At 47.6% G+C, this 110,685-nt stretch overlaps 1 protein-coding gene and 1 pseudogene across 2 annotated transcripts; both read right to left on the minus strand.

The window, feature by feature from the left end:
* Window positions 1-5,667: 5,667 nt before the first annotated feature.
* LOC115029662 lies at window positions 5,668-5,796 on the minus strand (annotated as a pseudogene).
* A 9,145-nt stretch (window positions 5,797-14,941) lies between these two features.
* On the minus strand, window positions 14,942-100,645 carry Pdia5 (protein disulfide isomerase family A member 5). 2 transcript variants are annotated; one of them, XM_021185452.2, is made up of 17 exons: window positions 100,495-100,645; window positions 76,470-76,596; window positions 74,285-74,372; window positions 66,703-66,786; window positions 66,355-66,400; window positions 63,744-63,836; window positions 59,863-59,923; window positions 55,267-55,334; window positions 47,337-47,428; window positions 47,177-47,248; window positions 40,137-40,273; window positions 28,539-28,609; window positions 27,940-28,100; window positions 25,298-25,428; window positions 21,680-21,750; window positions 15,950-16,084; window positions 14,942-15,172 (listed from the first exon to the last, which is right to left on the minus strand). In XM_021185452.2, the coding sequence occupies exons 1-17, from the start codon at window positions 100,528-100,530 to the stop codon at window positions 15,092-15,094; spliced, it is 1,554 nt and encodes a 517-aa protein (XP_021041111.1). In that variant the 5' UTR covers window positions 100,531-100,645; the 3' UTR covers window positions 14,942-15,091. The 2 variants fall into 2 exon arrangements, with proteins under 2 accessions (XP_021041111.1, XP_029326161.1); XM_029470301.1 differs by lacking the exons at window positions 74,285-74,372; window positions 76,470-76,596; window positions 100,495-100,645 and adding an exon at window positions 71,734-72,043.
* Between the last annotated feature and the right edge of the window lie 10,040 nt (window positions 100,646-110,685).

The following is a 110,685-nucleotide window of genomic DNA, read 5'->3' on the forward strand; positions in this document are numbered from 1 at the left end:
CTGGCCTCGAACTCAGAAATCCGCCTGCCTCTGCCTCCCGAGTGCTGGGATTAAAGGCGTGCGCCACCACGCCCAGCCTGAAACCTACTTAATGGCTGTAGGATGTGGCACAAATGTGGCACACCATGTTCCTCTTCTTTGGGAAGAAGGGAACTTTGCCCTTATCATCACAAGACCAGGTCATCTTGGGGGAAAAAACCAAACACTTGAGCACTGAGAGTGGATGCTGTTCCTTAATTCATAACTGGTCGTCATTATCAGTGCCCAGAAAGCCCCTCCTCTGTGTCACTTTGTTTGTGCTGACTCACTCTTTGTTTTCAAGCTCATATGCATGTGTGTTTATAAATGTGTTGGGTTGTGGTATGTGGGTAATCGTTGCTGTTTCTCTGTAGGTGTTAAATGACATTGTACGGCGTCTGATGCAAAAGCCTGGATTGGTGTCTGGGGTATTAAACAGATCACTCCTTCCATAGGACCTCAGGATAATGTGCTGATGAATAGACTATGAGACTTTATTGCATTTATATGGTTTTCTGTGCCCTTTGAAATGCGATTAGTTCTTTTAAGGATCATGGACCCTTATGATACTGAGCTCATAAATAATTAAATCCAATTAATACTCCAGACTGAACCAAACCTAATTCATTTCAAGTTCTGGTCCTCAGCAGAGGGAGCCTCGGTTCGCTACTTTTGAAATAACACTGCACCTTATTCCAGCTTCTCTTCCATTCACTTTGGTAGTAAAATACAAGGACGAAAGAGAGAGAGGGAGAGAGCTGTGCAGGTAGAATTAACATCAAAATATGCTACCTTATTACCTGAAGAGATTTAAGAAGAGTAGAGAGAGTGATACAACAAAGTATATGCTTCTAAAGGTTTTCTTTAAAGATAATTTTTGTAATGTGATATAATGTTTGAAAAGGCACTAAGATAATACAAGGTACATCAATACATGTCGCCCTGAAGGTGCCTCTCGGACTCTCTCCCCTTCTGTCTTTAACCTCTCAAGCTACCATCATGCTGGGGCCCCTGTTTCTCAGCCTCCTGTCAGCCCCTGTGGTTTTCTGTCCATGTGTGCAAACAAAATGACTGCACTGTTCTGGAGACTTTGGGGCTTTAGATAAATGGTCACATACTTTCAGCTACTTTTTAATGTGAAAAATTGGAAGTGTTTTCTTATTAATGTGTGTGATTCTGATGCATTCAAACTCTCCTAGCACATGTTTCCTCATGTGGCTGAGTATTCTGGCTAGGAGAAACAGCTGCAAAAAACCCCAACCAACCAAACAAACAAACAAAAAAACTCCTTAACCTGCTGTGTGCAAGGGAGGGAATTTCCTTTGGACATGTGACCATTGGTCAATAGGCACAAATACAGACCATTCAGAAAATATAGGCTTAAAAAAAGTGGAGGGGTTGGAGAGATGGCTCTACAGTCAAGAACACCGGCTCTGCTGGTGGATTGATTCCCAGCATCCACATGGCAGCTCACAACTGTCTGTAACGCCTGTGTCAGACGATCCAGTATTCTGGCCTCCATACGCACTGCATATACATAGTGCAGAGGCATACATTCAGGAAAAATAACCATACACACAAAATAAAAATTAAGGTTAATTAAAAACAAAACAATAATCTAGCCTAATTTTTCTCTACTTGTGTCAAAAAAAAGTAGTGGAATTAAGACGAGAAGTAGGCATGAGGAGTTGCTTTCTGCCATGTATTGTGCTCCACACTTCCACAGACTAAATTGATGCTCAAAAAAACCCAGTCTTGAGGACTCATTATGATGTTCTTTGTGCCTAAAAAGAAATTAAGGCATTGGGTTCAGATGAATGCCCTTGGAGTTCCAGTTAACAGTTAACAGCAGCCTGGAAAAAATGGTGACCGAGATCTGCTCAGATGCGCTCCTGGGTCTGCATGCTCCTAGGTCTCTGTGTTCCAGGCCTGTATATATCAGAGTTTACTTAGGGTTTTGCAGCTCTGCCTGACTGGCTGATAAAATCAGCACTTGATATTAAAGGATTTATTAGATAATGGCATCTATGAGCACTGGTTGATATTGAATACAAAAGAAAATGAAAGCCACCTGTTATTTCACTATCAAGAAGTGCCTATGAGAGAGGGGCTGAAAAGATGGCTCAGTGGTAAAAGGGATGAGCTGTTTTTCCAGAGGACCCACGTGGAGGCTAACAATGTTCTGGACTCCAGTTCTAGAGAGTTCAGTGTCTTCTTCTAGCCTCTGCTGGCACCACACTCACGTGGTGCACAGATATGCAGGCAAAACACTCATATACATAAAACAAAAATAAGTAAAAAAAAAGTTTAAAATACCTACAATTAATTGGCTTATTGCTATATGCTGAATTCTTCAAACACACTCGCCAGTAATCTTCCTTTATTTTTTTTTACTTTTAAAGATATAATTTGAAATTTTTAATCATGTGGATGTGTGCCTATGTGTGGGTATTCACATGTGTGTTGTGATGCCTGTGTGACACGATGTGTGTTGTGATTTATAAGGGTGTGTTATAAAAAAAGTCACCCATCTTTTTTCTTACAGTCGGGTCAAAATATAGGTGTTGTTAAAAAGAAAAAAAACTGCTTTAGTCAAATAATTCCCATGCTGTATAACTCACCCATTTAAAACATATAAATTCCGTGATTTTTAAATACCTCTGCAGAGTTTTATAACCAATACTGTAATCAAGTTTTAGAATACCATTCTTGGAGGGTAGGTCAGTGATAGAGCATGTGTTTAGCATGCATAAGGCACTGGGTTCAAGCTGGGCATAGTGTTGTATGCCTTAATCCCAGCACTCCACCAGTAGAGCAGGTGGATCTCTGTGAGTTCAAGGGTACTCTGAACTACACAATGAGTTCCAGGATGGCCAAATCTACATAGAAATCAATCAATCAATCAATCAATCAATCAATCAATCAACCAAGCAAGCAAACAAGCATGCATGCATGCATGCATGCAAGCAAGCAAGCAAGCAAATGACACTGGGTTCAATGCCAGGTCCTACCCACAAATAAAAACCAACAAAATTATCCAAATAATTTGAGGTTATTTTCATTACTGTCCCCATATAGCCTCATGACCATGCCTTAGCCCCTGCCTTCTGGTTGCATATGTGTTGTAATTTATAAGGGTGTGTTATAACATCTAGTCACCCATCTTTTTTCTTACAGTCGGGTCAAAATATAAGTGTTGTTAAAAAGAAAAAAAAAACTGCTTTAGTCAAATAATTCCCATGCTGTATAACTCACCCATTTAAAACATATAAATTTTATATGTTCCCACTTATGTTCTGTCTCTATAGACTTTTTTCATGTTCTAAACATCTCACATAGACAACTCATGCAAAATGTGGTATTTGTGACCAGTTTCATAAACTCAGCATGCTCTTGAAGTTCATCCACTTTGTAGCGTGTATAAAGACTCCAATCCACACAATTTCCCCTTATATGGATAGAACATCTTGTCAGCCTCTCTTCTGTTGACAGACACTGGAGTGTTTTCTACTTTGAGGCTGAGTGTGTAAAAATGCTGTGACCATTTGTGTATATATTTTGGTGTGGACATATGCTCTCATTCTCCTAGAAACGCATGGTGACTCATATCATAATTGTGTGCTTTAACTTTTTGAAGAACCTCTAGGCTGTCTTCCAAGGCAGCCACACCACAATGGCATTCATACCAGCAGTGTGTGAGGCTTCTCTCTATCCATGTAACTGTAGCTGCCATCTGCCGTTAGATTAGCCATCCTAGAGCAATGTTGTCTTACTGTGGTTCTGCTCTGCACTTCCCTGAGTATTTCATGGGATTGGCTGCCATTTATATAGCCTTGAGAAAATGTTTAAGCATGTCCATTCTAAATACTGGGTCAGTCAATGGAGGTGCACAACTTTAATCGCAGCACTCTGGAGGTAGAGAAAGGAGGATCTCTATGCTTTCTAGGCCAGATTTGTCTACATAGGAAGTTCCAGGCCAGTCAAGGCTACATAATGAGAACTTGTCTCAAAAACTGTTTTAACAAAAACAAAACAAAACAAACAAACAACTAACCAGCCAAACAAACAAAACCCCCAATACCCAATAAATAAATAGTAAAATTGAGCTGTCTTGTTGAGCTGTAAGAGTGTATGTATGTACACATATACATAAATCATATACAGTCAGTATCTAATTTCTGGCTGACAAGTATTTTCACCCACTTTGTGGGCTGTCTCTTCAGTTTCATCATGATTTCCTTTGCTGCATAAAAGGTTTCAATTTGGATGCAGTTCAGGTCATCATGTTTTTGTTTTGATTCTTGTGCTTTTAGACTCATGTCTCAGAAGGCCAAGCCTTATTTTGAACACATCAAAATTATACAACATAAAACAATTAGTTTTTTCACATCATAGTTCATCATGGGCATTTTACATAAAAATTTCCTCTCAATTTTTACTTTAGATGATCTGTCTTTATCAAGCCTTCAGAGACTTAGCAACATTACAAAAGAAGGCAGAAAACATTGCCTAGAAAATCTTTAAGACAGAGCTGTGGCGATGGCTCAGCAGTTAAGAGCAATGGCTTAGGTTTGGTTCTTGGCACCCATTTAGAGGCTCAAACCACCTATACCTACCTACCACTCTACGCATCCAGCTCCTTTTTCTGACCTCTGTGGGCACCAGACACACATGTGGTGCACTGACATACATGCAGTTTTTAAATTTGCAGTGGTTAAAAACCAAAACAAAAGAGCAGCCCTTTAATCTCAGAATTTGGGAAGCGGAAGCAGGTGGATCTCCGAGTTCAAGGCCAGCCTGGTCTACAGATCAAGTTCTAGGACAGTCAGAGTTGCACAGAGAAACCCTGTCTTGGACAAACAAACAAACAAACAAACCCAAACTACCAACAACCTAAAAACCAAACCAAACAAAACTAACAAAACAAAACCTAAAGCAAACACTACCCATCGAATGGATTTTTCATTTTAAAAGTAAAATAGTCACATTCCAAATATGTAGACAGGAGAAAGGACAAAGCTTCTAGCCTTACTACAACCTGACCTAGATCTAGAATGTTTTCAATCTCTAAGACTTACTGCTAAATCCTCTCACCCTTTCTTGTTCTTTCTGAGCTCAGGCTGGCTGGTTCAACTCAGCTGTTCTGGTTCGAACTCCTTTCTAAGCTGACTGACTCAATCTGTCCTCTTTCAGCTTCTGAAGTACTCTGCTTGGCCTCAAACTAATTCTGGCAATCTGTTCTAATCTTCTGGTTCCTTCTTATTCTCTGGCTCCTTCTGTCTTCATCTATAACTAGCTTGTTTTCTCTGTAAGCAGTCTCTATAAAACTGTCCCAGTAAAACTGCCGCCTCCTCCTCCCTCTGCACTGTCCCTCATGTAGCTTCCCTTTCCTCTCTCTTCTTGTAAAAGTTGGGCATAATCCTATTCTGTCAAATCTTTCTCTGACTCATCACTTTGTCTGCCACTCAATTAGTCATCACTTTCAAACATGGCTGTTTCCCTCGACAAACTAATTTTACCTTTGTTGTTTGGGATTACAAGTGTGTACTAAGGGCATATCTGAATGCCAGCCAGGGGGTTAAAGGTGCATGCTAAGGACTGAGCCACACCATAACAAGAAACAGGGGTTCTCAATAAGTAACACAATCTGTAGGTTCACAATTTGATCAAATATCCTGAAATAAAATCATAGGGATCACCACATCCCATGTGTCATGGGTGAGCCTTGCCCTAGGAAAGCCACCTTCCTGATCATGGTATCCCCCCTGCCAGACGTATGATGGGAATATTTTGATTATCCCCATTTAAAAACTACCTTGCTAACCTAATTGAGGATACGAGAGCTTCTTATTGTTTTAATCTGCAATTCATTTTATCACTACCTAGGTCATACTTAAGGTGTCTTTTCTTAGATGGACTTTGTAGCTCTATTTCCTTTTAACTACTATTAATGTGAGAATCACTCAGACTTGTCTTACATTAAATATGTAGCTATCTATATCTAAACATTAATATTTCAGGGGATCCATTTCTTCAAAGTTTTATTTCAACGGAGAATTTATGTTTGTAACTTTGTCATAGAGCTATAACTTCAATAAATTTTTTTCTCTACCTGCTAAATCAAGGTCTATAAGTTAGGGAGAATTTCTTTTACTGTAGACAAAAGAAGGGCAAATGAGGTAAAAAGACAGATTAGCAAAAAGGCATGTTCATAAAGACAAGATACTATTATGCCTTGATATTGTTCATATTAAAATTTTATAGCCAAGTTCCCATCATTTTATATTCATCTTTCAATGTGTAATTATTTTAAATATAGATTATTATTCTAATTATCTTTAATTAAAAGCACTTTCATATATCAATGTATAGTCTAACAAAAAGGAGCTTTGGATTCATTCCATTTTTATAATACAGTCTCCAGTTCTCTGAAGTAATTTTCTATGTAGGCAGTAAGTCTTGGGGTGTTCCTTTAGATAAGCTATGAATTTTAAAACTAACTCACATTTTATTTTATTGTCCCTACAAAAATAAATGCTAGAGGACTTTTCACTAAGTGTTTCTTGCCTTCATTAAGTACTTTTCTTTTATCTGATTATGTGCATGCTGCTTTCAATGAATACTAACTACTAACTACTCTTATCTGGCATTCTATTTCATAGTGAGGAGGTAGATTCACCACAGCCTAATTATCATTGTTATTCCATTAGCCAGGTAGTCCTCTGAGATCACAGGAATGTGTCCTGTTATTTTCAGTATGGTCAGTCATCAATCCATGGAATTAATGCACAATTAAGTCAAGTCATGAATATCCTTAGTCAGATGGCTCATTTGAAAAGACTAGAATTAAGAAAGCATTTAGGGCAATTTCAGAATATATCGATTTTCTTCATTCTTTTTGAAAAAGAGCACAACAGAAGTTTACACAACAGTATCTGTTACCTCCCACTTACATGTAATCCCCTCCCCCCGGCTTTCTCACTAATGTATTATTCTAGCACTTAGAGGGCTGTGAAGGTGGGCAACTATTTGTATAAAGATGAGGGTGAGTCACCGTACTTTTTCAGCTTCACTTCTCCTTCATTATTATATTCTTCCTTCCCTGTGGTTGGTCCCTACCTTGTTTTCTTTCCCCATTACCACCTTAATAACATCAAGGTCCTTGTTTGGGTTTCAATGTGAACTGTTCCCTAGTGGCTCATGTGTCTGAACCCCTGGTGTCCAGCTAATGGCATGTGTAGAAGGTTGGGAATCTTTAGAAAGAGAATCCTTGCTGGAGGAGGTGGGTCATTGGGAGCGCTCTCTCTCTCTCTCTCTCTCTCTCTCTCTCTCTCTCTCTCTGCTTCCTGATTGCAGATACAGTGTAAACAGTGCCTCATGCCTTTCCCACCCCAATGGACTGTAGCCTCTCAGACTGGAAGCCAACATAAGCTCTTTTTCCCTTAAGTTGGATCTCCTTAGGTGTTGGGACACAGTAGCAAGAAAAGTAACTAATGTAGTCGATCTCTCCTCTTGGTACCCCACCTTCTTCTTGTGTCCTTTGAATACTACCAACAACCTAGTTACATTCCTAGTTCAACAGAAACTTATTTTTCTTAATCCTATTTTTTTTCTTTTGTAACATTTTGTTTTGATTTTCTTGCATTATAAAAGTAACTTATGTCCTTTATGAAATCTGCAAAAACACAAGGAAGAAAGAGAAAGTAATGGCAGCTTTTATTTTGACTTCCAGAGGGAATTATCAAATTATTGTTGTATTTCCTTTATTTCTTACCATAAAAAAAGCCAAACACCTGGCATGATAGTGGGTACTGGTTCTCTTGGCACTGCAAAGCTAGAGGCAGAAGAATGGCAAGCTTAAAATTACTCAGAGCAAAATATAAAAACAAAACAAGACAAGACAAAAACAAATCCAAATAAATCATTTCACAGTAGATAAGTTTTGTATCTAAATTTTTCAGTTCACACTTGCCATAAGCATTTTGGATATAATTTGTGTGAAATTTTAAGTGTTCTATTGAAAAAACATTGGCATATTGAGAAAATTAGTATGAAGTCACTCATTATTTTATCTTTGCAAGATAATCACTTTTAAGTTTTGATAGATCTTCTGGTCCTCCCCTCCTTTCTCTCTCAAATGCTCTAACGCTGAGCCATACTTTCCATCATAAATATCACTTTTAAATAAAACACCAAGCAGTTCTGGCGAGATGGCTCAGTGCATAAAGGTGCGTGCCATCGAGCTTGGTAACCTGACTTGATCTCTAGAATTCACATGGTGGAAGGAAGAGAAATGACTCTTGTGAGTTGTCCTCTGACCCCACAGGCATGCCGCAGTATGTGTGCATGCATGTGCACATACATGCACAGAGACACAAATAGATGAAAAAAGTAAGACAAGTAAAACCTCACAAGAAGTAGTAGATCCTAGACTAGTTACGTATGATTGTAAAATCACATTCATTACCTCTTCTGTGTCTTAGGCAGCAAGCACATCCATGGACTCAAGCAATCAAAAATTTGAAATATTTTAAAAATTTGCATCTGTAGTGAACATGTATAAACAATGTTTTTGGCTATCATTCCTTCAGCAGTATGTATAGCATTTACACAGTAGTGGATATCATGAGCAATCTGGAGGTGACTTAAAGTGCACACAGGATAAATGCAAACACTATGCCCCTTCATGTGAGAGATTAGAACATCTGAAAACTCTGGGATTCACTATGGGTGGGAATGGCTGCTGGATTATTCTCTACCCATTCTGATGGAGGGATCTAATTACCACACTCTGAGTTTGTGGAGGGGGTTAAAATAATTAACTGTGCAGAAAAGGCCTTTGTCCTCTAGATCTTACCGTTTCGGGGAGAAAGACAAAAAGTTAGACAGGACAGGTAGCTGTCAGTACCTGTACTAACCTCTGTAGAATAGCAGAAAGCAGGGTGAGGGATGGAGACAGGTACAGACCGTGCTGTCTCTTTTGTGTAGGTTGGTCAGGCAGAGAGAGTCCTCTAATGAAAAATAATTCTAAACAAATACACTGCGTTGGTTTTTTTCCTCTGGAACTTGTGTTATTTGTGGTATATACAACTTTGTGTTTTAACATACAAGTTTTTTTTTCATCCTAAATTTATATTTTATACTTGCTGTTATTCCTGGTTTCTTGTTATTTCCCCTCTTCCCTCTCCTCACTGCTTTCTTGCTCTTTCTTTTCTTCCTCTTTGTGGAGATAATCTTATTCTGTAGCCCTGCCTGGCCTGGTACTTGCGATATAGACCAGAGTGGCCTTGAACACGAGGCGGTCTCCTTACCTTGGCCTCCTGAGTACTGGGATTAAATGAGCACGCCACCATGCTAGGTTTGTGTTACTTTTCTCTAAAGGATTCCTAAATTATATTGCTTCAGACCTCAGGAACCACTCTCTACCGGCAGGCTGTAAACGGGACTAAAATGAAACTCCCCAAATTAGAAAGGAGTTGAGTGGTCCTCGGTTAATCACTGGCTCTACCAACCAGAAATTTCATTTTGCCTAAGCACCACAGAGCTCTAGGCAGGGTTAGGGTCGGAGGGCCTAGGTACATGTAAAGAAGGAAGAGAAGCAGGGAACGGGCTGAACATGTGCATAATAAAATGTTATCTTCCAGATCCGGTGTCTTCAGAATGTACCCCAAACCTCCCCTGCCCCTCCCCACCCTCCAAGCTTGGTTTATTGAGATTCACTCTGCGAGCTATCATTACCAGTAATTCCCTTCTTCTGACACCTCTTTTATTTTCCAACAAGTCAGAGACTTTTGAAAATGAAAAGTCTGCTTGCATTCAGATAAGCTGCTATAAGTGCCCACAGATGGCCTTATTTCTCACTTAGTGGATTTTGAAACCAGAGCAATTTCTGCAGAAAGTAGATGATGGGAAGACAGTGGGAAGATGATAGGAACTGAAGTCTGGGTCCTGCTGAGTCCTTACTATTCTGTTAGAGGAGGTGTTTGCTTAGCAGACTCCCAGCCTGGATGCTAGACTGAACACCCAAGGATGTGGTAGCACTCGAAACACTACAAAGGAGGCTCACTCGCTGGTTCAGACGAACCGAGAGATGGAGTTAGCACCACTTGTTTGCTCCTTTTGAGTTTTATGGTTGAGATCTTTGGAGCTGCATGGATCCTGTCTTGTGCTGATAACCTGAATGACTTTATATAAATCCTACTAAATGTACTTTAGAAATAGTCTTCAGGAGAATTAAAACTGGCAATAGATCATAAAAAAATAATTGCTTCATCATAACAAAGCATTTCTTTTTTTTTTTTTTTTTGGTTTTTCGAGACAGGGTTTCTCTGTATAGCCCTGGCTGTCCTGGAACTCACTTTGTAGACCAGGCTGGCCTCGAACTCAGAAATCCGCCTGCCTCTGCCTCCCGAGTGCTGGGATTAAAGGCGTGCGCCACCACGCCCGGCCTAACAAAGCATTTCTAGTGTTTTAGAGAACTATGCTCTAAATTTAGAGAAAATGCCTCCCTCTTAATTTTTTTTCTAAGTATTTTTCTAGCGTTGCTTCCATATATATAAACACTTAATGCTCAAAAACCTGGAGGGATTGGGTCCTAGGAGTCCCCTCAGATATCAGTTTTTTCAGATGTCTAAGTCTTTTTATATAAAATGACATAGTCTTGGCATGTAGCCCGTACTTATCCTTCCGTACGCTTGGTGAAATGACACCCAGGCCGAGAACCACATGCTGGGGGAAGAGGTGTAACGCTCGCTAGCCACGCTTTCTCCAGTGAATGAAGTAGCAGAAAGCACTCCTGTGACTAAGGGAAGCTAGGGCCTGGCGTTTCTAGCTGGCTGTATGATGCTGTTGGCATCCCTTCCTTCCTTCCATCCAATGTCAAGGACTTAGGGCTTGAGACAGAAGGGCATGCACAGCTGTGGACACAGAGGTCAGAAGGTGGTCCTCTTCCCTGGGCCAGTCAGCGTGAAGTGAGTCATGTTCAGAACTGCACGCAGGCACAGGAGTCAGCAATAAGGATAACTCAAGGAAATAATGACCGCTCTTCTGGAAAAAGGAGATTTGCAGAACTGAAAAGCATGTAGTGACCATGCAGCGGGGGCCACAGGGGCCTCATTTAGCCCTCCCACTAAGAGAAGGCATCTGTCAGTTTGCACTTATGCATCCCTTGCTGTGAGAAGGCACCCACACATCGGGAACCATCCATCTACCATCTCGCAACCAATAATTAAAGCAGTTTGTTCAAAGTCCATGTTGCAAGGAACCTGGTTTTAATGAGCCTGCCTTCCTTGTCTCAACAGCTGGTGATATAAGTTTATTGGAGAGTCACATGAGCAGCCAGACTTGTGTCCAGTGACAGATGTATAAGACACAGCCACAGGGTCAGGAAGTCCTCCAAAATGTGTCTTTTGACTTTGTAATGGAAAGTAACCTCCGTCAAAAGAAAAGGGAAACGCAGGAAAATGCACACAGAGTGTGAAACATTTTGGCAAGCTAAAATAAAGATGAAGAACAAGACAAAATTTTAAGTACAAGAGGCTCAGCAGTTAGGGACACTGATTGGCTGCTCATTCAGAGGACCCAGGTTCGATTCCCAGCACCCACATGAAAGCTTAAACTGTCTATAATTCAAATTCTGGGAGATCTAATGCTTTCTTCTGGTTTCTGCCTCATTCAGGCAAGCAAGTGGTGCACTGAGAGACATACACTCCCACACATAACATAAAAATTTTAATTGTACCTTATAATTATATACCAAATAAAACTTGCTAAGATTTTTTAATTGCAATTTCCAGAGTTAATGTATTTAGAAAACCAGGAAATTTCACTTACTGAGGATACAAATATGTAAATTTCTAAATACTCACAAGGTGATCACGGACCTTACCAAAAAGATTAAATCCAGAAAGTTGCTTCTGAAAATATATAAAGTAACATGACTAGACACATACACACCACTCACACACACAAAACAACAACAACAAAAACCCAACTGTAACATAGGACCAGTGATATGTTGCAAGTAAATATTTATATAGAGAAGCATTCCAAGAATGTTACTAAACATTTTATAATGAATAAAAAATCCTTAACAGCAAAGAGCCATCTGACCTACAATGGCTATTGATGACTACTGGAGCTATTCGTGATTTCAAATTTTAGTATGCTTTTCTGTACTTGTCAATGTTTCTTACAATACATGTATTACTTTGAAAAATCAGTTAAATAACATTCATGGAAATGAACCATCAAGGGTTGGTTGATCTGTAGATTGTGCTAGAAGATTCTGAGGGATTTTGTGTACAGGGCGACTTTACTTGTATGGGAGTAACCAAGATGTAATAGCTAATGAATGACTTATAGTCCTCTCTGTGTGGGGCCAGGGTCCCATGTGAGCGTTCATGTCCAGGACCCCGTGTTTAACCAGGAGGAGGAATAACTTATAGTAAGTTATGCATGGGGTGTATATGCTGTAAGATCTTCAGTGAATATCAGATACAGAACCATAGATATGTGTTGTGAATATCTGATATAGAACCTTATATATGTATGTTTTATATACATTTATGCCTTAGTGCATTTGGGTTCTCTGGAATAACAAAACTTATAGAATGAATCTCAACAGATAGATGATAGATAGATAGATAGATAGATAGATAGATAGATAGATGGATGAAGGGAATATATTAGAATGACTTACAGGCTGTGGTTCAGCTAATCTAACAATGGCTGCCTATGGATTGAGAGTCTAAGAATCCACTGGTTGTTCAGTCAACAAAGCTGGATGTCTCAGCTGGTTTTCAGTATATGCCAGAAGCCTAATGAAGTAGGCTCTAATTCCAGGGAAGGAATAGACTTGCTAGTGAGTGCCAGAGCAAGCAGGCAAAGAGCAAGTGCTCCCTTCTTCCATGTCCTTTATCTAGGTTGCCACAGGAGGTGTGGTCCAGATTAAAGATTTCCCAGATCAAAAGATCTGGATTAAAAGTTTATCCTCCCACCTCAAAGATATGGATTAGAAGTAGGTCTTTCCATCTCAAATGATTTAATTAAGAAAAAAAAAATCCCTCACGGATGTGCCCAGCAATTTTGGTTTTGGTCAATTCCAGATGTAGTCAAATTAACAACCAAGAATAGCCATCACAGTTAGAAAAGCTTAAGTTACAAATTAGGGATAATAGGGGACAGATAATAACTAATAATAAAGTACTCATAACAATATGCTACAGTAAGTTATTTGAATGCTCATCTCTGTCTCTCTGTCTCCGTTTACATTAATACGTGGTGCTGACCGTTCTTGTGATGGGGAATGCTACCAATGCCTGAATGGCACACCTGAGAGGCTTGATTCAGGCATTGTAATGGAGCACCAAGCTACTGTTCTCCTGGGTCTTCATCACAGCATGCAGAACTCCAATGGCTAATCTGGGAACACTCAAGATGGGACCTGCTGTCTGCTGCTCTTCCCTCAGAGAAGGAGGTGGCACGGAGGGTTGCCTGAGATTCTGGCTGTTCCTCCTGCACCTCTCTGCCAGCTATTTGTAATTCTACCCAATTTCATGCCCTTGTGGTCCAGAGAGGTGCTTGAGTATATAGTGTAGACAAAGTTAATGGAAATCTGGGAGGAGACTATATCTATGGGGAAGTCATCTTCCATGTTGGACACTTTCCAACTTATATGGCTGATTTGGAATCACTGAGCTATGTGGTAACTCTTAACATAGCTTCATAAATAGCCTAACAAACTCACTGGCTCCCAAGGTTGGAATTCGGTAGAATAGTTTTCTGGTTTGTAATTGGTACCCTTTAAGGCGAGGGCAGGCATTTGTTTACTTGTATCTGGGAAAAGAGTTCCTATAACAATTTCTCGATAGGAAGATGGCTTGACTGTGGCATTCCATACCATGGAGTGTTGCTGGGCAATAAAACAAAGACCAAACTGAAGTGGAAACCTGAGGGTTCTTTGGAAAGTGGGTTAGATGGGGTTTTGCTGGGGCAAACACGTGAACGAATGTTTCATTGAAATGGACAGAGGTGTGAAAGGCTAAGGCAGACTCGTGAAGGAACGTTTCATTGAAGCAGACGCAGGAGAGAGGATGTTCTCCTAAAGCAAGCACATGAAAAGACACATGATGAAGGATTCTTTGCTAGTGACTCGCATGTATTGGTCCGCCTTACATTGTGTAGTTGAGCTGCATTTGTCGGGACTCCATGCAGAGAAGTGCACCAGGAAACTTGGGATGGTGTGCTACAGTTTGTTGCTGCTTCTGCAGACTCTTGGCTGATTGGATGCATGTGCTGAGGCAAGACATATGGAGGACACGTGATGTTTGGAGAGTATAACGGAGTGACAGAGATAGAGCTTGGCTTGCTGGTACAGCTAGCTGTGCAATGCTTGTGAGTCTCGCGCCTTCGCTGATCTTCCCTGAGGCACAGCTGAGAACTTCCGGTGTTCCTGTTGGTCCCTCCTGCTGACTCAAGCCAAGGCTGAGGCCGGGCTGTCTCTGCTAGGTCATGTCACCACTGTTGCTAACCCAACTCTACTGAACTGGACTGCTGAAGTGTTTGCGAGTGGATCCAGCTGCTGTTGCTTGCTAACCTGTGAACTGAACTGCTGATTTCCAGACAACACATTTGGGAGTTGCTCCAAAGCCAGAAGCACTAGCAGCAAAAGAGAAAACAAAATAGCAAAAGTAGTCTGTTTGTTCTCATTCCGGAGTGTTCCCCCCCAACCCAAGTGCTTTGTGGTCATTTCTCCGTTCCACTCTCTAATGACTGCCACGCCATGTCCTCTCCACCCTCCAGGACCTTTCAGAATACAGGTGGTGCTCAAATGGACCCCACCTCTCAGAGACGATGTGGAGGGTAGGGAACATGACTCTCCATCCCACGTGATCCGAGGGCTCGAGAAAACATACTCTACCACTGAATAAATGGTTTAATTTTATTTCAAAATTGTACAAAAGGCCATACGTGGCTATAAAAAACTTTGTCTTCAGCACACATGGAAATTCAGAAAGAACAAAATAGGTATCATTCACAGTGTAAAGGAAGGGCCCCCTTGCAGGAGGCGGGATTACAGCTCCTCCCTCCTTTTCTCTAGTCTCTTGAGGTCTCCCTCCCGGAGGGTTCGGATGAAACTGGTAAATCCCAACTCCTGCAGGATATGAAAGAAGAGAGAGAAAATAAGAACTTAAACTAACCCTGAGTGATGGGCACTCTCCAGTCCCCCAACTCCGAGGCAGAACTGTAGAGGTTTGGTCTTTTGCTATCTACTGTCATGCTAAGTGCAGGCCCCCAAGACATGGTTGTCTCAGAGGCAGAGAGAGTCCACACATACACCTTGGCCCCAAGTTATTTCTGATTGGTAAAATAAAGATGCCAACAGCTAAGAACTGGGCAGAAAAGATATAGGTGGGGTCTAGGTTTCCCAGGCTTGGGGGAGGGGGTGTCAGAGGAGGACCACGAGGAGAAGAAGTGCAGGAAGAGGAAGGAGAAGCCATCTCTGGAATAGGAGGGTTAGGAGTAAAGAAGATGTGGCCCTGAGGGCTGGCCAGTTGGAGTTAAGAGCAGCCCAGATGAAACACAGTAAGCAATAACTTGGGATTATCAATGGGAAAGTGGATTCTAATATATAGTAGGTAGGTATTTGCTCTTGTGCTGTTTAAGGCTTATTGTAAACATAAATGTTGTGTGTGTTTTTAATCTAGTAACTAAATGATCTAAGGTGGGGTAGAAGCCCTGGTTTGGGATTACATAATTTCAACAACACAGAACCACAGGGGGACACTATTGGCTGTGGCATGCCCCCCACCTGGTTCCCAGCAGGATGAAGATGTGTCATATGTCCTGTCAGACTGGAGTGTCCTAGCTGACTGCTGATGCTCTCGGTCCACCCTCTGCAATGGCTGCTTCTTGGTCCCCCTCTACTCACCGTGCGGTCGCTCTCATACTTTTCTACGAGCTTCCCGTAGTGGTAGTAGTGGAAGGTGGGATAGGCTTTCACAGCCTCCTGCTGACACAGGTCTTGGTTCTTGTCCTTGACACAGTCTACAGCAGCACAGGCAATCTAGGGGGTGAAGTGGGGAGGGTCAGTGAGATGTCACCAGTCACCACATCTGCCAAGGGCAGTGCTGGACTGAGGAGAAAAGCCAGAGTGTGTCGTACTCCAGCTTCCTAGGGGCAAGTCCTGCTGGAATGTGAAGACTCATGGATAATAACCAGCCACTCAGCCCTTCAGCTTCCTCACATAATCATCAATCCAGTTATCAGGATGCTACAAAGACTAAGAGGATTCAAATGAGGCCTGTCAGCACATGACCAGTGTTTGGCAAGTGTCAGCTGGTACGATACTCAACTCCCACTGACCCCACACCCATACGCTGACCCCATACCCATACACTGATCCCACACCCATACGCTGACCCCATACCCATACACTGACCCCACACCCATACGCTGACCCTGCTAGGAGGCTAGCACCTGTGCAGGGCACAGATAAAGACCATTCTCAGCTTGGTGTGCTCTGAGCTATCATGGCATGGCCCGGGATGCCCGTACACCAAAGGCATTCTGCCTCACTGTCTAAGCCAGGTCCTAAGGATGGAGAATATGGGGGGGGGGGGGAAACTGTTGCAGAGTCCAGTCTCACTAAGGTAAGCAGGTTTTGGTAAGACAGTTCTTCTCATGGACTTCAGCCTCTTGTGGTCCACCTGACAAGCTGCCTTTACGGAGCAGCTCTTCCTTGTTTATTTTTCTTTCAAAGTAAGAGGGTATGAAGCAGACATTGGGGTGCTTTTATTTTGCTGAAGGTCACACACTGGGGAGGGATGGGACAGAGCCAGCCATAGGCAACACACAAAGCAACATCTCAGGGAAGCAGGCTCCGATGGGTGGCAAGTCCTTCTTACGTGACCTTGACTAAGTCCAGCCACCACGCACAGGCTACGTAACAAATGAGATCATTCTAGAGACTCGTGGCGGCTCTGCCAATGTCTCTGAGACAATTCAAGAGTGCCGAATAACCAGGACTCAGAATTCTGCCTGCTGCCACTCACTAGGCAGGGATTGCTTTCCAGGGAAAAGAGCCCCGTAGGCCACAGCAGTCATGGCTACTGGTCACTCACCTAAGCAAGTGGCCACCTTCTTATGAGTTGCAAGACTGACGGCTAACGTGGGCAAGGGGGGGTACACTCTCCCTATCCTGCCACTAGATGCTCCTTCACCTCAGGCTTCCCTTTGCATCTTCAGCCCGATTGTTTTATACAATAAGACTTGGAACGAAGTTTGCAAACTCACTGAACATAATCCATAGCTGGCTCAGAAGCCCGTTCTATTTGGCCCACATAGAACTTAAAAAGAAAATAAATTTGAATTAGCTGCCAATGTGGAAGGAGCCAGAAGATTTAATATAAAAAATTTGGCTTCGAGTTTCCCTACAAACATCAGAAGATTGGATGGCACTTGCCCTGTGTTCCCACAGGCAGCGGCTGGCTAAACAGACGGACATCTGTCTCCTTCCAGGAGGTTAGCCCCGACCTTCACCAGCACCCACGATGAGCTCAACTCGCTTGGGCTAGTGGCTGGCCGCGGTGGGTGCTTGAGAAACCCAGCTCATCTTCTAATTAGATAGAAACACGAGGCACAATGCTCCTGTGGTCGCCCAAGTGTAGAGGTTTCTTTTTCCCCCTCTTTGGGACAAGCACATCTGACTCCACAGCCACTAGCTCTGGGTCCACTGCGCCCCTGCTCAGGATTTGATGAACAATTGCTCCAGGCCGCTACTCCCCCGCATCCACTTTAAATTATGGATTCCATTTGTATATGTGCCCTGGAGCTGTTGGAAGTATAGTGTATGGTTTTTATAAATCTATTAAATTAAAAATATATACTTGCGAATCCCTCACACTAGCTGTCAGCCACGGACATGGAATGCAGCTTCTGGCTGCAAAGGGGGAATCCATGCTCCACTTCTATAGGAACTGTGCTGCTGAGACGCTTCAAGAAGAGTCTGTCCTCTGAGCTGCCCACCTCACCTGCCTGAACAGCCAACCCACCGAGACCTACCTGTGATCATCACTGGTCACCTGCACTCAGCACCACTACTCTACACAATGGAGCTCTAGCCTCGTCTCCCATAAATGATATGAATTCCTGGACTCTGTGTCTGTGACCCTAAGGGTCCTCAGCCAAGGACTTGCTCTGTGACCTGAAAGCTTCACCAAGCCCTCAAGTTCTAGAACTAAGGCTAATATCAAGTAAAGGGTCAAGGACAAAGTCCCTGGTTTCCAGGACCTTTGAGTGGGACAACTCTGGCTCACGTCTTGGGAGGCCTCCCAATGGTCACCTGCTCACAGCATCCCTCCTTTGGCTTCTTTCCCTTTCATCTTACTTTCTCAACTTCCTGTGATCTCCTCCCAAGAACATCCCACACGGGTCCCGGCCAGCACAGGCCCTGCTTTTGGGAAATTTGAACTGGGCAATGCTGTGATCCAGATTCTGACTTGGCTCCTTTATGGCAAAGGGACTTGTTTAGGGGAATCTCATTTAACCCCGTCATGGACTCTATAATATTCCACACCAGGAAAATGAGGAACAGAATAACACCTACTCCATCAAGTGACTGCGAGGATCACATGACTTACTGCTCACTGTGGGATAAAAGTCTCCACCGCGCTCAGTCAATTCTGCCATTTAGCTAACTAACATTCATGGGGGTCTAAAGCATCAAGACGTTTGGGAGTTCAAGGACAAAGGACGCTTCAGATGGACAGGGGCGCCAAATGGTCTCTAGGTTCTGTGCAGATTATAGCAGTGATGTGAGTCAGTCAGAGCAGGGCACCACAGCCCCGTGACTTCTCTTGGAATGATCTTCTTACTTTCACTGGCTCATCCTCCTTGCCCAAGCTGGGCATACCTTAGAGTGACAGGTGAGCCCCTCATTGCCAGTTCAGCAACCCCTAGCCTCTGCTCTGGCCCACCTGTCTTCCACCATGGGCGCCCCCATCCTCCAGGCCATTGGATAACACCATCTATTTCAATACTCACAGCCTGTAGCCCTTCTCCACCAGCGAGCGAGCATGTCAACTGATAAAAGTCCCCAACTAAGCTCCTGGGAGGGGATTTGGGCTCCCTGGTTAAAACATGAGCTGCCTCACACAGCTTTATTGATTCAGTAAAATAAATCTCTGCAGGAGCTAATATTGACTTTGGCTATGAAAATGGAAGTGAAAATCCAACTGCATATTGATTGGGGGAAGAAACCGAGACTGGCTGTTAGGTGGGAAACAAAATACAATTCCAGCTGAGAAGTGGCCGCAAGTGTGTGAGAATGAACGGGGAGTCAGGTGACCTCGTTCTGCCTACTGATGTCCCACCCGTTATCCTTGGCCAAGGGGCATAGCTCCTCTTCAGGCCATAGTCCCTCCAAAGTAAAAGCAAATGGGGTGAGCCAATGGCCTCCAGACACCAGTGTACAGCTGATGTAAGGACCAGCTCTTACAAGTCTCTAATTTTTGCAAGCATCTCCCATCTAGTCGGTTTAACCATGCAGTATGGTACCCTGCTTTGGGCATAGAATGGGCACTGCTCACCTCAGTTTCAGGGCCACACCCTGACCCAGAGAGCTGTGACTATGGCTGCTGAGTATTCTAGGAACCTCAGGTGGGTCAGCTTCCCAGACAGACAAGACAGTCAGGCACAGTTAGACATGCAATAAAAGAAGGGTGGAAGGAGGGGCAGAGGGAATGGGGTGAAGGCGTGAACCCAGAAAAGAGCTAGCATATATCAGACAACGGAGAAAAGATGGATATGTGCATGAAGGAAATGGGGCCATGAACATCACAGTGAATGGCAGGAAGCGGGAGGCTTGCCCTAGGATCCCTAGTGTGAACTTGACAAGCCTAGCTTCAGAAGGCCCTAGCAGTGGTCTAATAGAAAAACATGGTAATATATGGGCCCTCCAAGATGTCTCTGGTCACCTTAGTCCTTTAGATGATACACACACACACACACACACACACACACACACCCCATATGTGCTGGAATAGTCAGTTCAAACTCTGGCGTTAAGTGAAGCCTCAGAATCCCTTCAAGGACCCCCTAGAGCCCATGGGCACTTGAGTAGCCTTAGGACAGGAGGCCGCCAACTTTGCTCATTCTCCTGTCTTCCTGGAGCCTTTTGTGCTCCAGCTCAGGGGAGATGTGTGATGAGATGGACTGACAACTATCCCAGTCAGGTAGGCAGCCAGGCTATGGCAGACATCATTGGAGCTCCCAGGGCAGAAGCAACCACCAGGCAAGTGCCAGGCCCCCAAAAGAAAAAGTTTGTGGTCCTTATTACCCGCCACCCCACGATGGAGGAGGACCTCGAGGGCTTATGAGGCTTGTAGGGAACAGTCATAGTCTCTGAGTGCAGGGCAGGGTCTCAGAGTTGAAGTAGGAATCTTGTACTATGGGTCCTCACTCCCCATATCTGTGCCTGCTCCCAGCCTGGCTTCCTGAATTAGTGAATTCTCCCCATCCTATCTCTGGTGCTCTCTCAGAGTGCAGCAAGGTATCCTGGCACCTACAGCTCTGCCTCTGTCATCCTGGAGGTACTTGCAAGCCTACCTCCATTTGTCTCTGTCAAATCCATGCCCAGGACAGCGAGCTATCTCTGTTCACAGGCACAGCCTTACCTGTTCTGTTTTGGTACAACTCTTGAGTTTTCTGGGACAATCTATTTATTGTAGGAAGTCTGCTTAGCTTGTGCCTGGACCAGAAGAAGGATCTCACATGGGAAAATAGGGAGTTGTAATAGCAGCACACATGACTCAGGGTCCAGTGTATGTATAAGTCCCCGGATAAACCTAATGAAGCCTGGTATGTGACAGGCTCCTATGACTAAGTCCAATGGCTGGAAACGATCTTTACCACCATCTCTACCAGTCCCCATAGGGTAGGATGAATAGGGAATTCAAGGTCTGGGGACATAGCTCAGTGGTAGATTGCTTACCTAGTAGAAATTCAGTCTCCAGTCCTGCCCTCCAATTAACAACAAATATCAAAAACCTTCTAGGAGAAGGGAACTTGGGGACTGTCGATTAAGAGGGTGTCCCTGAGTTCTGGGATCCAGCCCTGCTTTAAGGGCCGCCTACCTACCCACAAGCGGTGGTTCTATTCCCCTGCTGCAGAAACAGGCCTGGCACCCACTCCCTGGCACCCACTCCCTAATCCAATCTGCAGCTCCAGCTTGTTAATTTTCTGCTCCGTCAGCTGGCAGTTGCGGGAGCCTTTAGCTTAGGCAGGACGAGGATCCTCTGGCATGGTCCGGTTCTCCTCCACTGCAGCCTCCTCCATTTGACTTTTGTTGGGTTCTTATTTGTATTTTTAATTATGTAAGTAACGCATGACTACGACCCTACTGTAAAAATGTTTGAGCACTAAAGAAGAATGAACACACACTCCTTTTACACCCCTCCTCCGAGGGGAAATTCTATAACGCTCTAGTGTAGACCTCCGGTTGATGGCGAAGAGAAAGACTGTCCTGCTTCCCGAGAATGACCCTGCTGCTCCCAGGTCTGGGCAGAAAGGCACACAGAGTCGGGGAGTCTAGCCCACCAGGAAGATGTATGAATTAGCGCAAGGCAAACTGGGGGTGGGATGAAAGAGAGGCAGTCCTTACCTTGCGGTCCTCTTTGAAGGCGTCGGCTGTGGCAGTGAAGTGGGGGATGACCTTCTTACAGTGTGGGCACCCTGGGTGAGAAGGGACCGAGTCACACACGCCTGAAGGTAGCAGCTTACAGCACTTTCTGGAACCCTGGATAGTCCTCTCTGGGAGTCCCACATCCTGCTCACCATCTCTGACTGGGTCCCTGTGGTAGCCTTGCCACTCAAACCTCTCCCACATTTCGTCTTTGCAGGAGTCACTGCCTGGATTCTGAGGACAAGGCCCGAGAACCTCTTATCCGCCTACTGGTCTAAAGGGAGGTTGGTGACATGTTCTGCAGCCCTGGAGACCAGAGGAGCTGGGTCCACAGTGCAGAGGGATTTGGGAAAGGACCACATATGCTCAGTTCCCAGTTCTATCATCACACTGCTCCCAGGGATGATGTGGGTCATCTCTCCGCTTTGTGGCTAAGGACGCCGTAGTTGGAAGATGGGGCCAGAAGTAGCAACTCTGTGCCTGTTCCAAAGAGAACCTGCTTTACTGGCATCTTCCTCCCCTTCCGTGACTTCTACTCCTTCCTACAACCTACGAGTGAGGCCAAGAGGAACATGAACCACGGTCATCAGCAGCCCCCAGGCCCTGCCCCAGGGAGAAGGCCCATAGAGTGGGCTGTGGATTCCACTGAGGAGTCTTGCTTCTTGGTCTGTGTCCCACTCTGAGCCCCTCCTGCTGAAAAGTACTACAGAAACCTACTCATGGGCCATTTTCTTCTTCTGTCTCCAAAGCTGGGGAAGCCACAGGTCACACTGGTCTTTCTCTCAGGGTGAACACAGCAGAACCCAAGCCCACCACTCAACTCACATTCATTCACTAGATGTGAGTGAACAGAACTGCTGCGGTGGACAGCTCTGACCCAGACTGTGGTAATCAGTTCTTGGGGTCACACGCCTGCTGAGGACAAAGGCCTATGCATCCCACCTGGGGAGGCAGACAGAGCCGACTCTGCAGGGTGCAGAAATGACTTTGCTCTTCCACTATCTCCTTTTTAGAATGAGATGATAATGACTGGCATTTCAAAGAGCTTTGTGAGACTAAATTAAGGCCGGAGCTACAAATTTAATCTGAATTTAGCATTTGAGTTGGTCCCTGAGATGGGTGGGACCACCCATATGGCCAGACTTAGGGGAGTAGCCAGTTGGCCCCAGAATAGAGTGGGGATGATGGGGAAGGACTTGGGGATTTCCCAACATCTGATGCAGGAACACAAGAGAACACAAGAGGCCCGTGACAGTTATGGGTTATTTCGGAAGAAATGCACCCGCAGGGCAGATAATGGGCAGATGAGTTTTCAGCTACCTAAAATGGCAATGGCAAGTAACACCATTGATCTGACCTAACAGAGACACAAAGCTGAAACTCATGAAAATGTCATAGTACAGAGGAGGGATGTTACATAATCTCAAAACATTTAAAGAGCACAAGCCACTGGTGGAGTCATGGCGTGGGCAGAAACAGGCCCGGTGGAGGGCGTGGGCCTACTCACAGCACACATACAGAGTGGGCTGAAAACCATCTACCTCGGGCCTCACAATCCAGGTTCACTGTTAACGCTCCCCCTTTTAACCCCCACTTATTGAAAGCACAAAGGTAACTGTCAGCCTAGAGCTAATTCCTACACCGTCAATTTAAAATATCGGGGCGTCCGATGAATGGTTCCTTGCATCTCATTTTCTCGTTAGCTAAAGAGAGAGAGTGTCAGATGAGTAACTGGTGGGGTGGGCTGTGTCAGAAAGTGCATGGCGTGATGTTTCTAGAGGCATCGGGTGGGCCAGAACATGCCACGTACGGCTTTCTAAAATGGGAGGTGAATGTCTAAGAAGCAGGAAACCATTAGGCCTCCTAATGTGGGAGGACAGAGGCAAAGCCTGTGGGTGGGATGGAAGACAGGAGAACAGGGTGAGCTGGAAGGGGGGCTCCCATGATCAGATCAGGTGGAGAAGTGTGGGGATGGGGAGGTGCTGGGGAGGCCGGCTTAAGGGAGAATGAGAATGGAGAGATGTAATAGGCCAGCTTGTTAAGCAGAGTGGTACCTGGTACTTGACATTTCTACATTATTTGGAGTCTTTATATAAATAAGTTAAGTACGTGCGTGCGTGTGTGTAGCTTACAAGTAAGTGCCTTACCATCAGAAAGCATAGAAAGACAGACAGGTTTGTGCTTAGATTGCCCCCATCTCCAAAGATACAGCTCCCGGGGGCACTGGGGTAAGATTTGAAGACAACTGTAAAGACTGGGCCCTTAGCCAGTAGCTGAATCATTCCACGCACTGTTGTGACCACGACCCAGCTGTGGAAGAGTGCTGTCAGAGGAGCCTGGGAGCTCGAGACCTAGCAGGGATATGGCTCCTGTCCATTCTTTGTGATGTTTACTTGGTGGCTAATCACTGAACTGTATAGCCTACTGGCCACTCACAGAATCAGTCTTCAGTTGTGCTTGTTACAGTAGAGAGTTGTCCAGGCTGCAGAAAGGGCTGGCCACTAACTTGCCACAAGGCCTGGAGTGGGCTACAAAAATCCTGGGCCTCGGCCTTCCACCCTCTTTTGCTCTGAAGGAAAACTTTAATTTTACAAACTTCATTCAGGCTTCCAGACATACTCTGAGGGCAGACAGGGTCTCAGAGTAACTCTGTAAGGGCCTTTGAAAACAAGCCCCATTCTGGGAAGAGGCCAAGGCTGAAGAGAAGGGGGGCTGCCAAGGTGTGCCTGAGGGATGGGGGTCTTAAGCCATGATCAACTAGGGCCTCTCAGACAGCGATGCGACATTAAGAGCTGCTGCTCTGCTACTGACACTGAACAGTGGGGGCAGGAGCGGATCTAACAGGAGGGCCGGCTACAAGCGAGTGGGTTTATGACTAGACAGAGTGCCTGGCTTCTCTGTAGACAGAGACTTTTATTATCCTCACTCCATTAAGCTGAGCTGTAACCTGGGGGAGAGAGGGAAGGGCAAAGGAAGAGTGGGAAATTCTAAGATGCCTTCCTTCTAAGTGTCAATTAACAACTTCACAACAGGAATGCACAAAAAAAAACCCTCGAGGTCACAGGCCCCACCAGCAGCAGACCTGTCACTTCCTCAGCTTGGACGCTGATTAAAACAGAGAATCACGGAGCTTGCAGGTGAATGTGTCTTTCCCAGGTCACAGTGTCAAACTCAGATAGATCAAAGCCTCTAGGAAAGGTCAGGTTCTAAGGCCTTGAAGGTGAACGAAGCATCAGGAGGAAGAAGAGGAGGAGAGTAGAAGAAATTGCGTGCGTGCTTGCATGTGTGTCTTGGGATAAGCAGGGGACATACAGGCAGCTTGGAACAACCCAGAAACCTTGGGAGAACTGGGAGACTAGTTCCTACCACAAACAGCCTGTAAGTCTGGTAAGAGAAGGACATCCTCTATGCGGGCAGGAACCTGATGGGGGCTGACGGGAGGAAGCAATGATTTTTCCGGTCCTCTCAGCCTTGGGAGAAGTTTGGGAGTCCTGCTTCAGGTATTCATGGCTTTAGAGTTGACCAATAGCTGTCCTGGTATCTGGGGTAGAGCCCAAGCCCTCTCACCCGCCTCCTCACAAAACACAAGCTACTCACAAGGGGCATAGAACATGACCAAGGTGTGTTTCTTCTTCTTCAGGGTATCCCGGAAGTTATCCCCCACCAGATGGAGTACGGTTGTCTGCTGTTCTTCCCACGTGGGCTCTGGAGGTGGGGGAGCCTCAGGGCTGCAGAGGTGGGTGGGGGAGGGGGAAGCAACCATGAAGAACTGCTGACAGACAGGTGCAAACCCCACCCACCCCCAGCCACTGAGGAACACAAACGAACAAACAAACAACTTTGCATTTCTTCTGGGATTTCATTTTAAAACCTTCGCTTAAACACCAACAAATCTGCACCAATCCATGAAGAGGTGGGAGACCTGTGAACACAGGCACGCCTCTGCTGTGGGTATCACCATCCCTTGCCAAGGCACAGAACCTCCTCCACCTGACTCCCTGGCTGCCTTTTCTGCCAGCCTCCTAGTAGCCCGGAATGACCTTCCATTATCTTCTTTGAAGCTTTTGTTTTGAGAGAGAGTTCCAGCCAAGAAGTTAGTGGGGTCAGGGCTCTGGTGCAGATTTCTTGCAAGATGTGTGACTTTAGGGAAAGGGGCTGAACCCCTCCTCTGAGTCTCCATTTGCTTTTCTGTTACGTGAGACATTGGTACCAAGGATGGTGAGTTAGTGCACAGGATGTGTGTGTGTGTGAGGCTCCTGCCCGGCCCATCCTAGAGAAGCTGGGTGGGCCAATAAACAGCAGGCACTGGATAAGTGTTCATTCTTTTCTGGTTTCTGCTTGCCCACTGGTCCCCCATCCCATTTTGCCCCACCCAAGGGTGAAGCTGCCCCATCTAAAGGTAGTTCGGATCTGGATGTCGCCAAAAGCCTATGTGTTTCCAGAACTGGCAGTGTCAGGAGGTAGAGGAAACCAAGGTAGGGTGTGGTGGGAGGTGTGTCTTAGATCACTGCCAGGTACCCAAACAACAACACTTCCCAAACTGGAACCAAACAAAGCTTTCTTTTTGTAAGTCGATTGATTATCTCAAGAATTTGTTACAATACTCCCTCGAGCAGTAACTAACTCAGAGTCTTATTTATTTTGGAGAGGTAGCCTAGGCTGGCCTAGAACTTATAATCTTCAGGTTTTACCCTATGAGTGGTAGAATCACAAGCAAATGTCAACACACCCAGCTCCCAGGTCTTCAGAAGGTCCATCCTTGCTTCCTCTCATTGAAACCCTGCGTCTCTTGGCAAGGAAGGCTGTAAGGAAGCTGCCACAGACTCCCCATCCCTCCACATCTGCCACATCCCTGAACTGCTAACCTAGGACCTGGCTCAGGGTGGGCATGGGGCCCCTCTGACTTGTGACCTTTTTCATGTCCTCTAATGTCCCATGTCTCCCACAGCCTCCTCTTCCTCCAGTTCTATCCTAAGCCTCCGCCTCTTATGAGACCTTATGTGAGTCTTGGGATCCTCAGTGGCTTCCATGACTGTGGATACCAGGAACTTGTCCTTTCAACCAAGCCTGTTTCCAGCCAGAGGCCCCACTGTTACCTCAAACCCACTGAGATGATGTGGAATATGTTATCTTCCTCCCTCTCTCCCCCAGATTCTCCAAGCTTGTTGTAGTACCTCTGTGCTGGTGACCAAGACCAATCCTTCCCTCTTCTTAGACTAGCATGTCCTCTAGCTACATGTTTGCCAGCACCAACTTTCCTCCCCAGTCCCCGAATACTGTTTTGCTGGCTTACACTGGCAGGCACATATTAGCTACGTGGGGCTTGGCTACCTGTCACCCAGTGGTAAACACTGTGTGCCTTGCCTGGTACCGTCTACTTGCTCCCCTTCTGGATGAGACCCCGCCACCTATATCCCAGAATCATTGACTTTCCTGACACCAGAAGGCTCTCTTTTAAATGCCCCCAAAGAGCTACCTTCTTGTCCCTGGGTGGTGACCCTAGCCTTTCTGAACTTAAGTATCTTCTCAGTGGAACAAGAATGAAAACTCTGTCCACTGTAGAATTTGTGGATGAAAAGAGGCACGGAAAAACAGGGTCTGGGATACAACAAGGGTAAGAACCTAACCTACTATGTGCGGGCTCCGAGTTTATTGACTTCCTAAAAGCAAGACAGGGACAGCAGAACTACAGGATAGCCACATGCTTTAGAAACCAGAAAGCCTGGGAAACTGAACGCTCTGAACCTTTCAGAACTAGACCACGACCACACCCCTCCTTGCTGCCTTCTTTTCTCTTGCAAGAGGCACCGCCTGGGCCTCATACTATCTGTGTCCCTATTCCATATGCAGGGGTTTCTCTAACCACCATGCTGGGAGGCCCATTCACATCCTCTGAGTCCAAACTTCAGGAATCACAGTCTGAGAATCTGTTCATTTTAATGTGCCACTCACATGGAAGCCACTCGCCACACCTGATGTGTACCGGACACATGTCTAGGTTTGAGGAGCCAGCCACCACTAAACCTGGGTCACATTCACTGAAGCTAACGGGACCACCTAGAATGGTGACAGTTGCCTTCAGAGCTGCACAGGATTGTGACCTTATTAGACTGGGGGAGTCCCAGTTCAAGGACAGGGGCCCATAAAGTTCCCATCTCTTCCTTCAAGGCCAAATCCAGGGGCTGGCGGCTACTAGTTATGACACCATCAAAGCCAAAACGGACAAAACAAGAACTTACTTTTGCATCCACTCAATAAACTTCTTCTTTGTTCTGAGCGCAGGCACCGCTTGCTGCTCGCCATTCTTAAAATACTTCAGGGTAGGAAACGCTGAGATGTGAAATCTTCCGGCCAGGGCCTCGTTGACGGTGGCATCGACAGCTGCAAGTACACCAGAGCTCTGGGATGGGGGAAAGGCCAACCATGCATTACAGCCTCAGAAGTGATGCTGCCGGAGAGAGGAGCTGGGGTGCCGGCCCCACCCTCCCCCAGGTCTCACGGGGAGCAATCAAACCCTGGCATATCCCTCACTTCTTACTGAATCTGCCTCACCAACCATGCTTGGCAGAAGAGGGCCTGCTCCCAAGAGTCAGGGGCCCAGAGAAAAGAGAGGACTAGGCAGAGGTTCCCCCAGTTAGCTACAGGCACATGGTCCCATAGGCTCTCTGCCCTATTCCTGTCCATGTCTGACCATGAAGATGATGTAGTTATTACTAGGGGCTACTGCACACCTCCAGGGACAGGGAGAGCCACTTTGGGGCTTATGGAAAACCACAGTGACTCTAAGAGCTAGTGGACCTTAGGTGGGAACGGCGAGAAATCCGAAAAGGAAGCTTACCTCAGCATCTCCGTGGAGGACTTCAGCCGCGCTCTCAAACTCTGGCTTCATTTTCTTACAGTGTCCACACCCTGTGGAGAGAGTGCAGGGAAAGGTATTCTCATGGCACGGAGACCCTGGTACCACTGGGCTGCCTCCCTGAGACTGACTGGCCTCACTCCAGTCTGGGTACTGAGAGATGGTACTGATGATGACTGCCAGGTCAAAGAAGTCTTCTGCTTAGTCCATGGGGGTGGACTGAGGTCATGGAGGCCAAGGCATGTAAGTGAATAAGTATATAAACAATGCATATAGCACATTTCCAGGCTTGGGATGCTGGGCCCTGGAAAGTGCCGCTGTATGTCCTTACATGAGTCCTACGAGGTAGAACCTGACAGGGTCACTATTCTACAGGTGAGAAACTGAAGCACCAGGATGGTGGATGGCTGCCTGAGACAGACAGACAGACAGACAGACAGACAGACACAGTCAGAAGTGTACCGCAACACCCATGCACTTCCTGGTACTGTGTTGCAGTCACGCATCATCTTTTCCAGGCTGCAGGGTGGGAAGAAGAATCCACAGAAGCAAAAATATGGAAAGAGGTAAGTTCCGCATTCCCACGGGAGTTGGTGTGAGGCACGGGCACGGACCTACTTATGTCCAAACCAATGTCATTCCCTTGGGATAAAGCCTGCTCTTTCCTGACAAGTGTACAAGTGCATCCAGATGTCGTGAGGAACTGATTCTTCTTATACAGCAGAAAGCAAACAGGGGCCAGGGGGATGGCCCAGCAGGGAAAGGCACTCGCTGCCAAGCTTCATGACCTCAGTTGAATCTCTAGGCCCCACATGGTAGGAGGAGACACTTCTATAAGCTGTCCATATAGTATATGTATGCTATAGTACACACATGTAGGTATATACATGAACACACACAAATATAAATGCAAAAATAAAGACAAAAAAAAAAATCCAGGCACTTTGTATGGGTAACGTTAGGGGTCAGAAAACTCTTACTTGCATTCAAAGAGTGGTTTCTGGCTTTGGATGTTAAAGAGGCTGTGTGGTGCGGAGGCTCAACAGCTGTGAGATGCTCTGAAAGGGAGTCTAGTTGCATGGGGACCTGACATGAGCCAGCTGAGATATAGTGCTCATGATCAAAATGGAGGCGTTCTACAGTGCTTACAGGGACCTCACAGGGCTACCTCCAGCCCGATGCTTCTTATGCTCTGTTCAGTGACTGCCCCATTCTCCTGCCCCAGGCTGACCACCTCTCAGTAGGCAGAGAATAGACTTCACCCTGTACAAGAAGAGAGTTAAGTCCAGAGGCATTCCTGCTGTTGGGGGCTGGAATAATCCAGCCAGGTCTAGAGAGAAGGCAGGGGGATGACTGGTGGAGAACTCTGAACCTGTACTTCCAGAAACCAGCTGGCTCAGGAGGTTCCCCAACACTCCGTCCCCTGAATGTGACATGTGGGCGGTGCTGCTGGCAGGGCCCAGACAGTGGGATTGCTATTGAGGTCAGCGGATAGAAAATGGAAACACCTACTAATGGGAAATTAGCATTTCTTTCTAACTGTCTCAGTCAGTGCGGCCGGATCCTTGAGGATGAGGGACTTCACCTTGTACTACCTACAAACCTTTATCAGGTTTCTGTCCTTTGATGTCACTGCCCTGCTGGGGTGGAAAATGTACTCTATACCACCTGCCAGCTTGAATCAATAGAGGGCCAGAGGCAGACTCAGGGACCCAGAACTGGCTCACTGGAAAGATGAGCTGTGATCAGCCCATGACCCATAGCATCTGTGCCCGGCATGAAGACAGCTGAAAGCCTCTAGATTCTTCTGCTCTGCTGTACTTCCAGCCTTGCCTCCCAGGGCAGAGTACAGAGTCTGTTTTCCATATACAACTATTAAAAGCTATCCCAGCAGCAGCCCGAGACACACAACAGAGATCAGCACCCCATAGCTCTAGGAGAGGAAATGAGGAGGCCCCCCAGGATCACCAACACCTGCCCCTCTTCATCACAACCCCGCCCTGATGGATAAGGCCCGCACTGTGAGCAGCATCCCCCCAGACCGTCCTGTGGTCCCACCTGGTTTGGGTCCCACTTTGAGTCTTTCCAGCTCACGTCCCCTCCATAGATCGAGCTGTTTTGCTCCCAGTCGTAAAATACTTCTTATTCAGATATTTCCACGGCATTTAATTTTAGGTTGCCTGTCCTATATCTCCTGATATTTATGAGCAGCAGCTAGGGTCTCTTCACCGCATAAATCTTCTCCTATTCCCTTGCTTCAAACTTCCCAAGGGCTTTCTGTCACAGGTGGTAGATTAAAATCTAAGCTCCTTATCATAAGTATAAGCCCCGTGCCCCTGTGCTTCCCCCTGGCCTCCAGCCTCAGGTCAGGTCACTTGCTCTCATCTTTGATAATGCAGTCTCTCTCCTATTGCATCAAGCTTACTTCTACCTTAGGACCCTTGAATGTGTTCCTGCTCCACCTCAAATACTAACAATGCCCCCCACCCCCACCCAACACACACACATCCCACCCTGATTTATATATATAACTCCATCTTATGTGTCTGATCAAATTCCAATCTTACTCCCTCTGACCCCCAACCCAATAAGGCTTCGCCCCACTTTTTCTCTTCTAATAGCCAGTTTCCCCTAATTTTATTCAATGGACCCTGAACAATCTGTTTATCTGTGTCCTGTCTCCTCAGCGGGAAGGTAAGGTCATACATGCTGGGGCTTGTATGAACTAGCTGTCCGTCAGGTTAACTCTGATGTCTAGCTCCATATGTTTTTTTGAATAAAACCTCAGGACCACACTGTTCAGGTTGATACCTGTGTACGAAAGTGCTATAGCTAGGATAAGGTTCCCCAAAGGCCTACATGTTATAAGTTTAGGACTCAGTTCATGGCACTTTTACAAAGCGGTGAAGCCTTTAAGGTGTGGGGCCCAGTGAACCAAGTTATAATATCTCTGGGATGTGCCCTTAAAGGTGACAGTGGACTGAGGCCCATTCCTCCTCCTCTTTGCTTCCTAGCCAACCATGAGAAAAGCAGCCTCATCCACCCTACTCTCCAACCATCATGTTCTGCCTCACTATAGCCTAGAACAGTGGCTCTCAGTCTTCCTAATGCTGTGACCTTTTAATACAGTTCCTCACGTTGCGCTGAATCCAACCATAAAGTTATTTCATTGCTGCCTCATAACTGTAATTTTGCTACTGTTAGGAATCATAATATAAAATCTGATATGCAGGACATCTGATATGGGACCCCCCAAAGGGACATGCATGACCTATGGGATGAGAACTTCAGGCTTAAAAGAAACGGGGCCAATGAATCAATGATGAACAGAAACTTCTAAACTGCCCCTTCTCAATTTTGAAGTTGACGGCCCCGTGTATTTTGGTACAGTGACAGAAAACTAACACTTAAGTAGATGAAATGTTTTATGGTCAGGGGTACAAATCATTGCTAAAGTGAGAAATACCTCTTCTTGGCAAAGTGGGTGGTCAAGCTGCTTATTGCTTACACATATGCCTTCCTTACTACCAGAGCGCACCTCTGCTGCCCCTTCCCAGTCTCGACAATGTCTTCACAGATCTCCAGCCTCTGGATGCTGGTCTAGCATTTCTGGTCCCTACGACAGGGCTCACCAGAAACCACTAAGGCTTTCCATTTCCGCATCTTTCCTTCTGCTCTCTGAACGAGATGCCAAGTGAAGGTGATAAATGTCTGCAGACAGAGTTTATGGTAAGGGGCCCTGGTAGGCCCAGACAAAGGGAAAGGTCTGGCTCAATAACAACGTCTTCCTAAACAGCATCCATTTGGGGGAGCTGTGACAATATATAGTGTCTGTGTTACTCCAAGGCCTTGCCTTCTGGGGTCCCCCAGGTGTGCGAGCTATAGAGTAGTCAGGAGGAGTGTTAGATGCGGGGAGTAGAGCTCTGGACTGCTGCATTAGTGTCCTCACTGTGCTATGTCAGGCCATTAAGTTTTATAGCCAAACTTCCTTGTTGAGTTTTTATCATCCATGTAAGAGTGCTGGCTGCTAACTCTGTGTCCGCAGAGGTCTCATACAAACACCTCTGTCCCATTCCCCTCTGGCTCCAGGGGTGTTGGCCTCCTGTCACCCCAAAGCCTCCAAACCCCTCTAGATTATACTACATTCACCTCTACTGGCAATTGTATTATAGACTAGTCATGGGCTTTCCTGGACTCTGAAAGCAGGATTTTCCAGGCCAAATTCATCTATAAAACTCCCTGGTAGCTCAGTTCAGTGGGTTTCCTGCTAATGCTGGGAGCGTCTCTGAGGTGTGGGTGCCATCAAGGGTCACTGACTCACTGACCCCTTGAGACTGAGCCACACCCCGATGGACGCTTCTATTTATCACAGCCCTTCATTCCGAAGACCTCCCCCCGCCCATCTTTTATTGTTATTGTAAAATGCTGATAACAAGCTTTTAGATTTTTATTTGCAGGTTTCAATCCTCAGGAAGTAATCTGACATGTGGATAAATATTTATGCATGAAAGTGTTCTTGGCAGGGCTGTTTATAATGGGAAATTCAGTAAACAATTCAAAGTCTCAACATCCTGTCACTGGTTAAGCAATTCACAGGGCCATCATAGGATGGGACATCAGGCAGCCACCAAAAGCATGAACAAAAAGGTGATTTTAGTTATGTAAGAAAATATCAAGAATACTAAAAACAAAAATAAATACAAACAAAACAACACCACCACAATGCTTAAAGTAAAGTTCCTTCCCCTGGCACAACAAACCTTTAAGGACCAGAAGGAAATGAAAAGCCAACATTATATCAAAGACAGGACACTGGTGTCAGATTCTGGGGTGGTTTCCAGCACTGTGTGGGTTAATTTTCATCCTGACTGCACTGGTTCGGCCATGTGACACCTCTGGCAAGTTCCTTGGCCTGCTGGTGCCCGCCTCCCTTTTTATATGAGGGAAATAATGATATCAACCTGACAGGGTATGTCGTACAGATGAAGTGAAGTAATATATGAAAAGTGTCTGGAATTAACACCCGATTCATAGCAATTACTCAGGATATATTACAACATGGCTTTTACAAGGAGAAGCATCCAGAAGCAAGCTAAAGACTAAGGCTACATCAGAGACGTAGAGGGAACACATGAGCAGATGAAGATTAATACCCACGACCACAGAGCTCTGGGTGAGAAGACAGCCCAGTGGGAAGTGGGCAAAGGGTATGATTAGGCTGTTCTCATGGAAGAAACTTGAAAGGCTGGAGCACTCACTGGTTTGACTCTTAAATGCCCCCCAAAACCTCAAGTGCCCAGGTGATGGTGTTGTCGAGAGATAAAGAAACCCCTGGAGATGGGCTATGCTGGAAGGAGTCAGGTCACTGGAGACACACCCTTAAAGGGTATAGCCCCCTCTTTCTCTGGCTACCTCAGCCTCCTCCTCCACGGGCACCCTGCCATGATGTTCTGCTCTGACACAGCCAGCAACAGGGCCAAGCAACCTTGGTCTACCACAACTGAAACTGTCAGCCTCCTTCTCTCTAACCTGGCTTTTATTAGGAATCTTTTCAGTGATGGAAAGCTGGCTAGCACAGCAGGTTACCTCATGAAAGGATGTTCAGTGTCTTCAGTGCAAGGAAAGCTATAAGCAAGCTGCCCATTATTGAATTTAGTAGGGATACCAAAGGGCGGAAGTGTCTGCCTGTCTCCGTTCCTTCTGCTGCACTGACCTCAATCTGTGACAGAAAACAACCCACGGGAGGGAAGGTTTCTTTTGGTTCATGGTTCTCAGGAAATCTGGCCCCCTGTAGAAGGGAAGGCCTGGCAGATCAGCCTTACCAATGGCAGTGGGAATGTGGGAAGGTGGCTGCTCGCATCATGATGGACCAGGATGCAAAGAGGAAGGCCGGAATGAAGGGCCTGGTGGTAACTTTCAAAGGCTCACCTTCAGTAGCTTGTTTCTAACTGCTAGACCCCAGCCTCCTAACGGATCCACAGCTTCCTCCAAACACTGCTATCAGTTGGGGAATGAGCATTCAAAACATGAGATTGTGAGGGACATTTCAGATTCAAACCATGTCTTAGTGTAATAAGACATTATGACTAAGACAACTTATAGAAGGAAAGGTTTGTTTGAGCTTATGGTTGCAGAGGGGAAGAGTATATCATCATCATCATCATCACCATCACCACCATCATCATCATCACCATCACCATCATCAAGGTGAGGCGCTGAGAGAGAAAAGAGCTCAGCTCTCAAAGCACAGCAGAAATCAATGAGCAAACTGGGAATGACCAGTGGCTTTTAAAACCCCAGAGCCTATCTCTAGTCCTACTTCCTCTGGTAAGATCATGCTGCATACACCTACCATGATGGACCAGGATGCATGAGAGACCATGTTGGTTCAAATCACAAACATAGCACCAAGGTGGCCAGGGGTCTGACTCTGCCACATACACAAAGGTACAGTAAAACATTCCTGGATGTTTCTAGATAAGTTCCAGAACAACCGGTCCATCCGTGGCAAGCAACTTCACTTTGTCAATTAATCCTAAGTATTTAGACGCGTCCTCTAACGTAACGTCTAGAAATGTTTCCTGTGCTGTTGGAACAGTGAAGAATTGAGGACAAATGTCTATCACCAGGGGATTTGTTTAAAATTTATGGCATGTCCAAATTATAACACAATACCCAGCGCTTAGATTTAAATGTCAACACATATCTATAGGAAAACATCAGAACCTACTGGTAATTGAAAACAGTCAAACCACAGACAATGGACAAAGAAATGTCCCTGCACATATGAAGCTGAAAAGAAGAAGAATAGAAAACCCCATAATATAGATGAAGAATTGCAGAAAAAGGTGGCAATGCTGACATTAGTAGTGTCCAGCCCTGGGTGGAAAGGGGGCTTCCCACTGTTTGCTTCAGACTCTGACACAGCCCATGAGCTCTGCATTGCCAGCAGCAGCAGCAACGGCAAAAGGCGGCAAAAGGCGAGACCATTCTTCTTAAATTATTTGTACAATTAGAAAAAAAGCAACAGCAGCAGAAAGGCTTTTAGGGCATGATGGCACACAAATCTATATACGCACTGACAAAGGGGCCAGTTTGACTGTATGTTAAGTTAAAAACAAGGGAAAGGAGGAGGAGACGTGACTCAGCAGTGGAGAGCATTTGCTGTTCTGGCAGAGGACCTGGGTTTGGTTCCTGGCCCCGACATGGTGGCTCACAGCCGTCTGTAACTCCAGTATCAGGGAATCCAACGCACTCCCCCAGGTACCAGGCGTGTATATAGTGCACATGTATACATGCAGGTAAAATACTCATAGGTGGAAAATAAATCAAAAGATTATTTTAAAAAGAGAAAAATCAAAAGGAAAATATTAGCAAAATGATGCCTCCAAATGGAACAGTTGGGTCTGGAAATGGACTGGAAGCAGTTTTGCATTGCTCGGTCATTAATATTTCTCCATATTTGTGGAGGTACTTTCCCTCAGGCATTCCAGGAGAGGTGCAGACACCAACACAGGGGCTGGGAGGTGAGGTTCCACTGGGAGCATGCTTCATTTGCACTCAGAAAGCCCTGGGTTTGACCCCTTGAATTACAGACCTGGACAGCTTATGCCTGTAACCTCCACACTTGAGGGATGGAGATAGGAAGGTCAGGAGTTCAAGGTTATCCTTGACTGCATTGGAAGTCTGAGGCCTAGAGCTAGACTTCCATGATGCAGCATTCATGCTAAGCCCTTCACGGTGGGGTGTGTGTGTGTGTGTGTATGTGTGTGACTGAGGCAAAGGAGGATTAGATGCTCAAGGGCTGCAAAGCCAGATTCTGCCAACACATAAACCTCTCTCAGCCCTTTGCTTACATTTGCACTGCCCCCCCAGGAGGTCCAGTCCAGCTCCTGCAGAGTAAGGCCCAGGGACAAACCTGGCTCTAAACCAGGTGACTACAGCTAGCCCATGTAGAGGGTCTTGGTAGGTTCTAGTCATTCAATGACTGCCCAAGCACTCCTGCTCTGGAGTGTCTGTATGGCTTGCTGGGAGGGAGGGAAGGAGGATGGGGGGAGAAAAAAAACCAAGAAGTCACTGGGCAAGCTGAGGCAGAAAGGTGAGGAAGCTGGGAGCCAACACGTTTCAAGGTCAGTCCGACTACAGAGGACTGACAATACACAACAACCAGGGCCCGTATGCCTGTCCCTCCAACAGCTCAGGAGCATGGTCTACAGGCACGTATACAGGCATAGAAGAAAGCTACAGGCACCAAACACAGGACACACCACGGCAGCTGAGGGTTGCCTGGCTCTCCTGCTTGGGTAGGCATAGGTCGGGAGGAAAGCAGAAGGCCCTCTCTCCCTAGCCACTCAAAAGGAGCCCAGGACAGAACTAACCATTGTCCCAGCTCTTAGCACACGTACGGAAGTAACAGTGCAAGGAAAGACTGTATGTTTCACTGGGAGTAGGCTGGGAGGAAGCTCGACATTCTTCCCCATATGTCCCTGGATTGGTTACCTATAAAACTGCTGAGAGTCATCCGAAACAAGTTTGTTTATTATTTTCATGTAAGCTTTCACCCCTTCAGTCTACTGTGCTGTTTTTAAAAAGTCAGCTCTTGGGCTGGTGAGATGGCTCAGCGGTTAAGAGCACTGACTGCTCTTCCAAAGGTCCTGAGTTCAAATCCCAGCAACTACATGGTGGCTCACAACCATCCGTAATGAGATCTGACTCCCTCTTCTGGAGTGTCTGATGACAGCTACAGTGTACTTACATATAATAATAAATAAATAAATCTTTAAAAAAATAAAATTTAAAAAGCCAGCTCTTTTAGCTGGCTGTTCTTAAGCAACAATGAACTTTGTAGTTCTGAAAGTCTGTCACTTTGCAATTCTGAAAGTCTGTCTTGATGCTCACAGCTTGGTGTTTAGATGTTGAGTACAACCAAGTATACACTCTCCAGACAGGCCCAGCCACAGGGCATGCACGAGGCCACTTCCCCCAGGTGGGCCCATCCTGTTCCATTCTCCTTCTCACAGTCAGAAGAGCAACTCACTCACTGAACAACTTCTTAAGAGCTCACTCTGATCCTGTAACCCTGCCCAGGAACCAAGCCCAGCACAGCCAACCAACCGAGCTCAGCAGACTCCATGGTTTGCTGTGGTGACAGAATCCAATTCAGTTTGCCTATGTCTTTGAGAGGGTCTGCCTTCCTGCCACTCTCTACATGGCCTAGCACTGACACCTGAAACCCTCTTTGACTTTCAGGATTCGCCATCTCTTTATGAGAGAAACTCAGGATCACTCTGTAGGCCTTCAGCCTCTTGGTGGGGTTTTGGGAACACCCTGGCTCAAAGTCCAAAGCCAGACAACTAAGAGAGCATGCTCCCCGTGGAGCCCACCCTGAGCTCTGACTCTCCTTTACACCGAGAGGTCTCAGCCCTTCCTAGGCTGAAAGGCACAGATCCCAGTGAGGGAAGATGGTCTAGAGAGTACACCATTTAATGCAGAGCCACCAGCAGTGTCTGTCTAAGGGGACGGACGTCAGCAAGCAGCTCAGCAGGAAGTGAGCCCACGCCGCTGCATGAACCCATCCCTCCCCATGCAGGAAAGCAGCGGTAAGGACCACTGATGCACACATAGACGGGGCGTGAGTGGGCATCCTTGACTGGCCAGAAGAACAGACACATGAAGGAGAACACGCTGAAGTTGTTCTTCCATCCACAACTCTGAGACAGGCCAGGGAAGTGTATGTTACCTTAGGCGTGGGTGGGGATGGAGGCAGTGCGGCCTGATGTCCAGGCAGTGAGTATCTCTAAGGTATCGCTAACCTTAGGGATACCCTTAACTAAGACCCACAATCCCCACCCCATAAGGTCTCACGCTGTACCACCCCATAAGGTCTCACGCTGTACTAGGGAGTCTGGCTTCAAACTCCCCCAGGGGCTGGGATTACAGATGTATGCCATCTTGCTTTGCTCCTTAAGCAGTAGGGCCAAACAAGACTTCAAGCCTAAAGAGTCTTGGGGAAAAGAAATGTTTTTGAGCTTTTTGTCTGTTTTCTAGAACTAGAAACAAACCACAGGAAACTCTTTCTTCGGGATTCTCAAAAATCTGGCTTTTGTTTGTTTTGTTTTGTTTTGTTTTGGGGTTTCTTTTTGAGACAGGGTTTCTCTGTGTAGGCCTGGCTGTCCAGGAACTCTGTAGACCAGGCTAACCTTTAGCTCATAGAGATCTGCCTGCCTCTGTCTCCCAAGGGCTGGGATTAAAGGCGTGCACCAGCACCATCTGGCTGAATTTGGCACTTTTAAGAAAAACATAAAATGTTAGGGGAATTCATAGTAACAGTCCCTCAAGGGGTCAGGCTAGACCTTGTTGTCCCTCCCATCCCCATTCAACGGCCAGTAAAGACGAAAGCAGCACAGGATTCACAAATAGTGGACATTCTGTGAAGATCTTATCTGCAAGGCAGTGCTAATCACACTCATTTGGTGCCACTGCGCTGGTAAGATGAAAGACGACCCATCCGGAAGTCACTCTGTTAGCATGAACACCTTACGCCCACAGGATTAACTGATCACGCATCTTCCTGCTCCTGGGGTGTCTCTATAGTTCTATGTCTTCTCCCCTCTCACACTGCGATACTGCAATTCTGGCACTCATCTGTGAAGCACGGAATTCTTGGTTTGTTTTTGTTTTTTTCTTCTCTATAAGCTTTTTCCACTCATAATCACTGGGCCCAAACTGGAGGCAGAAGGTTACAAGGGCAGAGCATCTCACATGGAATATGGGCATACCTAGTCCCAGGCCAGCTCATCTCCTTTTGGGTGTGGCCAGCCCTTCTCAGAAGACCCTGGAAACTCCACACAGGGCTGACATCCTTTGTTCTCCCTCTCAGGAGCAGCCCCCATCTCTTGAAGCCACATATTCAACCTTCTGTTCTCCACAGCACAGAGAGGGCACAGGCTCAGAAAGACTCGAGGCTACATGCCTTCTAGCCATTCTTGAGCGCACCAGAGACTGGGATTCTCTATGATCATCTCAGTCTGGGCATATGGACCAGCAAGGGGCACTCTAGATGTCAGCCTCACTGCCTGCTCAGCTACCAGGCAAGGGCAGGCCCTCTCTGCACCTTGGACCCACCCTAGGTAAATGGAGGGCCAGTTATCTTAGGACATACCCGGTCTGACTCCTCAGCCCTTGCTGGCTTCAGGGAGGACACTCAAGCTTATGGGGGATGGAGCTTCTCTGAGTTCTGCCAAGGGACACTTGTGATTATGTATATAGCATTCAGCCTGCATATACACCTGCAGGCCAGAAGAGGGCACTAGATGTCATTATAGATGATTGTGAGCCACCATGTGGTTGCTGGGAATTGAACTCAGGACCTCTAGAGGAGCAGCCAGTGCTCTTAACCTCTGAGTCATCTCTCCAGCCCCTGATCAGGACGTTTGTGCTGTTCTGATGGAGATACAGGACAGGTGCATGAGCTGAGGACAGACACCATGTCAGCTCCCACTGCATTGCCTATCTAACAAGTCCCAAGGCAGTGTCCTACTCTGGGGAAGGGGGAGGTAGGGGCAGCAGCGTTCCACTCACATGGGGCGTGGAACATGACGAGGACAGAGGAGTGCTCCTTCACAAACTGGTCAAAGTCTTCATCGGTCAGGTGATAAACGGAGCCGCCCTCATCTGCCCAGGGAGTCTCGGGGACCTGGGGCTGTGGTGGCAGTGGACTGGAAGACCAAAGAAACAGGCAGAGCTCAGAGCAAGCCCTGGGGTCTGAACAGCCCTTATCCAATCAAATCCAGCCCCCTGGACACATAGCTCCCACACCAAGGCCTTTTATGCACTGGAAACTGGATCCAGAGATGGATGGAGAGGGACTGCCCTGCCCATCTCTGCCTCCTCCCTAAGCAGAAAGGTACTTAGCTGATACCCAGTGCGCATGGCCACATGGCTGTTGCTTGCTACAGCTTTCTGAGACAGCTCAGGGAATCTTATTTTCCCCGGGAGGGTTTGCTAGCTTCTTCAAGGTAGCGCAAACTTCCAGTGAGTTGGCAAGAGCAAACAGCTACGGTGCCCAGTGAGCACTGTGGAAGCTGGATGCCCTGCTCTGAGCCACCCACTGGTAAGACACAGGAGGAAGAAAGAAGTGAGGCTAAAGGACAGGAAAGAGTTCTCTGGTTGGGAAAGCAGAAGGTGTGAATGGGGGCGGGGTGGGGAGGTGAGCACTGAGCCAGAGGGAGACCAGGTTGGTGGTATACACCCCACCAGAATCTGCACTGCCTTACTAATCCTTCTAGAGGCGGAGAACAAACGTTCTCCGAGCCCTCATCAACTCACTGGCTGCCAAACCCTGGCAGTTACCTGATCTTTCAGGAGCCTGTTTGCTTCACAGAGAACCACACATCAGTGTCTATAGCCCCTAGTGCTAAGTGGAGGGAAGGCTCCCAGGTACCAACTTCCCGCCAGGATGAGATGGTCGGTGACATGAGAGCCCTGCTGCTTTACTGCCCAGTACCTTTGCCAAAGCACCTCAACTGCAGCTTTGAAAAAAAAACCCTTTGGATGACAAATGTGAATAGACAAGCGCTGTTCCCTGCCTGTAAGTGCCGACAGCAGGGAACACTGCAGTGCTCCAGCAGGCAGGGCTGGAGAATTAATCAGAGAAGAGCGACTCGGGCTCACAGAGAAGCACAAGCTGGTTCAGAGTCTATGAAGACTATGCTGGCTCTGTGGACTGAGCTGCCCTAAAAGCCTCAGTCTCGCTGGTCTCCAGAGAGAGAGTGCGGCAAAGCCTTTGGTTGCTTTGCTTACTCGAAGTCAGATTGTAACTAGCCTGGCTAAAGAGCTATACTTGAGGCTCTCAATCTGACGATCAGACTGTGAACAAGGGAGTCCAGAGACACAAGAATTCCTCTGGAATCTCATGCCAGGGAAAAGGAAAGGGCGCTAGTTGGAGCAGGAACCGGGATTCCCTGAAACAGATTTCATCCAGTTCTACAGTACACACTGAAGCCTAGAGGACGATGGGTCAATAGTTGGCAGGACCAAGTTTGGTCAGGACTGCTTTGGAGTATCCTTGGTCTTCTATTCAAATAATCATCTCACATCAGAACCCCAAAAATAGACTGGGGTGGGGTGGGGGTAGGGGTTGCTAAATCCCTTTGTTGCTCCTCCCAATGCGGCCACGTTGGAAAAAAAAAAAAAAACTCTCCCTTTCTGCTTTCCACTTATTTACTTTTGTTTTTGTTTTTTGAGATAGTGTCTCACTATGTGCTCTGGCATCCTGGAATTTGCTACGTAGTCCAGGCTGGCCTGCCTCTGCCTCCTGAGTGCTGGGATTAAAGGTGTGCTTTACCACATTGGTCTGCTTTCCACTTTTAATTCAGTTCTTTCACTGCTTACTGAGGATGGGAGGTAGGACCGGACTTGGGACACAGGTCGTGATCCCCAAATTCTATAACAAGAAGGTACTGGCGGTAGATTCAAGCACTGGGAAATCACCAGCCAGGCACCAGTTCCATGATATCTGGCTTCTTATATCTGGGCTCAAACTACCAACCCCCCAATGAATATCTACAGCAGCCGGATGTGGTAGTGACACCTTTAATCCCAGCAGAGGCAGGTAGATCTTTATGAATTCAAGACCAGCCTAGTCTACACAGCAAGTTCAGGCCAGCCAAAGCTACATAGTGAGGTTCTAGCTCAATCACAGTAATAAGTTAATTTTAAAACGTTGTCTATAGTGGATGATTTGCTATGCAGAAAGTAGGGGTCAGGGAGTATACGCCTCAGTAGGGGAGAGTTAGGTACACTGTCAACCGTCTCTGCAAGTGGAGGGCTGAGCGCCGAAGAGGAATGCGTATTCTTCAGGCAGTAGCATGGACAGACTGCTGGCCAGGCACACAGCCATCTATGATCTACTAGCTCTTGTATGAAGAGGGGAGGTAAACTGCTCCTGTTTGCATCGGCTAGGAAAAAAGACCCCGAGACCTTACAAGAAAGAAGCTGAGGGGCTGGAGAAATGGCTCAGTGGTTAAGAGCACTGACTGCTCTTCCAAAGGTCCTGAGTTCAATTCCCAGCAACCACATGGCTCACAACCATCTGTAATGGGATCTGATGCCCTCTTCTGGTGTGTCTGAAGACAGCTACAGTGTACTCATTCATATACATAAAATAAAATCTTTAAAAAAAAAAAAACAAGAAAGAAGCTGAAGCTGTTACTTCTAGGTGGGACAGGGATAGCAGGAAGGGAGAAGAGAGCAGAAGTTAACGCCTCCCAATGCATACTGGAGTATCTTAGAGGTTTTGAAAGTTATATGAATGTAATCTAGTTTAAAAAAAAATCAAAGTAATTTTAAAAACTCCACCAGAGTTATTGAGAACCTAACAATATAAGATGCAAAAGCTATGTCTTGGCAGCGTGGTAAGAAAGATCCAGATCCGGAGAAGCTCCCACTTTAGAGACTACCCTAAAACCACAAAGGGGTTTTGTTTGTTCTGAACATAGAGTAATCCCACAGAAATGAAAACAACAGGAAATGCAAAGGAAAGAAGTCGCTACAATTTCCGGAGCTAGGAAAAAAAAAAAAATCACCCAGGCAGCAGAAGCCACATCTTTGAAGCTGGGGTAAAAATGGGGTTGTCACTATAATTGCTCCTGAGAAGCACACATGCCACAAACAACTGGGGGATTAAGAGAACACTACAGGAAGGGCTCACTTGTAGGAGAATGTGCACAAAAGAGGGGGCGAGAAAGCGGAAGGAGCTATCCACGCCAACCCAGGCAGCCAGCTCTCTACAAACAGGATCCCTCCCTCTCCGTCCTATATCTTGTACCCCACGCATAACAGACAGCTAATAAAGGCTCACCAAGTAAAGAATGAAGAAACCTGGCTAAAGGACACAGAGGTACATGGATGTCCGTGAGTTCTAGGCCAGCCTGGTCTACATACTGAGTGCCAGGCTGGGATTACACAGTGAGACTCTCTCTCAAAAACTAACCTAATAAATAAATAAATAAATAAATAAATAAAAATTTAAAAGGCCCTCTGAATAGAGAAATTATAATTTATTTTCTATATCTCTGAAGGAACGACAACCAGTAGAAACTCCAAAGAGGAGCCTGTGTAACTCTCCTCAGCAGACAGCAGAAGCAGCGGTGACAGCAGCTGTACTGTCATGCCTATGACCCCAGGAGCCTAGCTAAGCAACTCCAGCTTAAAACATCTACCAGACAATGGCCTTTTTACAGCTATTTCTCTGGTCCTTCCATATGGACAATGGGTAGGAGATGCTCCGTAAGTTTACAAAAGACTACCTAGACATTCCTAGATAGTCACGGATAACTTGAACTCAAAATGAGGCAAAGGACTGGGGTTGTAGCTCAGGGGATAAAAGTGCTTAGTATACAGTGTGAAGATCTGGGTTCAAATCCCCAGAGCCCCTATAAAAAGCCAGGCATGTTCTTATGTAACTAAGTCCAGTACTCTGGAAGGTGGACACAGGAGGCTCACGGGGCTTGCTAGCTGCCAGCCTAGCTCTAGATGTGCTGAGAGGCCCTGTTCCACGGGAATAAGGCAGAGAGTGATAGGGCAAACAGTCGACATCTCCTCTGGCCTCTGCACGTGCATTTGTTCTCGAACAGGCCACACACACACACATGCACGTACGCACAAACACAACACACTCTTACAAATCCACACAACTTAAAAAGCAAGAACAGTGAGGTAAAGGACATAAATGCTGAGGCATGATAGCCATCTCCTCAGTACCCTTCCAGGACTCTGACTTTCAGGCTCTAAAGATCAGACAGAGTATCTGTCTTGGGCTCTCCCATAAGGACTGAAAAGGCCACCCATTAGCTCATCTTGGGGAGATGTGTGAGTCACAGTAATAGAAATGCAACTTGGAGCAGCAGGAGGCAAGAACACTTGGTGTCTGCTAATTCAGTCTGCCTATGATTGGTAAATAAAGGCTGAAGTGTACAGCTAGGCCAAAATGGATGACTGTCTACACCCCCTACCTGCCTGCCACACCCAACTCAGAGACCTCTAGAATGACGAGGGGGGTGCAGGTCGTATGATGAGTGTCTACTCCAGAGCCCTTGTGCCCACAGAGGCCAGGCCTGATTCTAGGGAGGGCAGGTTCTCTCTGGGACTTTGGACATTACTGGGACAAACAGCCAGGATGGATATACCCCAATCTTTTAATTCTTGGCTGTACAGAGACCCTGGAGAACAGCTTAGCACCAGGGCAGTGGGTTAGATGAGGTCCTATATTGCCCACTAGGATTGAGGGAACCCGTAAAGACTTAAAATACAAGAGACAAGGAGGACCACATATGGAGCTGGACACACACAGTGGAACGTCTAGAAGGAAACTCACCTCCAAATATCTCTGGGTAATAGGGCACAGAAGTACCTTCCCCTCACACTTTAAAAGTATTTTTCTACGAGAAACAGCTTACTTGCAAACCATTAACTCAGAAAAACACTTAGAAATTCAAGGTAGTCGGCAACAGGGGTACATGGCTGACTTTTGCTGGGGCATGAGGTCAGCAGCTCACTGTGTGTCTTGAAAGAAGTGGCCTATCTCTTCCTACTTGGGGAAGGCACTGCGGTGTGCTCTAACACTGAGTGTTCACACCTGTCTAGAGTGTGGCTTCAAGGAGCCCAATTTTTCCTTCCTGATAGTTGGCAGCTTCTCTGGCATTTTGAGACTACAGATACACAGGGCTGACAGCAGGGGTCCCTGACCCAGAGGAGAAGAGAGGAGGTGGGAAGGAGAAGGTGTGGTCAGAAGTGATCCAGGCAGGCAGCCTGGAAGTGGGCAGATCAGGTCAGTGGGGTTGGGGGTTGAGGGGCTGGGGGAGGGGGAGAGCAGGTGGATATATTGAGGCAGAGAGAGGCTGGAGGATAGGTAGCAGGCAGGCTCTAGTGGAGAGACCGCAGCCTCCACAATGAACCTCCACTGATGAGAAAACCCCATGTTTATGATCGCTGGCCACTCTGAATGCATCTCCCTCACCTCCATCCCCCCACCCCTAAACAAAACCTTATCCTTCAGAGAAAGAGGCCAGGGTGTTTTGAAATGAGAAAAGGTTAGAGACGGGGGAGGGAAGCAGGCAGATTTTATGCTCCGGTGACAAATGAGATTGCTATTTGTTGAAACCTTTTCCCAAGGCGGATGGAGATATGTCAGGCTGTAGGGGAGTACACGCTTATTATCAAATGAAAAAGGGAAATGGGAAAGGGAAGGTTAAGACAATGAACACATAGTAACAGGGGCTGCAAATGAAGCAACCATCAGGGACGGAGATGTGGAAATGCTTCCAAAAGATAAAAGCTACGCAAACACAGGTGGACTGGTGCTTCATCTCCTGGACTCCTGGGAGTTGAGAGAGACAGGGCCTCAACCTTCAGAACTCCAACAGAAATCCTTAGGGTTTTGGTTTGGTTTTTTAATACAAAAATCCATTCTTTTCACAATTTCTGAAAATACATGCCTTGAACCTCTAACGAATAACTAATTCTTTAACCCTAGGGTTTGCACTCGGGATCCCTAAGGTAAAGATGCCAATATATATTAATGAGCTGCTGACTGGAGAAGGGATGAACTCTGAGCAAGTGGGATGCCAGGGTGTCTCCTGGGGAGCTGGGTCAGCTGTCCTGCCACCTACCATCTCGGGCAAGATGCTCCATCTCTCAGCCATGAAACAAGGTAAAACCACCTTCCCGTCAGTGTCTATAGTAACAAGAGTACTGGGCAAGAAGCTCTGCTGGGTGCTTACAATGGGGTCTGCCACAAAGCAGAACCCCCAAACTGTAGCTTCCATTCCTACATGGATGCACAAATAACCGCACATGGGAGCAGGGTGGGTACTGGGGAACGGGTAGTCTGAGGGCTCTAGGAAGGCTCTGGTGAGGTTGGGCTTATGTTAGGAAGACTGGCATGCTCAGTGGGGTGACAGACAAGACACAGCAGCTGGCCTGGCTCATGTTACCTGAGGTGAGGGGTGGGGCTGGCAGAACTGTGGGATTTGATGTCCAGAGATGTAATCATAATATAAAACAGGGTTTGACAGTTGCCACAAAGCAGAGTTGGGAAGGGGTGTCTCAGAGTCAAAGGCATTACAGTGTTCCAGAGTAGCTTCACAGCATCTGATACAGTGTTGTTTTTTAAATAAGCACTCAAGTGACAGTCCTATTTTCAGAGAGACCTCCACTGAACTCTCTCAAACTTGACATGCAGGGTGAGAAATACTTCCATCCGTCACACAGTGGGGGGGGGGGGGGAAGGGGGTTCTCAATAGAAAGGGAAGACTTCTGACTTGACTATGCCAAGGGAATCAACAGGTTGGATAGCCCCTCCCCATGAAGAAAGAGAGGGAGGGGCAGACCCTAGACAGGCCCCATCATCACAGATCAACAGCTCAGCAAGTCCTCATAGCTCCTGCACTCCCTACCACAGGTGCCCATGGGAAGATCAGCCATGCAGGCAATATATCCATCAGCCTTCCCCATCCCTGACCTCTTCTCCGGCACAGCCCTGTGAGTGAGGGGCTACCCTCAGCACTGAAGATGCTCCCAACCCAATCCCTGATAGACCCAAACACAAACGCCCAACTCACTTCTTCAACCACTCCACGATGTCCTCAGCCGTGGACCCATAGTTCTCATACGGGAACAGAAACCGCCCCTTCCTGTGAAAATCGGGAGACAAAAAGGCTCAGCGAGGGACATCAGTGCCATCAGGGGGCAGCACACTCCAGAAGGGATGGGGAGACTTACTCGAAATAGCAGATGGTAGGGTAGCCGCGGACATTGTACTCTTCCTTGATGTTCTCGAACTCTGATGGGTAGACGTTCATCCCAGCCAGGACCTGAAAGGACAGACACTGCTCTCCAACCTGCACCTCCGTGCATGGGACAAAACCTTGTCAGCTGGTGTGCAACTGGGGTAAAAGGGCTGTATGAACCAGCCCAAACAATAATGGAGAGCTTTGGAAAAGCCAGGCATCGGGGGTTCCAGGGCTGCCCTCCAGACAGCTGCTCCACAAGAATGTAGGAAGTTTGGCCTGGTTCTTTCTCCCACCCCCATGGTTCCAGAATTAAGACTCAGACTCAAAATATATTTACAAATACCTTAGCCACATAGCTAGGCTCTTCTCTGACTAGATCATAACTTAGATGAACCCATTTAAGTCTAATCTTCATTCTGCCACATGGCTGGTCACCTGTTCTCAGGTACTAGTGTCGGTGTGGTCATACCTTTCCAGGCGAATCTCCCGTACCTGCTCTATCCCAGAATCCTTTCTGCCTCCCAGATGCCCCACCTTCTATTCCACCCTTTCCTATAGGCTGTAGGGTTTTTAATTGATAATTGAGATGTACGGATGCATCGTTCTAAGCTGTGGGAAGAGTGACTTTTGGACACACTGAGCCTCTCTACGAGGGCCTTGGACATCTTCCTGGATGTCTCGTGTCCCATCTTCAGGCTGCCCACCTAGGCTTGATATAGTAGTCTCAGACTCCATTTCTCTTATGTGGGTCAGGAGACCGTGGCTCTCATGGTACATGAGAGACGAGGTATCCACAGGCCTGCACAACCTCTCCCCACTCCTGAACTTGCTATGTGACTCCTCTCTTTCTCTTTGCAAGGCCCAGACCCCTGAATTGGAATGGAAAGCCAGGGAAGCTGTGTTACTATTACGTGACTCAGTACTAAGAACAATGCAGAATGCAGATGCCCTTCCAACATGGGGCTGGAGTGGGCGATACAACTCTGAGTCTATTCTCAGGACAGACTGTTGGGTGATAAGACACAGGAAAGCTAATTACAGAGCAGAGACACACAGGGCTGAAGGGAGAGAGCATAAACGGTAGTCCAGGAAGCTAGACAGCGCCGACGCTAACATACGGACACATAGAAAGAAAAGGAGCCCGGTGACTCTGGTTGGCAATGACCTTGATCCCAGTGTTTGTATCCATTACGAGCAGTGTGGCTTCTAGAAAGACACTCAGCCCCCGAGGCTCCTTGTTTGAAAAGTGTAGGTGATGTGACAATTACAGACCTCTTCAGGGAACAGAAGGTGACAAGCCAGGTCAAAGATTTTAAATACAAACTGGTGTTCCATGATGTCCAAGTCCTTATTTCCTATGAGCCTTGATCGTACTGTCATGCTGACTGTGCCTTCAGCCCCTTCGGCCCCAGAAGTATCCGAGTGTTTCTTTCCAAGTGTTTTAAATACCTAGCTTAGCACCTGGCATACAGCAGACACATAATAAGTGCTTGCTAACGGTTTCCCTGCCAATCTGTTTTGGGATGTTGTAAAGAAACACAAGAGGAATAAGCCTGACATAGAACTGCGCAGGAGCCCTGGAGCTCTCTAAAGCCACCGTGCTCACTCCATTCTCCAAATTGACTCTGTCTGTTCCAGTAATATTTGTCTTCTCCAAGGTTCCGTCTTCCTGTCTAATTGATCTCCTTCACGTCAGTGCACATTTGCCACAAGATTAATAGCACACATCCTCTTCTTTCATTGCATCGCTTCTCCGCACCAAACTTTACAATCCTAGGAACACAGGCGGAAATCCAACTCTGTACTCAGCCCATATGCTCCCTGTCTCCATTCTGAATCCTACTTTCTGACAAATCTCTTAATTGTACACCTGCTAGGTTCTAGAATTTTTTTTTTAAACCAAGGAAGGAGACAGTCTAAGATTTCTGCAGAGGAAGGAGATTGGCCTGTCTGCCTACTCAGACACCTTGCAAAGTGTGCATAATCCTCCTCCTCCCCCCCTTCCCCTCCTCTTCTTCCTCCTCCTATTCCTCTCCCCACCACCACCACCCCCCCCCGCCACCACCAAAGGCTTGAAGTAGTATACCCCATGAGCTCTGGACAGACCCTGGGCTGCAGTCCAAGCTCCCCTCTCAGCCTACACATTTCCCCTGACGAGGCTTGCTGCCTTTCTCATACCTCAGTTCCCTCATCGGCAGCAACTCGTGGGCTTTGATGATTAAGAGACAACCCAAGGGAAATCTGTTTAAACTCAAGATGACTTTGGTGTTTTTGTAAATATTACCAAGTTTATAATCTGCTCACATTTTTAGAGCACACATTGCCTTTGCATTGTCTGGACATTGCATTGATTGCTGAAGATGCCTATTCGCTACCTGTGTGGCTACCACTAAAGATTTAATTCTTCCGTTTAGGCAAAAAAGCAATCTCATTGCCCAGGCAGTCTTTTGAAAACACCCATGCCTGGGGTGCCATTTAATCACAAGATTCCATAGCACGTCTGGGTGACACTGAGTAGTTAATGAGGGGGGTGTATTTGTGTGTGTTTACACTTGCTCACACACTGTAAGAAAGGGTCTCACTGCGAGGCTCTGACTGTCCTGCAATTAACTATGAAGACCATGCTGGCCTTGAACTCAAGAGATTCTCCTGCCTCTGCCTCGACACCACTACACCTAGCAAGATCTGTACTTTGGGAGCAGCACGTAGAAACGCTTTTAGAGTTGGAGTTTTTAAAGTCAAAAAGGAAAAACAGTGCAAGGAAAAGATAAAGAGGCCACAGCTTCTAGCAAACATGCAGTCAGGCTGCCCAACAGGTTCTTCTTCACGTTTAATCCTTGGCTACGAACAAGCACAGAAGCTGCCCAGTGTGGGGAAGATCATAAGCTACTGCTTCAAGTAGGGTCAGATGGCCAAGGGAGATGAAGCAAGGTCTCCAGCAGGACACACGCCTGCAACCCACTCTATGGTTCTACCTAGCTGGACTGAGGAATAAACAGAACCAGAAGAGAGAAGACTATAAGCAAATTAGCCAGAGCCAGCGTTACTTTGGAAAAGGGTTTAGTTGCCAATACATTTGGGACTCCATTCAGATATGGCAGAGAATTACTGAAGTCAAAGAAAGCATTACTGCCCAGCTGCATTGCTGTGAAATACAGTCATTCCTCAGGAATTCCACTGGAGTTAGAAAAAAACACCAGGACACAGAAATCTTGGGATTCTCAGCTCCTCTATGAAAGGGAGTAGCATTTGCATATACCTACAGAGACTCTTTCATAAGCTCCAAATTATCTGCCAAACAGAAGACAATGCAGATGTAAGTAGGTGTGATAGTATATGACTTAAGGGATAAAGAAAAAAAAAGTCTGTACATATTCAATACAAAAGCATTTCCCCGAGAAAGTATCTTAGACCCTCTACTGGATGAACCCACAGATGCAGAGCCCCAGAATACACGGGATGAATGCGCAGGACAGGGCTGGTTGTCAGGGAAGAACTGTAGGTCAGAGGGATCTACAAGGGGATGTCAGTAGCCTTCAACAAACACCGAGGAGGCCAGGCAGAGCCTGATCCAGGATGGTGGATGTAGACAAGATAACGAATGTGAGAAGTATGTTTGCCGAGGTGCAGGTCACACTACTGAGGAGCCAGGCAGCTCAGAAAGGGGCCTGAGGGAGGGCTACTCACAGACCATCAGGCAGAGAGAAGCTGAGTTTTATTTTAAACACTTCATTCAGAAAGAGAGGGGAATCAGACTGCAATGCTGTGTAAGCTACTGGACATGTGGTACTGGAGCTTAGGAGAGGAGCTTGGGCGGAAGCGAGGGAGGGCACAGAGGAGGTCATGGGGGCACTAATGCAAGACAAGGGGAGCACAGGCACGGTCTGTGCCCTGCAGAGAGAAAACAAGCCTTGGAGGCTCCTCCTCCTAGAGGACCTGAAGAATGGATGCAGGGCAGTCACAACCCAGTGGGCTAGCATCCTCTTCATCCCCATTGTAGAGCTAGATCAATGGAGGATCCAAAGCTCAGAAGCTCACCCAAGAACTCCCAGCTAGGCAATGAGTGAGCGCCAGCACTAAGCCTGACCTATGTACGTCTCTTACCAGGCCTGGTCCACTTTGGTTTCACATCCACTCTGGCCTACCGTGGCCAAGGCTAACAAGAAACTGGAGATGCTCAAAGGCCCAGTGGGGTTGTGGGTAAGGGCAAGAGGGCAGCACATTTATGCAGCTGAACCTGGGAGCATCTCAGCTGCTGACCAGTATGTCATTAATTAGCAGCAGGGAGGACTGATGTCCGTGACTCACCACCACTCAATGACAGTGCCGAAGGGTCAGACTTGAGTTTGGAAAATGGCAAAGGTGGCATATCCCTGCTGACCTGTTGTGACTTCCTGTATGACATCATCAGGCTAGACACCTCCCAAGCTCCGTAGCAGAAGATAACTTCTGACCCTTGCCACAGGCACAGCCAGACAAAAGAACTCAAGGATGACAGAGATGGAGAGGAAGGAGGCTGGATGTTTCAGACCAGCTGGATTTTTGCGGTGGGGAGGGCAAGCCTTTGGATCCTGCGGTGAACAGTCTATATGAGCCCCGCTATGCTCTGTGTGCAAAGGCAGAAAGCAATCAACACCTCTGGGTTGCTCAGTCCCCCAGTCCTGTGGCTGGCTTCTGGGAAAGTACCACTATACACGGAGGCCCAGCCCAGAAACCAGGGCTCTTTCCACTTTAAGTAGATGGTGAAGGAACAGAATGTTATAAAAGCCGCTTTCCTAATAAACTAAAATAGAAATGGAACAAAACAAACCTCAAACAAGAAAACACACAAGAAAGGAAACGTGAGTTGACAGATGCCCTGGGCAGAGATAACTCATATATGGCCTTCACTCCACTGCTTAATTCAAGGGCAAGCTTCCCCACTTTTTGATAATGTCTCTAGTCAGTGGTTGCCAACCTTCCCAATGCTGCCACCCTTTAATACAGTTCCTCATGTTGTGGTGACCCCCAACCATAAAATTATTTTCGTTGCTACTTCACAACTGTAATTTTGCTACTGTTAAGAATCTTAATGGTGTTTGTGGTTTCCGATTGTCTTAGTTAGGGTTTTACTGCTGTGAACAGATACCATGAACAAGGCAAATCTTATAAGAACAACATTTAACTGGGGTTGGCTTACAGGTTCAGAGATTCAATCCATTATCATCAAGGTGGGAACATGGCAGCATCCAGGCAGGCATGGTGCAGGAGGAGCCGAGAATTCTACATCTTCATCTGAAGGCTCCTAGCAGAACACTGGCTTCCAGGCAGCTAGGATGAAGGTCCTAAATCCTACACCCACAGTGACACACCTACTCCAACAAATGCCACTCCCTGGGCCAAGCATATACAAACCATAACACCAATGGTCTTAGGTGACCCCTCTGAAAGGGTCATTCAATACCTCACCCAGGGGTTGTGACCCACAGGTTCAGAACTTCAGGTCATGGGTAGAACTAGAATGGGCAACTTTTAGATCTCTAGATTGGACTCAGGAAGGAAAAACAGGTCCCCTGAACACAAGGACACTTCAGGGCCAACTTAACACAACAGCCTGGCATAAGCCCTTGGCCAAAGGCAAAGTCCCTAACCTACAAGCTTCCTTCTTACTGTGTACCTGAGCTTCATAACCAATACTCTGGATTCCTTTAGAAGGAGAGAATATCATTCTAGATAAACACAGAGCCTAAAAATAAGACAAGCCCAGGAGTGATACACCCCCCACTCCCTCATTGGTCAGCATGGACTGGGTACCTTCTATGCCCTATGGTAAGAAAACACACTTGACTTGAACACAGCTCCTGCTTCCAGGAAGCAGATCGTAACTATATTAAATGATAATGTGAGAGGATGGATGCAGAAACAGAGCTGGGCCTGTGGGGGGGGGGGCACAGATAAGTCCTGTGGGAGTGTGGCAGGGCCCTGGGGGGAGGACACTGAGGTGGACAGAGGGGGCAGTGTCTGAGCTTCCTCAGACAAGGTTCAGAAGGTGTATATGGCTGAACCTGGCAAGGGGGTGGGGGTGGTAACTCATATCCTGATTTGAGGCTTGAGTTATTTGTTTGACAGTTTCACAGAGTTTCGAAGTCGAGCTGAGCAGTTCGAAGTGTACACGGGCACAGGCAAGGAGAACATGGTGGGTAATTAAGTCTTTTCTCCAGGCTAAATAATCTTAAAATATGGTATCTATTGAGGCCCCAAAAACGCGCAGTGAAATTTCCCTAGAGTGGTGTATATGTACCTCAAGGCCAAACGTCTTCAGGCAAGCTACTAAAAATTCATTAGTGAGAAGCAGGTAGGACCACAGTGTTGCCCCAGAATGAGGTCACAGAGAAAGCAATGGTTCCTGTAAATCAACCCTGCAGCCCAATTGCAAGCAACCCCCTGTCTACGTGATGCCGCTTACATTGACTTTGAACTAATCCCCACTTAATTTGATCCATAAAGATTGGGATGCTGTTTCAAGACTTCAGATCTCCTATAATGGGATGAGGGCCAGACTCGTTGAGATGGCTCCTCTGATAACCTTCTGTGAGTGGTGTATAGATTTTTCCATGCTCCTAAGAGCAGCAGATGCTTTGCTGGCTGCCACCAAAAATGCTGCTTCTGGTTGAGTGCAGAAATGGACAAACATCCAGAGAAGCAGTCTAAGCAGGGTAGCTATCTGCACACTCAAGTTCACAGCCTCTTTCATATCAGCCAAGAGCTAGAAACGACTCAAATGTCCGCTGAACACTAAACAGATAAGCCATGGGTGTGTGTACATGTGTGTATAATACACAGCTAGTGTGTGTGTGCATGAGTGTAGATGACACAGCTTTAAAGAGGAAATGGTGTCATGTGCTACAACGTGGGTGGACTGGACGACATCATACTAAGCAAAATATGCCAGTTACAAATGATAAATACTGTATGAGTCCACTTTAATGAGGGAATCTAGCCTCAAAATCATGGAAACAGAAAACAGAAAGATTTATATGAAGGGCAGGGGTGAGGAGCAAAGGGGAAGTTCATATGAAGAGCAAGGTTTCAGTTTTATAAGATGAGGACTTGGAGATCTGTTTCACAACAGTGTAAACATACTCAGGTCTTACGTTTATGTGTGTCTGAGATAGTGTAACAAGGGTGCTCCTTACTTGGTCTGGGAAATGGACAGACTCATGGCAGAAGACACGCAGGCAGGCGGGAGGAAGCCCTCTGTGATGGAACTCAGCCCATCTCACCCTCTCAGCTGAATGCTCACATCAGTACCAGCTTGCTCGTTCTGGCTTCTCTGAAGAACTGCTTCCCTAATGGTTTCTCCTCCTGTGTTCCCTAAGAGTACATTTCCCTGGGACCCACTGGCCTCTCTACGCTTTTCTCCTTCCTTTTTTGGGGGATTGTCTATAGTCTTGGTTCTGCAGTTCTCCTGTCTGGGCTTGTTTTCTACGTTCTGCTCTGCTTCCTGCCTCCCCACCCACTAACACAGAGCCCAGAGACCTAGGGCAAGTGTGGTTTCTGTGAACCTGCTCTGAAACCAGGTACAGCTCTGCTCCAGTGCATCCCTAGTACCACCAACCCCCTTCTTTGCCAATGGACTCCCCAGCAACTGCTGCATCCACTTTGGACCCCAATGCCTAAAATACTAGACTTCAGATGTCTGCCCTTGTTCTTTGGCTCTGGTTTGCTGGCTTCCTCATGTGTCATCACCGGCCCTTGACAGGACCAAACACTCCTGCTCTGAAAGCACTGTGAGGTTAGTTCTCCACCTTCACAGAACAGGTCTCAGAAGCAACCTGGGCAGCAGGAGGTAGCCTCACGGCTCAGAGCCTGCCCTCTCCATGCCATCCTGGCCCCAAGTCAGAACACCAGCCCTGCTGCCCCCTCGGCACCTTACTTACAATGTGGCCTCGCACTTGGGTGGCGGCCTTCTGGAAATGTGGCATGATTCTCTTGCACATGCTGCACCCTGATAGGCAGAAGAAAAAACGAAACCCAGTTATAATGATGGCAGACCCTGAGCTCCCCTCCCAGCCCCCAAGCTAAGCCAGAACCACCCACAAACATCCACACCATCTCCACATACATTGGGGATCACAGGGCTTGTCCTGGGCCCTGTGGAACCCAACAGGATAGAAAACAAAGACCTGCTTGCCAAAGAATTTACAGGCACAACACAAGATGGAGGCCCTAGTGTCTCCAGGGATCTCAGATGAGATAAGCAAAGGTGTCAATGAGAAGAGCAAAGCCCACAGTGTTCCAGCGTGGCTGAACAGCTTCACGGCAACGCAGGGAACCAGGACAGATGTTGAGAGCAGCCTCCAACGTGCACAGCTAAAAGATGCCCTTCGTACCCAGCCAGGGATGGCAAATGAACCAGAGTCAAATGCCATTAGAAAGGAAAAATTGTGACTATGAGCACAATGACTTTTGGGACTTTCATGCCTCTTTTCTCTTCCATTTACAAGCATAATTAGACAATAAACTGGAGGCAGCCCCAGCGTGAAAGGTGCTGGCTCCTGCAGGTGGGGAAAGCACTGGACCCAGCACTCGGGACCGAGATGCTAAACTTTACTCTGGCTGCTGATGCCCTTGGCCACATTACCTCCTTTCTGGCAAATGGAGGTGGAAAACAAAGTCGGGACTTCCCTGCTCTGCACAGGAGCCTGTGGCTCGGCCTTCCCAGGTTTCTATGGTCTGAATGGTCACATCCCTTCCTCTCTCGGGGTGGTAATGCATCCACACCAGCATTGGAAGATTTGTGGCAAACATCCACCCCTGCTTCAGAGCCAGCTTGATAGAAACTTGGCCCTGTGTCTAAATCCAAACAGAGAAGGCCACACTTCTGCACTGACCTTATGGGGCACATGATCTAGCTCCTGTAGTCACTAGGAATTGTGACATGCCAAGCTGTTACCGTTTCTGTCCACTAGCCTGCTGCGGAGAAGCTCTGAAAGGTATTATCTGAAGGCCACAGAAACCAAGGCTGACTGGAACTCTAGTCAGGTGGGTTCTCATCTCAAAAGAGCAAGACCATGCCTTGATTGGTGGTGACAGGGTGACAAGCTCACACCCTGGAAGGCTGTAAGCCAAGAATCCAGGTGGGAGGGACTGCTCACTTTCCAAGGGCAGACAGAGGCATGGAGAGAGAATGGGGGTGGGGGGAGAAAAAGAGGGAGTAGGAAGGAGAGGGGGAGAGGAAGAAAGGGAGAGAGAGGAGGGAGTGTCTGTGGGTCTGTTTCTGTGTGTCTGTCTGTCCTCTTCCTGGAACGATCCAACCCTTCCAGGTAACAAGTCTACTACTAGGAGAGACACCGACGCAAAAAATTCTGACAGAACACTACAAATACCCTACAGCCTGCCTGACATTCCTGCCTGACAGATGGGTACACAGATACAACCTCAACCACTGGCTACAAACCCTGAGTGTGTGAAATGGTCCTGGGAAGACTAGTGTCTCTCTTTTGCTGGCTGGTCACCCTGGCATGGACACTCTTAGTGGCAACAAAGGTGGGGCATAATGCTGCCCTTACTGTGGAGACTTCCAAAGGAAGACAGAAACCGGGCTGTTCTCTAGTGGAAGCACACAAGCCATTGCCCAAGGCAGGGAAAGCAATAGATGCACACAGAGAAATGCACTCTGCCCCAGGGAATCAGACTCCATCTGCATCTGACTGTCCCTGACTCCTGAGGGCTATGGGATGATGGTCAAGTGCATTCAGTGTCTCTTGAAGGTTATAGGACTCTGGCTATGCCCATCTGTGAAGACAGTGCCTGCCCCACAGCTACTGAACCACCAGGAGAGTAAGCAGAGCCTGCCCCAGCAAGGGGTTGCTCAGTGCCCAAGGAACATCTCAGATCAACATAGGGCATGAGTCAGCTCTCCATCCACACTGGGAGAGCTACTTCCACTGGAGTAGAGGGACGTAACACCATTCTGGGAGTAAAGTAAGGAGCACAGACAGCGCCGATCTTCCACTTCACTGCCCACCAGGTCAGCCAGACATCGGGAGCAAATCTGACCACCTGTCCCCACAGGGGTGGCCTCTCTTCCAGCTCTGCCCATCTGTAGCCTACAGCAAATGTACTCCCCAGCTGTCCCAGGGGCAGAGGCTGGCAGTTCAGTAACAAGAAGGTTCTGAGGGGATGAGGAAGAACCAGAAACCCCAGGCTATCCCCATTTCCAATCTAACTACAAAAACAGAGCTGATACCATGCTTTCCACCTAAACTTCTCTTCCTGGGATTCAATGGTGAGGTAGGGGATGAGGTAAGACCGATCACTCCCGAAGCCCCAAACCTGGAGCAGACAGCCTTTTCATTTTCTCATTAATTCAGTGAACAAACATTTACTGAGAAAGCAGCAGGGCCTGGGGACCCAGATGCCTTGTCACAGCTAAAGGCTCCCACAGTCTCTGGGTGTATTCATTCACGTGTAATCATAAGATCAGAGTCCTGACAGATTGCTGGGCAAGGGGATGGCTGTGAATCCCACTAGCAGGGCCACAGCAGCCGGGTCGGTGTAGGTATAATAAAAGCCTGAGTTAGTTTCATCAAACACACACACATAACAAAAAGGATCTGGGGGTCCCTGGGACCTTGGAGGCTGTCCAATCTGACCCTCCGTGGGAAGTTTAACTTTAGCAAGTCAGTTTTCTCCTTCCATTCCCACCACTAATATGCTCGGCGACACCTTTGAGGCTCCCAACCCTCCAGCCTCAGCCTTCTATTATTAAAGACAATCTCTGCTGCAATGAGTGGTACCGGCCCACTGCCAGGAAGCCCGAGAGAGTGGGTGGGGCAGATGGCACCAACATCAGGCTGCGAGGGCTAGTGAATGCGCTTTTAAAATGATTGATGGGAGTTACCAGGAGCCTTGGGTAGCTCAGACCACAGTCCTGCCTCCTGGCATGCACTGCCCAGCAACACTCACATCCAGTTCTTACAGTTTCAGTTCATCAGTGTGGTGAATCCTAGAGGTTGAGACAAACCAAAGGAGGCCCCACTGCTCCAGATGCCAAAGAGGAAGGGTGATTTCTGAAGCAAGCTGCAGCTGAATGCCTAATCAGGTCCTCAGACAAGGCGGGTGTGTGTGTGTGTGTGTGTGTGTGTGTGTGTGTGTGTGTGTGTGCGCTTAGACAACGAGCCATGGTAAAACTTCAGACATGGTGTAACTGGGCTCCTCCTAGACTCACGAATACCTCTGAGGCCAAGAGGGTTTTGAAGGAGGCTGGGGCTGGATAGAGACTCTTATGTTGTCATGGTGAACAAAGCACAGGCCCAATCAGGCAAAGCTGCCAGAACCCCAAGGAGGCATCTGGCCAGAGGTGCACACAGCACAGAGAACAGGGCACGGGCCTCTACTTAGGGAAGTTAAGTAGGCTTGAGAGTCAACAGAAGACTGAGACCACAGACTGTGCCACCCCTACCACTCAAACTTGAACGAGTAACTTCCTCCCACAACTGACAATCCCTTCTGGCTTCCGGAAGGGCATGTGTGGCCCCAGAGTCATAGTTCAGAGTGTCTGTAGGAGGGGTTAGACAGTACTTCCTTGAGACTGTTTCTCTGTTACCAGTACTTAATCTGCTGACCAGCAGCCATAGATGTACAGACATGGCTGTGTTCCAATAAAACTTTATTATAAAAACAGTGAGCCATGGGGCCACAGTTTGCTGAACCACATCAGAGGCTTATAAACAGCAGGCATAGCAATCACTTTTCCAATGAAACAGAATACACTATTCATCTGGTACAGGACACAGCATGTGGTAAGGGTGAGTATGGTTTTGTGACACAGCCTCAGCTTATTTACATGTGATTTACATATATTTATAGTGCTGGCTGGTGATGTAAAATATTTTCAAGTCTGTGAAATGCAGTTAACAGGTGGGGAAGCCTGTTCTCTGACAAGTGTGGAAACTGAGCCCAGAGAGGTTGAGCTTGGCTAAGCACATCCCTGGGAGCCAGCCGGAATCAAAGCCAGAATCAGGCCCCTGCCACCTCAGCTGTCCTTTGGTCATTTCTCACAGCCTTTGTCCTCAGACAGCTATGGAGCCCAAATCTCCAGGTCCCACTTCCTCTCACCCTGGTCCCCTGGTCCTGCCAGATGACACAAGCAGTACTGTGGGAGCCTGTGTCCCAGAGGATGACAGGCTTGGGGTGGGGATGAGTGGCCAAGCCCAAGAGCTTACAGCAGGACTGCAGCAGAACTACAGTACACACTGAGACGGAGGGCACGCTCTGCGGACCCAGGGGCCAGAGGTGCAAGAAGGCAGAGCTAACCACACAAGACTCCCTGTAGTGTTCAGGGTGGACAGGGCAGGAGCCTGCCAATTCCAGTGGAGAGAGAGAGAGAAAGAGGGCAGCAGGAAGATGGGAGTCAGTCAGAACGGCTAAGAGGAAGGTCACAAGGTGGAGAGACCAGGGCCCTAGGCAACCATGGCTGCCCACCACCAGCAGAGCCTAAGTGGAACCTGGGCCAAGGAGCATTCACTTACAGGGAGCATAGAACATCATGAGCAGTGGCTTCTCTTCTCTCTTCAGGAGTCGTCTGAAGTCCTGAGGCACAAAGAGAAAACAACCAGGAGGTCACACACAAGGAGACAGAATGGAAGCTCGGGCTGCCTTTGCCCCAGAGCCAGTGACAGGAGGCACAGAATTCATGTGAGACCTGGTCACAGCCCAACAGGAGATGGAAGAACCTCGGGGTGCCCTATCCTGGACCACTCTGTAGTCAGAGAGGAGGAAACCGGGTCTCAGAGAAGACAGCTGGCTCTTCCAAATCACTGGGTGAGGTGAAGTAGCCAAGACCAGCTACTAACTTTCAGTCCATCTATCAAAGCTAAAGACACCAAGGTGCCATTTTTCCATGAGATGACTGAACCGGCAAGCCCTCCATGTGATTTTGAGAGCGAGTGTGTCTCAGTAAAGGGGACCTGCGTGGCCACGGGGATCTGCTGGCTGAAGTAACAGACCATGAGCCCACACCTGGTAAATCTCTTCCTTGGCTTCAGCTCTACCACCACCGTGGAGCCATGCCTGGGCCACAACCCAGGGCATCATAAACAAGATCATCTGTATTTGTGAAAGTTAGGTCAGCACCTGGCACATTATTTGAGAACATAAGGTGATCTGTTAGATCAATGTGGTAAACATTAAAAGGAAAACGGTTATCATGATGCTTGAAACAACCCCGCTCTCCATTGAGAGCCAGCGAAGGACGAGGAAATGGAGCCGGCTGAGGGCTGCAGCAAGCGCCACCACAGAGCGTATTTTGATTACAGCAAGTTCCTCTAACCAGCTTTCGCAGAAGAAAATTAGAGGCTTTTTCTCTTGAAATAATAAGGAAAATAAGAGAAAAATTTTAAAATGCATCTTACTGACAGCAACGTGGCATTAAGTGAATAAACGGCAGCAGATCCCAACACAATAGAGTCCAACCGCAGCATTAAAACAGCGGAAGAGGCATATTTAATGTCACAGTGAGATGTGTGTGTTATATTGGGGGAGGGGAGCCTTACAGAACAGCATATGAATGCAACAGCGTTCTTCTGGGTAAAAATATTTATGTATGCATTACCTTAAAAGCCTGGAAGCCTACAAAAATATCAGTAGCGGGCCATCTCTCAGTGAAGAGACAGGGTGATTTGTGGCTTTCTTTTATGCATAAGCTATACTTTCTAAATATTCAACAGCGAATGTGTATTACTTAAATTTTTTTTAGCTAGATAAAAAAAGATTTTAATTTTTTCAGGGAATCTAAAACGTTCTGAAAAAAAAAATCTTGAAAAGCTTACTCTTATTTACACCCACAGAGGGGTTAGGCACTTGTTTTAAGACAGAATTGTAATCAGATGTTAACCTAAATAACAACCAAAGAAGGGAGCTTTAAGAAGCCATGGTATGTGGGCTAGGGCTGTAGCTCAGAAGGAGGACGTTTGCTTAGCACACATAAGGCCTGGGCTTGAGTCTTAACACTGGGAGAAAAGAATCATGGTGCTTATTTGGGAGTGGCAGCTGCTGAGTCTGCCAAGGAATCAAGGGCATAATGTAAGAGACACTTCAACAGCAAAATGAAGGTGATGTAAGTTAGGTATTCGAGATGTAAGTTAGGTATACCGAGAGGCTGGACAGGCATCTCTGCAGAGGCATCCCTGTGTACGGCTGTGGCAGCAGCCTTTGTAATGTGGCCCTGGACACTAGTTCTCATTATCAGGGAAGGCATGAGCATTCCTGCCTTCACAGATTTATTTAATTTTTAAAATTTTTTTGAGGTGAGATTAAGGCTTAAGACATGACTACATTTTAATACTAATAACCTTCAAACAGATATTTGGCCCTAACTGGGGATCAAAGATAGAAACACTTTAAATATTATCTTCTGGGATCGCTGCAGTTTAAAAACCCAGTAAAAGATGTGAGAAGGAAAGGTTTGATCATACCTAGCCTATACAAATTTGGCCTCACAGCTGGGCATAGTGGCACGTGCCTTTCATCCCAGTACATGTGAGACAGGTTTCTGTGAGTTCAAGGTCAGCCTGGTCTAAATTTTACATTCCAGGACAGCCAGCTACACAGTGAGACCTTGTCTTGAAAACAAAACTTTAAAAAAAAAAAATTGGGGCTAACATCATTAATAATGAGTTACAATGGAAAGTACTGAAGAGTATGGAATTTTAAGCTTACTAACTAAACCACTAATTTAACTTGACTATTGAACCTTTAGCTCTCTGTGGGGATTCTAACTTCAGAAAAGCAGCAATATCGTCTGTTTTTGCAAAAGAGAGAACAGCACAGAGAATAATAACAGGACTATGAACAGAGGTGAAAAAAAAACCTTAATATTCTTACAGTTACAGAAGACACGAATAGGATGTTCAGGATGGGGTTGGGGGAGCGGAAACAGGTAGCTGCTCTCCATCACCGTGGAACAATCGGTGTGCCTGTTCTTTTCCCAGCATTCAAGCCACCTCCTGACACCTGCCTGACCCCCATGCCAGGTGCTTTCTAAAAATCTATACCTTCTAGGTGACAAGCCTGATACTTCCTGCCTCAGAATGTGGACTTCTAATACTTAGACTGATTTCTGGGCAGGCCACAATGATCAGATATGATCCTACCCTCCAGAAAGAAAGAAAAAGAAAGAAAGAAAGAAAGAAAGAAAGAAAGAAAGAAAGAAAGAAAGAAAGCCAGCCATCATTTCCTTTTGGGTTAATAAGCATTAAGAGTAGTCAGTCATTTTAGCCACGCCCTTAATCCCAGCACTCAGAGACGGAGGCAGGTGGATCTCTTAATTCAAAGCCAGCAGAGTCTACATAGTGAGTTCCAGAAAAGCCAGGGCTACACAGAGACCCTGTCTCAATAAACAAACAAACAAACAAAGAAGAAAAAAGAGAAAAAGAAAAGAAAGAGTAGTTAATAATTTTAACTGAAAGAAAGGTGAGAGGAGGCAAATGAAAAAAGTTATATTTTATTTAATCAAGAAAGTACAAAAACATTAACAAAAAAAAAAAAACCCAAAAAACAAAAAACAACCCAACAACAACAACAAAAAAAAAAGATTTAGGCTGGGCGTGGTGGCGCACGCCTTTAATCCCAGCACTCGGGAAGCATAGGCAGGCAGATTTCTGAGGTCTTGGCCAGCCTGGTCTACAAAGTGAGTTCCAGGATAGCCAAGGCTACACAAAGAAACCCTGTCTCGAAACAAAACCAAAAAAAAAAAAAGAAAGTAACAGCCATTCCGGTCTGCCCCGCCCCCCTTTGGAGGGTTACTGCCTGCCTCAGACCATATGAAATCTAAAGTTAGCACCTGTTGTCACCCACCATATGAAGGCATGGCTATATAAACAGACACCAGAACAGTGAGATCTGAGGCTATCCAGAAGCACACGCAGTCAAGAGGGCTAGGGTAAGGGTCAGGCTAATTACAGCTTTGCTTCAGTCATTAAGAACTAATGAACACAAACGAGGCTCACCCCTCCACCTTCTCACCCAGCCAACTCTGAAAATGCAGCGCAGGAAGGTAAAGAATTTGCTCCAAGTTACACATGACTCCAGGAGGGAATCCAAACTGATCCCAGCAACATTTGCCTTACACAGTGCCAGGGGGCAGTTAAGTCTACTCTGCTAAGGAACATCTAAACATGTTTAAAACATATTAAACAAGGCAGTGGAGAATGGAGACTTCTCAGGTCGTCATCTAGGAGCTCCTGTTAGCTGTGGTGCGGAGCCAGAACTGAGCATCAAACAGTGGGGTCCTGGTCTCATTCGGATGGAGCCGAGGGCACATGGGCTCCCGCGTGCCCACGAGCCCTCTCCTCAGGACACCCAGGTACCAGGAGGCTCTAGCACCCACCAGAACCAATGGGGAATAGCTTACCTTCTCACTGTCGATGTGCACAACATCTTTGGCTCCAGGATCTTCTTCCCACAGTGGGGGACCTTTAGGGTCCTTCAGAAAGGCCACTATGGACTAAGGGAGAACAAAAGAAAAAAAAAAAGACTTTAGTAAGGAAATGGGAGAGGTGGCAGACCCAGAAACCTACTCTGCTACCTATGGGAATATCCAGGCACACTGAGTGCCAGTCACAAGGCTGCAGGTGACACTTGCTGGGAAGGGGAGATGGAATTTCTTGTCTGTGGACATTACCACTAAGTGACCTAAAATTTATTCCCAGCACCTCCCCCATGGCACCACTGATCAGCTGACGGGGCTCTGTTCCTCTAATCTTGTACCTTGAGACAATAAGCTGGCTTCCTCAAGCAGAGACAACCCCACGCTTCACCTACAAGTCTCCCCCCCCCCTCACTCCCCAGAAGCCTTTAAGCGCAACTGAACAAAGACCTCCAGGTTTCTGCCAAAGAGAGAGACATCCTTCCAGAATGCTAAGCCCTTCCGCTGTCAATGTCCTAAGCAAGTAACCCCAGCACTCAGCACTCAGCACTGGCTGGAGAGATCATGTTCCACACTGCTGATAAGAGAGCCGGCCTTAGAGGCTGGTTAGTGTAAGCCAGTAGGGCCCAGGCTAGGAAACACCAGGCCAGGCTGTCTACCACCCATGGCCTGGTGCATGCTGTGACACTTCTTTCCCTGGATCTTTTGGATCGGTGTAATGGAGCTACAACATCTGGCTGGGCATCATTCGGAGCTGAGCTGAGCTGTCGGTTCCAAGAGAAGGATAACCAGCTACTCTCCATGCCACCATACGCATGGCACTTTCCTCTCAGTCTGGGAAATGATGTTCAAGGAGTACCATCCGTAGACTCTGAGCCGAGCTTCAGAGTTCCCACAAACTCCGCACCCCTACCCAGCATCAAGGAAAAGAACAAAACAAAAGGATGGTGTGGATAGAGAAAGGAAACAGAGGAGCCATGCTAGAAAGCTGCTGTTGGTATAGGTGTCATTTTGCTTTCACGGATGCTCAATACCACGCACGGGTCCTTGCACAATGCAAGGAGACAGCACGGGAATCAGCACCTGAGAGGCCACCCTCAGTTACAGGAACATCATGAGCTGGATGCTCAGACTCCAGATAATCAGGGTAAACGGTATGCCTTCCCTGCCCTACAGAAATCCGGGCACTCTGCCCTGGTCTCTCTTGACCCTATGGGTTTTGAGATTCTATAAATGTAGCTGCTCAGACCGAAACCAAAGCCTTTGACCCTGCACGATGCTCGGCTGACTTCTCCAATCTGTTGGCTGATGCAGAAGGAGATACACCCTAGATACAGGACTGTGACAGAGACCACTCTGCCCCCTTCACCAGATACTACGTGGCAACTGTCCCTGAGCTTCTGGTCACTTCCCTGATTACAGTGTTCTGGGTCATGCTGTTCCGGCTCCATGACTCCAGGGGAGACTTTCCGGTGGTCCAAACAGAAACCAGCCTTTCTTTTTCAATATGTGAACAATTCCCCCATCCTGCTTCCCAATCAAATTTTGCTCCTGGGGAACATGTGTTCTCTCTATAAGGACCTTAGCTTATGTTATAACACAGAATACATCTCCAAGTATCTACATAGGAGAGTAAAGAATCAGGCAGAGAGCCCACAGAGTAGCGGTGCTCAACCTGTGGGTCATGACCCCTTTGGGGGTGGCATGTCAGATTTTTATATTAACATTCACAACAATAGGGAGCTGAGCACTGACAGCTACACAGACAGGAACAACTGGGAAGAGATGTACACAGAGAAAGAGAGACAGGGCAGAGCGTGTAGCACAGTGGTAGGGAGACTACCTACTAGGCATGAGACCCCAGGTTCATCCCCCAGTGTGCAGAGAACAGAGACAGAGACAGGAGCTCAGAGATCAACCCCTGCCTGAGAAGAGGGGGACTTAGAGAACCTGAGTTAAGCTCAGGTTAGAACCAGATGAAATCCATGGCTCCAGCCAAGGTAGGCAGAGACCTTGGACTAGAAGTAGCATACTGGTTTGCAGCAGAAGATGCTGAAGCTAAAGCAATGTTCAAGGCAGTGGAAAGACAGCTCCTCTGGGACAGCTATGTGGTACCTGTAGGTGTGGAACTCTTTATGTAGGCTTTCCACCTGCTTACAGATTGGACTGTGGCAGGGACATTAGGTGATCTCCACAACCCATCTGGAACAAGCCACCTCAGCTTGAAGGTGCCAATGGGCCCCCATGCTTTCCTGGACAGGGTGTGCCCGTCAGCCTATGGGTAGCCACTGTGGGTACCCTCATAGTGAGAAGATGGTTTTGAAGTAAAAGGAGACCCTGGTCTGTGGAGGGGAGAAGCATGATGTCACCTGCCTCGACAGACCGCTCCTAGACATTCACTAACAAGGCCTTGGGTCAACAGCTCTAAATCTGGCCGGATCCTCTGCTGATATCGATCGGTGATAATGATAAGAACCCTCGGGAGGTCAGAAAGAGAGAGTCCTTGTGCAACCTGCCCTTTCTCCTTTCAGGGAGACCTGCCAAGCTTCTGGTGTCCATTCAGGCTCCACCCTACTGAGAAGAGAGGCAAATTCACCTTCAGCGTCACAGCTCGGTCATACTGCATGTGAAACGCGCCGTCGCTGTCAAATAAGGGAGAAGAGGCATTAACAATGTTTCAGCTCACAGTCACTGTTCAGAATTCATTCTCACTCTCTCTGTCTCTCTCTGTGTGTGTGTGTGTGTGTGTGTGTGTGTGTGTGTGTGTTGCTCTCTATGTCTCTGTGTCTATCTTTCTTTCTAAGAAATAATGGTAAGTACTGGACGGGGAGGGGGGAATCATTCTGAAATGATCTAAATTTACGTAAAATCTGCTGTCCACTGAAACTACCAATAAAAGCTCTCAGCACTCACTCCGAGGTTGGGAATGCCCACGTGTACTTACTGGTAATGGAATAATTCAATCTTTTTGTCCTTTGGGCTGAGGTCAACTTTCATCTTCTTGCACAATTTTCTACTCTCTGCGTCACTGGAAGACAGAAATGTTGGGGGAACATTTGTTACCTGAAGTCGGCCCGTAGGTGTTGACAACAGAATCCGATGGAGGCAGAAAAAAACAGGGCAGAAGACCTGGAATTCTCGGACCAGAAGGAGTCCAAGAGGAGAGTGTGGCTCGGAGGGAGACTAACTGGCAGACACAGTCTGGGCTGGTCAGGAGAGGAGGCGAGCAGACAGGGAGAGGATGTGCTGCCTCAAGGATGGGTCCAGTCAGGGAAAAGCCGGGAGACTCAGGGGTAGGGAGCTCACTGGAGTGAGAAATATAAACCTCAAGCCAGGAACCCTAGTCCCAGTTGATCAGGAAGCTGAAGCAGGAGAATTGCTTGAGCCCAGGAGTTCAAGACTATTGGGGGTGGTAGGGTTAGTCCCTCCACACTATGGTCTATCACCTGGGGAAGTTTAAAACACTCTGAGCTTCTGCTTCCAGATCTGTGGACATGGTGCCTGAGCAAGATTTTGTTTCTGAGGCTCTGAACATGTGCCACCTGCTACGGGCCATCTGTCTGGGAAAGGGAAATGTCCTGCTATGTTGGAGGACTGCTGAAATCTGTTATGAGCCAGGAAGAAGAGCAGTGCTTCGGTTGTAGGAGCCTCTCCTGTGGTGTCTGAGAATCTACAGGGATCCTTCTGGCAAGCAGTGCCTCCCAGGTGCCCGTCGCTGTCCAGGAAGCACTCATGCATGACCTGATCTAACTGTGGCATCCTTCCAGAGAGGCCAATAAAGTCTTCAGGTGTGCTCCCTGAACCAGCACTACCCAGGAACTCATTAGACATGCCGAGGCCCCAGCGAGCCTGCCTGCTACATCAAAGACTCTTGGGTACTTGAGCAAATGTGTCCTAACACTACTCCTGGGCAATCCAGCTATGTGCTGGAGTGTGGGAAGTACCAAGCGATAGCACTGGCCTGCACTGGTCCTTCTTCCTCTCGCCTCCCTGTCCCAGGCACTTGGAAACTCCCTGCTTTCCCTGCAACCAGCCAAAGGTGACCTGCTGCTCATTCCCCCAGCACCCCATTTGTCATCTCAGGGCCATGGCTCCAGATCTGAACGGGATCAGTGAGAACAGTCTGGCCATCAGACATCTGCTGGATCTGTGACCACACAGCAGCTGTCTCCAGGGAAACTGTGGTGCTGGGTCTGGCAGGTACCTGTGGGAAGTTACTTCCTTTCCCACCTGTCGGCACAGCCCATTTCCACACACAGGCACACCAGCTTCCCACAGCTGGGCAGGAGCTCCAGAACAGATGGGCTCATTAAACCACCCAGCTCAATTCTCCAAGCAATATCTTCAGCAGACAAGCAAAACTGCAGGTGCCAATGTAAGAGGGAGAGATTTCCGGGTTAAGAAAACAAGTCTGTCTGGGTGGTGGTGGCTCACACCTTTAGTCCCAGCATTGAGGAGGCAGAGGCAGGATTTCTAAATTCAAGCCCAGCCTGGTCTACAGAATGAGTCTCTAAAAACATAAGAGAGAGAGAGAGAGAGAGAGACAGAGAGAGAGAATATATCTGGATAAATCAGGAGGTAGGGTGGATGGAGATGTCACTCTGCCTCGCCTCACAAAGGAAGGACAGGTAACAATATCATCACGGGGGGACATAGCTGGCAAAGGATTTGAAACAGGGAGTGTTACGAGAAATTAGTCTGGGGCAGAGGAGAGCAGGACTGGATGGCACAACGCATCAGAAGGCGACCCACGGCATCTGGCCTAGACCCTCTCACCCTAAAGCCTTGAGTATGCTCGGCACACCTCTCTGACAGCAGCCTTCTTGCTCTGGGTTTACCCTGGCCTTTGGGGGAGTCGACTGCGAAGCGGAACTGACGAGGCCTGTGTGCGTGCCAAACAGCAGCAAACAAGGCAGCCTCCCCTGTGCTGAACTAAGTTCCTGGGAGAGAGTGCCGTGCTTGGGATACTTAAGACCATCCCTGACACTGCTCACCCATCCATCCATCCGGTTGGCTGTGTTCAGCTCTGTCCGACCATTTCTTTGATCACTCTCCCATCACCAGGTGGGACCAACAAACAGTGCTTTGGCTACCATGTGACCTCCTCAAGCCCCAGTCCCAGCCTGACAGTCAGCAGGGCCTGTAATCTTCAAAAAGGATAGGAAGGAAGGATAGGCCCTGGGTCCTGGGTCAGTTCACCTCCAAGTCCTTGTGTATTCTGCTAAAATGTAGGCCATGGAAGAGACCCAGAGCTGAAGGCTCAAAAGCCACTTGGGAGGAAAGCTTCACACCAGGCCCCATGGGTGACAGAGCAGGGAACATAGGAGCACCCAGTCTCTTCCTTGGTATGCTCTTGAGACCTAGCCCAGCTTGCCATAAACAAATATACCCAGTTCTGCCCCAGGGCCACTTGTTGAAGACTACACAACCCAACCCTCTCCCTCGGGTTATGTGACACTGCCCAAAGGTCCTCTCCTCTCCTCTGCCTCCTACATACTCTGTCAGAGAATGGGACAAGGTTGGCTCCCCTCATGTCCTAACATCCCAGCTTTTCCACTGTCTCTCTCCACAGCACTAATAACGTCTGACCACTTGTCTCTGCTGGCTCCCCCTCAGAAAGGTTTGCCCCCTGAAGGCAAGGCCTTGCCTTCACTCACAGCTGCTCCTCAGGGTCACCAGAGCAGTTGGCACATGGTGGCATCCCAACTGGAATGAGAGATGACTGAAAGATGCTATCTTGGAGCTGCTCGGATAAGGCCCTGAATGAACTTCTGGCTTCTTGGGCACCAGGAACTCTGCCAGGTGACAAATCCTGAGGGGGGGGTGGGGGCTCAGTTCTCTGCCCTCTCCCCGACAAACCTGTCTCTTAAGAGTGTCTAAGTATGCACGTGAGCGTGTACTAATTGTGCAGCTCAGACAGTAGAAGTCATAAGAGTTCAGGAAGGGAAGAAAATTACCCACGTGAGGGACTTAAAAGGATCTGCGTTGAGAGATTAAGAACAATTAATTGATCCACTGCCTCCCTCCCTCCCGCAGAGTGACGGAGGCTCTAGGGGGAAAGAAGACAAAGGCAGAGGAACAAGCTGCTTTGCCTGAAGTCCCAGAGAGCCAGGCTCTGAGCAGGGCTCTCCTCTGGCTGGCAGGAACCAGCTACCAGCCTACAGGGAGGCCACATCATCAAGGCCACACACCATTCCTTTCTACTTCATCTGGCTCTCCACCTTCCCTACAAAGAATGAGGGACAGATCACAGAGGCCTACGCACACCCTCATCCCACATCCTACACCCCAAGAGACATGTACAGGGTGGGGGAGGGGGCTGCTAGTCTGGGTGGCTGCTGCAGGTATGGGGAGCCGTGTGATTTGATGGCTTAAGCTGGGCAGTCAGACTCAGGAGCAGCAGGTGGGGTGAGAGTAAGGAGAGAGAAAGTACTGGGGGGCTAAGAGGGGGCATTAATGGATCTTTCCAAATCTGTGGCCTGAACCTGTCTTAAGAGATGGCTTATCAGCTAGCCGCCACGCCATGCCGGCTCTAGATCTGGCTCCACCAGTAGCAGGCAGGACCTGCAATGGAGCTGCGAAAGGTAGGATTAGATGAAAGTGACTGCCAGATGCCAAGCAAGGACAAGGTGTGGCTCGGGGACAATGAGGGGACAGCTGCAGAGCAGTTGACCTGGGTAGGACAAAGAACTCTCCCATGACAATCAAGAACAATCCTGACTGGCTGGTCTCTTTGGTGCCTACCTCTCCAAGGAGCCAGGATTGATGCTGCACTAAGAACACACAGTGAGAGGACTGTGGCTTCTCCTCCCAGGTGGTCCAGGGCCCCCTCTCCATCTGTCCAGACCAGTGTCTAAGCCAGTGGTTCTCACCCTGGGGGTTGCATATCAGACATCCTACACATCAGATATTTACATTACAATCCATAAAAGTAGCAAACATACAGTTATGAAGTAACTATGAAAATAATTTTATGGTTGGGGGTGGGGGTCACCACGACATGAGGATCTGCATTAAACGGTCGCAGCATTAGGTAAGCAGAGAAACACTAGTCTAAGGCTTCGCTCCTCAGAACGTACTTCCCCAAAGCACACCATATGCCAGAAGATACCTGCAGCCACACAACCAACAAGCATGACACTTCTTATGGGAGTCTATTTTCTCCCGTGGGAAGTAACATTTGCCCTGCTTAGGCAAGAAGGTGGAAATGCGAATTTTAAATAATTCTTAGAAGAAAATGTAAGACTTCCAAATACATCCCACCTGCCCTGGCAGGCAGGCCCGCAACCTTGCATGTGGGGACTGCTTCAGGGAAATCAGGCAGACGGGAAAGGGGAAGCAAGGGAGTGTGGTTAGGCAGTAGCCGAAGACTCCAGGGAGAGAAGCTGGCAGCAGGTGAGGAGAAAGCCTGCCCATGGAACTAACGTACCAGGCCTAGTGTCTGTTGCTGGCTCCAGTTCAGCCTCCTAGATGGCAGTTCCACACCAGGCCCCATCAGTGCCACACCAGGGCCCAGAGCACCGGGGAACTACCAACACCCTCACTTGTGGCCTACCCAGCAGCTGTGGAGGTAGGAGCCGGGAGGGAGAGGGGGAAGGAAGAAGTGACAAATCCATAGACCGGATCCATGCGCTCAAGTAATGGCCAAGGACGAGGAGAAACGTCAACAGAGGAGTACGTGAGCATCGGCACATGAGCATCGGCGAGTGTGCGTGTGTGCGTGTGCGTGTGTGTGTAAAGGGCAAGGGAAGAGTAGGAAAAATCAGAGTTACAGAATTATCTTTGGAAGGAGAGAAGAGGCCCAAAGAACGGGAGTAGCAGAGACTCTGCTCCTCTCTGGGAGTAAAGTGCAAAGGAAGAGAAAGAAGGGGACAGAGGACAGACAGCACCTCAGCACCTCAGAGAGGAGAGGAGACTCAGAATGAGAGGAGGCCCCACAGAGCAGACACTCTGGCACTGGAAGGCACATGCTCACCAGAGAGCTAAGCACACTGAGCTGGCAGCTTTGGGCACTTTCCGAACCAGATGATTCCGGGATGAGAACGATTTGAAAGCTCCTCTTGTGCATTTCATGGATGGTTACAACGTGGTCCAGAAGTAGGTGGTGATCTGCAGAGGTTCCACAGTGGAACTCGAAGCCAGGTCCCCTGCTCTGCAGTCATACAAAATCTACTCCACTCCACAGTGGGCCTCCAGTTCACACTCTTCCTGTCTCAGCATCCTGAGTACTGGGTATTACAGGTGTGTACCACATGTTCAGCTCACCTTACACTTCTAAAGAACACAGCAAAGCATGCTATGGACTCCACACCCAATTGCTCTTCAGGGAGGGCTCCTTCTCCAGAGCCAAGGCAAGAAGTCTAGCTGGGGAGACTGAGATGGGAACCTCAGCAGAACTTACTGTGGGGTGGCTAGGCGGACCATCTGATGCTTCAGAGCAATACTCAAAAAGAGGAACAGAGTCTCCAAGCCGCTTCCTCCCTCCTCAGCAGAGAGTGCCAGAAAGCCATCTCAAAACCCTTCTGCCAGGAGCAGGAGGGTCTCATCTTCAAACTCACAGACACACACAGGATGCATGCGGGACAAGGCGATGTCTAGGCTCCCATGCAGTTCACGTGGTGAGTGCCTTACGGCTTCACAGGGTACATTCTAAGGACTAGGAGGTAGAATGAATAGGCAGAAGGGCAGAAGCCAGCTCATCCCTTGGGTTCTTGTTGTCTAACAGAGTCCCTGAGACCTACCACTCAGGGTAGCTAATAGGGATCAGAACCTGAGCACTGTCCCTTGGGCTGTTATGGGAAGAGTCGGTCGGCAGTACTTTGCCTCTAACCCCAAGCCCAGACCCAGATATCCGGGCTTTGCCGTAATCTACCCATTTGGCTAAACTACTTTGAGATTGTATTTCCTCTTACAAGGATAAACCTGATAAACCAGGGGCAGTGACTGGACCAGACCTGCCTCTTGAACAAGGTGCCTTTTCTAAGCCCTAACCTACCTCTGCCTAGAGTTCAATTCGAGCATATTAAATTCACAGGATTTTCCCATTGGCGCTAATGCCAGACACTCAGACTACAATTTTGTCCTAATCTCTAAATTGATCTCGCTTTACTCACTGACCCCCACCCCCACCCCGTCCTACTAGCTCAGGTATCCTGCTGTGGAGGTTCCATAGCCCCTCTGGAAGCAGGACGCTCATCCCCACAGGCAGCCCTTGGGGGCCAGGCTGCAGGGAGCTCTGGCAGGGAAAGCCAGGGCAGTATGAGCACATGATCATCTAGGGTCTTTGCCCCGCCCCTGGAACATCGCTGCCTCTGCAAAGGTTTCCTTGACCTTTCCGGGCCCTGTGCACTGACTGCCTCTTGGCTATGGAGCCTCTTTATAGCACTGCTCACTTGGCTGGCAGCCTAAGCCCTGGCCTGTGTGTCTGCTTTTTCCTCACGTACTGCGCCCCTAGAAGGCACAGCTATTCATCTGTGAATCCTCAAAGCACACAGTAAGTACTTGGTAAAAGCTAATGGAAAGACCTGGAAGGAAGAGCCACTACATCAAAGCTCTTCCGCTCGCTCCTGGAACCTGTAAGCCTCTTAAGAATGCCCTACAATAAGGCCCCATCAGCTTGGCAAAAGCACTGTCATCTTCAGGTATGGAAAACTCCAGAGTATCCTCTGGTAGATTGTGTCATTTACCCAGTGACATGGAGCACTGCTAGTCATATGGGGGTGATGGAGACACCTGAAAGGTAGCAGTGCTGTCAAGCCAACTATAAACTGGAGTCAACCAATGGCCGAGACCTCAGTGGCCACCCAGTGAGCGGTCCAACTGCTCAGCCACTGTTGACATGAATCTGGAGGCATGAAGGTAGCCACATGCACCCATGCACATGCATGCACGCTCCTCCACACATGCCTCTCCTGTGCTATTCTCTCTCTCCTCTGCAGCTTAAAATTCAGTGTGTACCAACACAGCACGGAAAGAGGATGTAAACGGCCTGCAGCAGACCATCAGTCAATTTAGGACTCAGAATAGCAAGGTTACTCTTGCCTAGGGTTCACCAACTTACTTAACCGGCACAGGCCTGAGCTGGCCTCAGGGCCACGGCGGCAGAGTCTGGTGGCCAAAGTGTACTGCAGGATTGAGAAGGGCCTGGACTGGAGATGAAGCTCACGGCTTACAGCTATTGCTGCAGACCTACCACGAGCCAACTGGGTGGCCCTGAAAATCACCCGTGTCTAGAATCAAGGCTCCTGTTTTCCAATAGGGAAGACTTCCTCTGCCCTACCACCCTCTGAGAAGATAAGGCAATACACAGGACATAAAGGAAAGAGAGAGCTTCAGGAAAATGAGGAGAAAGGAGTCCATGGAATGGGCAGACAGGGGTAGGGAGCCAAACCTTCCCTCTGCGAGGCAGAAGGGACCCCATGTGACCTCAGGGATCTCTCTATCATCCTCTCTCTTCTTCCTCAGCCACCAGAGGCCCCAAGCTTACCCCTAGCCCGGCCAGTATGCCCTGTATCCCCAGTACATACCCGCAGTCCACCCAGCAGATGGTGCCTTGACCTTTCACTGCCTGGGCCACAGTAGACAGTAGCTTGAGATGACTTTCAGCTGCTACCTCTGTGAAAGAAAGATCAAACGTTTGTGTCCAAGGGCTCTGGACCATGGGCAGGGTGGGGTGAGCACAAGAGTCCCTCTTTGGTCTGGGTGTCCAGGTGTCTGGACAGAGCTTCTGGATCAGGATTTCAACACTGCCAGGGTGTTTACAGCTGGTGTTTGATACCTGTACCTGGCAGACTCTCAGTCACGTCCTCCTTACCAGCCTGTGAACTCACTCAAAGGGCCCAGCAGGCAGATCCTGGTAACAGCAATCTGCTGCCTTCTCTTGCCCCAAACCCCGTGGTACACCCCAAAGCCAAGCAGAAATGATATCTGAATTATGTGCCTCCAAGGCGCTCCTCTTCCAGGGTGGAAACGGGAGCTGTCTGTGAATACAAAGCATGCTGAGCCTTTCACAGATACGAACAATAAGCACTGCTAAAGAAACACGCTCAGAGTCGTTCAGAGGAGGCATTCCCAGGAAACCCCAGCCAGGGCAGCAGGAGGCAGCAAACCACTGAAGCAGGGAGGCCATTGTTCCACTGTGCACACCAGTGGGGTAGGGCGGGGTGGGGGTGCAGATAAAGCAACCCCACCATGGGAAGGGAAAAGTGGCTTGGAAGGATGGGAGGAGGGAAACTAAACCCATCAGAAGCCAGAGTCTGGGGCAGTAAGCATAGACAAGATGCAGGAAGTGAACCGTTACCCAGGCCCTGCCCCAGTGTGCCGAGGCAGCACAGAGGCTGTACTTCCAATGAACTGAACAAAGGTGGGGTCAGGTAAGGAGCAAAGTGATGGTCAGGCTCTCCCTTCATTTGTGACCCCTCGACTCCATCATGAACCCCAACTTCCCACTCTCCAACTCCGCCAGACTTCTGTCTCAGGCCTGTGCTGGTTCCAAAGCCATGACTGCAGAGCTGCCCACTTTCCCCTAGACTCTATCTGAAGAAATGAGAAGCAGAGATGCCATATGGGACCGGCTCTGCCACCAGGTGTGGCTGGCCTCACGTGTCATGTCTTCTTATCCCTGGTGACCTCATTTATAAATGGGAGACTACCTGACAGTCTGCACTGCCTCCCTTGTGGCAAGGAACAAATGAGACAGTCATAATGGCTCCCTCAGTCACGGGGACTGTCCGAGAGAAAAACCCAGCAGTTTACCAGAGGGTTACCCCAAAGAGTTTCTCACTAACAACCAGCCCAGACACAAGAAAAGCCCCAACAGAGATTCCCGTTGCCTCAGTTTCCCTACTTCAGAAAAACAGTAGGCTCACACACTGGGCTCCCAAGAGATAGTTCGGTAAAAGTGCATCCAGACCCCCAGGAGCAGTAAGGGGTAAGAATGGCCATATGTCGTGAATGCTCAGAGGGTACAGCCTTCTCGAGGGACACACGGCCAAATCATCCATCAGCCCAGAGTGCCAATGGGAATCTGTGTAGCGGATGAGTTGCCAAGAGGATCTGTGCCCAGAACGAGCCTAGCCACTAGCTGCTACTTCTCCAGGACACAGAAAACTTGGCGTCCTCAGGAACAGCAAAAACACTTAACTCTGTTGGAATCACAGTGACAGCCAGCCACTTGCCCTTCCCCAAAGTCACTGCCAAGAGCCAAGCAAACTGTCCAGTGTAGTCGCAACCAGCCCAAGGTCAGTGGAGTGGCAGGTGGCTGCTCCTTCCTGGAGAGGTGGCTGGGCCTCAATTTGAGAGTCTACTCCAAAGTCAGTCTTGCATCTCACCCCACAGCAGGACACCCAGAGGTCAGGCAAGACCAGGACCACCTGCTCAGGTGAATGTCCGCAGACCTGGGACCAGTTCAATTGGCAACAGGCCAGCCTGGTAGTTAATCTGCAGCTCCCACGGAGCCTGCCCCAGCAGGGCTGGGGCCTGTGGCTGGCAGGGAGTCAAGGTGTCCACCCGGCACTCACAGGCTCCTCCCTGTCAGGCTAGGTTGGGGATCCAAAGGATTCTTCCCACAGGATGCTCATAAGAAGGAAGTGCAATATGACCCCCCAAATAACCAAATACACCTTCAAGGAGAGTGAAGAATACTAGCGCCCCCTCTGGTACTCTCCCCCCTGCTTCCCACGGCACCCTGATAGGTCTGGAGGGACCACTTACCGGATTCCGAGTAAAGCACCAGCACGTTATTGCGGGTCCTGAGAAGTTTCTTCAAGTCCTTAGGGTCGGAGATTCTCTCAATGAGCGAAGAAACCTTTGTGGAGGACAGCCATGTTGGCAGGACCACCTAGAGACCAAAGCAGCCAAAGCCCATGAAGTCTAACTTCTCTCTCACCCAGGGTGCCCACAGACAATCCACCCAAAAACACATGCTCTTTTTGTAACCTGAAATTTAAAACGTTTTTATACATAAAAATTTTCTTAGATAATTTCACACCTGTACACGATGCCCCCTGACTTCTCTCACCCCCACTGTCTCCTGTAACCTTACCATCCCAACCCAACCCTCCCTCCCCACAAACCTCTCTTCACACTGGTTCATTTGATCTCCTGACCCACTAAATTTGACTTAGAGCATCTTTGTGGCCATGGGTTTAGGTAGAGCTTTACTTCAGATCCTTGTAGGCTCGGCAGTGGGTAAAAAAATTGAAGACCCTGATACTCATCTCCTGGAATATTATCAGTGACCAATAATTCAGCAGTAAGTGGTAGGGCCTGCCGAGCCTTCCCCCTTCCATGGCTGACTGTTAACAAGGCCAGCCTTATGAAACCACATGTTTCTTGCTGGAAGATGGAGTGAAACAACCCCTCCCAGAGTACCACACCTACCTCTTTACCTCTAAAGTTCCCGCTTGGCCCACTCCAGTCCCCACCTTACCCACGCCCTCTGTGTACTCTAGTGAGATTGACAAGAACTCTCTAAGAGAGTGATGTCTGATTGCAAGGGCCACACGTGACAGTCTGAAAACTCCATCCCACCTAGAAGCACCAATACACAGAACCCAAGTTTTCTCTTACACCCAGGATGGAATGGATGGGTGTAAGGCTAAGCTTTTCTCACTCGGCCGAACAATTGCAGAGATCTGGCTAATCGTACACCTTAAGTCCCAACACTTGGAAGGCAGAGGCAGGTAAATCTCTGAGTTTGAGGACCAGCCTGGTCTACAGAGTGAGTTCCAAGACAGCCAGGGCTATACAGAGAAACCCTGTCTTGAAAAACAACAAATAAACAAACAAGACAGACAAAAGAACAAGCCGAGTGTCCCCAAGCTCTTGGGGCCTGGAGATGCCCAGTGCCTCTGCAGGCATGAGGGAGAGCTGACTGGAAGCAGAGTGGATGGGGGGACACAGGAGTAAGGAGGTAGATCTTCCAGGCCAGCTTACATGGTGCCGCAACTGAATACTTCCTGAACAGTGCTGACAAAAAAGGAGATCCTAAAAGGCAGCTCTACCCTTGAAAGACCAGGGGCAAGAGCTCTCTGCACCGCAGTCTGGAGAGCACAGCCTTCAGAGTTCTCAGAAGTGTCACCATACACCCAGCCACACCACCTGCCAGCCAGGAGGAGTTTGTCACACCAGCTGAAGATAACTCACATGTGCGAAGTGTACCAACAACACACTTTTTCTCAGAGAGTCATGGGAACCCACGCTCTTCTGAGACAAGAAATAAATAAAGAACGAGGGTGAGAGAACCTAGAAAAGAGAGAGAGGCAGGATGCGTTTCCATGATGATGGTGAGGGGTGGGCCTGGGACGGGACGCTGTCAGCGGGTGTGGTGATTTGAATAGTAATGGCCCTCATAGGCTTATAAGTTTGAAAGCTTGGTCATTCAATGCTACTTGACAGGGATTAGGGGGTGTGACCTTTTGGAGTAGGTGTGGCCTTGTTGGAGGACTTGTGTTACTGGAGGTGGGCTTTGAGATGCCAGAAGCTCAAGCCAGGGCCAGTGTCCTGCTCTCTTCCCTCCGACTGCTGATCTGGGTGTAGAACTCTCCGTACCTCTCCGGCACCATGTTTGTCTGAATCCCACCATCCATTCTGCCATGAGGATAATGGATTAAACCCCTGAACAGTAAGCCAGCCCCAGTTAAACGCTTTATTCTATCCTGTAGAAGAACTGTGGTAGTCATGGTGTCTCTTCTCAGCAACAGAACACCAATGTGTTTGCAGCAGGCTACAAAGCCACCAGCTGCTAGAAGGTCAGAGGCGATGGAGAAGAGACACGCACAAAAGCAACTGGAGACCATGTACTGTCCTCTTCCACCGTGAGAGGAGTCTGAATTTCTTCCAGAACCATGCAAACAAGTAATCTAAATTTCTGATGTGCCCCACACCAGTCAAGCCATCTCCTCTTTGCCTCCCAATGTCTTGACCTATGTCTATGCTTCACCTCTCAAAAGCTAAGGTGCTGGGCAACAGCACTGAACCTTTCAGAGGCCCAGTGACTCACCTGTGCCATGGGGATGATGATAGCTCCCTGGGGACATTGCTAGGACACATGGGACAACTCCTTAAAGGTGCTTTACAAAGTCACGAAGCACTCTAAGAACGTCGGGTAACATAACATCTAATGTCCACCGCCAGATCAACGGGGGAAGAGAGAGACAAGACCAGACTCTAACAAGTTCCAATGAAATCTGCCACTAGAATCAGAGTGCCTTCTCCCCAGGGGGAGTCAGCAGGCTCCTTCCCTTGCCAGCGCTGCTCACCATGCCTGAGGAGCTGCCGCTTTGTGCAGACCATCTTCAAAGCTCAGGAGAACGTCCCTTCAGTGTTGACTACCACATGACATCCCACTGCTGCAAGCGGGCTTGTGAGCTGAGCCATAAAAGGTCCATGGCTCAGTGCACACACACACACACACACACACACACACACAGAGCAGTGACTGAGAAAACAACTGGACAATGTGGGAGAGAAACACGGAGACTTGCTGATTTGCCTTCCTCCCTCAGACAATACCATCAGGAAACATAACTGGCCAGGGACCCTCCCTTCCACATCAACCTCCCTGGGTCTGGCAGGCACCTGCCACGCAGCAAAAGTGCTATATGGCCTCACTGACACAGCGCCCATAGCTGAAACCATAGAAATCCCCATCTCCCACCGACCCTGGCTTCCTTTATATGAATCCCAACAGTCCCTTAGGTCATCCAACAACCAAGGGCCACCTGAGATGAACCTGCCACCTTCCAGCCAGCCACTAAAGCCTCAGGCCCAGTGTTTACTTCTAAGCTTCTCTGAAAATACCCTCAGCAAATTGACTTTGCCTGAAATCCACCACACAAGGAGAAGCTAGGGCTGGCACTGGCCCTTCCTAACAGCAGGCTTGCATAGACATCTCTGTGAAGGGTCTGCAGCCTTACTGGGTCCTTATCCCCATTTAAGATTAAGAGCTCTGGAAGGGGTGGGGGAGAGAAGATATCCTGAGTGTCTTCAGGAGTGCTTAATAAACACAAGAAATCACACTGGGCCTACAGATGCCATCCCTCGGAGAACATGTCACCAAGTGAGCCCTTGGTGGCTCTAAGAGGTCCGGAAAGAACCATGAAATCCAGAGAGACTGCAGCACAATAAGCATCCAGAATGGACACTGAGGAAGGCCGGGAGTTGGTCCTCTGACAGTCTAGAACTTGACAGTGGTCATCAGGGGAGTGGCAGGATGGACATCAGACTCATCTTGGTGAACTCCAGAATTGGTGGCAGGGATAGAGGGACCAGCCAGCTGACTGAGCACATAAGAGAAAAGGGTCCATCCAGCCATCTCCAATGACCATTCACAGGAAGTGAAGGCGGAAGAAAAGAAAGTCTAAAACAGCTCCAAAGATGGAACTGCAGCCAAACACGGGAGACGGACCAATGGCAGAGGCAGCTTTTTTTCCTGGACTGAAGAAGATGGCAGTGGGCTAAGATTTCTGGGACCGTGGCCAACAGACATGTGAAAAAGCACCCATGAGCACCACACGTCCTCCAGGCTAGACGATAAGCCGTGAGGCAACTGGAGCCAGAGGGGGGACCAGGGAGAAGGGCCCAGCCCAGGAAAAAGGATGGTGTTAGGAACAGGAGTGAGACCTTACCCAGGGGTGAGACAGGAAGGCAGGGCGAGTAGAGTGGGGAAAGGTTGGAAAAGCCTGGAGGCTGCCACAGTCTATGAGAAAGCATGTTGGGGGAAAGGAAAGACTGGAAGCCAGGACACTGAGGCATTATAGCCAGTCCAAGAGCTGGGTAATAAAAGAAGCATCAAGAAGGCAGAGTTGGTTAGAGGGTCCCCACCGAGGAGAGAGAGCCTGCAGGTGCCTTGGGCACATAAGACTCAGGGTCTGCGGGAGGCCTAACAGAGAGAGGAAACCCAACCAGAATGGCCAGACCACAGGGAACATAGGGAGATGTGGCATAAGCTAAGACTTCTAAGAAAGGGCCCCAAGTCCTTACTCGCCCTCACAAGCACCCACAGAGGCAGCCAGGAGGAAAGCCCTCCTCCTACCCCTTAAGGCCCCCTTTCCTTCAGCCACTGAACAGTCTATTTTCTCCTCTGCTTCCTCTGTTAACCCTTTCCAGCAAGGCTCCTTCCCTCCCTTGACACAAGCTACAGTGAACCCGGATCACCTTGCCCAGAGACCAGCAGACGCCGCTCCTCAAGTCACAACCCACAAGCCTGCCTGACAACGATATAGTTATAGCCACAATAGCAGCGTTAATGATGCCCAGATTATCGGTAAACCTGCTGTGCTCCAGGGAGGAAAAGGCGGTATTGGAGTGCTCCCAAAGCCAGCAGCTTCCCAGCCAGCACCAGTCTAGTTCCTGGGCTTGGCAAGTCTTCGCACTGGCAGTCAAGAACTCAGGAGTGAGAGGGGAGGAAAGATGACCTTTTTTCACACCTCACTCTCCTCTGACCATCTGTACTGCCGCTCAGCCCCTATTGCACTGAGACCCATAAAATACTTCCCTGGTTGAAACTGATGGAGAACAAAGGTCCCCTTTTCTACTACAGAGGAGACCCTCCCCTCAACGCCGATTCTGCTGGTGGTACCATAAAAGATCACCCCACATCATCATCAGAGAATCACCCTGCCCCAATCACCAGTCCCCTTCCACTACCCCCTCTCCCCTTCAGTGAACGAAAGGCTTTCTTCAGGGTCCTGTGAAACCCTCATCCTAGGACAAATGGGGTAAAGGGAAGGATGTCTCTGAATAGCTCGCCTATCTACATGGCTGCCTCTCTCCCACCACACAGTTCATCTGTTTCTGGGCATCCCCTCCATCCTCAGCCCCATGGCATCTTTTAGACACCCTGAAAAGAGCAGTGACTCTGGGGTCAAACAAGACATGGCATGAATCCAGTTGCCATCATTTACAAGACCTCAGGCTTGTTACTAGACTGCTGAGTGCCATCTCTCAACCCAGAAGGGCAGAGGATAATATCAATGCTCACCTGGTGGCTTGGCTCATTATTAAATGAGGGAGGAGGAAGACATGAACCTAATGCAATACTTGGCAGACAGAGCGCATAGCAAGTGCTAATTGCCTCTGAGTACGATTAGCGAGCAAGGACAACAACAACCGGGGACCTCCTCTTCCTCCCGGAGACCTCGCCTGCAATCAGGCAGAGCCACAGGTCCAGGCAGGAAGGCATGCACACGTACGCACATTCTGCACCAGAAAACCTGGCGTGTTTAGCCATCTGCATAGCGACCTGCTGTAGAGGTCACACAGCACATTTAGAACCCTGCCAGGTTTCGTGCGCGCATGGTGACAAAATTACCGCGAGGGTAACCCAGCAGGTGGGTACTTGTGTCCTACAGAAGATGGAAGGGCACCAGAGGTTAGATGACCAAGGACATGTTGTAGATACACAGTAGAGGCAGGGCTTCAAATTATCCATGACTCCACTCAAGGGCTTCTAGCCTAACTGGCCACAAAGGAAAGGAGCCACTTCCTAGCAACAGAAGTAATGGCCAGGAAGGAGGACTTTACACTGATACCCTGCTTCACAAGTTCAAGGGTACAGACATTTGACATGCGGCAGTAACCCCTGATTTGTTCCCAGCAGGGCCTTTGTGCTATGTGCCAGGCCTCCCTTTCCACGTTGCCCTGCCCGGTCCCCACTCCCCACCTCCTCACAGCACACACACACCCCTTCCTCTCCATTGAGCCAACCAGCAGCGCTACCATCTACACACCCAGAGGCTCACCAGTGACAACAATCCTCATCACCTTACACCCTCCACCTAAAAAAAGAAAAAAATGAAAAATAAAAATAAAAAGGCTATCTCCGGGCATGTGCCAGCACCCTCCCCACCCCCCGGAATGACAGGCAGTGACTGTCATTACGAATTCAGCCTCCTCTGTGAGTTCCAGAGCCAGCAATGGCCAGTTATGTAAAACCCTGCTTGTAGAAGCAGGGAGATTTGGGGACAGAAGTTTAACATTTACGGGGAAGGGTGGAGGTGGGGCTCAAGCCTTTTCCCTCCGTCACCTGAGTGAAGACTCCCTTCTTGTGTTGGGAGCTGTGAAGAAACCAGTTTAATTTAGTTTACCCCACATTTTGCTCAAAATAGCTTGGAAATGTCAGAATCTGGAAGTCTAGACACTGAGGAACCTGGTGGGAAAGGGACTGAGGGGTAAGACAGACAAGGGTCTGAATTGGATGCCAGAGAACAGGCTCGCTGAGAACTTAGAGCCAAACCTGGGAGGGGTGGTGGAGTCACACTGCAAGGAGGAGCTGGTACTGACTTTGTCAGTTCCCGGCTGAGTGACCATGGGTAAGTAGGTCATCTCTCCTCGGTCTGTGCCCTTCTCTGGAAACCGAAGGGATAAAAGGGATTTCTGAAGTTCTTCCTAATGGTATAGTATTAGACACACCTAATCTTATGACTACCAAGAAGGTACGGTTGCCTCTGAAGCAGCAGCTGGGCCATTGCAATGAGAGCCGTGCTTCACAGATTCCCCTGCACCAAGTGCGAGCATTTGACTAAATCTCAGCCCATGGGCTGTAAGCGTTAAGTAATACTATGTGGTGATTGTTAAGGAGTCTTTGGAGTTGGAGAGATGGCTCTCTGGTTAAGAACACTGGCTGCTCTTCCAGAGGATCCTAGTTCAAGTCCCAGCAGCCATATGGCAGCTCACAACTGTCTGTAACTCCAGTTCCTAGGGATCGGACATGCTCACGCAGACGCAACAAAGCACAGGAAGAACGACGTAGCCCTAGCAGTGCTGGAACTCTCCACATAGGCCAGGCTCAACTCAGCCTTGAACTTTTTGGGGTTTTTTTTTGTTGTTGTTATTGTTGCCATTTGATTTTCGAGACAGAGTTTCTCTGTGTAGCCCTGGCTGTCCTGGAACTCACTCTGTAGATCAGGCTGGCCTCAAACTTAGAAATCTGCCTGCCTCTGCCTCCCAAGTGCTGGAATTAAAGGAGTGTACCACTGCCCGGCTACAGCCTTGAAGTGCTATGCCTGGCTTGAGAGGAGTCTGCCTAAGTGTCATCCTCCCTGCGAGCCGGAACTCAAGCAGCCCCTGTCAAGATGAAAAGGGCAGACTTGCTAAAGATTCGTAGTTAACATTCTAGAGGATGTTTGGTTCCCTCACACAACAGAGGGCTATCTCCATAGGGTCTTCATGAGGCACTGTCAATCTAGACCTTCTGGCACACACACAGATAGGTCTAAGCACCTAATTAAATAGCAGCTTCAACAAGAAAATTCTCAACACCTGCTCTCATACGCCCCTGGGACGCCAAACCTTGTATCGGAAGACTGGAGGGATCCACCGACTTGTGCATTCCCTGGCTATCGGCTTTCACTGATCATTTCCGATCGGATGGGCTCCCGATCCAGGTACCCACCAGTTGGGACCTCTGCAGTTCCCCCTATCTGGCCCTTTTCTAGTAAGGGGTCCTGCTGGAGGCTGAAGGCAAGCTCATCCCTTGCAAGGCTCCAAGCAAGGTGTCTGAGACAAAAAAAAAAAAAAGGGCTGTGGGAACTCACCACATGAGCCCCCTTCCGGAAGTCCACATCCTCTGGCCTGCCTGCATCACCCGAACCATGCTAACCAGGGGAGGTTTACACCCCTCCCCTGCCAGGACATCTATTGCTAGCCCATGCTGAAGACCACCATCCCCTCTAAAGACCCTGGGTTAGATACCCCAAGTCCTCACATGTGATCTCAAATCGCCCCTCATCCCGAAGGCTCTTCCTGAGACGTGAGACGTCAGCTCTGAGCCTGATGCGGAGCGCTGTGCCGCTTGAGGAAAATAATGTGCTCCCTGGCACTGGGATTTATTTTTGGAAATAAGTCCCCCTGCTTTCATAACTCAGAACACAGGAAATTAATCACACAACTCTTTGCTGGTGGGCCACGGCTAAAAAGGGAGAAAAAAGGGTTGGGGCACCATTAGCGAATCTCTTAAAATATGGATCCTGATTCTCACGGTGCTGGCAGGGACCTAACAGCCAATTTTTATGGCGAGCTGCTTGGCATGGGGTAGTGGGTCTCTTGAAAGCGCTCGTGCCCTCTGACTTGGTGGCTCCACTTCTGAGGCGCTGTCCTGAGGGGGTGAGCAGAGCTTCTGGCACAGATATGACTCATATAGCCCCATCGACAAGAGTCAAATCTGTGCAGACAACCTAAACACCCGCCACAGGGGGCTGGCTGCACCCACTGGCACGGAGGAATGATGGTACAATGTAAAAGCTTGTGCCTGGAGGTTAAGTTTAAAAACAAGAAGAACTGAAATCCTCGCGGTATGACCACAGCTCCAAGCAAATATACTGACAGTCAGAAGAGACGGGCAGGGAACAAAATGCACCTAAGTAGTTTGCCCTTGGATAGCCGCATGCTTCTTTCTCTACTTTGTAACTCGGCAGAATAAGAATGTTTGATTTCTAAATTAAGAGAAAAAAAATAATTACCACCATTTGGCTATATTATGGGAATATCTCGCAGCGTCTCCCAATCTAACTTTACAGTGGGTGAACCATGACAAAGTTCCTTAGTTAAGTAGGGACCAACTGTAACATCACTGGTAATGGGGCAGAGTGGGGCAATGGCCTCTCACTAGGATACACTGAATGGAAACATCAAACCTCAAATTGTAGCTTAGGTGTGGTGGCACACATCTGTAATCCCACCACTTGGGAGGCTGAGGCAGGAGGACTGAGAGTTAGTAGTCAGAACAAGATCCAAAAAACAAAAAGAAATAAACAGGGTCAGCGAGATGGCTAAGTAGGTAAAGGAGCTTGCTGCCAAGCCTGATGATCTAAGTTCAGAACTCAGAACCTACATGGTGGGAGAAGAGAACCGACTCTGGGTGTTATCCTCTGACTTCCACACAAACACATGACACATGCACACATGCACTCGAGCACACACACACACACACACACCAAATAACTGAAAGTAATTTTAAATGTTATTTTAAAACGTAATGAACAAACAAAAATCTCAAGCTGCAGAAAACTTGTATTTTTTCTTATGTTTTCACTACTTTGTAGCCATTGGAGATCCTTTAAAAAGCCAGATGAGCAGGGCAGTGGTGGTGCACATCTTCAATCCCAGCACTTGGGAGGCAGAGGCAGGCGGATATCTCTTGAGTTCGAGGCCAGCCTGGTCTACAGAGTGAGTTCCAGGACAGCCAGGGCTACACAGAAAAACCCTGTCTCAAAGAAAAAAAAAAAATAAGCCAGATGAATCTCACTACAAAAATTCAAAAAACAACAACAACAAAAGTCAAGGTCACAAAGGCAACAAGTAAAGTCTCCCCTGCACAGGGAGCTGAAGGCTGGCTGAGCACACTGGTCTCCGACTGGGGTCCAGAGCTGGCCCTACAAATGTGCCGCCGATGCACCTGCAGACTCCATCAACTTCAGATCAGACTTGCTCGAGAGTTCACCTGGAATGACCTGCAGAATGACCGTTCTCCCCACAGACCCAACACCCTGACTATTCACACAACATCTGCAGTGTAAAGGCTTCTCAGGCAAGCTAGAACCAGAGAGCACAGAGGATTACACACATGTAAACACTGTGCTAGTCTTAGGGATCCCAGTGCTTGTGGACTTTCATATCAGCAGGGTTCCTGGACCCATTCCCCAGTGCACACTTAGAGCCATCCGTTCTCTTTCCTGATTTTAATCACTGCATTGTGTGAGGTAAGATAATATCCCTGTGTCATAGGAAACACAGCCTTTGCTTAATGACAGGAATTAGTTAGTTCTGGGAAAGGCTGTTCAGGAGGACTGAAATTCCGCTGTGTCCCGTGACTGAAGCACTTGGAGCTAGGAACATTGTATGTACTCTATACATGTAGAAGAGGAGTGGAACTGTGTGACTAAATGTACTCAAGCCTCCTTAATAAAGGCTGTGTGAGAATCCTGTGTCCGTCCTTCATGCAACCTTTCTGTAACTCCAGCACTATTTCCACTTGAAAGACAGACAGACAGACAACAAAATACCTGGTGGGGTCAGGGCACTGGCACAATGGAGACAGATAGCTCAGTGGTAAAACGCTTGTGTAAATGTGGAGACAGGAGTTCAAATCCCCAGCTCCCATGTTAATGCCAGGCAGATGTGGGGGCCCATCTATAATCCTAGCATTCCAGAGGCAGAGATTTGATCCCAGGAGCAAGATGGCCAAAAAAAAACTAGCCAACTTAGTGAGATCTGGGTTCAGGTGGAGATGTATGGAGGAAGATGCTTGACACCAACATCAGGAGGCCACACACACAAGACACACACGTGTTCACACCCATATACACATGTGAATATCCACATTCTAAAATACAAACACACACACACACACCAATCAAAGAACAACAGAAGTACTGACTGGGGCCGGAATGTAAGTCAGTGGTAAGGAATTTACCTAACATGTCCCCCTGGGTTCAATCTCCAGAAGTGCAAGCCCCCCACCCCCAACAAAAACTGCTCAGTCAAAGAAAAGAAAAATAGAGATGGCTGTAAGAAATGGCCCAAACGCCACTCATCACTCCCCATGGTCTTCTGCTATGCAATGACAACGGTATTTTCCCACATCTGCCCAGCGCTTGCCTGTCCTTTCTGCTCTTGTGCTACGAGCTGGCTACTTCACCACTTCAGGGGCCAGGGGTTTTCAGTTCTGTTTGTAGGGAGGTTGGTTGGTTTTGCTTTTAGTTGTAGGGGTTTTGTTATTGTCTGTCTGTTTTCTTTGCAAGAACTGGTATGTAGAATTTTTAAAACGGGACTTGGAATGTAGCCCTGTGGTAGAGAACTGGCCTAGCATGTACAAGGCCCTGGGTCTCATCGACAGCTACCACAAAGAGGAGGACAGCAAATACCCTGCATGTAACACATACCTAGCAAATTCTTATAAAAAGGGCTAATACAACATCACACTAACTTTTAAGCATAAGGAACACACTCCTTCAAAGGATGATCCCTAAACACTTGCCACCGACCACGCGGCAGAGCACCGCTCTTAAGTCAGGAGGCCAGACCGCAGAGTAGGTCTGGGGACACATCATCAGTCTCTGATGTCATTGTTTATCCAGCAGGCTTCAAACACAACTAAGCACGATGGGTCTCTGAAGGGAGGTGGTAGGCGGAGGGATGCATGGGGGGAGGGCGGACACACAAACACAGGCCTCTGGTGTGTGCCACTCATGCACCCACGGGAGCTAGGTGGTGATCTATATCTATCTAAGTCTGTATCTATATAGACATAGTCTATATAGATATAGGTAGATATCTAATCTAGATCTAGATATAGTCTATATAGATATCTATAGATAAATGATCTAGATCAGATCTATAGATATCTATAGATATTTATATAGATATAGTCTATATAGATATCTATATCTAGATCATATATCTATAGATATCTATATAGATATGGGGACCTATCTATAATCCTAGCACCTCAAATGTCTATATCAATATAGACATATAGATGTACATATCTATATCTATATAGTTTGTTTGTTTTTCAGACAGGGTTTCTATGTATCTGTCCTAGAACTAGCTCTGTTTACCAGGCTGGCCTCAAACTCACAGAAATCCACCTGCCTCTGCTTCCTGAGTGCTAGGAGACAGACAGGTAGGAGGAGGGCTGGGGTTATAGCTTAATAGTTAAGAGCACTTGCTGCTGCTCTTGCAGAGAACCAAGGTTCGATTCTCAGCACTCATAAGCTTCCTCAACCCCAATTTCAGGGAACCCAGCGCCCTCTTCTGACCTCCACGTGGGCCTTTAGGAGGTACTCAGCATTTCAGCTACAGCACTTGCTTAGGAGGTACTCAGCATTTCAGCCACAGCACTTGCTTAGGAGGAACTCAGCATTTCAGCTACAGTACTTGCTCAGGGTTACACAAATGATCCCTAATTCAGACCCAGTTCTGAAGGAACCCAGCACCCAGGGTGGAGCAAAGAAGAGCCACAAGGCAGTCACTCCCTGTTCTGTAAACACAAAGGTGGCCACATTGTTTATTAGGGAGTGAATGGCAGGGATTACAGATGTGTGCCACCGTGCTTGGGTCCAAACACAAAACCGTCAGAGTGGCAACATGGTAAGTGGACAATCCTACACCTGACTACATGTGATGACTACATGTGATACCTGGTCCAAATGCACATATGATAAAAAATAATTCCATAAAATTACCTTCAGGAGAAACGTACAAGATGCATTTGAAAGGGAAATGATCTTCAGAACCAGAACCCATCACCAAGCCCTCATCAGGTATACCCAAACATTCTAAATAAATTAGACATCCAAAGCGCTTCTGACCCCAGCATTTCTGCTAACGAATTCTCAGCCCGGTTTTTGCTTCCTTATACTAAGGACTGAACGGAATAGTTTCTCCCTGTATTCCGCACAGCACAAATGTGGCTGTCAACAAGGGACAAGTCAGGGGGCTGGACAATTGATCCAGGAGCCTATAAAACAGGTTTGCTTATCCTGAAATTGCAACTGCAGTGCATTTAACCAAGACGTAAGTCCCTGAGGCTTTTAATGTTTTGGAAAAACCTCTTCTAGGGCCAAGAGGGCTTTGGGTGACTGCCAGCCCAGTGTGCCAGGCCTGCTAACAAGGATGAACTGGTAGAAACACAGAATTAGAGAGCAGGGGAAGGAGGAGCAGAGGGAGGAGGAGCAAGCGAGGAGGAGGGGGAGGAGGAGATGAATTCCCACTCTGGAAACCCATTCATACCTTAAAGCTTCTCTAATTGATAAGAGAAAAAAAAAATAAACAACTCAAGTGCTGCTGACCCACAGTACACAGCCATGCTTTCAACACATTAACACAGTCTGTCCTCCAACAATGAGTCTAAATCCACGTTTGCAGCCTTCTGGTCCCCACTCAGAAGCAGTCGCAAAAATCAATCCAGGGGACGACGACAACACCTGCATCTTTTTCAAATGACATGGATCAGAAGCATCAGGGTATCTGACAGGCAGCAAAACTAAGCATTCAGAGACGCGGTTCTATCTGCCGTGCTTGTAGGACGCAGGGTGGGATTCAGAGCTGAGTGACAGAGCAGTCTAGCAAGGGTGAGGCCCTGGGTTCCAGGACCTCCCCTAACCCCAAAAGGATATGTATGTGTTCTTGCTATAAACCACTGCTGTGGGAAGTGGAGCCACCCCCACATTTGATACATAAAAACTGAGCTTCAAAGCAGTTTAAAGGATTCACCTCTGGCTAAGTGTAAGAGGGCAGATGCAGGGCCTGCCCAGTGTGTGAACATAGATCTTGTATTCTTCTCTACACCTGACAACGGGAACACCAACAGAGACATGTCTGGCGCTCTCTCCCATTCCCTATAGCGCTAAGAAGAAGAGCCTCAAGGCCAGTGGGTTCACTTTTCCCTTCCAGCCACCGAGTGTGACCAACTGCAAAGCGCCATGGTGGCTGATCCATCTTCCTCTGTTAACCTGCAGGCCTGCGATTCCCCCAGAAGCCCTTTCACGGGGAGGCAGAGACTTCATGTGCTCGGGCCAAGTGAAACAGCAGGACACTGGTGATACGGCGAACGCCGCACGAGTCAGGGGAGAGCAGTAACCTTGCCTGCCAAATGACTGTCTGCCACACAAATTTATGCTCCCTGCTATAGCTTGGATTTGGAATGCTACTCAGAGGCCCAAGTATACAAAGCTTGGTTCCCAACTGCAGTAAGGTCTGAGAATACTGGGACTCAGGCTCCTTCTCTGCTCCACACCTGCCACAAAGTATACAAGCCTGTCCAACAAGCTGTCCCTGTGACAGACTGTGCCCAAGAAACAGGACCCAGAGATCATGCACTCAAACCTTGGAAACCCTGAGCCAAAATAAACCTTTCTTCCTCTTAAGTTAACTGACTCATGTGTTTTGTTACAGCCAGAAGAAACTGACTAAAGCACCACAAATGTTGTAGCCATTATCCCACCCCACTCCTCCTTTTCTGAGGCAAGGTTATCACTATACAGCCCCGCCCAGCTGGCCTGAAACTCCCTATGTAGACCAGGTTGATCTCAAACACACACAGAGATCTGCCTGCCTCTTGCCAAGGGCCTCCTGCCAGCTAGGATTAAAGGTATGTGCTACTATGCACAGCAGTATTACATCTGTGAATAGAGATTTTTTTGGGGGCCTTACTCTTAATTAGAGTCACTCCACAGTTCTGGACAGCCCAGAAGTCAGGTTTTTATGTACATATTCTTTTAAAAAAATTATTTTAAATTTTGTGAACATTGATGTCTTGCCTGAATGTACGTGTGAGGGTGTCAGAGCCTCTAGAACTGGAGTTACAAGAGATGGAGTTACAGAGAGTCATGAGCTGCCATGTAGGTGCTGGGAATTGAGCCCAGGACCTCTGCTCTTAACCACTGAGCCATCTCTTCAGCCTCACATATTATTTATTGTTATTATTATTATTATTAAAGATGACTCAAGTTTATTGATCAAAGCTTTGCTAGGGAAATCAGCACATTCTCTTCAAGTGGGTTTTAGCTACAGCCTTCCTGGAGAGGCTGTCGGTGGTGAATCTTTTAAAGCCACTTTCTCTGGACCCCCATGTCTCTCCTCCCCACCCCCCAGTCAGAACTTTCCGTTGCATCCCTGTGTAGTCCTCATCCCTCTGGAATCTGGCTCAACAATGTCCCCTACCCCACAAACCCTATCGGTATCAGTTCTCACCGTACCCACCCTCTTAAGCCTCTGGGATCCTTTGGTCTCCCCCTCTAACTCTCCAGCCAGTTTCCTCTCTCAGCACATGCTGTGCTTCCTCTGGCTTGCTCAGTCACCCTCTTTAGTCCACCATACGCTTTCCACAGGAGATCCCTCTCTGTAGAAGAGCACTCCTAAACTAACGTCCCCAGCCTATGTCTCTGTTCTGGACACCACACTCGTATATCCTGCTGCCCTCGTTTGCCTTCTGTTGCTTAAGGAAACACTTTGTCCAGAAACAACCTGGGGAGAAAAGGGTTTATACTTCAACCGACACTTTCAGTTCACAGTTCCTTACTGAGGGAAGTCTGGGCAGGAACTCAAGCAGGGCAGGATCTTAGAAGCAAAAACTAGAAGAGGTTTGCTCCCAGGTTCATACTCTGCTACAGCCCGGACCCATCTGCCTAAGGATGGTACTGCCCACAGTGGGCTGAATCTTTCTCAATCAATTAGCAATCAAGGAAGTACCCCTACAGACATACTCACAGGCCAGTCTGATGAAGGTAACTCTTCAATTGAGGTTCCTTCTTCCCAAGTGTGTCAAGCTGACAGCTTAGATTAGTCATCACATCTGCTCAGTCAGCAGTTCTAGCTGTGGGCTCGGGGATTAGTCAGTTGTTTCAAAACCTAATTCCCATACAAATCGATATTGAGCATATTTTGAAGTTTTACTTAACTCAATAAAAGATGCACTAAAATAACAAAGCTAGGTTAAAAGAGGATAGGAATAGAAAACTCAAAACTACTTTCTTAAAAGGAGGATGCTAGGGCTGGAGAGATGGCTCAGTGGTTAAGAGCACTGACTGCTCTTCCGGAAGTCCTGAGTTCAAATCCCAGCAACCACATGGTGGCTCACAACCATCCGTAACGAGATCTGATGCCCAATTCTGGGGTGTCTGAAGACAGCTGCAGCACACATATATAATAAATAAATAAATCTAAAAAAACCAAAGGCTGCTAGAAAGTTTCATAGTTAGGACCAAATTACATACCAAATTACATTCTTCCTGGTCACATACAGACAGATCATTTGCAGTCTCCCTAAGTCCGATCAGGGATCCTGAAGAATAAGCCCAGCTCTCCCCAGTGCAGCAGATGGCCTTCAGGTGAATGTCTTACACAGTGCTAACTATGACATAAGCTTACCAACCGGGGGCTCGATGGTTAGGAGCTTTGTTGCTCGTCCGGAGGACCAGGGTTCCAGAGGACCAACACCCATTAGCAGCTCCCACCAGTCTATGGCTAGAGCTCCAGGGATCTAATGCCCTCTTCCAGCTTTGCACGTGGTGCTCAGACATACGCAGGCAAAACACCCACCCACCATGATACAATGAAAATAAAGAAACCTAAAAAACTTCATAAAGTTTACAAGTCACCTTTTATTTCCAAATCTTGGAGTTTTCTAGGCACCTGTATCTAGGAGTCCGACCTTATATGTGGCCCAGAGGACTGAACCCAGGGCTTTGTTTATGTGGTCCACCTGTGTGTAAGCTCTCTACCACTGAGCTACATCATCAGCCTTTGGCATTTTGGAGCAGTGTTTAATGGTATGGGCTGGCGTGGAATTCATAAACCTCTACCTCTGCTTCTCAAGTGTTGTTATTATATACCGTGCGTACCACACCAGGCACGAGCATCTATGAATATGGGTGGAGATAAGCTCCCCTTGTGTTTGTTAACATCAGAGTACTCGGAAATGTGCTAATGCTTTCTGCAATTGATGAATGGAGACGGCACCCGATGGCCGTCTACAGTCACCCACTCTACCAATAGACATCGCCTTTTCTTTCTCTCTGTGCAGATATCCTCACCTGCTGTTTATGGGCTCCCCTGCTTTAAAAAAACAAACAAAACACCAGAAATTCTCAAACCCGCCAGCCACATCTTTTACAACTTGCCAACCCGACAAATACATTATCAACAAGTTACTGCTATCTTCCTCAATATGAGTTGTATTCCTAACTGCTCCCCTTTATAAATCAATGCATTCTGAGACCTTTAAAAACACAATTCTGAGACAGGGCCCTTGGGTTCTCAGAAAAGCCTTGCTTCAACTCTGGGCATCAGATGAGGGATCATTACGCATTCTCTTACCGCTATGCCTGCTTCCCCTGCCAGCAGCTCCTATCTGAATGAAGTCACTCACATTTGACTCAAGGAAGAATGGTACTGCTCTGATTTATCATTACAACCCAAAGGGCTCAGGACATGACCTAGCTCATAAAGGTTTTCAAAGAAATAACCATTCTTGGGGGGGGGGGGGAGAAGAATCTGTTGAATGGCCAAACTCCCATCTCACCCTTTGGATGCTAACGCTGGCCCGTATCCTCAATGGGCACATAAAATATTCTGCTCAGGATGCAGCAAGATGGGGCCCTTTGATGAAAGGAAACCCCTGGGAACACTTGCTTACATGGCCTAACAATGGAGGCTCCCAGACTAGCATACCTCTGGGCTAGGTCACTTGTACATTTGAACCCAGTTTACTGCTCTTAACCTGGACCTTGTGAGCACTTGCCAACAAGGTCTAAAAGATCTGCTGACAGACAAAGACATCAAAGGGCTAGAGGAATGGTGGCATTCTTTACGGGAGATGGAACTCCACCCCTGCTCCAGAGAGCTATAATGAGCCAAAAACTGCACACCCAACTGGGGTCTCTGTGTGATCTGAGGAACAGAAAGATGTAAAAAGGCCATTCATGCCATCTGAGGATCATTAGCCCCCCAGTGCACACAACAGCACAGCTAATAGCTGGGAAGCAGTGCTAGGAGACAGGCGTGTTATGTAGGGTGGCCAAAGGGGATGCAAAGTGGAGCTCCTGGGAGAGGAGGAAGCCAGCTGGTACCTAGTCGATTGCTCCTCCCATGCTACAGGGCAAGAGACACTGCTATGCCAGAAAAACAAGGCCAAAAACAAGGCTGCTTAAATGTGCAGTGCAGCCACTGCGCCTTCATATCCTGAGCCATACACTCTCTAGGGTCACAGCCTGACTCACCACACTAGCACAGGCCCTAACGCCACACTGAAGTGGGACACACTGACCAACGGGCCAACTCTCAGTCCCTCAACAAACATATAAGAGTTGTGTCACAATTCCAGTCACTAGAACAAACAGCAGGCTGCAAAATGGGACAGACAGCCCACCAAGTAGGGTGGACAAAACACGGGTACTCCTTCTGTCCCCACGAGGGTCTAGTATACAGCAGTGGGAAGTTAGAGCAGTTGACACAGTGTAAAAGACCATAAGCTAGCCACACATCTGTTTCTAACCTACGGCATGTAGTTTCAGAATTAACCACACAGAAAAGCCACACAGAACAAAACCACAATGGTGGGGTAAAACCCTCTAGGGATTAATGTGGTCTGGTAGGTGTGTCTCTGCCCTGAGAGAGGATCACTTTCAGAAGGAAGGGGAAGAAACCAAGACTTAACTCCTCGGCCTCTTTGTATGTACCAGGTAACTCCCAGGTGTCTCCACACAAGTCCAGCAAAAGAAGAAAGGGAACGAGAGTCGGCACCGAGGGGCCCTGAAGGAGATCCCCAGCAGCACACACCCCACTACCTGGCACCCATATCACATGGCCCCTTGCTCACACCTGCCAGACTGGCCCTTCGATGCACACAACCAATGTCCTATGCCTAGTATTCAACAGCTTGCAGTGACGCCAAGGCTCCTGCTGATACCAAGCACTGTGCTGCCTGCTTCTTGCATTGTTTCTAATCCTTTCCACCCAGGAAAATGGATATTATTACCACCATTTACAAATAAGTGAAGCAGAGCCCAAGGCCACTCGGCTTACGGAGCATCAGCTGGCTGAAAGCCCGCTTTCTTTCCAACACATCACACTTGACTCTTAACAGATAACAAGGAGGAAAGCAAAAAGCGTCTGGGCAAAGTAGCTCAGCCTCTCCCATCAATCCATGTTCCATGTCCTGTGGTGTTATTACAAGGACCGCTTTCATCGGTCTCCCCATGGCCTACAGAACTCAGTCTCAAACCTTGGCAGACATTTGGGGTTCTTGACGGGCTCGCTTCCTCAGTCTTAGCCCCACCATCACACTCTGGCCCCCTTCCCACTAGCCGGACCTCTCGCTATCTTGGAGGCTTCCTTCCCTGTCTGCAACACCCACTCTTTCCACCAAATGCTATCCCGTCACCCATATGCCAGGGACTAGGCTAAGTGCCCACCACACAACAGCCAGGCAGAGATCCCAACAGTCACAGAGCTTGAAACGGAACCCCCTTGTGAGACCAACTCTTTTCCTGGAGCTTTTCTCTGATCACGCAGTGCACACCCACTGCTCCTGGCCTGCATCCTCAGCCGTCAGCACTTGGCATCCATATGGAGTTCAGCCATAGCTCCACCTCTGTACCCCGCACAGCTGTTTTAAGACTTCCTCCGTAATGTGTTTATTTCTGTGGGAAAAGTGCACTCCAGGCTGCAAGCAGCACTATCAATGGCAATTAGGTCCCCGGGCCAGCCCACAACGGCCTATTAAATATATAATGGTGCCAGAGAAGAAAACCTGCCTGAGTACACCTTAAAAGCTCTGCAGAAGAGGCCGCAGGACGAACACGCCTTCTGAGCCTGCACCCACTGTCCCCTGGGCTCGGAGCTTCCAGCCACCACAGGGCAAAGGCACCGGAAGCAAGGTGGAGAGGGAGGAATAGGAAGAGCCCAATTTATAATTCAGCAGGCCTGGCTCTTCTCTTGGTCCTGTGAGAACTGAGGGGGATAGGATGCTGGTCTAGCATGCAAGGGGCTCAAGGTTCAAACCCCAGCCCTGCAAAATAAAGAGCCAAGTAAGACCACTTCTCAGATGTCATAATCGCATGGACTGTATTTTTAAAATATATTTGTAAATATACGTATTGTCTATTTTTAAACAAATTTTGTAAAGAATGGACTTTTTTATATGAAATTGCAATATGCTACCATTAAGTTCAGTTTAAACACACACACTAAACATCCCATCCAAAATATAGTCATGAAAAAACTGTATGAGTATTGCTGGGAGTGAACCCAGGGTCTCCTACATTCTAACTAAGTATTGTACCCCTGAGCCACAGCCAAAGCCCTAAGCAAGTTTTTCTTTTCTTTTCTTTTTATTAAAAAAAATTTTTTTTTTCAAAATAAGAGTTTCTTTGTATAGATAGCCCTGGCTACCCTGGAACTTACTCTGTAGACCAGGCTGGCTCCAAACTCAGAGATCCACTGTCTGAAATCAAAGATGTGTACCACATGCCGGACTCCCAGGCAAGTATTTAATCCAGAATATTTGAATTCATATTTTTAAAAAACATCCATTCACTATTGGGGTTTTTTGTTTTGTTTTTGGGGTGTTTTTGTTTTTGTTTTTTGCAATTTGTCTGTACACTACTGAAAATTCTACCACAGTCCAGCAGAGTCCTTGGCCAGACATTTGGGAACCACTAAACATGGAGACGGCTACTGAGCCCTGACAAGACAATTCTCTGTCCTGTGACTGCGCAGACACTATAACAAAGCATTCATGGCTCTTGTGGAGAGTCAGGCCTGGCAGGAAACATCAATCAGACAGCAGGAAAACAGGCTCTCGGGTCAAAGGTCCTGGTCTCTCTAGTCTGGGTGCTTCTGGGGCTAAAGTCCCAGGTGCCACTGCGGATTTTTCTAGAAGACCGAAAAAGGCTGCCGAGAAAGCCTTTATTCATTTTTTTTTCTGATTATAAGCTTATATAGAATTCTTAGAAAATATTTTTAAAAATTAAGCAACAAAGTAAGGGAAAGTCACCCGCCACTCTCTACCTTCTAGAACCATCAGTATTTTCAACGTCCTGCTGCTTCTTCACACTCAACTTCATCTACCCTGGAGTCTGGTGATGAATCTTGGTTTTTATACCTGAGCATCTTCCCGTTTTAGATGGTCTTCATCCACACCTTGGCATAGCTGAACAACGTGCGTTTACTATACTGAGAATTTTCTTTACAACCACTGACTGGATGTTGGACCTACTAATGGTTTGGTGTACCCTAAAATTCATGTTGAAATCCTAGCACACCCCCCCCCAACACACACACACTGTGGTAGGCATGAAGAGGTAGAGCCTTAGGAAGGTAATCAAGGCTTCAGGGTAAAATCTGCATGAATAGGGTTAGTGCTTTAAAAAAGGACCCAGAAAGTGCTCAGCCCTCTCTGCCCCACAAGGATACGTGAAATCAACAGTCAGCAGCCTGGAAGAGGATCCGCCTTAAACCTGACTGAGCTAGTACCCTGATGACATCAGTCACTCAGCATGAGAAACAGTGACAAGCAAACTTGTCACTATAAGGACCCAGTGTATGGTGTATTTGTTATAGATGCCCAAACTAACAAAGAAACATTACTTTCCAAAGTCTGAAAGAGGCCAAAAGGTATTGTACCGTGCCACGATTATTAATTAAATCACTCCCGTATTTTTGCTTTTACAATAGATGCGGTACTCCCACAGCCCTGTACACGCATCTCTGTCAACCCTTTTCCACCCGTTCCCCTTATTTGAGGAAGGGTGGCTCCAAAAGCCCCAGTGGATGCCTGAAACTACAGGTCGTACAGAACATAGAGGCTTTTCCTCTCATACATATATACATACATACCTGTGAACAAGTTTAATTTATAAATTAGGCAGAGATTTAAAATAACTAATAATACAGTATTATGACTGTATTAAAATAATGAAATACATCTGTTATTACTATGCTGGTGATAAAAGTAAATGTGGTCTCTCAAAATATCATCTTGTAAAATGCTCACTTTTTTTTTTTTTTTTTTTTTTAAGTCATGGTAGCTGGCCTGAAATCCTGAGGATGCCCTTGGCTCTCTGACCCAACTGCCTGGCTTTATACCATACCCAATTTACGTGGTGCTGAGATCAAACCCAGGGCCTCATATAGACAAGGCAAGTGCTCTACCATCCAAGCTAGGTCGTCAGACCCCACCTTTCTTCTCGCTGACCACAGATGACTTCCAACTTGGCAGTGAGACCACAGATACAGGGGATAGTGAATTGCTTTCCTTTTCTTTTGTACAGTATTAAGAACTGAATCTAGCACATGCTAGGCTAGCCCTCTGCCCCCAGACTGCCCTTAAACTTAACTCTGTAGTCCAAACAGGACTTTCCATCCTCCTGCCTCAACCTCCTAAGTAGCTGGGATTCCAAAGCCATGCCATCAGACCCAGTTAAATCCATTTTCATAAACCCTGGGCCACGCCCAGTGGCCTTCAGTCAATACAGAGTGAACAAAGAAGTCAAACTGCTCCCAGGGATGTAGGAAACCCTTATCAAATCCACATAGCCTTTAAATGCACAGAGGCCCAACCCGCAGTCACTTGCTGCGGATTCCAGGCTCTCATCCCTCTACCTTGTATTTGCAGAGCTAACTCTAGGCTCAGGAACGTCCAGCTGCCGGGTACTTTGGGCAAACCTCAAAGTTCTTCCTCTTTGCCTCAGGGGAAGGTACATACAGACCTCTGAAATACCCAAGACACTTTTATTCCTGGACTCTACTCCACCCACCTCTGTAAGGCCCCAGAGGCTCTCCCTTGGCAGACTCTCCCTCAGAGATGTGACCTCTCCCTGTGGGGACTCTCCACCTCAGATAATGTATGGCTCTCCTGTGGCTGGCTGGCAGCAGTTAGGGTATTAGCTCTTGTCCTTCGCTCAGTATTTGCTCACAGGATTGACTGCTGTTCAGCCGAGGGCAACACCTGAAGGCAGGCACAGAGTGTAGTTTGCTCCCCACCCAAAATTCAACCCGGTGGCAAACAATGTGGTTGATAAATGTTTACAGAGTAAAAGTTCAGTCTCCTGGGCTCTTGTTTTTACTGAAGGGAGGGAAAAAGGAAGAAAGCAGAACCCTCCTCCCTCAGAGTTCAAGGACTGACATCCTGATGGGAGGCAGACCAACTGGCTCCAGGAAACTTATGTCAAACATCATGGCACACCTCCAGCACCCCAAAGCTTCACCGTAACCTACTAGATCTCTCCTAGACGGAGGATGCAGAACTGGGAACAGGGAGCTTCCTTTGACACCTTCCACGTAACAGAAAACTCGAGGTCACTCCTTTAACTGGTGACCCCAAAGGACGGGGTACTGCGGAGTTCAAGCGTTTAGATCTAATCACCCCTCCCTTTCTCCCCCCCCCCATCTGCCCAGCATCCTTGCCACACCCAAAGGAAAAACAGTGGGGTAGGGGCAAGTAAGTCTTCCGAACTTGATGATAGTGGCGGTGGCCGAAGGAGATGGACCCAACACAAGGGAGACAAGAAGTTACGGGAGAGATGTGGAAGAAGGCAACTACATCCTGTCACACACCCACAACCACACCTCAGCCCCAGGGGCAAACCCGTCCCCAGTCCCCACTTCTTCTCCGGGGGATGCCCATTCGGGAAAGTCCTCCCATCCCCACATAGTCTGCACCCCGGCCCACCCCTCCTCCACTTCTGTATCACTCCGGTATCATTTTGCAATCTCCGGAGCTGGTTCCACCGACTCCTCAGCCGACCCGTCTGACAACCTCCTTAGCGGGTATCTTTACGGTTTCCCATCTCATAGAAGGAACGCAGACACGTTTACAGATCCAGGGCGCCACACAGCTCGAAAGTGGCTGGGGCTGGAGCCGGCATCACCGTGGGAGCAGAACTCTTGGAGGTGGCGACCCCACCCAACCCGTCACCCGCCCTTTCTCCGGGGGTCCAACCCACGAGCAAGTGTTCCTGCTGCGCAAGTGGAAGGCAGCCTCCACCCCACACTCACACAGGTGCAAGCACTGCCCGGGGAGTCCTGCTTAGGCTAAGGACATCCCAGACCTGCGTCCCCGCAAAGTTGTGAGGGAACGCGAACCCGGAGAGAGGGATCACCCGGCCCGGCCCCGGTGGAGCGCAGAGGACCAAAGACCCCGCTGCCACCCGGCGAGCACGCCCCCAACCAACCCGGACCGCGCGCTCCAACGGCCATGCGGGACGCACGTGTCGCCGGCCCGCAGCCTCACCCCAATCGCCAGTAGCAGCCCCCACGCCCGCGCCATCCCCGCCGCCTCCTGCCGTCTGCACCCGGCTCCCGCGCACGCCTGCCAGCTCCACCTCGGCCAACAGCTACGGCCACTTCACAGCCGCTCCCCGCCTCCGAGTTCCCGGTGCCACGTCTGCCAAAGCATGCGCACCAGGCTAGGAGAGGCGGCCCAGGGAGGAGCCTGCCGGGAGTTGTAGTTCACGAGAAGCTCGGGATGCCTCTGCCTCGGACTTTGCATGAGGACGCAGAGTAGCAGCTGTGGGGATGGGGGGGCAGGGAGGCTGGGGAGTAGGGACAGTTGTTCACTAAGGAGCCTTGCTCTGTGCCGGCAGAATCAGAACCAACAACTCACTCTGCCCCCAGAAGTTAGTTTCCCCACCCCGAGGATTAGCAGGCAACCCAGAGAATTCCAGTCATTTGACTGTAGGTACTAATTGTAAAGTCTATGATGGCCTGTGGAGGATGGAAAAAGCCATCTGCTCCCGAGGCTTTTTTCCCCTTGACAAAACATTATTGAGGTGTCGGGAAAACAATTTAGAGAGTCCAGAAAATATTAAGTATAGATCACCACACGATCCCCTAACTCCTTAACCATATACTCAAAAGAATCGAATAGTGTGTTCAAGTAGTACGAGCACACCAATGTTCCTAGCAGCGCTGTTTATGATAGTCAAAGAAAAAAGAAAGAAAGAAAGAAAGAAAGAATCTAAATATCCTCAAAAGACAAATACAGAAAATGTGATATACACCGGTACAACGGAATACTATTCATCCAATAAAAAGAAATTCACACAACCATGTGAACAAATATCAAAAATTTATGATGCTGATTCTTAAAAAGCCAAATGCAAAATGTTGTATATTGTATGATTGCATTTATATAAAATATACAAAAATTGGAAAAAATTTGGTTTTTTTTTTTTTTTTTTTGGTTCGTTTGTTTGCATTTTGTGTAAACAGATTACTCTGACCTGGGGAATGGAGGAAAGGAATTTCAGTTCAGAAATCCATTGGTGAGGATGAAAATCTTTCAGAGCTAGATAAAAGGGGAAGCAGTACAGCATTATGAATGTATTAAATGTCACCAAGCTGTATCCTTTAAATAGCTAATTGATGTTAAACAAATGCTAATTACCTGAACAAAAAATGTAAACTGGGAGCTGGACAATGGGTACGTTACTTAGGAGCACTTGCTGGTGTTGGCTCCTACATAGCAACTAACAACCATCCTGTAACCCCAATCCAGGGTATCTGATCTCCAAAGGCACATGGTATGATTGTGGTACTCATACATATGGGTACCAGCACTCGGGAGGCAGAGGCAGGCAGATTTCTGAGTTCGAGGCCAGCCTGGTCTACAAAGTGAGTTCCAGGACAGCCAGGGCTATAAAGAGAAACCCTGACTCAAAAAAAAAAAAAAAAAAAAAAAAACAAACAAACACCCATAGACATAAGACAGTCTTTTATGTATAACAAAACAAAAAGTCCTCTTTGTCACGTGCACCATCAGTTTGTCACTTCATTTAGGTAGTTTGTTGGACACCTACTCTGACATAAGGATGCAAATGGAGAACAATAAAATGGACAGAGGAAGTGCACAGTGAGGAGTTGGAAGATAGTCCCTGAATAAACGTTGCCAGCTGTCTAAAGCCTCTCATCCCCCAGTTTCCAGGTGTCTACCCCTTACCTTTAGTGCATACCCATTGTTAGTCTTTAGCTGTCTTGCCTTCCAGAAACACTGTTTGTAAACAAACACACAAGCCTACATCACTTTGTGTCAGGAGTGCTCACAGCATCACAGTAGCAACCATCACATTGTACATGGGAGCTAACTGCCACATTGTAGCAACCATCTCATTGTTTCATCAATGTTATTCAGGAAATTGTTGCATGTGCTACTTTGGGGTAAGTCCCCAGAGATGGGGCTGTGTCCTAAGTCACTTGCTTTTATTGATTATGAAGATGACTTGGGTAATTAGTCCAACAGAGAGTTGCATCTTAAGTAGAGAATGCTGATGTAGTCCTTAGGCCAGTTGAAATGGAACTTGTGGAGGTGGAAGATTATGCAGAATAATCTGACCCAGGAACAACTGCTGCTCCTGACCTGCAGGCTCTAAATTCCGTCTCTTGGTCAGGCTAAAGTCTCAAAGCCACACACACCTAGCTGTCATCCTTGGCTCACCCTTTCTCAAGAGACCCATCTAAGTCCTTACTGTGTTCTGTTAATTCTACTTCCAAAATACAGGCATTCTGTCACACCTGCTGTCACTGGTGTGCCCCACTAGGTGAAGATACCAGCAGTCTCTGTGCCTGCTACTCCTATGATCCATATGGTATTGTCACTTAGGTCTTGCTGGTCATGTCCCCAAAACCCTCCAATGGTTCCCTGTTTCCCTTAGACCAGAGGTCCTCAACCTTCCTAATGCTGTTTAATACCGTGCCTCATGCCCTTTGATACAGTACCTCATGTTATAGTGACGCCCCAACCATAAAATTATCTTCATTGTTACTTCATAACTGTAATTTTTGCTACTGTTATGAATCGTAAATAGCCAATATGAGGGATATCTGATATGTGAACTCTGTGAAAGGTTGTCCAACCCCTAAGGGGGTCTCTACCCACAGGTTGAGAACCACTGCCTTGTAATAACAAACTCCTCCATGACCTGCAGCCCTGTGTCTGCCCTTTAGACCTCTCCCAGATTTTGATCCCACTCTGGCTTGTTCAGCTGCTGTCACTCATAGCAGTATTTCCTGGGACCCATCCCAGGAGCAGCTCCTACTTCCTATTCTTTCCACGCCTTTGTTTGCCTGGCACGTTCTAATCCTTGGAAACTCTCCTCTGTCTCTTGTCCACAGCAAACCATAAGAGGCAATTTACCCTAACCTCCCTCAGCCTCCTAATTTCCTAGCTCTCTGTCCCTGCTTTGCCTGCACAGACCACAGTCTGCACTTTTTTGTTTTTGTTTTTGTTTTTGAGGCAGGGCTTTTCTTTACAGCCCTGGCTGTCCTGGAACTCACTCTGTAGACCAGGCTGGCCTTGAACTCAAGAATCTGCCTACCTCTGCCTCCCAAGTGCTGGGATTAAAGGCATGTGCCACCACTGCCTGGCCGGTCTGCACTTTTTATTCTGTTTTTATCCCTGTGTTTGACACTCACAAATCCAACCAACTGTGGGTTTAAAAAATTCTGCAAAAAGATCTTCAGCCATACTGAACCTGCATAGATTTCTTCCTTGTTATTTTCCCCTAGACATTGAAGTGGAACATCTTTTTACATAACATTTGCATTGCATTAAGTGACATAAGTAATGTAGAGATGATGTGAAGTGGACAAGGCTATGTGCAAATGCTCATCTGTTTTACACAAGGCATTCTGCCTGGAGTTCAGTGTCTATATGGATGATGGGGGTGTTCTAGGAACCAATCCCAGCGGATACCCTGTTTAGTGGTATTTGTTGTCTGTTTCTTTTCCTGTTTACCATCCCACTTCCAGGGCCCCAGGCAGGACCTGAGCCATGGGTGTTTCCAGTGCAGCCTGGGAGAATGGCTCCATGAAGTCATGTTAAGAAACTTCAGAGATTTCAAACGCAGGTTGGAGGCATGGCTTCCCCAACCCATTCAGCAACTTCAAGCTCACAACTCCCACTCCTCTCTGGGAGTCTCTTTCCCATCTGCAAAAAGGAAGCTTGTGAGAAAAGCCAACTCCCTCCCTGTGTTAGTTCTGTGTCCCTGTGACAAAATGCCCCACAGGAATATCTCGAGGAAGGTATTGTTTGTGTTAACTTAGTGTTTCTAGATCAGGAGAGCACGGAGAAGCACAGTTCTCACCATGTTGACCAGAAAGCAGACCCTGAGCTGTCCGTGCTAGCTTCTTTTCCCTCCTTATTCAATCTGGGCCCTCAGTCTATGGAACTGTGAGGCCTACATTCAAGGTGGGTCTCTCCCCAGATCCCCTTACTTAATGATTTCTGGAAACATCGCCACAGATATGCCTACTCTGATGCTGAGGAGAAAGCGGGCAGAACCTAGAGAATGCTCCCTGTGGGCTTCTGTTAACCTCAAGTTTAACAGACAAGGGTGGTCTGTGACGGTAAGAAAAAAATCAGGTTGGGAGGAATACATGGGGACTCCCGGGAGCAGAAGGAAGAAGCATTGTGGGAGTGGGAGGTGTCATGATTGAATGGTGGTTGTTAGATGACTTATATATATATTAAATGACATAAAAAGTCATGTATTAATTGAGCTGAATTGCCTAGGTTGTTACAGTAACATTTGAACAATGGGCTTTTAAAAGGTCTAAACAAAGAAAGGTTTAGTGGATCTTCTAATCACTAGGATTCCTTGGAGCTACTTCTGAGACTGTGATAATTCAATTATCACAGCTAGGAAAGGGGAAGAATAAAGGGGAAAGAAGAGGGAGGGAGTGTGAGAGAGAAGGAGTGTTGTATAATGTTTTCCTCTGGACTGAAGCTTGTCGTCCTGAGAGAAAAGCTCACCAAGACTCAGAAAGTTCTAAAAGGAGGCCTTTGAAGATTCAGGAAGTAAACTCAGAAGTATGAATAAATCCCTAAAACTTAACAGTCTTACAAGCTCCCTCTTTCCTCCAAGGTTACAAAAGCAGTAAAGGCAGCAGAGGAGAGACTCCAGCTTGTAGAGCTTCCTGTAAGTTGTACAGAGAGCTCTAGGGTTCCAACTTTCATAAATCATCTCCCACACTGGGGTAGGCTACAGGCATAATATTATTGTGCATCATTTAAGGATTAGCCTTGGATTATTCAAGTGATGACTTCTGTGCCCCCATATCTGGTTGTAATCCTTATTCTAAGAATCTCTTGCCTCAGTGTTGTATAAACATTGCTCCCCAATTCTTCTCTAATTGGTCAATAAAAAAATATTATCAGCCAGGGACTGAGCAGAGGAGAGAATGGGGCTGAACTTCCTCCCAGCCAGGGGAGGGGAAGGAGAGAAAGTAAGTGGAAAATTCCAGACAAGAAGAGAGTCTAGCAGACACCATGAGAAAACACCTGGAGTAGAGAGAACCGGATCAGTAAAATGCAAGTATCCTGAGGATTTTGGCTGGGAGGTAACCAGATTAGTTTAGAGGATTAAAATATATTCATACTGTACAGTTGTTGTACCTTAAAGCTGGTTAAATAAATATAATAGTCCTGTCTCAATTGTTTGGGAACTAACTGGGATAAGAGAAAAACTGCAGCACTTATAAAAATGTACTAACAGTGGGCTTTTTGTAAGATGCAGCTGCCTGTTACTGACTCCCTTGTTCCTGTAACCCCAATATACTCACTGGTTCACCAAGCTAAACTTTGACTGCATTGATACTTTAGTTATCGTTGATTATCTATCTGTAGTGAGTACACATTAGTTCATGTCTCCCCTGGAATAATGTCACACAATAGGGAGAGGGGATAAGAGGGAAGGGAGAGAGGAAAGGAGGGAGAGAGGGAGGGGAGGGAGGGAGAGAATAAAGGAATACAGGCAGCCCAGGACCTGAGAGCTGAGAGCCAGGTAACCAGAGGGCAAGGGACTGAGAAAAAAAGAATAAAAATCTCCAAGAAAACAGACCATTTCATTCTGCAATTGAAACAAGCTAAAATGGGATTTATGTCTCTTCCGGGAATGTTTAGCAATTCTAAGCTTCACTCTCCTTGAAATGTTAGGAGAAGAGCTCAGGGCAAGCGCATCCCTCCTCCATTAGGGCCTGCAATGGGAACCATCCATTTTCCAGCACCAGCCCCTTGAGTCTCAGTTAGAGAAACGCCTGCCCTGTGCTCTATTATGAATTTGACCGCACCTTCCATTCACGCAGTCAACCCTTTCCATCGTTTAGGCTGGGATGAAGACCAACACAGTGATCATTTTGTGACAATTAGCACAATGGGAATTGACTCACAACAAAAAGGGGGGGGCAGGACAGATGCTGGTGAGACACAAAAGAAGGTGTTCTGTTCGCAGCCATGTATATAAGGCACATGAGTGGAAAGGAGCAGCCCTTTAGGGATGAGCACAAGGAATTGCTGAAAGGAGTCCCTTGGGGTGCCAGCAGGGTTCTCTTCTGCTCTCTGAATTTAGATGCATGGCTGTGTTCACACTGTGAGGACTCATCATACACATTCACAGATTTACACTGAACAAACATTATATTTCAATAAAGTTCACCATTTGAAAGAAAAAAGAGAAATGAGATACGAAGCAAGAAAAATCAGTTTTGAATAGAGAAGGTAAAAAGATACCAGGTCTCAAAAGAGAAACAGCTAAGAAATCTTGGGGAAACATCTAGGCCTGTGTGAAGGAGACAGCTAAAAGGAATTGGGCCATCAGACATGACATAGTACCCACAATTCCCAGGGGCTGCCTTGTAAGCTTTCGACCCCACCCATCACAACTATCTGGACTGGTTGATTGCAGTGCCTCACTTATCATCCATCCAATATCCTACTATTCCAGGACCCAGTTCCCCTTCTCTATAATCCCACAGCGTTCTGTATAGACCGTGGCCCTTAAGAACAAGGACAGTGATTAAGTCAAAGAGACAGAAGGGACAACAGTGCTTTCCCGGGGCTGGAGGGGAAGATCAGTGGGGATTTGCTGACTCCAGGCAGAGTTTCCAAAGGAGCACTGAGTTACTTTTCCTGGGACAGTGTGAGCAGTCACTTATTCACTCCAGAGAGGGCACCAAGGACAGGCCAGAGTAACAATTTCATTCACAGATTAATGAGCCAATGAGATTGTGTGTGTGTTTGTGTGTTTGTGTGTGTGTGTGTGAGTTACTTATGGGAGGGAGGGTTACTCAGCTGTGTCACCAAAAGCCCTATCCAGCACACAGAATAATGCAAAGTTCTATCACTGAAGTCCCATGCCCAGTCAAGCCTCCACTTTCATAGACTCTAGTGCTTTCCAAGATCAAGTGCAGCTAGAGCAGAATTACATGCAGCCAGGGCTACGGTGTGTGTCTTGAATCTGAGGTGTGGATCTGCTGAGCAGTCCCCCTACCTCCATTATGTCACTCTTTTCCCATGGAATGTTGACATAGACACATATTGGGAGGTTCTCCTGTTGGTAACCACAGATTCTCTGATTTCAAGACACACAAGCTATGTCATGCCTCTAGATAACACAATTCCACAACAAGAGTGTCTCAGCTTCTTTTCCTATGTGCTGTGATGAAATACTCTGACGAAGGAAAGTTTAGAAAGAAGGGATGTATTTGGATCACAGTTCCAGGTTACCGTTTGGAACTGGAAAGAACCGGTCACACTGCATCCTCAGTCAAAAGCAGAGGGTGATGGATTAGAGCGTGCCTACCTGTGCTCATTTACTCTTCTTCATTCTGCTCCTGAAATGGCACCACCTACATTATGGGTGGGGCTTCCCACCTCAATTAACTCAACTAAGAAAATCCTTCACAGGCATGGGCAAAGGCCAGCCTAATCTGAACAGCTCCTCATTGAACCTCCCTACTCGGAGATTCTATATTATGTCAACAATCAAACCAGCCATCACAACTGGGTGATGGAACCTCTGCAGATGACTAGTGGTAGTGGTTGCCCAACCATGTGCATGTTCCTAAGGCTGCTGGATTGTGCACTATAGGGCTGAGAATGGAGAACTACCTTTTTAACAATTAGAATTAGGAAAACTGAGTATCTGTGCAAAGGAATGCATATTTTGTAGCATCTTTGAAAAGTAACTCAAAATGAATGAACCAAAGCCTTAATAAAGGCCACCAAGATAGCTCAGCAAGTAAAGCTGCTTGTCACCAAGCCTGACAACCTGCATTTAGTTCCTGAGATCCACTTGGTTGAAGAGAGAACTAACCTCCTACATGCAGTGCACAAATGTGCACACGCGCGCGCACACACACACACAAAATATAAAAATTTAAAGACATAAGGGAAAGCTTCATAACATTGAACTTAACAAATGAGTTCTTAGATACAAAGTAAAAAGCCACAAAAGAGAATATTAGAGTATGTCAACTTTGGAAACTTTTGTGCTTCAAAGGACTCAGTCAACAGAGTGATAATCTTCAGAATATAAGAAATTACTTTAAAATGGTGTATTTAATAATGGGATATTGTCTGAGACATAAAAATAACCCAATCACAATTAATAAATAAACAAATAAACAAAAGTAAACACTGTGGGGGTTAGCAATTTGGCTCAGCAGGAAAGGGCACTTTCCACAAATCCTAACCACCTCAGCTAGATCCTAAAGCTCACATACTGGAGAGTCCAGACTTTTGCAAATTATCCTCTGACCTTTACACACATTGCTGTACGGGCTCTAAAAACCAAGGAAAAGCAAAACAACCAACCAACCCACAAAGCAGTTACACAGGTTGGTCTGGGTGTATTGATACCCCCAGCCCCCTGCTGTCTCTTCCTTTCTTAGTTTCTTTCTCTAGATAGAATCCCACCCTAAAATAGCCAATGAAATTATGTTACCATGTATGGGCAACAAAGAAACAAAAATCAGGTAAAAAGCTCTGCCTCTCTGCACTCAAGATTCAGTCTTTGTTTCAGGCTGGGGTTACTTAGTTGTTTGGTTTGGGGCTTTGTTTTTGTTTGTTGGTTTGGTTGGTTGGTTGGTTGGTTTTGTTTTTTCAAGATAGAATTTCTTTATGTAGTTCTGGCTGTCTGGGCACTTGCTCTGTAGACCAGGGTGGCCTCAAACTCACAGAGATCCACCTGCCTCTGCCTCTCAAGTGCTGGGATTAAAGGTATGCACACCATCACCACCTGATTGTTGGTGTTTGTTTCTTTCTTTGTTTGTTTTCTGAGCAGAAGTTTGGCCAAAACTGCCAGCATTGTTACAAGCTGTTTTCCCGAAGCAGTCTCCGTGTCCTGTCTCTGTTCAGAATTCTATAACATAAATAGACCGGGAAAAAAAAAACTGGCTTTAAAATGAAGACTGTGAAACACACATTACAAAATATACATGAATTTCCTCACTACTGTTAACAAATAGGAAAACACTAACTGAATCACAGTAATATACCCTCTCACATCTAAGATGGCTACTATTAAAAAGGAGAAAAGAGAAAAAGGAAGGAGGGAAAAATTATTGGCAAAATTGGGAATTAATTGGAATCTGAATACATGCCTATGGTATTGTAAAATGTTACAACTGGAATCCATACACACTGCTGTAATGTAAACAGCATGACTATTTTAGAAAATAGTTCTCAAACATTTAATTACCAGGGGCTAGCTAGGGGATAGTTCAGTGGTAAAAATATAAACCAATAACTGGGTTTAATATCCAATACCCCCCCTAAAATGACCCAGCAAGCTTCTTGAAAAGAAATGTGTACCCCATGGTCACAGCAGTACCATGCACAGTATCGGAGAGGTAGAATAACCCAGGGTCCCACCAACAGATGGAGGGACGAACAAGTGTGGTGTGCTGAGGAATAGTATACATCTGTCAACAGGAATGGGGTAGGTTTGACACACCAGGACTGTGTTCAGAATGTGAATGAAACTTGATGGCATTTGATTAAAACAAGTCTTGGGCTGGAGAGATGGCTCAGCAGTTAAGAGTACATACTCCTCTTGCACAAGACTTAGGGTTCCATTCCCAGTGCCCAGGTCAGGCAGTTCATAACCACCTGTAACTCCAGTTCTAGGGGACCTGATGCCCTCTTCTGGCCTCCAGGAGCACTACACTCACAAGTGCACACACACACACACACACACACACACACACAGAGAGAGAGAGAGAGAGAGAGAGAGAGAGAGAGAGAATGAATTAAAGATAAACTTTTAAAATGAAACAAGCTGGTCTCAAAAAGAGAAAGGCCTTGACTTATTCTCCTTACATGAGGTGCATAGAAGAGCCGAATTCAGCAGCGGAGAGTAAAATGGAGGGAGAACTGCCTTGAATTAATAAGATGGTGTAGTTGTGGAAGATGAGTCTCGAGATTGGTTGCATAGCAATGTGAACATACTTAGCACTACTGAGTGTACACCCCCAAATAAAGCTGGCCAGTGGTAGCACACACCTTTAATCCCGGCACTTGGGAGGCAGAGGCAGGCTATCTCTGTGAGTTCAAGGCCAGCTTGGTCTACAGAGTGAGTTCCAGGACAGCCAGGGCTACACAATATCTCCAAAAGGAGGAGGAGGAGGAGGAGGAAGAGGAGGAGGA

Source organism: Mus caroli, chromosome 16 (assembly GCF_900094665.2).
Source record: "Mus caroli chromosome 16, CAROLI_EIJ_v1.1, whole genome shotgun sequence".
In the NCBI taxonomy this organism is placed as follows: Eukaryota; Metazoa; Chordata; class Mammalia; order Rodentia; family Muridae; genus Mus; species Mus caroli.

Excerpts from the sequence above, each read along its gene's own strand:
- Pdia5 (XM_021185452.2), bottom strand. The coding sequence starts at position 100,530 with ATGGCGCGGGCGTGGGGGCTGCTACTGGCGATTGGG. Across the intron at positions 66,787-74,284 it reads ATCTGCTGGGTGGACTGCGG|TGACGCAGAGAGTAGAAAAT; the intron begins GTATGTACTGGG and ends TCTGTCTTCCAG. Across the intron at positions 28,610-40,136 it reads CGTCATGTTCCACGCCCCAT|GGTGTGGACACTGTAAGAAA; the intron begins GTGAGTGGAACG and ends CTCTCTCCACAG.